General features: G+C 47.3%; 1 protein-coding gene and 1 non-coding gene across 2 annotated transcripts; both read left to right on the top strand.

The window, feature by feature from the left end:
* The first annotated feature begins 43,239 nt into the window (after nt 1-43,239).
* LOC134936168 (gastrula zinc finger protein XlCGF17.1-like) lies at nt 43,240-108,462 on the top strand. Its single transcript, XM_063931098.1, has 2 exons — nt 43,240-43,504; nt 106,399-108,462. The coding sequence occupies exon 2, from the start codon at nt 106,527-106,529 to the stop codon at nt 107,490-107,492; it is 966 nt and encodes a 321-aa protein (XP_063787168.1). The 5' UTR covers nt 43,240-43,504; nt 106,399-106,526; the 3' UTR covers nt 107,493-108,462.
* Nucleotides 69,475-69,671, top strand: LOC134938164 (U2 spliceosomal RNA). The gene has a single exon (XR_010180788.1). It is a non-coding gene; the product is annotated as a U2 spliceosomal RNA (small nuclear RNA).
* Nucleotides 108,463-144,179: the final 35,717 nt, after the last annotated feature.

The raw sequence follows: 144,179 nt of genomic DNA, 5'->3' as shown, positions 1-144,179 counted from the left end.
CCTCATGGATTACCCGTGGATATTGTCTCGGACCGGGGACCGCAGTTTATTGCCCGTTTCTGGAAGCTCTTTTGTGCTTTGTTAAACATGAAACTCAGTTTAACCTCAGGATACCATCCGCAGTCCAACGGTCAGACGGAGCGTGTGAATCAATCACTGAAGCAATATCTACGTCTTTATACTGCCAAGCTTCAGAACGATTGGTCGGATTATCTTCCCCTGGCCGAGTTTGCTTACAATAACGCCTGTAATTCATCCACCAAGGTGTCTCCGTTCTGTTCGGTCCTGGGCTTTCATCCAAGAGCTAATTCCTTTACTCCTAATTATACATCTTCTTCCTTGGCCTTAACCTCCCGTCTCAGAGCTATTTGGAAGAAGGTACACCTTGCTCTTAAGAAAGCAGCCTTCCGGGAGAAATTTTTTTCGGATAGGTTCCGACGCCCATGCACCTTTAAGGTAGGAGATAAGGTGTGGTTGTCAAACCACAACATCAAACTCCGACAACCTTCGGCTAGATTGGGACCTAGATTTTTTGGGCCATTTCTTATTATCAAAAAGATCAATCCAGTGGTTTTTCGGCTACAGTAGCCAAAGTCACTTAAAATCTCCAACACCTTTCATTGTTCTCTGTTTAAGCCATATGTTCTTTCCAGGAAACTTCCTCGGAAAATTATTCGGGGTAGACCTCTTGTGGATGTTCGGGGCCAACAGGAATTCCTGGTAGAAAAAGTGTTGGACTCTAAAGTTTCCCGTGGTCTGCTGTATTTTCTGGTCCATTGGAAGGGGTACGGCCCAGAGGAAAGATCTTGGGTCCGGGACAGGGATTTGCATGCCACTAGACTAAAATAGATGTTTTTTTCAGGAATTTCCTCATAAACCTGATGAACAGAACCAGGTGTATATTTGGGCGAATAATCCATCAGGTGCACAAAAATCCTTTCGGATGACGAACTTCAGGAGGAGATGCCATTTTCCGGTAGAGGGTGACACTTCCAGTGGTGGAACTAACAGTGATTCTGACCAGCTTACGGGTACTAAAGGAAGTGCATCTTCACGAGTCCCTTTGGGAGTACAAACCAGGGCCCAGCGAGACAGCCCTGCAGAGCAAGAACGCGGCGCGGCAAACAAATGACAGAGGGAGAGGAGGCAAGAGTTCAAAAACAAAGAAGTAATCTACAACCTTTCATCTGGGACATTAACAGGGACTGAAATTAATGTCTTGTCTAAAGGACTCAATTTTGTGCCGACGAATTTTCACAAGGTATTTGAAAGTAAGATTGATCTAAGCCGTTTTAATAGACAACTACGTTTGAAAGAATTCTTTGATGATAGATGCAGTGATGAATCACTGAGAACTACTGGTTGTCCTGTTGTGGCCAAATCAGTGTTTGATCCTTATTCCAATAATCCAGCTATAAAAACGTTTACTAAAACTATGTCTTGTTGTATTGAGGAATGTGCTTTGCAAACTGACCAGTTTCCCTCTAATATAACTGCGGCTGAACGTAAAGCCTTAAAGGATATGTCGGCCTATACTGATATTACTGTGCGCCCCGCCGAGAAAGGGGGGGGGGGGGCATAGCCGACTATAAGGCTGAAGTATATCGTCAATTGAATGATGCTGATGTTTATGCTAGATTAGCAATGGATCATACGCAGGAATATTTGCAAGAATTACATGTGTTATTAGATCAGGCAATTGAAGGGGGAATTATTTCTAAAACAGTGTCATCAGCCTTGATTGTTTCTTCACCCCGTATACCTGTATTGTATACGATCCCCAAGCTGCATAAAGATGCGGTACATCCGCCAGGGCGTCCGATCATTTCAGCGAGGGAGTCGTTGTATTCACAGGTAGCCAAATATATTGATTATTTCTTGCAACCAGTAATTAAAAATCAGGCAACTTACATAAAAGATAATACTACTTTTTTGAAGAAATTAAATGAAATAGCCATCTCTGCTGATCAATGTTGGCTTTGTACAGCCGATGTAGTAAGCCTATATACTAGTATCCCACATGAACGTGGTTTACAAGCAGTTCAAGCCTTAGTTCAGACTAGCACACATTTCACAGGTCCTGATGTTGATTTCTTTATGTCTTTGATATGGTTAACCTTACATCGTAATTACTTCCTCTTCAATAATGAATTCTTTAGGCAATTGCAGGGCTACGCAATGGGTTCTTGCGCAGCTCCGGCATATGCAAATGCCTTCATGTTTAGCGTCAAACAAAAATTTTTTTCTCTAATGCACGGTTCAGTCCCCATATCGCGACGTACACACGCTACATCGACAATGTTTTCATGCTTTGGACTGGTTCTAAAGATGAGTTCATCTCAATAATGGAGTATGCCAATTCCATTGATGAATCGATACAATTAGAAAGGGAATATTAGAATAATCCCTAGGTGGCGCAAATAGTAAAAAGTCCAAAGAAATTACCCGTGTGGGCTAAAGTCCGTTCCTTTTCATACAAGTGAGTTCATATATGAATCCGTCGTCCAAAGATGATGTATGAAAAAAAACACAATATAAACACAAATGTTCAGTACAGTCTCTGTGGGTATTAGAGGAACAAAATGTACACCCAGGTTCCTTCGACTATTCAGTACTTGGGATGTGCAGTTCTACTCGTAAGGTCCACCTCAGTGACTCGCATAAATGGACTGCTTACATGTGCTTACTTCTAAAACAATTGTATAAATCACATCAAGGTTTCTTTCACCCATACAAATGCAGTATCCAAAATAATCAAGCACCCACGAGTAGGTCTCTGGGTATATAGGATGCTCACGTGTATGCTTACTTCAAGGTGCGGTGTACTTTCACATCAAAGGTTTCTTTCGATGTTTTCCGCTGTCTTTCTCCTCTATTCCTTCAATTTTAATTATTACCAGCAGCCTATCGTCTTCCCAGCAGCAGCAAAGCTCCCGATACAATTCACCTTCAACATACAACTGGAAAGTATACATTTTCTAGATGTCAACATCACTAAAAACAACGATAAATTTGTCACCTCTGTGTACACCAAGCCCACTGATGTCAATTGTCTCTTACTGTCATCCAGCCATCACCCAAGGCCGTTAAAAAATAAGAATTTACTTACCGATAATTCTATTTCTCATAGTCCGTAGTGGATGCTGGGGACTCCGTAAGGACCATGGGGAATAGCGGCTCTGCAGGAGACTGGGCACATCTAAAGAAAGCTTTAGGACTATCTGGTGTGCACTGGCTCCTCCCCCTATGACCCTCCTCCAAGCCTCAGTTAGGATACTGTGCCCGGACGAGCGTACACAATAAGGAAGGATTTTGAATCCCGGGTAAGACTCATACCAGCCACACCAATCACACCGTATAACCTGTGATCTGAACCCAGTTAACAGCATGATAACAGAGGAGCCTCTGAAAGATGGCTCACAACAATAATAACCCGATTTTTGTAACAATAACTATGTACAAGTATTGCAGACAATCCGCACTTGGGATGGGCGCCCAGCATCCACTACGGACTATGAGAAATAGAATTATCGGTAAGTAAATTCTTATTTTCTCTAACGTCCTAAGTGGATGCTGGGGACTCCGTAAGGACCATGGGGATTATACCAAAGCTCCCAAACGGGCGGGAGAGTGCGGATGACTCTGCAGCACCAAATGAGAGAACTCCAGGTCCTCCTCAGCCAGGATATCAATTTTGTAGAATTTTACAAACGTATTTGCTCCTGACCAAGTAGCTGCTCGGCAAAGTTGTAAAGCCGAGACCCCTCGGGCAGCCGCCCAAGATGAGCCCACCTTCCTTGTGGAGTGGGCATTTACAGATTTTTGGCTGTGGCAGGCCTGCCACAGAATGTGCAAGCTGAATTGTACTACAAATCCAACGAGCAATAGTCTGCTTAGAAGCAGGAGCACCCAGCTTGTTGGGTGCACACAGGATAAACAGCGAGTCAGATTTCCTGACTCCAGCCGTCCTGGAAACATATATTTTCAGGGCACTGACAACGTCTAGCAACTTGGAGGCCTCCAAGTCCCTAGTAGCCGCAGGCACCACCAATAGGTTGGTTCAGGTGAGACGCTGAAACCACCTTGGGGAGAAACTGAGGACGAGTCCTCAATTCCGCCCTGTCCGAATGGAAAATCAGATAAGGGCTTTTTCAGGATAAAGCCGCCAATTCTGACACGCTCCTGGCCCAGGCCAGGGCCAACAGCATGACCACTTTCCATGTGAGATATTTTAACTACACAGATTTAAGTGGTTCAAACCAATGTGATTTTTGGAACCCAAAACTACATTGAGATCCCAAAGTGCCACTGGAGGCACAAAAGGAGGCTGTATATGCAGTACCCCTTTTACAAACGTCTGAACTTCAGGGACTGAAGCTAGTTCTTTTTTGGAAGAAAATTGACAGGGCCGAAATTTGAACCTTAATGGACCCCAATTTCAGGCCCATAGACACTCCTGTTTGCAGGAAATGTAGGAATCGACCCAGTTGAATTTCCTCCGTCGGGCCTTACTGGCCTCGCACCACGCAACATATTTTCGCCAATTGCGGTGATAATGTTTTTGCGGTTACATCCTTCCTGGCTTTGATCAGGATAGGGATGACTTCATCCGGAATGCCTTTTTTCCTTCAGGATCCGGCGTTCAACCGCCATGCCGTCAAACGCAGCCGCGGTAAGTCTTGGAACAGACAGGGTCCTTGCTGGAGCAGGTCCCTTCTTAGAGGTAGAGGCCACGGATCCTCCGTGAGTATCTCTTGAATTTCCGGTTACCAAGTCCTTCTTGGCCAATCCGGAACCACGAATATAGTGCTTACTCCTCTCCATCTTATCAATCTCAGTACCTTGGGTATGAGAGGCAGAGGAGGGAACACATACCCTGACTGGTACACCCACGGTGTTACTAGAGCGTCTACAGCTTATTGCCTGAGGGTCCCTGGACCTGGCGCAATACCTGTCGAGTTTTTAATCATGTGGAAGACTTCTGGGTGAAGTCCCCACTCTCCCGGGTGGAGGTCGTGCTGAGGAAGTCTGCTTCCCAGTTGTCCACTCCCGGAATGAATACTGCTGACAGTGCTATCACATGATTTTCCGCCCAGCGAAGAATCCTTGCAGCTTCTGCCATTGCCCTCCTGCTTCTTGTGCCACCCTGTCTGTTTACGTGGGTGACTGCCGTGATGTTGTCCGACTGGATCAACACCGGCTGACCTTGAAGCAGAGGTCTTGCTAAGCTTAGAGCATTGTAAATGTCCCTTAGCTTCAGGATATTTATGTGAAGTGATGTCTCCAGGCTTGACCATAAGCCCTGGATATTCCTTCCCTGTGTGACTGCTCCCCAGCCTCGCAGGCTGGCATCCGTGGTCACCAGGACCCAGTCCTGAATGCCTAATCTGCGGCCCTCTAGAAGATGAGCACTCTGCAACCACCACAGGAGGGACACCCTTGTCCTTGGTGACAGGGTTATCCGCTGATGCATCTGAAGATGCGATCCGGACCATTTGTCCAGCAGGTCCCACTGGAAAGTTCTTGCGTGGAATCTGCCGAATGGGATTGCTTCGTAGGAAGCCACCATTTTACCCAGAACCCTTGTGCATTGATGCACTGAGACTTGGCTCGGTTTTAGGAGGTTCCTGACTAGCTCGGATAACTCCCTGGCTTTCTCCTCCGGGAGAAACACCTTTTTCTGGACTGTGTCCAGGATCATCCCTAGGAACAGAAGACACGTCGTCGGAACCAGGTGCGATTTTGGAATATTGAGAATCCAATCGTGCTGCCGCAACACTACCTGAGATAGTGCTACACCGACCTCCAACTGTTCCCTGGATCTTACCCTTATCAGGGAATTGTCCAAGGAAGGGATAACTAAAATTCACTTCCTTCGAAGGAATATCATCATTTCGGCCATTACCTTGGTAAAGACCCGGGGTGCCGTGTACCATCCATACGGCAGCGTCTGAACTGATAGTGACAGTTCTGTACCATAAACCTGAGGTACCCTTGGTGAGAAGGGTAAATTTTGACATGAAGGTAAGCATCCTTGATGTCCCGAGACATCATGTAGTCCCCTTCTTCCAGGTTCGCAATCACTGCTCTGAGTGACTCAATCTTGAATTTGAACCTCTGTACGTAAGTGTTCAAAGATTTTAGATTTAGAATCGGTCTCACCGAGCCGTCCGGCTTCGGTACCACAACAGTGTGGAATAATACCCCGTTCCCTGTTGCAGGAGGGGTATCTTGATTATCACCTGCTCGGAATACAGCTTGTGAATGGCTTCCAAAACTGTCTCCCTGTCAGAAGGAGACATCGGTAAAGCCGACTTTAGGAAACGGCGAGGGGGAGACGTCTCGAATTCTAATTTGTACCCCTGAGATATCACCTGAAGGATCCAGGGGTCTACTTGCGAGTGAGCCCACTGCGCGCTGAAATTCATTGAGACGGGCCCCCCACCGTGCCTGATTCTGCTTGTAAAGCCCCAGCGTATACTGAGGGCTTGGCAGATGTGGAGAGGGTTTCTGTTCCTGGGAACTGGCTGATTTCTGCAGCCTTTTTCCTCTCCCTCTGTCACGGGGCAGAAATGAGGAACCTTTTGCCCGCTTGTCCACGAAAAGACTGCGCCTGATAATACGGCGTCTTCTCATGTTGAGAGGCGACCTGGGGTACAAACGTGGAATTCCCAGCTGTTGCCGTGGCCACCAGGTCTGAAAGACCGACCCCAAATAACTCCTCCCTTAATAAAGCAATACTTCCAAATGCCGTTTGGAATACGCATCACCTGACCACTGACGTGTCCATAACCCTCTACTGGTAGAAATGGACAACGCGCTTAGACTTGATGCCAGTCGGCAAATGTTCCGCTGTGCATCACGCATATATAAAAATGCATCTTTTAAATGCTCTATAGGCAAAAATATACTGTCCCTATCTAGGGTATCAATATTTTCAGTCAGGGAATCCGACCACGCCAACCCAGCACTGCACATCCAGGCTGAGGCGATTGCTGGTCGCAGTATAACACCAGTATGTGTGTAAATACCTTTTAGGATACCCTCCTGCTTTCTATCAGCAGGATCCTTAAGGGCGGCCATCTCAGGCGAAGGTAGAGCCCTTACAAGCGTGTGAGCGCTTTATCCCCCCTAGGGGGTGTTTCCCAACGCACCCTAACCTCTGGCGGGAATGGATATAATGCCAATAACATTTTAGAAATTATCCGTTGTTATCGGGGGAAACCCACGCATCATCACACACCTCATTTAATTTCTCAGATTCAGGAAAACTACAGGTAGTTTTTCCTCACCGAACATAATACCCCTTTTTTGGTGGTACTCGTATTATCAGAAATGTGTAAAACCTTTTTCATTGCCTCAATCATGTAACGTGTGGCCCTACTGGAAGTCACATTCGTCTCTTCACCGTCGACACTGGAGTCAGTATCCGTGTCGGCGTCTATATCTGCCATCTGAGGTAACGGGCGCTTTAGAGCCCCTGACGGCCTATGAGACGTCTGGACAGGCACAAGCTGAGTAGCCGGCTGTCTCATGTCAACCACTGTCTTTTATACAGAGCTGACACTGTCACGTAATTCCTTCCAACAGTTCATCCACTCAGGTGTCGACCCCCTAGGGGGTGACATCACTATTACAGGCAATCTGCTCCGTCTCCACATCATTTTTCTCCTCATACATGTCGACACAAAAGTACCGACATACAGCACACACACAGGGAATGCTCTGATAGAGGACAGGACCCCACTAGCCCTTTGGGGAGACAGAGGGAGAGTTTGCCAGCACACACCAGAGCGCTATATATATATATATATATATATATATATACAGGGATAACCTTATATAAGTGTTTTTCCCCTTATAGCTGCTGTATAGTTAATACTGCGCCTAATTAGTGCCCCCCTCTCTTTTTTTAACCCTTTCTGTAGTGTAGTGACTGCAGGGGAGAGTCAGGGAGCTTCCCTCCAACGGAGCTGTGAGGGAAAATGGCGCCAGTGTGCTGAGGAGATAGGCTCCGCCCCTTTTTCGCGGACTTTTCTCCTGCTTTTTTATGGATTCTGGCAGGGGTTAAATGCATCCATATACCCCAGGAGCTATATGTGATGCATTTTTTTTGCCATCCAAGGTGTTTTTATTGCGTCTCAGGGCGCCCCCCCCAGCGCCCTGCACCCTCAGTGACCGAAGTGTGCTGAGAGCAATGGCGCACAGCTGCAGTGCTGTGCGCTACCTTGTTGAAGACAGGACGTCTTCTGCCGACGATTTTCTGGACCTCTTCTGCCTTCTGGCTCTGTAAGGGGGCCGGCGGCGCGGCTCTGGGACCCATCCAAGCTGGGCCTGTGATCGTCCCTCTGGAGCTAATGTCCAGTAGCCTAAGAAGCCCAATCCACTCTGCACGCAGGTGAGTTCGCTTCTTCTCCCCTTAGTCCCTCGATGCAGTGAGCCTGTTGCCAGCAGGTCTCACTGAAAATAAAAAACCTAATCTAAAACTTTCACTAAGAAGCTCAGGAGAGCCCCTAGTGTGCACCCTTCTCGTTCGGGCACAGAAATCTAACTGAGGCTTGGAGGAGGGTCATAGGGGGAGGAGCCAGTGCACACCAGATAGTCCTAAAGCTTTCTTTAGATGTGCCCAGTCTCCTGCGGAGCCGCTATTCCCCATGGTCCTTACGGAGTCCCCAGCATCCACTTAGGACGTTAGAGAAAATGGTCTTCCATATTCACAATATCTCCGCATTCATCGCATTTGCAGTGATGCGGATGATAAGAGGAAGCAGATGCAGGCGTTAACTCATACATTTTTACAGAGGGGGTATTCGAATAAATTGTTACAGCAGGCGATGGCACGGGCATTGAAAGCACCGCCTGTCCCAGCTGCCACGAAATTGGAGAGAAGTACAGATCGCGCTATGATCTGTGTTACTGAATATACCAACTCGAGCCATAAAATCATGGGCACGGCAAAAAGAATCTGGCCTATTATTCAAACAGATCCAGATCTGTCCAGCTTGTCGGCACACAGATTGTTACCATGCTACAAACGTGGTCGCAACATCCGAGATATGGTTGTTCACACAGACATTTCACAATTTGCCTCTAAAACCAATACTACATTTCTAATTAAAAAGCCTGGTAACTACAAATGTACAGGCTGTACCACTTGCCTTTACCTGGAAACAGGTGATTACATTTTACATCCGCAATCAGGCCAGCGTATCATGATTTCACATGTCTTAACGTGTACTAGTAGATTTGTAGTTTACTGTCTGCGATGTCCCTGCGGGTTGTATTATATTGGCTAACTACCTGCCAATTTAAAGAGAGAATGACCCAGCACAGGAGTGCCATTAAACAGATCTTAGAGGGCAAACAGATTGATCAGCCCGTTGCTAAGCACTTTAAGGAATGCAGGCACAATTTGTCATCTCTGAGGTACAAAATGCTAGATCATGTTCCACCTTTCAAACGAGGGGGAGATAGAGCAAGGTAGTTACTCCAAAGGGAAGCGCGATGGATACACCGCTTAAATACGGTGTCTCCCTTTGGTCTAAATCATGGGTCTTCAACCTGTGGCCCTCCAGCTGCTTTAGAACTACACATCCCAGCATGCCCTGCCACAGTTTTGCTATTAAGGCATGCTAAAACCGAGGCAGAACATGCTGGGATGTGTAGTTCCACAACAGCTGGAGGGCCGCAGGTTGAAGACCCATGGTCTAAATGAAACTCTATCCCTCAATTGTTTTCTATAACTGCTATTTCATTTATAGAAATGTAAAAAATCTTCAAAAAATAAAAAATTTTGGGGGGATTATAACATGCTTCATTACCCTATGGGTAACGGGAAGTATCAGGTGCCATCAGCATTAATTATCACATATAACATTAAGATTAATGCATCGTGTACATCTCGATTGATCGGGATTGATGAGGATTCTATTGTTGTATATAAACATTATGAAGTTGTTACAGCTTTATGTCATATTGCTACGTATCATGTTATTTTGTAACATTGAAGTCAGATCTCTTCATGCATTCTGTAGATGTTTCCATGGTGATGGTGTACACAGAAGCCGGGAAGCGTCATCGGCTGGGCAGGCTTGTCAGTGTGAGATGACGCAACCGGATATCCGCCCCCGGGGCTCCGGGGATCATGCACGTGTGGTGATATGTTTGTGTATAAAGGTATGTCTATTTGTAAGATGAGTATTGCTTCTGATGACGGTTGAAATAAACTGAAACGTTAAGCGCTAGAACGCTCTTGTGGTCCTTTAGCTTCTGAAAAGTCAGTGACTGCCGCCAATTTCTGTCCTATATATATATATATATATATATATATACACTGCTCAAAAAAATAAAGGGAACACTAAAATAACACATCCTAGATCTGAATGAAAGAAATATTCTTATTAAATACTTTGTTCTTTACATAGTTGAATGTGCTGACAACAAAATCACACAAAAATTAGTCACCTCCCTACAATGCCTGAGCATGCTCCTGATGAGTTGGCGGATGGTCTCCTGAGGGATCTCCTCCCAGACCTGGACTAAAGCATCCACCAACTCCTGGACAGTCTGTGGTGCAACGTGGCATTGGTGGATGGAGCGAGACATGATGTCCCGGATGTGCTCAATTGGATTTAGGTCTGGGGAACGGGCAGGCCAGTCCATAGCATCAATGCCTTCATCTTGAAGGAACTGCTGACACACTCCAGCCACATGAGGTCTAGCACTGTCTTCCATTAGGAGGAACCCAGGGCCAACTACACCAGCATATGGTCTCACAAGGGGTCTGAGGATATCATCTCGGTACCTAATGGCAGTCAGGCTACCTCTGGCGAGCACATGGAGGGCTGTAATTTGAACACCAACAGATTCCATCTTATATAGGCTGGAAAACTAGTAAAATAAAGGAAATAAGCAATTTGATAGGTACAAAGATTAAATTAGGAAATATATATACAAATGCTAAAAAAAAACAGTATTGGGTACTGTTGCCTAATTTTTGAGTGTTTGAAATAGCATATAAATACAATGTGTAACATGAATTATATGGATTTAAGACACAAGGTGAACACCATTGTCCCAGGATAAAGAAGAAAATATTCTAATATTGAGATATGTCCAACTGCAAACACTTGTCTTGTTTGGTTTCAAATAACCATAATAACCTTTCTTGTGAAATATACCTGTCAGAAACACTTTAAATCAGCTTGTAATAAATATATTTCCCCTTCTAGTCCTATTAAAAAAAAAAAATCAGGATTTTGGTACTCACTGATAAATACTTTTCTCCGATTCCACAGGGGACACTGGAGAGCGGTTACAGTGGGGATATAGTAGGTAGTAACTGGGAGCTGGCACTTTATACAAAACAAGAGGAAAGCATTGCTAACCAAACTTAAACAAAAACAGCAATAGCTGAACCAACAATGCTTAACCAAGTAACAGTGCAGGAAGAACGAAGCACCGGGCGGGCGCCCAGTATCCTCTGCGGACTACGAGAAAAATCACTTTTTGTACACACATAGGTGCTCGAAGGGGCCAATGAAATAAAAACCTCTACGTGTGTCTGTGCTTATACAGTTTCCGGGCGCAACAATAAATAGATTATATCCAACATATATGCTAATTATTCAATCTCAATACACTGTACTGATCACCAACCATTAGAACAAGCTGCTCCCACTTTATAGCCTGAAGTGAACTATAATTATGGAACAATTAGATATCTAAAGAGAGCGCATATATTCCAATAACATTTATTGTGTAAAATTTTTACTTCTTAAAAATCAGCATAAAGAATACATACACATACATAACAACACTTATGCTAGGAGACACTGCAGTGTCTAATAATCAATTTCACAGCTCCAACATGATCTCAAGATTCCTATATAACATGGCAGTCCAGAGTCAGGTATTAAAAAGTCTCTTTTTATGCTCCTATGGCCTAAGATGTTTTAAGACCGTTGTTGTTTAAATGGCCTGATTTCTTCCTATGGCTATAGGGAATATATTTGATGACCAGAAAAATGTGTGATTTTTGATCCAAACGTATTGAATTGTAATTTATGGTGCAGTTTCTAGATCAATAAGACCTGGTGTATAAATCACCAGGAGCCCGCTGTGACAAGCTGCCGCTCTAATTCACTTTTCTATTGCCAGCGTGAAGTATGGTCCGAACAGGTACAATGACCGGATAGGTCAATGCAGGGTTTCTCACCTCACTTCTCCGCTGACCGCGTCATGAAGCTTCTTACAGGATGGACTGGCCGGCAGCTGCAGCGGCACAGAACAGGATGTCCCTCGACCGGAGGGGCCCCCGGACAGGCGGTCTCCCTTCTCTTCGGCCAAATGGACAAGTGCATTATAGGGAACATGTCCCTTATTAACATTACAATACAGTGTAATACACATATTATAATTTTATTAATATACATTTACTCATTAAAAAATTAACTATAAAAGAGATCTATAAAAAACCATTTCATAACTATAGCAACACGCAAGTCTGTGAGAGAGAAAAAAGGAATATTGTGGAGACCAATATTAGAGATAAATGGATGTGAGGCACCGCTAATTATTTATGGCTAATATAGCCAAGCGGTTAGAGCTTCTGCCTAGCAGTCTTCAACCCCAGGTTCAAGACCCACTCTCCACCACTTTCTATTATATTAAAACTTTACTTTAATAAGTATTATTATATTCCTAATTTTTTATATATATAAATGTATATCTTAGCTGGTTCTTCTCACTTCTATTGCTCTCTCTAGGTGTCATCCACTCTACATTGAGGTCCTATCTACAGAACCCAAATAGGTACATATTTTATTATAAATAAAGATTTAACCCTTTAACAGCCCAATTGAACTTTAGGAGGCTAACACTGACAAATATACTAACTAAAAGGATCCTTGAAGACAGTCAATTCCCCCTGATATAAAACTCAGTTCTAACTTACTTCATCCCTCTTATTTCTGTATATGTATACCACTACATATGTATCTCTAGTGGCAAATATACACAAAATCATTCCAAAAAAATTCATTATACCATCATCTTCTTCTTCTACTGCCCCCTCCATATATTTACAATAGACCCCAAAACCCACTCTGAATAATATTGAACCCACCAACTATTATTAATTCAGATGTTTTACCCATCTACTAAAATAATAATTTTTATCTTATTTAGTTTTTAGCCTCATATGTTGTTAATTTCTATATTATCATTGAGACCCAGAGGAGATAGGGAACCCAATGAAAAAATCCAAAAGGCCTCTCTTTTGCTTAATCTATTATATCTTTTGTCACCTCTAGCTGTACTGGGTATATACTCAATCCCCTGTAGCACCAGGCCATCCAGGTTACCCTCATGTTTGTTTTTAATATGTGCTGACAAACTATGTGTTCATTATATTTCGTCTATGTTCTAAAAACCTAGTGTTACGTTTTCTAGTGGTCCGTCCTACGTATTGAACTCCACATCTACAGGTAATTACATAGATCCCATATGTCGTGTTACAATCAATATGTCCTTTAATCTCAAACTCAGTATTATAGGTAGTGGAACGAAAATGCATGCTGTTATGTGCCGTGTATTTACATGTCATACATTTTGAACGGCCACACCTAAAGCAACCCTTTTTCAAGGGGAGGGCATTAAGCCACGTGTTGTCCATTGTTTTAGGTAAAGAAGAGCTAACATAATGGCTGGGGGTGAGATAGCTCTGTAGGTTTCTAGCTTTTTTTAAAACAATCTGTGGTTCCGCTTCCAACAGAGGTGCGAACAGTTTATCTGCCTTCAGAATAGACATATTATTTCTTAACACAGTCTTAATTTCTCTTGAGCTGGAATTACATTTTGTTATAAATCTAAGTGAGGTGTTTTCTTTAGAGAGGACAGAGCTAGTTTTCTTAGTGGTAAACCGTGTCTTTCTATCTGCTTTTCTAGCTTGTTCCCTTGCTTCCTCTAAGATTTTCTCCGGATATTCTTGTTCTAGAAGTGCAAGAGTAAGATCACAAGCTTGTCGATCATATTCCACTATGTCTGTACAATTCCGTCTGTGTCTCATATACTGGCTTTTTGGTAAGTTTCTAAGCCATGGCAGATAGTGGCAGCTTGAATAGTGTAAAAATAAGAATTTACTTACCGATAATTCTATTTCTCGGAGTCCGTAGTGGATGCTGGGGTTCCTGAAAGGACCATGGGGAATAGCGGCTCCGCAGGAGACAGGGCACAAAAAAGTAAAGCTTTACTAGGTCAGGTGGTGTGCACTGGCTCCTCCCCCTATGACCCTCCTCCAGACTCCAGTTAGGTACTGTGCCCGGACGAGCATACACAATAAGGGAGGCATTTTGAATCCCGGGTAAGACTCATACCAGCCACACCAATCACACCGTACAACTTGTGATCTAAACCCAGTTAACAGTATGACAACAGAAAGGGCCTCTTAAAGATGGCTCCTTAACAATAACCCGAATTAGTTAACAATAACTATGTACAAGTATTGCAGATAATCCGCACTTGGGATGGGCGCCCAGCATCCACTACGGACTCCGAGAAATAGAATTATCGGTAAGTAAATTCTTATTTTCTCTATCGTCCTAAGTGGATGCTGGGGTTCCTGAAAGGACCATGGGGATTATACCAAAGCTCCCAAACGGGCGGGAGAGTGCGGATGACTCTGCAGCACCGAATGAGAGAACTCCAGGTCCTCCTTTGCCAGGGTATCAAATTTGTAAAATTTTACAAACGTGTTCTCCCCCGACCACGTAGCTGCTCGGCAGAGTTGTAATGCCGAGACCCCTCGGGCAGCCGCCCAAGATGAGCCCACCTTCCTTGTGGAGTGGGCTTTTACAGTTTTAGGCTGTGGCAGGCCTGCCACAGAATGTGCAAGTTGAATTGTGTTACAAATCCAACGAGCAATCGACTGCTTAGAAGCAGGTGCGCCCAACTTGTTGGGTGCATACAATATAAACAGCGAGTCAGATTTTCTGACTCCAGCCGTCCTTGCAATGTATATTTTTAAGGCTCTGACAACGTCCAACAACTTGGAGTCCTCCAAGTCGCTAGTGGCCGCAGGCACCACAATAGGTTGGTTCAGATGAAATGCTGATACCACTTTAGGGAGAAAATGCGGACGAGTCCGCAGTTCTGCCCTATCCGAATGGAAGATTAGATAAGGACTTTTATAAGATAAAGCCGCCAATTCAGATACTCTCCTGGCAGAGGCCAGGGCTAGTAACATAGTCACTTTCAATGTGAGATATTTCAAATCCACCTTTTTCAATGGTTCAAACCAATGGGATTTGAGGAAATCTAAAACTACATTTAGATCCCACGGTGCCACCGGAGGCACCACAGGAGGCTGTATATGCAGTACTCCCTTGACAAAAGTCTGGACCTCAGGGACAGAGGCCAATTCTTTTTGGAAGAATATTGACAGGGCCGAAATTTGAACCTTAATGGATCCCAATTTGAGACCCATAGATAATCCTGATTGCAGGAAATGTAGGAAACGACCCAGTTGGAATTCCTCCGTCGGAACCCTCCGATCCTCGCACCACGCTACATATTTTCGCCAAATGCGGTGATAATGTTTCACGGTGACTTCCTTCCGTGCCTTAATCAAGGTAGGAATGACTTCTTCTGGAATGCCTTTCCCTTTTAGGATCTGGCGTTCAACCGCCATGCCGTCAAACGCAGCCGCGGTAAGTCTTGAAAAAGACAGGGACCCTGCTGTAGCAGGTCCCTTCTCAGAGGTAGAGGCCACGGTTCGTCCGTGAGCATCTCTTGAAGTTCCGGATACCAAGTCCTTCTCGGCCAATCCGGAACCACTAGTATTGTTCTTACTCTTCTTTGCCGTATGATCTTCAATACCTTTGGTATGAGCGGCAGAGGAGGAAACACATACACTGACTGGTACACCCAAGGAGTTACCAGTGCGTCCACAGCTATTGCCTGTGGATCTCTTGACCTGGCGCAATATTTGTCCAGTTTCTTGTTGAGGCGAGACGCCATCATGTCTACAATTGGTCTTTCCCAACGGTCTATTAACATGTTGAAGACTTCTGGATGTAGACCCCACTCTCCCGGATGAAGATCGTGTCTGCTGAGGAAGTCTGCTTCCCAGTTGTCCACGCCCGGGATGAACACTGCTGACAGTGCTATCACGTGATTCTCCGCCCAGCGAAGAATCTTGGCAGCTTCTGCCATTGCACTCCTGCTTCTTGTGCCGCCCTGCCTGTTTACATGGGCGACCGCCGTGATGTTGTCCGACTGAATCAACACCGGCTTTCCTTGCAGGAGAAGTTCCGCCTGGCTTAGAGCATTGTAGATTGCTCTTAGTTCCAGAATGTTTATGTGAAGAGACTTTTCCAGACTCGTCCATACTCCCTGGAAGTTTCTTCCTTGTGTGACTGCTCCCCAGCCTCTCAGGCTGGCGTCCGTGGTCACCAGGATCCAATCCTGAATGCCGAATCTGCGGCCTTCTAATAGGTGAGCCTTCTGCAACCACCACAGAAGTGACACCCTTGTCTTTGGTGACAGGGTTATTCGCAGGTGCATCTGCAGATGCGACCCTGACCATTTGTCCAACAGATCCCTTTGGAATATTCTTGCATGGAATCTGCCGAATGGAATTGCTTCGTAAGAAGCCACCATTTTTCCCAGGACTCTTGTGCATTGATGTACTGACACTTTTCCTGGTTTTAGGAGGTTCCTGACCAGATCGGATAACTCCTTGGCTTTTTCCTCTGGAAGGAAAACCTTTTTCTGAACCGTGTCCAGAATCATTCCTAGGAACAGCAGACGAGTTGTCGGGATTAAATGGGATTTTGGAATATTCAGAATCCACCCGTGTTGTCTTAGCACCTCTTGAGATAGTGCTAAAGCTGTCTCCAGCTGTTCTCTGGACCTTGCCCTTATTAGGAGATCGTCCAAGTATGGGATAACTAATACGCCTTTTCTTCGAAGAAGAATCATCATCTCGGCCATTACCTTGGTAAAGACCCGAGGCGCCGTGGACAATCCGAACGGCAGCGTCTGAAACTGATAGTGACAGTTTTGAACAATGAACCTGAGGTACCCCTGGTGTGCGGGGTAAATCGGAACGTGTAGATACGCATCCTTGATGTCCAAGGATACCATAAAGTCCCCTTCTTCCAGGTTCGCTATCACTGCTCTGAGTGACTCCATCTTGAACTTGAACTTTTTTATGTAGAGGTTCAAGGACTTCAGATTTAGAATAGGCCTTACCGAGCCATCCGGCTTCGGTACCACAAATAGAGTGGAATAATACCCCTTTCCTTGTTGTAATAGGGGTACTTTGACTATCACCTGCTGAGCGTACAGCTTGTGAATGGCTTCCAACACCCTCTCCCTTTCGGAAGAGACGGTTGGTAAGGCAGACTTCAGGAAACGATGAGGAGGATCCGTCTCTAATTCCAACCTGTACCCCTGAGATATTATCTGCAGGATCCAGGGGTCTACCTGCGAGTGAGCCCACTGCGCGCTGTAATTTTTGAGACGGCCCCCCACTGTCCCCGAGTCCGCTTGAGAGGCCCCAGCGTCATGCTGAGGTTTTTGCAGGAGCCGGGGAGGGCTTCTGTTCCTGGGAAGGAGCTGCCTGTTGGTGTCTCTTCCCTCTTCCTCTGCCTCGTGGCAGGTACGACAAGCCCTTTGCTCTCTTATTTTTGTAGGAGCGAAAAAGCTGCGGTTGAAAAGGTCGGTGCCTTTCTCTGTTGGGGAGTGACTTGAGGTAAAAAAGTGGATTTCCCGGCAGTAGCCGTGGCCACCAAGTCTGATAGACCAACTCCAAATAACTCCTCCCCTTTATACGGCAAAACCTCCATGTGACGTTTTGAATCCGCATCGCCTGTCCACTGTCGTGTCCATAAGGCTCTTCTGGCTGAAATGGACATAGCACTCATCCGAGATGCCAGTGTGCAAATATCCCTCTGTGCATCACGCATATAGATAAATGCATCCTTTATTTGTTCTAACGACAGTAAAACATTGTCCCTATCTAGGGTATCAATATTTTCAATCAGGGATTCTGACCAAACTACTCCAGCACTGCACATCCAGGCAGTTGCTATAGCTGGTCGTAGTATAACACCTGCATGTGTGTATATATTCTTTTGAATAACTTCCATCTTTCTATCTGATGGATCCTTAAGTGCGGCCGTCTCAGGAGAGGGTAACGCCACTTGTTTGGATAAGCGTGTGAGCGCCTTGTCCACCTTAGGGGGTGTTTCCCAGCGCGCCCTAACCTCTGGCGGGAAAGGGTATAATGCCAATAACTTTTTTGAAATTATCAACTTTTTATCAGGAGCAACCCACGCTTCATCACACACGTCATTTAATTCTTCTGATTCAGGAAAAACTGTTTGTAGTTTTTTCACACCATACATAATACCCTGTTTTACGGTATCTGTAGTATCAGCTAAATGTAACGTCTCCTTCATTGCCAAAATCATATAACGTGTGGCCCTACTGGAAAATACGTTTGAATTTCTACCGTCGTCACTGGAATCAGTGCCCGTGTCTGGGTCTGTGTCGACCGACTGAGGCAAAGGGCGTTTTACAGCCCCTGACGGTGTTTGAGGCGCCTGGACAGGCATTAATTGATTGTCCGGCCGCCTCATGTCCTCAACTGACTGTTTAAGGGAAGATAAACCATCACGTAATTCCACAAATAAAGGCATCCATTCTGGTGTCGACCCCCTGGGGGGTGACATCTGCATATTTGGCAATTGCTCCGCCTCCACACCAATATCGTCCTCATACATGTCGACACCACGTACCGACACACACCGCAAACTCACAGGGAATGCTCTAATGAAGACAGGACCCACTAGCCCTTTTGGGGAGACAGAGGGAGAGTCTGCCAGCACACACCACAAAGCGCTATATATACAAGGGATATCCTTATATTAAGTGCTCCCTTATAGCTGCTTTAATATATATATATATAGCCATTAATGTGCCCCCCCTCTCTGTTTTACCCTGTTTCTGTAGTGCAGTGCAGGGGAGAGACCTGGGAGCCGTTCTGACCAGCGGAGCTGTGACAGAAAATGGCGCCGTGTGCTGAGGAGATAGGCCCCGCCCCTTTTTCGGCGGGTTCTTCTCCCGCTATTTTTCCAGTCAGGCAGGGGTTAAATATCTCCATATAGCCCCTATGGGCTATATGTGAGGTATTTTTAGCCTTGTATAAGGTTTATATTTGCCTCTCAGAGCGCCCCCCCCCAGCGCTCTGCACCCTCAGTGACTGCCCAGTGAAGTGTGCTGAGAGGAAAATGGCGCACAGCTGCAGTGCTGTTTACCTTATGAAGACTGAGGAGTCTTCAGCCGCCGGTTTCCGGACCTCTTCACGCTTCAGCATCTGCAAGGGGGTCGGCGGCGCGGCTCCGGGACCGGACTCCACGGCTGGGCCTGTGTTCGATCCCTCTGGAGCTAATGGTGTCCAGTAGCCAAGCAGCAAATCCACTCTGCATGCAGGTGAGTTTACTACTTTCCCCCTAAGTCCCACGTTGCAGTGATCCTGTTGCCAGCAGGACTCACTGTAAAGAAAAAAACCTAAACTAAACTTTCTCTAAGCAGCTCTTTAGGAGAGCCACCTAGATTGCACCCTTCTCGTTCGGGCACAAAATCTAACTGGAGTCTGGAGGAGGGTCATAGGGGGAGGAGCCAGTGCACACCACCTGACCTAGTAAAGCTTTACTTTTTTGTGCCCTGTCTCCTGCGGAGCCGCTATTCCCCATGGTCCTTTCAGGAACCCCAGCATCCACTTAGGACGATAGAGAAAATGTATTGCAATCTACCTCCTTCTTAAACGTGGACTGCCATTCTTCACTTCTAGGGCGATGACCAGAAAGGAAACTCTAGTATCGTGAATAGTACTAGTGAGTTTTAACCCATAGTGATTGTAATTCAAATAATCTACAAATGCCTTAGCTGAACTTAAACCACCTTCCCAAATGAAAAACATGTCATCTATGTATCTGCCATAGAGAACCAAGCCCGCCCCAATGGCACATGGCCAGATGAGTGTATTCTCAAAGCTGCCCATGTACAGGCTACGAGAAAAGGATTTACCGGTAGGTAATTAAAATCCTATTTTCTCTTACATCCTAGAGGATACTGGGGTCCACATTAGTACCATGGGGATGTACCAAAGCTCCCAAACCGGGTGGGACAGTGCTGAGGATCCTGCAGAACTTATTTACCAAACTGAAGGTCCTCAGAGGCCAAAGTATCGAACTTGTAGAACTTAGCAAACATGTTCGAACTTGAACAAGAAGTCGCTCGGCAGAGCTGTAAAGTCGAGATACCACGGGCAGCCGCCCAGGAAGAACCCACCATCCTAGTAGACTGGGCCTGTATAGATTTAGGAACCGGCAATCCTGCCATATAATAAGCATGCTGGATAGTAAGCCTGATCCAGCGAGCAATAGACTGCTTTGAAGCAGGACACCCAATTTTATTGGGATCAGAGAGAACAAACAGCGAGTCAGATTTTCTGTGACGAGCTGTCCGCTTCACATAGATCCTCAAAGCCCTCACAACATCCAAAGACTTTAGAGGTAGAAGAGCTGTCGGTAAACACAGGAACCACAATAGGTTGGTTGACATGAAACGCAGATACCACCTTAGGAAAAAAATCCTGACGAGTTCTGAGTTCAGCTCTATCTTCATGAAAAATCAAATTGGGGCTCTTGTAAGTCAATGCCCCCAGCTCCGACACACACCTTGCTGAAGCCAATGCTAACAGTGTGGCGGTCTTCCACGTAAGAAACTTTACCTCCTGTAAAGGTTCAAACCATTCCGACTGCAGGAACTGCAACACCATGTTGAGATCCTAAGGTGCCGTAGGAGGAACAAAGGGTGGTTGGATGTGCAGAATACCCTTCAAAAATGTCTGAACCTCAGGGAGGGAAGCCAATTGTTTCTGGAAGAAAATTGATAAAGCCGAAATCTGGACTTTTAAGGAGCCCAAACAAAGGCCCACATCCACACCAGACTGCAGGAAAAAAAAAAGCACCCCAGTTGAAATCTCATCGAAGGAAATTTTCTGATCTCACACCAGGAGACGTATTTTTTCCAAGGACGGTGGTAATGTTTAGACGTTACACCCTTTATGGCTTGGATCAAGGTTGGAATAACCCTGTCTGGGATCCCTTTCCGGGCTAGAATCTGACGCTCAACATCCATGCCATCAAACGTAGCTGTGGTAAGTCTTGATAGACGAACGGCCCCTGTTGTAGAAGATCCTCGCGAAGAGGTAGACGCCACGGGTCCTCCAGGAGCATCTCCAGTAGATCTGCGTACCAGGTCCTTTTTGGCCAGTCCGGAGCAATGACAATTGCTTGATCCTTTTCCCTTTTTATGCTTTTGAGTATTCTTGGGATCAATGGAAGTGGTGGAAACACGTAAAACATCTGGTAGACCCATGGAGTCACCACAGCGTCCACCGCCACTGCTTATAGGTCCCTCGACCTGGAATAATACCGCATTAGCTTCTTGTTAAGACGAGAGGCCACCATGTCGATTTGTGGAATTCCCCACAGACGTGTCAAGGACTCGAACACCTGCGGGTGGAGGCCCCACTCTCCTGGGTGGAGGTCATGTCTGCTGAGGAAGTCTGCTTCCCAGTTGTGTACTCCTGGAATGAAGACTGCCGACAGCGCCACCGCGTGTCTTTCTGCCCAGAGGAGAATCCTTGTTACCTCTGACATTGCTGCTCTGCTCTTTGTTCCACCCTGTCGGTTTATGTACGTTACTGCCGTCATATTGTCCGACTGACCTTGAATGGCGTGATCTTGAAGATGTGAGGCCTGTTGAAGGGTGTTGTATATGGCCCATGGCTCCAGAATGTTAATCGGAAGAATGGTTTCCTGATTTGACCATTTTCCTTGGAACTGTTCCCCTTGGGTGACTGCTCCCCAACCTCTGAGGCTTGCATCTGTGTTTAGCAGAACCCAATTTTGAATCCCGAACCTTCAACCCTTGGTCAGGTGAGAAATCTGAAGCCACCACAGAAGAGAAATCCTGGCTTTTGGCGACAGACGTATCCTCTGGTGCATGTTAAGATGCGATCCGGACCATTTGTCCAACAGATCCAGCTGGAAGGGCCTTGTATGAAATCTTCAGTACTGCAGAGCCTCGTAAGAGGCTACCATCTTCCCCAGAAGGGGTTAGTTTTAGAACATCCCGCACCACTGACCGGATTACCAATACCTTTTCCAACGGAAGGAATACCTTCTGATCCTCCGTATCCAGTATCATCCCCAGGAACAGAAGCCTCCGTGTTGGTTCCAGGTGGAATTTTGGTAGTTCCAGAATCCACCCGTGATCCTTGAGAAGTCGGGTTGAGAGGGCAATGTTGCCCAACAGCTTCTCCCTGGAAGGTGCTTTTATCAGCAGGTCTTCCAGGCACGGTATTATGTTCACTCCTTGCTTGCGGAGGAGAAACATCATCTCTGCCATTACCTTGGTGAAAACCCTCGGCGCCGTGGAGAGGCTGAATGGCAGCGCCTGGAACTGTTTGTGACAGTCCTGTAGTGCAAACCTTAGATAAGCCTGATGAGGTGGCCAAATCGGAATATGAAGGTACGCATCCTTGATGTCCGGAGACACCAGGAATTCCCCCTCCTCTAAACCTGAGATCACCACTCTCAGAGACTCCATCTTGAACTTGAACACCCGGAAGTACGGGTTCAGTGACTTGAGGTTTAAAATGGGCCTTACCGAACCATCCAGTTTCGGTACCACAAACAGGTTGGAGTAATAACCTTTGCTTTGTAGTTGATAATGTTGATATTAACTTAGACCGCAAAGCTATACGTCTAATACACTTTTACCGTTGAGCCGTTAATGGCCGCTAGATTACGTGCACGTGCTACGCACTCTGTACACTATTTGCGTACGGAGTCCCGTACTTGACGTACACACGCCGCGCTGAGTGTACGGAGTACGCTCAGCCTGCGCACACACAATGAATAACCTTTAAACCTTGTTAATGATACAATGTAATGATATGCTTACACTTTAAACCCTTAACTGTAAAGTACTGTAATGATGTTATACCTTTAAACCTTAAGTAGCGCTGGCGATACAAAGTACCCGCAGTGCGTACACCTTATCAATGCTTATACACTTTAAACAGATTAAACTACTTTAAAGCTCATGCAGGAAAGTGAAAACACAACACCGATTTGTAGTTGAAACCACCGGGTTCTAAGGCCACAGTGGATTGATTCCAAAAGGTAAAACAATACAATTTATACACTACAGCATAGGTTCTCAAACTCGGTCCTCAGGACCCCACACAGTGCATGTTTTGCAAGTCTCCTCACAGAATCACAATTTAAATAATTTACTCCACCTGTGGACCTTTTAAAATGTGTCTGTGAGTAATTAATACACCTGGGCACCTCCTGGGTTACCTGCAAAACATGCACTGTGTGGGGTCCTGAGGACCGAGTTTGAGAACCCCTGCACTACAGGCTAACAAGTAAATCTAAACAGAATAATGGCTACAGAGAATGCACGTACGTGAGAATATTCGCAAGCGCAAACCGAATCCGGTCCTCCGCTCATCAGGTAGATAGCGTTCAGGGTCTTCTGACCGGCCAGGCAACAATGGTCCTTTTATACACAACATGCACACACAATACAATGGTCGCTGTAATCTCATTGTCCATTGGACACAGGGATGTGTCTCTACATTACAGAAGAGGTCATAGGTGGATTTGAAAGCGTGGGCGATGTCTTTCCCCAACTGCTCTTGTGGGTGGTATCCTCTGGATTCCCGCCGCATATGTAATTTACAGTAAATACAGTTAATGTTCATAATCTACCTTTGTACATAACTATACACAGGAACAAGCGATCTTTCTCTAGCTAACACCGGAATGTTACTGTTAGGGTCTCCTGCCCTGTGCTGCCACGTCGTCATGGCAACCGGGAGACAAGTGCTAGCGTAGTGGCCTGAGCGCAGCTGATACTCCGGTTCGGGTCTTTTGCTGTGCAGTGGTAACAGGCTTTGTGCACGGCAGGGGATCCGGTGCTGGTTTTTGTGCTCACAGTCTGTGAGGTCTGAGTGGGGCGTGGACAGCACCTGCTATGTAAGGCCTCTTCTAAGGTTAAGCAGATGCTGCTGAATCTTTGTTGGTTAGTCAGTTCCTGAAAGTTAGCCAGTACTGTGTAGCTTTGTATTTGTTTGTTGCTCACTGCAAATAGGCCTTGGGATTTGGTACTACACTCTGCCAATCCAGACCTAGTAGTAAGACTGGAGTCAGTCGTTTAACTTGCTGGGGTTCTTTTGCTACTCTGTGAACTTAGCAAGTTTGCGGCTGTATTCTCAGACTTGCCTGCCAAAATCCCTTCTCACTGTGCAAGGTGTTCTGGTGTCAGTTTAGTGGCAGTAAGCTGAACCAGTGCACTGCAAGTGAGGACTAGGATTGTGGAGACTCTCCTTGTGTCTATTATTCCATCTCTGACCAAGGAGTTTACTGCCACACCCGTTGGTAACCCTTTAGGGTTTTGCTGTTGCCCTTAGCAACAGCATTTCGGGTTCTCTACGTATTAAAACACAACATCTTGCTTCTTTCCATCTGAGCACTCCTAATACTAGGGAGACACCCAGTTTCTTAGTCTCTGGGCTTCTCTGTTCACTTTGTGTTTATTTTGTTACCCTATCACCTTCTGTGTACGTAATGTCATATTCCCCAGTCTGTCTGTGAGTTCATTTGTTTTGCATCCCTCTCCGTTCAGACACCAGTACATTCCTGCAGGCACTGGTGTGCATAACATATTCAGCAGCCCAATACTCCTGTTGAAATTTTTTGGGAATATGGAGCATACCCCTCAAAATACTTTGCAACAGGTGGTCGATCAGGTCCAGGTCTTGACTCGACAATTTAGTGATTTTTCCATTAAAATGCACACCTCCCAGGCCGCTGGCGGAGCTCCCGCAGCAGCAGCACCTTCAGGGGTTAAGGTGCCGAAAGTAAATCTCCCGGATCGTTTTTCTGGAGATCGCTCGCAGTTCTTTTGTTTCAAGGAGAGCTGCAAGCTATATTTCCAGCTTAGGCCTCAGTCTTCTGGGTCAGAGATTCAGCGGGTGGGCATAGTGATTTCCTTGCTACAAGGAGACCCACAGGTCTGGGCATATGGGTTGCAGCCTGACTGTCCGTCGCTTAAAAGCGTTGATGCTTTTTTTTACGGCACTGGGCATGTTGTATGATGACCCTGACAAGACGGCCTCAGCCGAGACTCAGATTTCGATCCTTAAGCAAGGGCGAAGGCCAGTTGAGGTTTACTGTACGGAGTTTCGGAGGTTGGCCCATGATACCCAGTGGAATGACCCAGCCCTGAGACACCAGTACCGAAGAGGTCTTTCTAACCAGATAAAAGACCAACTGGTACAATATCCCTTGCCTGATAGCTTGGATCAGCTCATGCAGTTATCCATCCGGGTGGATAGACGGCTGAGAGAGCGTAGGCTTGAAAGGGAGACCAAGGTTTCCTTCTTTCCCAAGGGAACCTCAGACTCTGAGGAATTTTCCGAGGAGCCTATGCAGATTGGGGCTACCCGCCTCTCCTCGCGTGAGAAGACGCGGAGGAGACAGCAGGGGTTGTGTTTGTACTGTGGGAATAAAGGTCATGTGGTAGTATCATGCCCAGAAAAGCCGGAAAACTTCAGGGCCTGAGGGTGATGGGAAATATCCTGTCAGGCCAGAAGTCAGAATTTCCCAAGAAGACTTTTATCATTCCGGTGACCTTGAAGATCCTCGGTCAAACTGTCAAGACTGAGGCCTTTGTGGACAGTGGGGCCGACGGGGTTTTTATGGACCGCCAATTCGCCCTGAAACACTCTGTTTCCTTAGTACCCTTGGCATCGGAAATTGAGATCTGTGGGTTAAACGGGGAACCATTATCCCAGGGTAAAATTACCTCTTGCACTAGCCAGATTTCTTTGTTTATTGGAGCCACACACTCTGAAAAATTGTCCTTTTATGTGACTGTCTGTACTTTTGCCCCATTGGTGTTGGGGTTACCCTGGTTAAGGGCCCACAATCCTCCATTTGACTGGGTCTCTGGGGAGATTCTTAGTTGGGGTACTGATTGTTTCAGGAGTTGCTTGAGCCTTCCAGTCAGGCTTTCGCAGCTAAGTTTGCCAGGATTGCCAGGATGTTATGCAGATTTTGCGGACGTGTTCTCCAAAAAAGTTGCAGAGGTACTACCTCCCCATCGCCCCTATGACTGTGCCATTGATTTGTTGCCGAATGCTAAGCTTCCCAAGAGCAGGTTGTACTCCCTGTCACGTCCTGAGACTGAGGCTATGGCAGAGTACATTCAGGAGAACTTGGCTAAGGGATTTATCAGACCTTCACAGTCTCCAGTTGGGTCGGGGTTCTTCTTCGTGGGTAAAAAGGACGGTTCGTTGCGACCCTGCATCGACTTCAGGGAATTGAACCGTATCACGATTAAAAACTCATACCCACTGCCTCTCATTTCGGTCTTGTTTGACCAGCTTCGTACTGCCACCATTTTTTCTAAGATTGACCTACACGGTGCGTACAATCTAATCCGAATAAAAGAGGGGGATGAATGGAAGACTGCCTTTAATACCCACTCAGGGCATTATGAATATTTGGTGATGCCTTTTGGGCTCTGTAATGCCCCGGCAGTCTTCCAGGATTTCATGAACGATGTGCTCAGGGAATATTTGGATAGATTCTTAGTTGTATACTTAGATGACATCCTAATCTTCTCCCATTCCCTGGAGGAACATCGGAAGCATGTACGCTTAGTCCTCCAGAAACTCAGAGACCACCGGCTTGGGGCGAAGCTGGAGAAGTGCGAATTTGAAGTTCAGCAAATCGCATTTCTAGGATATATTATCTCCCCACAAGATTTCCAAATGGAGGGTTCCAAGGTACAGGCAGTCCTGGATTGGGTGCAGCCCACTAGTTTGAAGGTGCTTCAGCGTTTCCTGGCTTTGCGAATTTTTATAGACGATTTATCACTGGATTTTCGTCTATAATGGCACCCTTGATGGCACTCACTAAGAAAGGGGCGGATGTTGCTCACTGGTCTCGTGAGGCCAAAGCGGCTTTTGCCCGTCTCAAAAGGGCATTTGTCTCGGCCAAGGTGCTGCGACACCCAGATCCAGAGCGTCCTTTTGTGGTGGAGGTGGATGCCTCTGAGATGGGTATTGGGGCAGTGCTCTCTCAGATGGGAGTGTCTGATAATCGCCTTCATCCCTGTGCTTACTTTTCCCGTAAATTTTCGCCTGCCGAGATGAATTATGACGTGGGTAACCGGGAATTGTTGGCTATTAAGGATGCACTCGAGGAGTGGAGACACTGGCTTGAGGGGGCTAAGTTTGTGGTCTCAATTCTCACCGACCATAAGAATTTGGCATATTTAGAGTCAGCGAAGCGTCTCAATGCCAGGCAGGCACGATGGGTAACATATCGCCCTGGGGCAAAAAACATCAAGGCTGATGCGCTCTTGCGGAGTTTTGCTCCAATCCAGGAGACCACCGAGGAGCCATTGCCCATTGTGTCCCCATCATGTATTAAAGTGGGCATTACCCAGGACCTCTTGTCATTAGTCCTTAGAGCACAGGAGCAGGCTCCTCCAGACCTTCCGGTAGGTCTTTTGTTTGTGCCTCCTAGGTTAAGACAGCGAGTGTTCCTGGAATTCCATGCCAAGAAGTCGGCAGGTCACCCGGGTATTGCAAGAACTCGGGAGTTGCTATCTAGGGCGGTGTGGTGGCCCTCGGTGGCTAAGGATGTGGATCAGTGGTTTCGGGCATGTGACATCTGTGCCCGAAATAAGACTCCTAGAGGGGTTCCTGTTGGCCCATTACATCCACTCTCTATTCCATCTAAGCCATGGACCCACATTTCAATGGATTTTGTGGTGGACTTGCCCAAATCCTCGGGGATGACAGCCATCTGGGTTGTCGTTGACAGGTTTTCGAAGATGGCGCACTTCGTTCCACTGGTTGGGCTGCCATCGGCCAGACGCCTGTCTGAATTATTTATGCTGCATGTTGTGCGCCTCCACGGGTTGCCACTTGATGTGGTCTCTGACCGCGGATCCCAGTTTGTGGCCAAATTCTGGAGGGCATTTTGTTCCGATCTCCAGATTTCTGTCAGCTTGTCGTCAGGCTACCATCCGCAGTCTAATGGGCAGACTGAAAGGGTGAACCAGTCCTTGGAGCAGTTCCTCAGGTGTTATGTCTCCAAGTGTCAGACTGACTGGGTTGCTCATCTGTCCATGGCGGAGTTTGCCTATAACAACGCGGCTCACTCTGCTACAGGGATCTCTCCCTTCCTTTGTGTGTATGGGCATCATCCTAAGGCCAATTCTTTTGACCCCCTGGACTCCACGCCTGGTGGTTCCTCTGTGGTTTTGGTCCTTAGGGGTATTTGGAGGAAAGTGAAGAAAGCCCTTGTGTCTGTGTCATTAGTGACCAAAAGGGTTTTTGATAAGCGGAAAAGACCCTGCAGCTTCAAATTAGGAGACTTCGTCTGGTTGTCTACCAAGAATTTGAAGTTGAGACAGCCATCTCATAAGTTAGGCCCCCGGTTCATCGGCCTTTATAAGATCGCTAGGGTTATCAATCCGGTGGCATTTCAGTTAGATATGCCCCGTTCTTTGGGCATCAATAAAACATTTCATTGTTCCCTTTTAAAACGGGCGATTAGTAATCCTTCTTCCAGTGGAAGACCTTCGCCTCTTCTGATTCGTGGCCAGAGGGAGTTTGTTGTTGAAAGGATTCTTGACTCCAAGATGGTTCGGGGTCGGCTGTCCTGCACTGGAAGGGGTATGGCCCGGAGGAGCGGTCGTGGGTGCGCAGTTGTGATCTTCATGCCCCCAGACTGATACGCTCTTTCTTCTTGCAGTTCCCCAATAAACCCGGTGGTAGGGGTTCTTTGACCCCTCGTCAGAGGGGGGGGTACTGTTAGGGTCTCCTGCCCTGTGCTGCCACGTCGTCATGGCAACCATGAGACAAGTGCTAGCGTAGTGGCCTGAGCGCAGCTGATACTCCGGTTCGGGTCTTTTGCTGTGCAGTGGTAACAGGCTTTGTGCACGGCAGGGGATCCGGTGCTGGTTTTTGTGCTCACAGTCTGTGAGGTCTGAGTGGGGCGTGGACAGCACCTGCTATGTAAGGCCTCTTCTCAGGTTAAGCAGATGCTGCTGAATCTTTGTTGGTTAGTCAGTTCCTGAAAGTTAGCCAGTACTGTGTAGCTTTGTATTTGTTTGTTGCTTACTGCAAATAGGCCTTGGGATTTGGTACTACACTCTGCCAATCCAGACCTAGCAGTAAGACTGGAGTCAGTCGTTTAACTTGCTGGGGTTCTTTTGCTACTCTGTGAACTTAGCAAGTTTGCGGCTGTATTCTCAGATTTGCCTGCCAAAATCCCTTCTCACTGTGCAAGGTGTTCTGGTGTCAGTTTAGTGGCAGTAAGCTGAACCAGTGCACTGCAAGTGAGGACTAGGATTGTGGAGACTCTCCTTGTGTCTATTATTCCATCTCTGACCAAGGAGTTTACTGCCACACCCGTTGGTAACCCTTTAGGGTTTTGCTGTTGCCCTTAGCAACAGCATTTCGGGTTCTCTACGTATTAAAACACAACATCTTGCTTCTTTCCATCTGAGCACTCCTAATACTAGGGAGACACCCAGTTTCTTAGTCTCTGGGCTTCTCTGTTCACTTTGTGTTTATTTTGTTACCCTATCACCTTCTGTGTACGTAATGTCATATTCCCCAGTCTGTCTGTGAGTTCATTTGTTTTGCATCCCTATCCGTTCAGACACCAGTGCATTCCTGCAGGCACTGGTGTGCATAACAGTTCAGACACCAGTACATTCCTGCAGGCACTGGTGTGCATAACATCCTGGCATGATGTTGCTTATATGTGACTGAAATAATGTAATCGGGATACCACCTGCTTGTCTTTCAGGCAGTGCAGTCCACCGTCATGCTGAAGGCTTTGAGGAAGCAGAACGGGAGGTCTGTTCCTGAGAACCTGTAGCTACTGGTTTTCTGGGTTTACCTCTATTACCCTTGAAGGCTGTAGAAGAACCTTTGGATTTACTTTTACATTTTGCTGTCCGAAAGGACTGCAGAGTTGGAGCAGAGTAGGTTTTCCTAGTGGGGGGTGCTGCAGAAGGAAGGTATGTAGACTTACACGCCATAGCCTTGGTTATCCACGTATACAGTTCATCTCCAAATAGGGCCTCACCTGTGAATGGTAGGCTTTCTACCCCTTTTCTGGAATCCACAGTCCACTGGCGTAGCCATAGGCCCTTACGAGCTGACACAGCCATGGCCGTGGAGCAAGCCTATCTCTTTTGGGCCTCCACCACAAAATTTAGAGAGTCTTGTATATGTTGTAGGAGTAAAACTATCTCCCCACTGTGTAAGGTATCTAATTCGTCCATTAGGTTACCTGACCGTTTGGAAATGGCCCTAGTGATCCAAGCACAAGCTATAGTGGGTCTGTGGGCCACCCCCACGGCAGTGTACAGAGATTTGTGCGGTCAGCCGCGTCCTTTAAGGAGGCTGCGCCTGGGACCGGTAAGATTATCTTATGTGACAATTTAGAGACTGATGCATCAACAATCGGCGGGACTTACCACTTTTTACTATCATCCTGAGGAAAAGGGAAAGAGGCTATTAACCGTTTAGGGATCTGAAACTTCTTGTCAGGATTGACCCAAGTTTCTTCAAATAGATAATTTAATTCTTAAGATGCAGGGAAAGTAGCAGAAGATTTCTTTTTCATATTGAAATGAGATTCCTCAACATCTTCTAATCACTTTATCAGGAATGTGTAGGATCTCTCTAATAGCTTCTATTAGGGCCTGTATCCCCTGTGACAGATCTGCCCCCCCCATCCCCCCCACACACTCAAGTCCACCTCACCCTCCTCGGCATCAGTGTCAGTATGCAGGATCTGGGCCAGTATGCAGGATCTATTTATCAGGTCATCCATAGACTGCCTTAAGTATTGCGTCTCTTTCTCAGTTTGGGACAATTTGAGAGCTATTTGAGATCATCCCTTTTAGTGAATCTAACCACACTGGTTCAGACCCCCTACTGTATCACTGTAGTGATTCCCCTGGGGAAGAGAAGCACTCGGCAGTGCAAGACACGCACTCCTTTGACATAGTAAAATGTGACAACACACCAACACAAGAGAAGAGGTTAAAAGCACAGTTAACCTTCACAGAGCCCCCTAGGGAGACACAGAGTATGATGGAGCCAGCCACACCGCGCCCTTATAGCTAATGCAAGCTTAGCCTGGTCGCCAACTAAGCAACGTAATAGGGGCTTAGTATTCTACAATTGCTACCACCCTGCTATAACTCCCTGGTACCGCTGAGGTAACTGGATTCTTGATGGAGGAGCTGAGCGTCCCTGTGAGACTGTACAATGAGAGCTACAGAGGGAAAATTGTGCTGGCGAGCCACTGGGTACGCTCATAGTGAAGCCCTGCTTCCGGAATGGTGCGCGGTCTTCCCGGTCTTTTTATACTGACTGAGGTATACTTGAAGTCTTACAGTGGGTTAGAACCCCTGTAGTGTGGGTAATAGATGTAGCTTCACCTCGCCCCTCACAGCGGAACATGCACCTGCCATGTAGTGAAGCCTGGAGCCGCAGCCTGCCAGCCAGTGCTGTGCTCCTACCCTAGTGCCGCCACTACCGCCGGTGACCCGCTAACCGGGATGCCATCTACCAACTCACCGGTCTTCAATCTTCTGGCTCTGTTAGGGGTGGCAGCGTGCTGTGGGAGGGTAAGATCGCCATGGTGGGGCTTGCGAATGGCTCCCTCAGGAGCTCAGTGTCCTGTCAGTGGGGGAACGGGACCATTAACCCTTGTAAGAGGTTGGGCCGTTCCCCACCCTAAGTCCCACGAAGCAGGCCGGCTGGTGCCACCCAGCCCTGCCTGAACATAACAATTAAAAATAAATGCAGAAAACTCATCAGGAGCTTCCCTCCGGGCACATTTTCTAAACTGAGACTGGTAGGAGGGCATAGAGCGAGGAGCCAGCACACACTATTGATTTCTTAAAGTGCCCAAGGCTCCAAGTGGACCTGTCTATACCCCATGGAACTAATGTGGACCCCAGTATCCTCTAGGACGTAAGAGAAAGTATGTATAGAGTAAGAGTCTTGAAGGTAGCAGTGACAGGTAGTGGGAAGCATTAGTGGCAGCTATGGCCTGACCAAGTATAGTATGGTATGCCGGCGGGCGGGCTCCCGGCGACCAGCATACCGGCGCCGGGAGCCCGTCTGCTGGCATACCGACAGCATGGCAAGCACAAATGAGCCCCTTGCGGGCTCGCTGTGGGCACGGTGGCGCGCTATGCGTGCCACGCTATTTTATTCTCCCTCCAGGGGGATTATGGACCCCCACAAGGGAGAAAAAGTGTTGGTATGTCGGCTGTCTGGATTCTGGCACCGGGATACTGTGCACCGGGATCCCGACAGTCGGCATACTGAAGACCACCCGGCCTGACCAGATCGGGCTGGAGGGAGTTTGAAGGGAGATCACGTTGAAGACGTGGATGGGACAGTGGAGGTTAAGTGTTTAGTAGAAGAGAGTGAGGTCAGGTTGAATTCTGAAGGGTATAAAGAGGCAGTGCAAGGATTGTCAGAATGAGGACCAGTAGCAGAACTGAGTGACAAAGATCAGTCTAGCGTCAGCATTATGGAGACCAGAGAGGAGTCACCTACAATAGTGAAGCGATAAGGGAGTTGAGCAGTGTTTTTGTAGCATAGAGGGGAGGAAGATGCTAATCATAGCAATGTTCTCTAGATGGAAGGAAGTAGGAGCCTTAAATTAATGAAAATATTTGGGTGTTGTCAACAGAGAGGCAAAGGTGGATGTCAGGAATCAGCGTTCAGTGGTACCTCACTTACCAGCACGCTGGTGTGCAGGCCTCCGGAGGTCAGGGCCCCAGCTTGTTGCTTCATGAGTACTCTGTCCGCAGAGCACAGAACCCATTATCGCTGTGTACCCCTGAAATCCATCTGGCGTGTACCCCGCTGTGTGCCCGCCATCTGTACAGCATGGGCGCCACCATGACAATTGCGGTCAGCTGACCTGTAACACCCAATCCTGCGCTGTGTCTGCACACATGACTTAAGCATCCAATGCCTGCTGACCAGGGGGTATAAATCCGGAACATCTGCTCAGTCTCATTGCCTTGAACAACGCTTCGCATTCAGTGCACAGCGTCTCCTGGCTCCAGTCTCCTGAGGTTTCCCAGTTTCAGCTTCTCCAGCCATCCAGCTTTGCTACAGCTCCTTCCAGAGTCTGTTACCACTTCTACTTACAGTAAGAGACTCTCTCCAGGTGCTGACTTTCCATACCCACCTGTGTGTTGTTATTCTGCATCCAGCACTTAAAACAACCAGCTACAAATGACCAACTGTCTCCTGCTATAGCCTTGCTTGGCTTTGTGTATATCAACTGACTGTGTGATTCTATGACAAGTTGCTATCGGTTTCCAGACCGATTACCGGAGTTACTTATTGCCTGTATTATTCCATAACATTCTGCCATCGGTTTCCAGGCCGATCCTCTGTTGCATTACTCACCTTCAGGATATTGACTCTGTTTACCATTGGCTTCCAGGCCAACCATCGGTGTTTGCTATACTGCCACTGGTTTCCAGACCAGCCTATTATTTGTGACTGTTACTAAAAACTCTGTCAGCATCCAAGCTGAGAATCCTCTGTACTGCCATTCTGCTCCAGTCGATATTTATATCCTTGTGTACTTAATAAAACACCATTGCGCACATGCGCAGGAACTTATTACAGCCTCCTCGTTTCCTCCACCGCACCACGGGTTCACTATGGTATGCCGGTGGTCGGGCTCCCGGCGACCAGCATACCGGCGCCGGGAGCCCGACCACCGGCTTACCAACAGTGTGGCGAGCGCAAATGAGCCCCTTGCGGGGGCACGGTGGCGCACTAAGCGCGCCACGCTATTTTATTCTCCCTCCAGGGGGGTCGTGGAACCCCACAAGGGAGAATAAGTGTCAGTATGCCGGCTGTCGGGATTCCGGCGCCGGTATACTGTGCGCCGGGATCCCGTCAGTCGGCATACTGCACCATCACTAACCCACTAGTGCCCCGTCTGGGAACAGACACAGACCTGACAGTGGAGAAGAGTGGAAAACAACAATATCAGTCTGGGAAATATTAAGCTTGAGGATGGGTTGATACATTTGGTAATTGATGGTGTATAGATGGTGAGACAAAGATAGTGAGACATTAAGATAGTAGTGTAAACTAAAGGAGATAATAAGAATTTACTTACCGATAATTCTATTTCTCGTAGTCCGTAGTGGATGCTGGGGACTCCGTCAGGACCATGGGGAATAGCGGGCTCCGCAGGAGACAGGGCACATCTAAAAAAGCTTTTAGGTCACATGGTGTGTACTGGCTCCTCCCCCTATGACCCTCCTCCAAGCCTCAGTTAGGTACTGTGCCCGGACGAGCGTACACAATAAGGAAGGATCTTGAATCCCGGGTAAGACTCATACCAGCCACACCAATCACACCGTACAACTTGTGATCTGAACCCAGTTAACAGTATGATAACAAAACGAAGTAGCCTCCGAAAAGATGGCTCACAACAATAGTAATAACCCGATTTTTGTAACAATAACTATGTACAAGCATTGCAGACAATCCGCACTTGGGATGGGCGCCCAGCATCCACTACGGACTACGAGAAATAGAATTATCGGTAAGTAAATTCTTATTTTCTCTAACGTCCTAGTGGATGCTGGGGACTCCGTCAGGACCATGGGGATTATACCAAAGCTCCCAAACGGGCGGGAGAGTGCGGATGACTCTGCAGCACCGAATGAGAGAACTCCAGGTCCTCCTTAGCCAGAGTATCAAAATTTGTAAAATTTTACAAACGTGTTCTCCCCTGACCACGTAGCTGCTCGGCAAAGTTGTAATGCCGAGACTCCTCGGGCAGCCGCCCAGGATGAGCCCACCTTCCTTGTGGAATGGGCATCTACATATTTCGTCTGTGGCAGGCCTGCCACAGAATGTGCAAGCTGAATTGTACTACAAATCCAGCGTGCAATAGACTGCTTAGAAGCATGAGCACCCAGCTTGTTGGGTGTATACAGTATAAACAGCAAGTCAGACTTTCTGACTCCAGCCGTCCTAACTATATATATATATATATATATATATATATATATATTTTTAGGGCCCTGACCACGTCTAGTAACTTGGAGTCCTCCAAGTCCCTAGTAGCCGCAGGCACCACAAGAGGTTGTTTCAGGTGAAAACGCTGACACCCCTTTATGAAGAAACTGGAGACGAGTCCCAGTTCTGTCCTGTTCAAATGGAAAATTTTAATATGGGCTTTTGTAAGACAAAGCCGCCCATTCTGACAATCGCCTGGCCGAGGCCAGGGCTAACAACATGGTCACTTCCCATGTGAGATATTTGTCAACAGCATGGTCACTTTCCATGTGAGATATTTCAAATCCACAGATTTGAGCGGTTCAAACCAATATGATTTTAAGAAATCCCAACACTATGTTGAGATCTCACGGTGCCCCTAGGGGCACAAAAAAGCTGTATATGCAATACATCCTTTACAATCTGGACTTCAGGAACTGAAGTCAATTCTTTCTGGAAGAAAATCTACAGGGCCGAAATTTAAATGTTAATGAACCCCAATTTGAGGTCCAAAACACTCCTGTTTTCAGGAAGTGTAGAAATCGACCTAGTTGAATTTCCGTCGTGGAGCCTTCCTGGCCTCACCCACGCAACATATTTTCACCACATGTGGTGATGACGTTGTGCGGTCACCTCCTTCCTGGCTTTGACCAGGGTAGGTATGACCTCTTATGGAATGCCTTTTCCCCTCAGGATCCGGCATTCAACCGCCATGCCGTCAAACGCAGCCGCGGTAAGTCTTGGAATAGACATGGTACTTGCTGAATCAAGTCCCTTCTTAGCTCCCCAGGCCCTTAGTCCTCTGTGAGCATTTCTTGAAGTTCCGGGTACCAAGTCCCTCTTGGCCAATCCGGAGCCACTAGTATAGTTCATACTCCTCTATGTCTTATAATTCTCAATACCCTGGTTATGAGAAACAGAGGAGGGAACACATACACAGACTGGTACACCCACGGTGTTACCAGAACATCCACAGCTATCGCCTGAAGGTCTCATGACCTGGCGGAATACCTGTCCCGTTTTTTGTTCGGGCGGGACGCCATCATGTCCACCTTTGGTCTTTGCCAACGGTCCACAATCATGTTGAAAAACTTCCCTATGAAGTTTCCACTCTCCCGGGTGGAGGTCATGCCTGCTGAGGAAGTCTGCTTCCCAGTCGTCCACTCCCGGAAAGAACACTGCTGACAGTGCTATCACATGATTTTCCGCCTAGCGAAAAATCCTTGCAGTTTTCACTGCCCTCCTGCTTCTTGTGCCGCCCTTCTGTTTACGTGGGCGACTGCCGTGATGTTATCCCACTGGATCAATACCGGCTGACCTTGAAGCAGAGGTCTAGCTAAGTTTAGAGCATTATAAAATTGCTCTAAGCTTATTTATGCGGAGAGAATTCTCCAGACTTAATCACACTTCCCTGGAAATTTTTTCCCTGTGTGACTGTTCCCCAGCCTCTCAGGCTGGCCTCCGTGGTCACCGGCATCCAATCCTGAATGCCGAATCTGCGGCCCTCTAGAAGATGAGCACTCTGTAATCACCACAGGAGAGACACCCTTTTCCTTGGATATAGGGTTATCCGCTGATGCATCTGAGGATGCGATCCGGACCATTTGTCCAGCAGATCCCACTGAAGAGTTCTTGCGGGAAATCTGCCGAATGGAATTGCTTCGTAATAAGCCACCATTTTTACCAGGACTCTTGTGCAATGATGCACTGACACTTTTCCTGGTTTTAGGAGGATCCCGATTAGCTCGGATAACTCCCTGGTTTTCTCCACTGGGAGAAACACGTTTTTCTGGACTGTGTCCAGAATCTTCCCTAGGAACAGTAGACGTGTCGTCGGAAAAAGCTGCGATTTTGGAATATTTAGAATCCACTCGTGCTGTCGTAGAACTACTTAAGATAGTGCTACTCCGACCTCCAACTGTTCTCTGGACCTTGCCCTTATCAGGAAAGCGTCCATGTTTCTTTTAAGAAAAATCATCATTCCGGCCATTACCTTGGTAAAGACCCGGGGCGCCGTGGACAATCCAAACGGCAGCGTCTGAACTGATAGTGACAGTTCTGTACCAGGAACCTGAAGTACCCTTGGTGAGAAGGGCAAATTTGGACCTGTAGGCAAACGTCCCTGATATCCAGTGACATCATATCGTCCCCTTCTTCCTGGTTCGCTATCACTGCTCCGAGTGACTCCATCTTGATTTGAACGCTTGTATGTAAGTGTTCAAATATTTCAGATCTCACCGAGCCGGTTGGCTTCAGTACCACAATATAGTGTGGAATACTACCCCCTTCCTTGTTGTAAGAAGGGTACTTTGATTATCACCTGCTGGGATTACAGCCTGTGAATTGTGTGAGGGGGAGACGTCTCGAATTTCCAATGTACACCTGGGATATTACATGTAGGATCCCGGAGTTCCCTTGCGAGTGTTGCTGAAACTCTTGAGATGACCCCCTACCGCACCTGAGTCCGCTTGTACGGCCCCAGCGTTATGCTGCGGACTTGGCAGAAGCCGTGAGGAGCTTCTGTTCCTGGGAATGAGCTGCTTGCTGCAGTCTTCTTCCCTTTCCTCTCCCCCTGGGCAGATATGACTGGCCTTCGCCCGCCTGCCCGTATGGGGACGAAAGGACTGAGACTGAAAAGACTGTGTCCTTTTCTGCCAATATGTGACTCGGGGTAACAAAAGGTGGATTTTTCAGCTGTTGCCATGGCCACCAGGTCCAATGGACCGCCCCTTTATACGGCAATACTTCCATATGCCGTCTGGAATCTGCCTCACCTGACCACTGTCGTGTCTTCGTCTGGCAGATATGTACATCACATTTACTCTTGATGCCAGAATGCAAATATGCCTCTGCGCATCACACATATATAGAAATGCATCCTTAAAATGCTCTATAGACAATAAAATCCTGTCCCTGTCAAGGGTATCAAAATTTTCAGTCAGGAAATCCGACCAAGCCCCCTCAGCGCTGCACATCCAGGCTGAGGCGATTGCTGGTCGTAGTATAACACCAGTATGTGTGTATATACTGTTATGATATTTTCCAGCTTCCTATCAGCTGGCTCCTTGAGGGCGGCCGTATCTGGAAACGGTAACGCCATGTTTTTTATAAGCGTGTGAGCGCCTTGTCCACCCTAAGGTGTGTTTTCCAACTCGCCCTTACTACTGGCGGGAAAAAGGGTATACCGCCCATAACTTTCTGTCGGAGGAACCCCACGTATCATCACACACTTCATTTAATTTATCTGATTCAGGCAAAACTACAAGTAGTTTATTCCCACCCTACAAAATACCCTTATTTGTGGTATCAGAAATAAGTAACACCTCCTTCATTGCCCTTAACATGTAACTTGTGGCCCTAAAGGAAAAATACGTTTGTTTCTTCACCGTCGACACTGGGGTCAGTGTCCGTGTCAGTGTCTGTCGACCGACTGAGGTAAATGGGCGTTTTTACAAGCCCCTGACGGTGTCTGAGACGCCTGGACCGATACTAATTTGTCCGCCGGCTGTCTCATGTCGTCAACCGGCTTGCAGCGTGTTGACATTATCACGTAATTCCATAAGTAAGCCATCCATTCTGGTGTCGACTCCCTAGAGAGTGACATCACCATTACAGGCAATTTTCTCCGTCTCCTCACCAACATTTTCCTCATACATGTCGACACACACGTACCGACCTACAGCACACACATACAGGGAATGCTCTGATAGAGGACAGGACCCACTAGCCCTTTGGGGAGACAGAGGGAGAGTTTGCCAGCACACACCAAAAGCGCCATAATGTATATAACAACCCTAGAAGGTGTTGTTTCTATATATGGGCTCTTAATATATAATTATATCGCCAATTTATGCCCCCCTTCTCTTTAACCCTGTTTCTGTAGTGCAGGGGAGAGTGGGAGCCTTCCTCACCAGCGGAGCTGGTCAGGAAAATGGCGCTGAGTGCTGAGGAGAATAAGCTCCGCCCCTTTCACGGCGGGCTTTTCTCCCGGTTATTAGGAAAACTGGCCTGGGTTAAATACATACATATAGCCTTAATGGCTATATGTGATGTATTTATTTGCCTCTAAGGTAATCTATATTGCTGCCCAGGGCGCCCCCAGCAGCGCCCTGCACCCTCCGTGACCGAGATCAGTGAGCCGTGTAGCAACAATGGCACACAGCTGCAGTGCTGTGCGCTACCTTCATGAAGACTGAGGAGTCTTCTGCCGCCTGTTTCCGGACCTCCGTTCTGCCGTTCTTCAGCGTCTGTAAGGGGGATCGGCGGCGCGGCTCCGGGACGAACCCCAGGCTGACCTGTGTTCCGACTCCCTCTGGAGCTCAGTGTCCAGTAGCCTAAAACTTCAATCCTCCTGCACGCAGGTGAGTTGCAAGTCTCTCCCCTAAGTCCCTCGTTGCAGTGATCCTGTCGCCAGCAGGAATCACTGATTAGAAACCTAAAAAAAAACTTTTCTAAACAGCTCTTTAAGAGAGCCACCTAGATTGCACCCTCTCGGACGGGCACAAAAACCTAACTGAGGCTTGGAGGAGGGTCATAGGGGGAGGAGCCAGTACACACCATGTGACCTAAAAGCTTTTTTAGATGTGCCCTGTCTCCTGCGGAGCCCGCTATTCCCCATGGTCCTGACGGAGTCCCCAGCATCCACTAGGACGTTAGAGAAAAGGGGCCTAATTCTGAGTTTATCGCAGCAGCAAATTTGGTAGCAGTTGGGCAAAACCATGTGCACTGCAGTGGTGGGGGAGGGGGGGCAGATATAACATGTGCAGAGAGAGTTAGATTTGGGTGTGGTGTGTTCAAACTGAAATCTAAATTGCAGTGTAAAAATAAAGCAGCCAGTATTTACACTGCACTAACAAAATAACCTACACAAATGTAACGCTCTCTGCAAATGTTATATCTGCCACACCTGCAGTGCACATGGTTTTGCCCAACTACTAACAAATTTGCTGCTACGATCAGGTCTGAATTACCCCCAAGGTCACAACATGTGGAGGTATAAAATCGATAGAGTAGGGAGCCGGGGACATAGTCCTGAGGGACCTGCATGAAGTGAGAGCAAGGTAGAACTTGAGAAAAAAAGAAAGGATTAGTTGGAATACAATTAGTTGAAAGGAGGACAAATCGCCACTGCAACGGCATGGAAAGACCCAAAATGGCACTGTAACCCCCTCACAGACCAAACTTACCCTGTACTTGTGCTTTTTTGTTCTCAGACTTTCTATGGGGCTGAAACAATAATCTGCAAGTTTTAGCTGTGTAAAGGGTTGGGTGCCTTGCTACTCCGGGGGTAGCGAGCTGAAATAATGATACAACGTCCCTGAGGGCAGAAACAGAATGGGTGTGGAAAGGGGTGAAAAGAATTGAATCCCGTCCATTATATGGATTCTAAATATCCATTTTTTCATCAAACATAGCCATCTCTCATCATAACCCTCTGCCTCATGCTCACTGTCTACCGCATCTTAGTCACCCCATCTCCCCCTCCCCCTTAGAAAGTAAGCAATAAAGAGCAGGGCCCTCTCCCCTCATATGCTTTGGGTACCCTTACTTATATAGTGTTCCCCACAGGATGAGGGGAGGGCAGGGGGCATACATGCTGGGCAGACAGTGCGCACTCGTAAAGGGGGCATGGCTTGCTGGGGTGGTGGCATGGCCACACTGGCTTTACTGTTGGGGGCGGCCCCCTCAACGTCACTACTGGGGGCATGCCCCAGTTGTACACGGTGACACTAAAGTCTGGACACATAGGCAATAATGCATAATCACTGGCGTTTCTATAATGGGTGCAGTGTGTGCGGTGGTGAGTCCAGAGGGGACTCCACCGCACACGCTGCACCCATTTTCTGAATACTCACCTCTACGGAGTCCCCCGGCGACGTCCACGGCGGTATTAAAACTCTGTGAAAATTCACGAAGTTCTGCGCATGCTCAGTAGAGTCTGAGAGCTCTAGTGCACAGACTCTCAGCGCTGCCGGCAGAGAGGAGGGGGCCCGAACAGAGGAGGCTGCACCCAAGCCTCCTCCCCTCTTAATTAAAGCGCCCCTGTGCATAATGAATATTTTCAAGAAATTAAACAAATTACATTTTCAACAACATTTTATTTAATTGGAATACAGGTTGAGTCTCCCTTATCCAAAATGCTTGGGACCAGGGGTATTTTGGATCTCGGATTTTTCCGTATTTTGGAATAATTGCATACCATAATGAGATATCATGGTGATGGGACCCAAGTCTAAGCACAGAATGCATTTATGTTACATATACACCTTATACACACAGCCTGAAGGTCATTTTAGCCAATATTTTTAATAACTTTGTGCATTAAACAAACATTGTGTACATTGAGCCATCAAAAAACAAAGGTTTCACTATCTCTGTTCTACTCCAAACATTCCGTATTTCGGAATATTCCGTATTTCGGAATATTTGGATATGGGATACTCAACCTGTATTAACAAATAACATCTTCAGTGTGATTTCCATAATTTGTCATGCACCGATTGATGCGCTTTTCAAGATTCACGTGAACTAGGGACACTCTGGAGTCACTGATTGGGGCATGCCTACGGAAGTGCCGGGCTTACCCCAAGCTCTCCCCTTATTGTGAATATAGATGCGTGCACATTCAGAGGCTCCTAACCTTTGGTTTCTGCCACCCTGAGGCACAAATGTTTGTATACCATGTACTTGTCCTGCAAAGTCTCGTAACAGAATGCCTATGCAGTCGATTCAATTTAGCGCGCTGTTTAGTATGCAGGGACGTAGATCCCCGAGCTATTCAATTCAGTGCAGTTATGTCGGAGAATGCTGGTACTCATACTTTAAACCGGATGTTTAGTCTTGAGAACCGGCATTCTCTGTCTTAAGAGGCTCACCGTGATGCTGTTTGCTCTGCGCTAAGGCATAAAACAGCATTGTGGCACTGTGTCGGATTTATGCTCGCACCTCAGAAAGGTTGTGAGAAGAAATCCTGTACTCGAAAATAATAGCACGCTGAATTGAATCAACCCTACCGCTTCCCCGTGCGCTCGTTTGTTTATGTACTTTGCTAAAAGCTGTGGAACCCTTGTGGTGTCATATAAATAAAGGATAATCACCAGGGCAACAAGACAATGAAATGAGGATAAAGTATGGTGGCCGGTACAAGTCATAACAATCACATCTCTTACGTTAATACAAAGCTTCCCAAACACCGCCGCCACAGTCCAGGGTTTAAGGATATACATGCTAGAGTCCAGATGGTTAAATCAAATTAACAGAGGTACTAAATATTACCCTTTTCACATCGCACTGAAAACCCGGTACCGACACTGCATATTGCCGTGTCGAAACGGGGCCGTGTGCGATGTGAAAGGTCCAATTGTGAATTAGCGGGTCGCCTGACTCGGGAATTCAACCCGGTAAAAAAGAAGGGTTCTTACCGGGTTGATTACCGGGTCAGGCGCAGTGTGAATGGGAGCCGTTCCGATGCGAATCGGCTCCCATTCACAGAATAGGCAGAGGCGGCGCAGGAGATGAGCTCATCTCCCGGGGCCGCCTCCACCCCCGCCCCTGCTGCGCCCTCCGCTGCTATGGCAACCGACCCGGTATATTGCCGGGTCGGAAAGCCAGCAGAGGCACGCAAATGCCGGATCCCACCCGGTAAGTACACGTTTCTCTTACCGGGTAGGATCCAGCATTTGCGATCTGAATGCGGTATAAGTCACCTGTGCTCAAGCATGAATATCCTTAGGCCTGGACAGTATTGGTAGAGTACGGGAAATGCTGCATTGCTCTTTGTGTTAACACAAATGTTGCAATACGCAAAGACACACAGTATACACATACATATACAGGTTCTATACGTTCCAGCTGTTAGTTCCATCAAATGCACATATCCCTTTAGTGTATGCACTGAGAAGACGGGGCGGGGATGCAAGAGATGGGGAGGAGACTGGATAGAAACAAGGGATGAGGGGGAGGAGAGTGGGCGGGGCACTGAGGAGGAGGAGGAGAAAGGGCGGGAACACGTGACGAGCTGGTTTATCTGTTGTTAAGAGATGGGGTCCTCATTGCACTGGGGTTTTCCCTGACGTTCCCGACAGGCAGTCTCTCGGACAGCAGGCAGGTAGGGAGGGGGGCTCCGCTTCCTTTCGATGACGTCACTGCCGTTCTCCTCTACCCGGCGGGTCTGCTGCTCTGTGGGACGTGATACTTCCGGCGTTGCGGACTCCGGTCTGCCGGTGACGTCTACTCGCTCACGAGCACTCGGTTCCGGTAAGCATCCTCTCTCTCTTTTATGGGTCCCGCATCACCTCGGTGCCTCCTCCTCCTGCCCTATTGGTCACTTGGACCTGGGACCCCAGCAACGGTCATTTTGCCCAGCAACCCAAGGGCCCTATCTCGCAGGGGTTGTCCCGGGCTAGGGCTGTTGAAGCGGACGTGGTCACCCTAAATTCACCCCAGTCTGCATTGGCAGTATTACATACATGTACACAATAAAGAAAAAAATAAATCCATTCTTTTTAATAACTGTGGGACACTATGTCTAACCTAGGGCAGCGTCTCTGCTGTATAATAACACTGCACATTGCCCATATACAGTAAATGTAGAGATAGATGTTATTGGTATTTAGGGGGACATTTACTAAGCAGTGATAAGAGCAGAGAAGTGAGCCTGTGGAGAAGTTGCCCATGGCAACCAATCAGCACTGAAGTAACGGCTATAATTTGCATACTATAAAATGATACAGAGCTGCTGATTGGTTGATGGGGAAATATCTCCACTGGCTCACTTCTCCGCTCTTATCACTGCTTAGTAAATGTACCCCATAGTCCCTAGCATATAATGTGTATAATTTAGGTCAGCGTCTCTGCTGTATAATATGTAGTATGTGATGCCGGTGGTCGGGCTCCCAGCGGCCAGCATATCGGCGCTGGCATACCGACAGCTGGGTGAGCGCAGATGATCCCCTTGTGGGCTTGCTGCACTTGGCACGGTGGTGTGCTACGTGCGCCATGCTATCTATTCTCCCTCCAGGGGGGGTTGTGGACCCCCAAGAAAATCTGTCGGTATGGTGGTCGTCGGGAGCCCGGCCGAAATTCAGAGAATTAGTCATACATGTTTGCAAATGCATGTTTAGCTGCTGAGCCGCTTCACGGCTTCTCCGATATCCGCAGTCCTAACACTACATAATAGCAGTGCCCACATAGGGCCATATAATTTGTCTACAGTAGGCCTTGTGATAAAGGCTATTACTAAAACACATCCAATTTGCATACTATACAGTTGTAGGGAGCAGCTGATTGGTTGCCATGGGCAACTTCTCCAAGGGCTCACTTCTCCGCTCTTTTCTCTTACGTCCTAGAGGATGCTGGGGTCCACATTAGTACCATGGGATATAGACAGGTCCACCAGGAGCCATTGGCACTTAAAGAGTTCGAGAGTGTGGGCTCGCTCCTCCCTCTATGCCCCTCCTACCAGAATCTGTTTAGAAAATGTGCCCGAAGGAGCCGGTCACAGCTAGGGGAGCTCTACAGAGCTTCTTTAGTAAATTATTATTATTATTTTTTTTTAAAGTTTATTATTTCTCTGACGTCCTAGTGGATGCTGGGTACTCCGTAAGGACCATGGGGAATAGCGGGCTCCACAGGAGACTGGGCACTCTAAAATAAAGATTAGGTACTATCTGGTGTGCACTGGCTGCTCCCTCTATGCCCCTCCTCCAGACCTCAGTTAGAATCTGTGCCCGGCCCGAGCTGGTTGCACACTAGGGGCTCTCCTGAGCTCCTAGTAAAGAGAAGCGAACCTACCTGCTTGCAGCTAGCTTGGGCTTCTTAGGCTACTGGACACCATTAGCTCCAGAGGGATCGAACACAGGCCCAGCCTCGGTCGTCTGGTCCCGGAGCCGCGCCGCCGTCCCTCTTACAGAGCCAGAAGCAAGAAGAACATCCTGAAAATCGGCGGCTGAAGACTTCGGTCTTCATTAAGGTAGCGCACAGCACTGCAGCTGTGCGCCATTGCTCCCTATGCACACCACATACTCCGGTCACTGATGGGTGCAGGGCGCTGGGAGGGGGCACCCTTGGCTGCAATTAGAGTACCTTTCATTGGCAAATGGCACATAATATAGCCTAATAAGCTATATATGTGCAAAAATCCCCTGCAATAATATAAATATAAGAGCGGGAGAAGTCAGCTGAAAAAGGGGCGGGGCTTTCTCCCTCAGCACACTGGCGCCATTTCCTCTTCACAGCTCCGCTGGAAGACAGCTCCCCAGGCTCTCCCCTGCAGTTTCCAGGCTCAAAGGGTTAAAAAGAGAGGGGGGGGCACTAAATTTAGGCGCGAACTGTATATGTAAAGCAGCTATAGGGATAAATCACTTTCTGTTAGTGCAAATCCCTGATTAAATAGTGCTGTGGTGTGTGCTGGCATACTCTCTCTCTGTCTCCCCAAAGGACTTTGTGGGGTCCTGTCAGTCAGAGCATTCCCTGTGTGTGTGCGGTTTTTCGGTACGGCTGTGTCGACATGTTTGATGAGGAGGCTTATGTGGAGGCGGAGCAGGTGCCGATAAATGTGATGTCACCCCCTGCGGGGCCGACACCAGAGTGGGTGGATATGTGGAAGGTATTAACCGACAGTGTCAACTCCTTACATAAAAGGCTGGATGACGTAACAGCCGTGGGACAGCCGGCTTCTCAGCCCGTGCCTGCCCAGGCGTCTCAAAGGCCATCAGGGGCTCAAAAACGTCCGCTACCTCAGATGGCAGACACAGATGTCGACACGGAGTCTGACTCCAGTGTCGACGAGGATGAGACATATACACGATCCACTAGGGGCATCCGTTGCATGATTACGGCAATGAAAAATGTGTTACACATTTCTGACATTAACCCAAGTACCACTAAAAAGGGTATTATGTTTGGGGAGAAAAAGCAGCCAGTGTTTTTTCCCCCATCAGATGAGTTGAATGAAGTGTGTGAAGAAGCGTGGGCTTACGACGATAAGAAACTGGTAATTTCTAAAAAGTTACTGATGGCGTACCCTTTCCCGCCAGAGATATCCCCTAGGGTGGATAAGGCGCTCACACGTTTGTCAAAAAAGGTGGCACTGCCGTCTCAGGATACGGCCGCCTTGAAGGAGCCTGCTGATAGAAAGCAGGAGGCGATCCTGAAGTCTGTATATACACACTCAGGTACTATACTGAGACCTGCAATTGCCTCAGCATGGATGTGTAGTGCTGCTGCAGCGTGGTCTGATACCCTGACAGATAATATTGATACCCTCGACAGGGATACTATTTTGCTAACCATAGAGCATATTAAAGACGTCGTCTTATATATGAGGGATGCACAGAGGGATATTTGCCGGCTGGCATCCAGAATTAATGCAATGTCCATTTCTGCCAGGAGGGTATTATGGACCCGGCAGTGGACAGGTGATGCTGATTCTAAAAGGCACATGGAGGTTCTGCCTTATAAGGGTGAGGAATTGTTTGGGGATGGTCTCTCGGACCTCGTATCCACAGCAACAGCTGGGAAGTCGACATTTTTACCTCCGGTTCCCTCACAGCCTAAGAAAGCACCGTATTATCAGGTACAGTCCTTTCGGCCTCAGAAAAGCAAGCGGGTCAAAGGCGCTTCCTTTCTGCCCAGAGGCAAGGGAAGAGGGAAAAAGCTGCACCAGACAGCCAGTTCCCAGGATCAAAAATCTTCCCCCGCTTCCTCTAAGTCCACCGCATGACGCTGGGGCTCCACAGGTGGAGCCAGGTGCGGTGGGGGCGCGTCTCCGGAACTTCAGCGACCAGTGGGCTCGCTCACAGGTAGATCCCTGGGTTCTGCAAGTAGTATCACAGGGATACAAGCTGGAGTTTGAGGCGACTCCCCCTCGCCGTTACCTCAAATCAGCCTTGCCTGCTACCCTCAGAGAAAGGGAGGTAGTACTGGCGGCAATTCACAAGCTGTATCTTCAGCAGGTGATAATCAAGGTACCCCTCCTTCAACAGGGACGGGGTTACTATTCCACAATGTTTGTGGTACCGAAACCAGACGGTTCGGTGAGACCCATTCTAAATTTAAAATCCTTGAACATTTATATAAAAAGTTAAAGTTCAAGCAATCTCCTTTCTAAAGGCGAGGTCCAAAGAGCAGTTGCTAGTCAGCGTAGCACTATCTCAGGAAGTGCATTAGCACGGCTGGATTCTGAATATCCCAAAGTCGCAGCTGATTCCTGCGATGCGTCTGCTGTTCTTGGGCATGATTCTGGACACAGAACAGAAGATCTTTCTCCCGGAGGAGAAGGCCCAGGAATTATCATCTCTGGTCAGGGACCTCCTGAAACCAAAGCAGGTGTCGGTGCATCACTGCACGCGAGTCCTGGGAAAGATGGTAGCTTCTTACGAAGCAATTCCCTTCGGCAGATTCCATGCACGGATCTTCCAGTGGAATCTGTTGGACAAGTGGTCCGGATCGCATCTCCAGATGCATCGGTTAAACACCCTGTCCCCGAGGGCCAGGGTGTCTCTGCTGTGGTGGCTGCAGAGTGCTCATCTGCTCGAAGGCCGCAAATTCGGCATACAGGACTGGGTCCTGGTGACCACGGATGCAAGCCTCCGAGGTTGGGGGGCAGTCACCCAGGGAAGAAACTTCCAAGGACGATGGTCGAGTCAGGAAACTTCCCTACACATAAATATTCTGGAACTAAGGGCCATTTACAACGCCCTGAGTCAAGCAGAACCCCTGCTTCAAAACCAACCGGTTCTGATTCAGTCAGACAACATCACAGCGGTCGCCCATGTAAACCGCCAGGGCGGCACAAGAAGCAGGGTGGCAATGGCAGAAGCCACAAGGATTCTTCGATGGGCGGAGAATCACGTGATAGCACTGTCAGCAATGTTCATTCCGGGAGTGGACAACTGGGAAGCAGACTTCCTCAGCAGGCACGACCTCCACCAGGGAGAGTGGGGACTTCATCCAGAAGTCTTCCAGCTGATTGTAAACCGTTGGGAACGGCCACAGGTGGACATGATGGCGTCCCGCCTCAACAAAAAGCTAAAAAGATATTGCGCCAGGTCAAGGGACCCTCAGGCGATAGCTGTGGACGCGCTAGTGATACTGTGGGTATACCAGTCGGTTTATGTGTTCCCTCCTCTTCCTCTCATACCCAAGGTACTGAGGATAATAAGAAGGAGAGGAGTAAGAACTATACTCATTGTTCCGGATTGGCCAAGAAGAGCTTGGTACCCAGAACTTCAAGAAATGATCTCAAAGGACCCATGGCCTCTGCCGCTCAGACAGGACCTGCTGCAGCAGGGGCCCTGTCTGTTCCAAGATTTACCGCGGCTGCGTTTGACGGCAGGACGGTTGAACACCGGATCCTAAAGGAAAATGGCATTCCGGAGGAAGTCATTCCTACACTGATTAAAGCTAGGAAGGATGTGACCGCAAAACATCACCGCATATGGCGGAAATATGTTGCTTGGTGTGAGGCCAGGAAGGCCTCAACGGAGGAATTTCAGCTGGGTCGATTTCTGCACTTCCTACAGTCAGTGGTGACTATGGGCCTCAAATTGGGTTCCATTAAGGTCCAGATTTCGGCTCTGTCAATTTTCTTCCAAAAAGAACTGGCTTCACTGCCTGAAGTTCAGACATTTGTTAAAGGAGTGCTGCATATTCAGCCCCCTTTTTGTGCCTCCAGTGGCACCTTGGGATCTCAACGTGATGTTGGATTTCCTAAAGTCGCATTGGTTTGAGCCACTTAAAACCGTGGAGCTAAAATATCTCGCGTGAAAGTGGTCATGCTGTTGGCCTTGGCTTCGGCCAGGCGTGTGTCAGAATTGGCGGCTTTGTCATGTAAAAGCCCTTATCTGATTTTTCCATATGGATAGGGCGGAATTGAGGACTCGTCCCCAATTTCTTCCTAAGGTGGTATCAGCGTTTCATTTGAACCAACCTACTGTGGTGCCTGCGGCTACTCGGGACTTGAATGATTCCAAGTTGCTGGACGTAGTCAGGGCCCAGAAAATCTATGTTTCCAGGATGGCTAGAGTCAGCAAAACTGACTCGCTGTTTATCCTGTATGCACCCAACAAGCTGGGTGCTCCTGCTTCAAAGCAGACTATTGCTCGCTGGATCTGTAGCACGATTCAACTTGCACATTCTGCGGCTGGACGGCCGCATCCTAAATCAGTAAAAGCCCATTCCACGAGGAAGGTGGGCTCTTCTTGGGCGGCTGCCCGAGGGGTCTTGGCTTTACAACTTTGCCGAGCTGCTACTTGGTCGGGTTCAAACACTTTTGCAAAATTCTACAAGTTTGATACCCTGGCTGAGGAGGACCTTGAGTTTGCTCATTCGGTGCTGCAGAGTCATCCGCACTCTCCCGCCCGTTTGGGAGCTTTGGTATAATCCCCATGGTCCTTACGGAGTACCCAGCATCCACTAGGACGTCAGAGAAAATAAGAATTTACTCACCGGTAATTCTATTTCTCGTAGTCCGTAGTGGATGCTGGGAGCCCGTCCCAAGTGCGGACTCTCTGCAATACATGTATATAGTTATTGCGTAACTAAAGGGTTTTGTTATGAGCAATCTGTTAATGAGGCTCATTTATTGTTTTCATACTGTTAACTGGGTATAGTTATCACAAGTTGTACGGTGTGGCTGGTATGAGTCTTACCCTGGATTCCAAATCCTTTCCTGGTAATGTCAGCTCTTCCGGGCACAGTTTCCCTAACTGAGGTCTGGAGGAGGGGCATAGAGGGAGGAGCCAGTGCACACCAGATAGTACCTAATCTTTCTTTTAGAGTGCCCAGTCTCCTGCGGAGCCCGCTATTCCCCCATGGTCCTTACGGAGTACCCAGCATCCACTACGGACTACGAGAAATAGAATTACCGGTGAGTAAATTCTTATTTTTACAGGGAGGCTGCTGGCAACAGCCACCCTGCTTCGTGGGACTAAGGGGGGGGGGGGGGGGGGGGGAGTAGTGTCCGTCCTGTGGGGTCTGAGCCACTATCTCTGCTGACAGGACACTGAGCTCCTGAGGGGATAGATTGTTCCCCGCCACAGGGGATCGCTCACCCCAGCAGCATGCCACCACCCCCTTACAGGTCCGAATTCAGTGGTGAGTGAGCGGGAGGTCGGTGTGAAGATGGCGGCAACAGGGTAGGAGCGCAGTACTATCTGCGCTCCGGAGTCTCAGCAGTACTTAATGCGGCACTGTGAGGGGCGCCCTGAGCCAGCGCCTGAACCCTGCACTGGTCAGCAAGCCTGTCGGGGTCCATGGATCTTAGACAGCATTTTACCTCAGGCCAGTATAATCCTGTGAAGACCGGGAAGACAGCGCCATTTTGGGGGTGGAGCTTCTCAGTGGACCCAGCAGCGTTCAGCGCCATTTTCCTGCCTACACAGCGCTGTCCAGGAAGACCCAAGTCCCTCCACAGCAACTCCAGCTATCTCTCACGGTACCAGAGGGTTGTAGAAGGGATGGGGGGAGGCTGCATTAAGACGGTGTAACCTATTAGGGTGCACAGTCAGCGCTAGTAGGGGGTCTCCCTTTACATTAAAAGCGCTGTGTGTGGGTTGGCTTCAGTCTCTGTGTCTCTCTTGCAATTCTTGGGGGTGAAACTCTGTCCTCCCCTGTGTGTGTGTGTCTGTGGTCTCCATTAAGATATGTCCAGGGACTCTGTGTCCTATGCTGCAGAGGATATGTCTTCTCAGGATGATCCCATTCCAGGTAATCAGGATTGCACTGGTTTATCACAGATACCAGCAAGGGAGCCTGAGTGGTTAACCTCTATGAACTTTATGATTTCTCAGATCTCAAATAGGGTTGCACAAACGGAATCTGCAACCCAGGCTTTACAGAGCTCTATGGCAGTCTGGTCCAGTTCTGGTACCTCAGGGCTTCTGCTGTATATTCACATAAACGTGCTCTTGCGCAGATCATGCAGGATGATACGGGTACCGATTCTGCCACTGCAGGTGGTGACGGGGATGTGTTGAGGGGGGCAGTATCTCTTGCTAAAAGGGTGCAGATGATATTATTATTATTATTATTATTATTATTATTATTATATATAGCGCTCTTTCTCCAGCTGGACTCAAGGCGCTTTACAGATATCAAAAACAATGCACATGATACAGAGGATTTGAGTAATACAACAATAGATAAGCCACACAGACCTAAAAGAAAACCTTAAGCACAGAGAAAGCATAATGCAGGATTGCTGTAGGCATTTTGGGTAATAACTTAAAAGGGTTGTGTATAACGCCCTCACAAGGTACCAAGTGCGGCAGCCATTTTGGGCGCTCAGCGTAAGATTACCCAGGGTGCAATAGTCCACCCCTAGAAGAGATGACACAAAATGGGGGTTATTTCAGAGTCCTACAGTTCAGAGTAGGGTTCCATCAAAACCACCAGGCCCATGTATTTTTCATCCCATCCACAAGTGTACCATATGGGGCAGCCATGTTGGGCGCACTTTGAAGGATACACTGTGGGAGGTGAGCCATACAAGGGCCAAGTTCATATATGGGAAAACTGACCCTTATGTAGTAGTATGATGTACCCTGTATGTAGGGCGCAATGGCAAGGTGTGCAATCAGTGGAGGTAAACATTACAGGAAAACACACGGTGGGGTGGAAGAGAGGAAGGAAGAGAACCCCCCCCCCCCCCCCCCCCCCCCCACAATAGCAGGTAACTAGTGGCAGAAGTAGAATTGGGATAACATTATTTTGATAAGATCATAGTACGGGTGGGTATGAGAATGTGGGGGGGGCATACTCTGAAGCAATGGGGATGTCCCTGCTGGTCCTGGTGCTCTGCCCCCACAGTTCCCTGTTCATCTTGAGGGTTAGGCCCAGGGGCAGACTTGATGTTCTCAGCCAGAGAGGTGGTAAGCCTGGTCCTGGTGTTCTCATGTTAGAGGTGAGAGGCCACATAAAGATCCTGAGTTTTGTGGTTCTAATGCAGTCCTTCTGTTAACTTCTTACTTTGTTTGCCTTCTGTTTTCCTTCGGTTTAACACCGGTATAACACTGCTATTGATTTTATCTGCCACTTAATAACTAGCCACTTCATGTATTAGACACTGCAGCGTCCTATATGACTGGCGTCCTGAGCTATACTGAATACATAAAGGGGGGTACACACGGAGCGATAATCTAAGCAATCTGACTAGATTGCTTAGATTTTAAGCAAGATCGCTCCGTGTGTAGCCCTAACAGCGATAGCGATGCGCAGCACACATCTCTCCAGCATCGGGCCGTGAGTACTCGCCTTAAGTCTACAAATACATTTTTCTGACGTCCTAAGTGGATGCTGGGACTCCGTAAGGACCATGGGGATAGCGGCTCCGCAGGAGACTGGGCACAACTATAAAGAAAGCTTTAGGTCTAACTGGTGTGCACTGGCTCCTCCCACTATGACCCTCCTCCAGACCTCAGTTAGAATCTTGTGCCCGGCTGAGCTGGATGCACACTAGGGGCTCTCCTGAGCTCCTAGAAAGAAAGTATATTTTAGGTTTTTTTTTATTTTACAGTGAGATCTGCTGGCAACAGACTCACTGCAGCGAGGGACTAAGGGGAGAAGAAGCGAACCTACCTAAGCGGTGGTAGCTTGGGCTTCTTAGGCTACTGGACACCATTAGCTCCAGAGGGATCGAACACAGGACCCGACCTCGATCGTTCGGTCCCGGAGCCGCGCCGCCGTCCCCCTTACAGAGCCAGAAGCAAGAAGAGGTCCGGAAAATCGGCGACAGAAGACTTCTGTCTTCAACAAGGTAGCGCACAGCACTGCAGCTGTGCGCCATTGCTCCTCATGCACACCTCACACTCCGGTCACTGATGGGTGCAGGGCGCTGGGGGAAGGGGGGGGGGGCGCCCTGAGGGCAATATAATATACCTTGGCTGGCAAATCTACACCATATATAGTCAGGAAGGCTATATAGGTGTAAAAATACCCCTGCCAGAATTCCAGAAAAAGCGGGAGAAGTCCGTCGGAAAAGGGGCGGGGCTATCTCCCTCAGCACACTGGCGACATTTTTCCCTCACAGCTCCGCTGGAAGGATCGCTCCCTGGCTCTCCCCTGCAGTGTCACGCTACATAAGGGTAAAAAAGAGAGGGGGGGCACTAAATTTAGGCGCATTATATATAGATATAAGCAGCTATAAGGGAAAAAACACTCATTTATAGTGGGATCCCTGTGTTATATAGCGCTCTGGTGTGTGCTGGCACACTCTCTCTCTGTCTCCCCAAAGGGCTTTGTGGGGTCCTGTCCTCTGTCAGAGCATTCCCTGTGTGTATGCGGTGTGTCGGTACGGCTGTGTCGATATGTTTGATGAGGAGGCTTATGTGGAGGCGGAGCAGATGCCGATAAATGTGATGTCACCCCCTGCTGGGTCGACACCTGAGTGGATGGTTCTGTGGAAGGAATTACGACTATATTGCTAACCGTAGAGCATATTAAAGACGCACTCTTATACATGAGGGATGCACAGAGGGATATTTGCCGGCTGACATCTAAAATAAGTGCAATGTCCATTTCTGCCAGGAGAGGGTTATGGACTCTGCAGTGGACAGGAGATGCAGATTCTAAAAGGCACATGGAAGTTTTCCCTTATAAGGGTGAGGAGTTGTTCGGGGATGGTCTCTCGGACCTCGTTTCCACAGCAACAGCTGGGAAGTCTACATTTTTACCCCATGTTCCCTCACAGCCAAAGAAAGCACCGTATTATCAGGTACAGTCCTTTCGGCCCAATAAGGGCAAGCGGGTTAAAGGCGCGTCCTTTCTGCCCAGAGGTAGAGGGAAAAAGCTGCAGCATACAGCCAGTTCCCAGGAGCAAAAGTCCTCCCCCGCTTCCTCTAAGTCCACAGCATGACGCTGGGGCTCCACAGGCGGAGCCAGGTACGGTGGGGGCCCGTCTCAAAATTTCAGCGATCAGTGGGCTCGCTCACGGGTGGATCCCTGGATCTTTCAAGTAGTATCTCAGGGGAACAAGCTGGAATTCAAGACGTCTACCCCCCGCCGTTTCCTCAAATCTGCCTTGCCAACAACTCCCTCAGGCAGGGAGGCTGTGATAGAGGCAATTCACAAGCTGTATTCCCAGCAGGTGATAGTCAAGGTGCCCCTACTTCAACAAGGACAGGGTTACTATTCCACAATGTTTGTGGTACCGAAACCGGACGGTTCGGTGAGACCCATTTTAAATTTGAAATCCTTGAACACGTATATAAAAAAATTCAAGTTCAAGATGGAATCGCTCAGGGCGGTTATTGCAAGCCTGGACGAGGGGGATTACATGGTATCACTGGACATCAAGGATGCTTACCTGCATGTCCCCATTTACCATCCTCACCAGGAGTACCTCAGATTTGTGGTACAGGATTGTCATTACCAATTCCAGACGTTGCCGTTCGGTCTATTCACGGCTCCGAGGGTCTTTACCAAGGTAATGGCCGAAATGATGATACTCCTTCGAAAGAAGGGAGTTTTAATTATCCCGTACTTGGACGATCTCCTGATTAAGGCGAGGTCCAGGGAGCAGTTGTTGGTCGGGGTAGCACTATCTCGGGAGGTGCTACAACAGCACGGCTGGATTCTAAATATTCCAAAGTCACAGCTGGTCCCTACGACACGTCTACTGTTCCTGGGGCTGGTTCTGGACACAGAACAGAAAAAAGTTTCTCCCGGAGGAGAAGGCCAAGGAGCTGTCATCTCTAGTCAGAGGCCTCCTAAAACCAAAACAGGTGTCGGTGCATCACTGCACGCGGATCCTGGGAAAGATGGTAGCTTCCTACGAAGCAATTCCATTCGGCAGGTTCCATGCAAGAACTTTTTAGTGGGACCTGTTGGACAAGTGGTCCGGATCGCATCTTCAGCTACATCGGCTGATAACCCTGTCTCCAAGGACCAGCGTGTCGCTGCTGTGGTGGCTGCAGAGTGCTCATCTTCAAGAGGGCCGCAGGTTCGGCATACAGGACTGGGTCCTGGTGACCACGGATGCCAGCCTTCGAGGCTGGGGGGCAGTCACACAGGGAAGAAACTTCCAAAGACTATGGTCAGGTCAGGAGACTTCCCTGCACATAAATATTCTGGAGCTGAGGGCCATTTACAATGCCCTAAGTCGGGCAAAACCCCTGCTTCAAAACCAGCCGGTACTGATCCAGTCAGACAACATCACGGCAGTCGCCCATGTAAACCGACAGGGCGGCACGAGAAGCAGGACGGCGATGGTAGAAGCCACAAGGATTCTCCGATGGGCGGAAAATCACGTGTTAGCACAGTCAGCAGTGTTCATTCCGGGAGTGGACAACTGGGAAGCAGACTTCCTCAGCAGGCACGACCTCCACCCGGGAGAGTGGGGACTTCATCCAGAAGTCTTCCAACTGATTGTAAACAGTTGGGAAAGGCCACAGGTGGACATGATGGCGTCCCGCCTAAACAAAAAGCTAGAAAGATATTGCGCCAGGTCAAGAGACCCGCAAGCGATAGCTGTGGATGCTCTAGTGACACCGTGGGTGTACCGGTCGGTTTATGTGTTCCCTCCTCTTCCTCTCATACCAAAGGTACTGAGGATAATAAGGAGAAGAGGAGTAAGAACTATACTCATTGTTCCGGATTGGCCAAGAAGAGCTTGGTACCCGGAACTTCAAGAAATGATCTCAGAGGCCCATGGCCTCTGCCGCTCAGACAGGACCTGCTGCAGCAGGGGCCCTGTCTGTTCCAAGACTTACCGCGGCTGCGTTTGACAGCATGGCGGTTGAACACCGGATCCTGAAGGAAAAGGGCATTCCGGAGGAAGTCATTCCTACGCTGATTAAAGCTAGGAAAGAAGTAACCGCAAACCATTATCACCGCATATGGCGAAAATATGTTGCGTGGTGTGAGGTCAGGAAGGCCCCAACGGAAGAGTTTCAGCTGGGCCGTTTCCTGCACTTCCTACAGTCAGGGGTGACTATGGGCCTGAAGTTGGGTTCCATTAAGGTCCATATTTCGGCTCTATCGATTTTTCTTCCAGAGAGAACTGGCTTCACTACCTGAAGTTCAAACTTTTGTTAAGGGAGTGCTGCATATTCAGCCCCCTTTTGTTCCTCCAGTGACACCTTGGGATCTCAACGTGGTGTTGGATTTCCTAAAGTCACATTGGTTTGAGCCACTTAAAACCGTGGAATTGAAGTATCTCACGTGGAAAGTGGTCATGTTGTTGGCCTTGGCTTCGGCCAGGCGTGTATCAGAATTGGCGGCTTTGTCATGTAAAAGCCCTTATCTGATTTTCCATATGGATAGGGCAGAATTGAGGACTCGTCCCCAATTTCTCCCTAAGGTGGTATCAGCCTTTCATCTGAACCAACCTATCGTGGTGCCTGCTGCTACTAAAGACTTGGAGGCTTCCAAGTTGTTGGACGTAGTCAGGGCCCAGAAAATGTATGTTTCCAGGACAGCTGGAGTCAGAAAGACAGACTGACTCGCTATTTATCCTGTATGCGCCCAATAAGTTGGGTGCACCTGCTTCAAAGCAGACTATTGCTCGCTGGATCTGTAGTACGATTCAGCTTGCACATTCTGCGGCTGGACTGCCGCATCCTAAATCGGTGAAAGCCCATTCAACGAGGAAGGTGGGCTCTTCTTGGGCGGCTGCCCGAGGGGTCTTGGCTCTACAACTTTGCCGAGCAGCTACTTGGTCGGGGTCAAACATTTGCTAAATTCTACAAGTTTGACACCTTGGCTGAGGAGGACCTAGAGTTTGCCCATTCGGTGCTGCAGAGTCATCCGCACTCTCCCGCCCGTTTGGGAGCTTTGGTATAATCCCCATGGTCCTTACGGAGTCCCAGCATCCACTTAGGACGTCAGAGAGAATAAGAATTTACTCACCGGTAATTCTATTTCTCGTAGTCCGTAGTGGATGCTGGGCACCCATCCCAAGTGCGGATTGTCTGCAATACTTGTATATAATTATTGTTTAACTAAAGGGTTATTGTTGAGCCATCTGTTGAGAGGCTCAGTTGTTGTCATACTGTTAACTGGGTATTGTATCACGAGTTATACGGTGTGATTGGTGTGGCTGGTATGAGTCTTACCCGGGATTCAAAATCCTTCCCTATTGTGTCAGCTCTTCCGTGCACAGTATCCTAACTGAGGTCTGGAGGAGGGTCATAGTGGGAGGAGCCAGTGCACACCAGTTAGACCTAAAGCTTTCTTTATAGTTGTGCCCAGTCTCCTGCGGAGCCGCTATCCCCATGGTCCTTACGGAGTCCCAGCATCCACTACGGACTACGAGAAATAGAATTACCGGTGAGTAAATTCTTATTTTCCTTTCTGATTACAACCCCCTCCCCCACACACAGCAAATAGTGCTAATCACAACTAACAAATGTGAGGTCAGTAAACCCCAATCACTATAAGTTTTTTTGCAGATTACAGATATTAATCCATTTAGAACAACTTTCTAAACTTTTAACCATGCAATGTAATGTGCAATACTCTGCAGCATTTACCAAATATAACTTTAGCAAGAAAGTTGCAATACTCTGCAGTATTTACCGAATATAACTTTAGCAAGATAGAGGCTATTAGAGATGTGTTGAATATTGCTGATACAACACCCGAGCAGGTTGAGGAGGCTTACTTCACTGAAAATAAGAGAGCCTCGCTATCCTTCCCAGCGTCAAAGGAATTAAATGCTATTTTTGAAAAGGCTTGGGGAAAACCCGGATAAAAAATTCCAGATACCTAAAAGGGTTCTGGTGCATTTCCTTTCCTGGTAGAGGATAGAAAAAAATGGGAAAACCTTGCTATTGTTGATGCGTCAGTATCCAGACTCTCAAAAAAAAGGTGGTTTTACCTGTTCCAGGATCTACCGCCTTGAAAGAGCCGGCTGATCGTAAAATTGATAATACGCTCAAATCCATGTACACAGCTTCTGGGGCAATACTACGTCCCACTATTGCCAGTGCTTGGATTGCCAAAACTATAGTAAAGTGGTCAGGTACGTTACTTGAAGGTTTGGATACTATGGAAAATGTGATGTTGAATTGTTTTTACGAAACATTCAGGACTCTGCAGGCTTTCTGGTAGAATCCATGAAAGATCTGGGTTCCATGGCTGCTGGAATTTCTTCCATGTCTGTATCTGTTCGTCGAGGACTGTGGTTGTGCCAGTGGTCTGCCGACGCGGAATCCAGGAGAAGTGTGGAGACCCTACACTGCACAGGTCAGGCTCTCTTTGGGTAAGCGTTAAATGCGTGAATCTCCATGGCTACGGCTGGTAAGTCACCTTTTCTTCCCTCGGCTACACCTGCTCCAAAGAAACCCTTTTCTTAAGCTACATCACAGCCTTTTCGGCCTGCCAAGCTGTCCAACACCTTCTTTCGGGGAGGTCTGCTCAAGTCCAAGAAACCTGCAGCTGCAGCTTCCCAGGAACAGAAACCTGCTTCAGGCATGATGGTCGACTGCACGCCCCAGAGGTGGGAGCGAGGCCCAGGCATTTCAGTCACGTCTGGGTGTCAACCAGCCTGGACCCCTGGGTGCAAGATAGTGTCCCAGGGGTACAGGCTGTAATTTAAAAATCTCCCTCATCGCTTTTTCAAATAAGGCTTGCCAGCTCTGCTGGCAGACAGGACTGTACTGCAAGAAGCCAATCAAAAGTTGGTGGAGGCACAGGTCATTGTGCCAGTACCACCTAATATGCAAGGCAAAGGTTACTATTCGAACCTTTTCGTGGTACTGAAACCGGATGGTTCAGTCAGGCCCTTTCTGAACGTAAAATCACTAAACCCCTTTCTGAGGGAGTTCATGTTCAAAATGGAGTCTCTAAAGGCAGCGGTATCCGGTCTGGAAGAGAGGGAATTCCTGGTATCCCTGGATATCAAGGATGCATACCTCTACATTCCGATTTGGCCGCTGCATCAAGCTTATCTTCTATTCGCACTGTTGGACTGTCATTTTGAGTTTCAGACCCTACCATTCGGCCCCTCCACAGCAGAGAGGGTATTCACCAAGGTGATGGCAGAAATTATGATTCTCCTCCGCAGACGGGGTGAACATAATTCCGTATCTGGACGATTTGATAAAGGCATCGTCCAAGGAGAAGCTGATACGGTCCATATCTCACGACCCAGCTTCTCAAGGAACATGGTTGGATCCTGAATCTTCCAAAATCACATTTGGAACCAACCAGGAGGTTGTCCTTTCTGGGATTGATCCTCGACACGGAAGTGCAGAGGGTGTTTCTTCCAGAGGAAAAAGCATTGGTGATTCAAACGATGGTACGGGATGTCCTGAAGCCAACCTGGGTGTCGGTTCATCAGGGCATTCGCCTTCTGGGAAAGATGGTGGCCTCTTACGAGGCTCTGCAGTACAGGAGGTTTCACTCTGTCCTTCTGGACAAGTGGTCGGGATCCCATCTACACATTGCACCAGAGGATACGTCTGTCGCCAAAGGCCAGAATTTCACTCCTCTGGTGGCTGCAATTACCTCGCCTTCTGGAGGGCCGCAGGTTCGGGATGCAGGACTGGATACTTCTAACCATGGGGGTCTATTCAATTTCAGCGACAGTTGAATAGAGCCGGGAGTTAGCTCCCGTCACTATTCAGCTCAAGTTAAGTCGGCGAAGGCCTGTTCTCGCCGACTTAACAGGTTGAATTGTCGGGAGAAAGGGCATTCTCCGTCTTAACTCCCAGCCGCGATGCTGATTACCGACAGAATCAGCCTCGTGCCGGCCGTGCGGCAGCACTTTTGTCGGATTTCCTCTCTCATCCCCTGAGGGTGAGAGAAGAATTCTCGACAATTGGTGTCACTTGGCGCTGTACTGAATAGTGCTTGGAGGTAACTCCCGGCGCTATTCAACTGTCGCTGAATTGAATCGACCCCCATGGATGCAAGTCTCCGGGGCTGGGGCACAGTCGCTCAAGGGGAAACCTTCCAAGGAAGGTGGTCAAGTCTGGAAGCCGGCCTGCCGATAATCATTCTGGAACTAAGAGCGGTCTACAACGGTCTTCTCCACTCGGTTCATCTTCTGAGAAATCGGGCCTTTCAAGTGCAGTTGGACAATGTGACAACAGTGGCTTACATAAACAGTCAGGGCGGAACGAAGAGCAGAGCTGCTATGTCGGAGGTAACAATAATCATTCTCTGGCCAGAAAAACGCACGTTGGCGCTCTCTGCAATCTTCATTCCGGGAGTAGGCAACTGGGAAGCGGACTTTCACAGCAGACACGATCTCCATCCAGGGGAGTGGGGTCTCCATCCGGAGGTGTTCAAGGAGGTAACAGATCTCTGGGGCGTACCCAAGATCGGCATGATGGCCTCTCTTCTCAACAAGAAGCTTCGTTGGTATTGTTCCAGGTCGAGGGATCCGCAAGCAGTGGCGGTGGGTGTTCCAGTCGGTGTAAGTGTTTCCTCCACTTCAACTCATCCCAAGAGTTCTAAAACTCAGTAGGAGGACAAGGGTTCAAGCGATCCTCATTGCTCCAGACTGACCAAGAAGGGCTTGATATGCGGCTCTTCTGGATCTACTGCAAGAAGAGTCGAGGCCTCTTTTTCTCTTCGGGAGGACCTGCTGCAGCAGGGGCCTTTCCCCTATCAAGACTTACCGCGGCTACGTTTGCTACCCTGATACAGGCTAGGAAAGGAGTTTGTGAGTCCAAGAAATTTCCTGCGGTGGAGTTTCAACTGGGACGGTTTCTCCTCTTCCTACAAGCCGGTGTGGATATGGGCCTGAGGTTGGGATCTGCAAAAGTCCAGATTTCTGCCCTATCCATTTTCTTCCAGAAACAATTGGCTACCCTCCCTGAGGTTCAGACCTTTTTGAAGGGAGTTCTGCACATCCAACCTCCCTTTGTACCGCCTACGGCGCCTTGGGACCTTAACGTGGTGTTGAAGTACCTCCAATTGGACTGTTTGAGCCTCTACAGGAGGTTGAGGTCAAATTACTTACATGGAAGACTCGCGTTGTTAGCCTTAGCTTCTGCTAGACGTGTGTTTAAGTTGGGGGCTTTGTCTTGTAAGAGCCCCTACTTGATCTTCCATGAAGATAGAGCTGAGCTCCGGACACGTCATCAGTTCCTTCCGAAGGTTGTGTCGGCATTTCATATCAACCAACCTATTGTGGTGCCAGTCGCAACTGACTCCTCAATTTCATCAGTCATTGGATGTTGTAAGGGCTCTGAAAATCTATGTGAAGAGGACTGCTCGTCACAGAACATCTGACTCTGTTTGTCCTCTATGATCCCAAGAAAATTGGGTGTGCTGCTTCTCAGCAAACAATCTCTCGCTGGGTCAGGTTCACTATCCAGCATGCGTATTCTACGGCAGGATTGCCGTGTCCTATGACTGTCAAGGCCCACTCTACTCGTAAGGTGGGGTCTTCCTGGGCGGCTGCCTGGGGTGTCTCGGCGTTACAACTTTGCTGAGCTGCAACTTGGTCTGGGTCGAACACGTTTGGACAATCCAACAGTTCGATACTTTGACTGAACTTCAGATCATCAGAGGCCAATCAGTTCTGCAGGAGCCTCCACGCTCTCCCTCCCGTTCCGGGAGCTTTGGTACATCACCATGGTACTAATGTGGACCCCAGCATCCCCTAGGACGTAAGAGAAAATAGGATTTTGGTACCTACTGGTAAATCCTTTTCTTGTAGTCCGTAGAGGATGCTGGGCGCCCGCCCAGCGCTTCGTTTTCCTGCAATTGTTGTCTGGTTCAGTACAGCTTTGTTTTTAGTTATGTACTGCATTGTTACTTGGTAAGTAATGTTTCAGCGGTTGCTGAGTTTTCAAACTAAGTTAGATTGATGTGCCTTGTATGTGTGAGCTGGTATGAATCTCGCCACTATATGTGTTAAATCCTTCTCTCGAAGATGTCCGTCTCCTCGGGCACAGTTTCTAGACTGAGTCTAGTAGCAGGGGCATAGAGGGAGGAGCCAGCCCACACTCTCAAACTCTTAAAGTGCCAATGGCTCCTGGTGGACTCGTCTATACCCCATGGTACTAATGTGGACCCCAGCATCATCTACCAACTACGAGAAAAGGATTTACTGGTAGGTAACCAAAATCCTATTTTCACTCCTTCATGAATAGACCCCTAAATGACAAGGTGCAAACATCACTCTTACTAATGTTTTACAAGCCAAGTGATTATGGTGCGGAAGGTTAGATTCCTTACTTTGTGTTCTGACTATACATCTATATGGGTGGCCTTCAGGTTGCCGACTGTCGGGATCCCGGCGCACAGTATACCAGCGCCGGCATACCGACAGTATTTCTCACTCGCAGGGGTCCACGACCCCCCCTGGAGGAAGAATAAATAGCATGGCGCGCCACCGTGCCCACAGCATGGCGAGCGCAGCAAACCCACAAGAGGCTCATTTGCGTTTGCCACGCTGCCGGTATGCCGGCGGTCGGTATGCTGTCTGCCGGGAGCGCGGCTGCCGGCATACCATACCACACCCATCTATATAATACAGGAAAAAAAAAGATAAAATGCACCTTATAGTGTCTGTAATAAAATAACCAGGTAGAATGTGATCAAATAATGCAAAAAAAGACTTGGGTCGCTACTTATCTAGTATAGCAATGGTTGGTCATGTGACCACCTTTTAAGTCATGTTATATGAAATATAAAGAGAAATGCAGCATAGTGTGTATCATCATTTTTACCTTGCAAAGCTTCTTTATACAAAACTGTAAACAACCTTTTTTGGGGGCATGCTAGTCCCGCTATTATAAATCCACATACAAGGATAATGAAAAGGCTAGAAAATAGAATTTATTATCCAAAATGACAAACATGGTTAAAAAAAACACGTACATGACAGAAAAATATATGAGCTTATCTGTCCATAGGAGAGATGTAGGCACAGCAGTTCCAATGTGTTTTGTCTTTAGCAATAAGACTGTGGGGTATATTCAATCATGGTCGGATCCATTCCGACATGCATTTGTCGGAATGGATCCGACAACCCCTATTCAATCCAATCTCAATTCGGCTTTAAAAAAAAGTCGAATTGAGAGTACACCTGTGAGCAGAGGAGAGGAGGAGGAGGAGGCGGGGGGGGGGGGGGGGTGGAGAGACCAGTGGGGACAGCCGCTGGCAGATGGAGGAGAGCAGCGCTGCAGAAGGATGTCTCACAACCGCCAGACCTCATGGCACTGTCCACCCGGCTCCAGCAAGCGTGACCTCGCTTGCTGGGGCCGGATGGACGCTGCTGTGAGCGGCGGCTGTGCCACATACTCCTGCTGTGCTGTAGCGCTGCTCTCCCCTGTCTGCCAGTGGCTCTCCCACCTTTCCTCCTTTTCTCTGACGTCCTAGTGGATGCTGGGACTCCGTCAGGACCATGGGGAATAGCGGCTCCGCAGGAGACAGGGCACAAAAGTAAAAGCTTTAGGATCAGGTGGTGTGCACTGGCTCCTCCCCCTATGACCCTCCTCCAAGCCTCAGTTAGGTTTTTGTGCCCGGCCGAGAAGGGTGCAATCTAGGTGGCTCTCCTAAAGAGCTGCTTAGAGTAAAAGTTTTATTAGGTTTTTTATTTTCAGTGAGTCCTGCTGGCAACAGGCTCACTGCAACGAGGGACTTAGGGGAGAAGAAGTGAACTCACCTGCGTGCAGGATGGATTGGCTTCTTAGGCTACTGGACACTAGCTCCAGAGGGACGATCACAGGTACAGCCTGGATGGGTCACCGGAGCCGCGCCGCCGACCCCCTTGCAGATGCTGAAGAGAGAAGAGGTCCAGAAATCGGCGGCTGAAGACTTCTCAGTCTTCATGAGGTAGCGCACAGCACTGCAGCTGTGCGCCATTGCTCTCAGCACACTTCACACCAACGGTCACTGAGGGTGCAGGGCGCTGGGGGGGCGCCCTGGGCAGCAATGAAAATACCTATACTGGCTAAAAATACATCACATATAGCCTCTGGGGCTATATGGATGTATTTAACCCCTGCCAGGTTGTCAGAAAAACGGGAGAAGAAGCCCGCCGAAAAGGGGGCGGGGCCTATTCTCCTCAGCACACAGCGCCATTTTCCCTCACAGAACTGCTGGTGGGAAGGCTCCCAGGCTCTCCCCTGCACTGCACTACAGAAACAGGGTTAAAACAGAGAGGGGGGGCACTTATTTGGCGATATGATTATATATTAAGATGCTATAAGGGAAAACACTTGTATAAAGGTTGTCCCTGTATAATTATAGCGTTTTGGTGTGTGCTGGCAAACTCTCCCTCTGTCTCCCCAAAGGGCTAGTGGGGTCCTGTCCTCTATCAGAGCATTCCCTGTGTGTGTGCTGTGTGTCGGTACGTGTGTGTCGACATGTATGAGGACGATGTTGGTGAGGAGGCGGAGCAATTGCCTGTAATGGTGATGTCACTCTCTAGGGAGTCGACACCGGAATGGATGGCTTATTTAAGGAATTACGTGATAATGTCAACACGCTGCAAGGTCGGTTGACGACATGAGACGGCCGGCAAACAAATTAGTACCTGTCCAGGCGTCTCAAACACCGTCAGGGGCTTTAAAACGCCCATTTACCTCAGTCGGTCGACACAGACACGGACACTGACTCCAGTGTCGACGGTGAAGAAACAAACGTATTTTCCTTTAGGGCCACACGTTACATGTTAAGGGCAATGAAGGAGGTGTTACATATTTCTGATACTACAAGTACCACAAAAAAGGGTATTATGTGGGGTGTGAAAAAACTACCTGTAGTTTTTCCTGAATCAGATAAATTAAATGAAGTGTGTGATGATGCGTGGGTTTCCCCCGATAGAAAATTATTGGCGGTATACCCTTTCCCGCCAGAAGTTAGGGCGCGTTGGGAAACACCCCTTAGGGTGGATAAGGCGCTCACACGCTTATCAAAACAAGTGGCGGTACCGTCTCCAGATAGGGCCGCCCTCAAGGAGCCAGCTGATAGGAGGCTGGAAAATATCCAAAAAAGTATATACACACATACTGGTGTTATACTGCGACCAGCGATCGCCTCAGCCTGGATGTGCAGCGCTGGGGTGGCTTGGTCGGATTCCCTGACTGAAAATATTGATACCCTTGACAGGGACAGTATTTTATTGACTATAGAGCATTTAAAAGATGCATTTCTATATATGCTAGATGCACAGAGGGATATTTGCACTCTGGCATCAAGAGTAAGTGCGATGTCCATATCTGCCAGAAGATGTTTATGGACACGACAGTGGTCAGGTGATGCAGATTCCAAACGGCACATGGAAGTATTGCCGTATAAAGGAGAAAAAGACACCGTCTTTTCAGCCTCAGTCCTTTCGTCCCCATAAGAGCAAGCGGGCAAAAGGCCAGTCATATCTGCCCAGGGATAGAGGAAAGGGAAGAAGACTGCAGCAGGCAGCCCATTCCCAGGAACAGAAGCCCTCCACCGCTTCTGCCAAGTCCTCAGCATGACGCTGGGGCCGTACAAGCGGACTCGGGTGCGGTGGGGGGTCGTCTCAAGAGTTTCAGCACGCAGTGGGCTCACTCGCAAGTGGACCCCTGGATCCTACAAGTAGTATCCCAGGGGTACAGATTGGAAATTCGAGACGTCTCCCCCCTCGCAGGTTCCTGAAGTCTGCTTTACCAACGTCTCCCTCCGACAGGGAGGCAGTATTGGAAACAATTCACAAGCTGTATTCCCAGCAGGTGATAATCAAAGTACCCCTCCTACAACAAGGAAAGGGGTATTATTCCACACTATATTGTGGTACTGAAGCCAGACGGCTCGGTGAGACCTATTCTAAATCTGAAATATTTGAACACTTACATACAAGGGTTCAAATCAAGATGGAGTCACTCAGAGCAGTGATAGCGAACCAGGAAGAAGGGGACTATATGGTGTCCCGGGACATCAGGGATGCTTACCTCCATGTCCCAATTTGCCCTTCTCACCAAGGGTACCTCAGGTTCGTGGTACAGAACTGTCACTATCAGTTTCAGACGCTGCCGGTTGGATTGTCCACGGCACCCCGGGTCCTTACCAAGGTAATGGCCGAAATGATGATTCTTCTTCAAAGAAAATGGACGATCTCCTGATAAGGGCAAGGTCCAGAGAACAGTTGGAGGTCGGAGTAGCACTATCTCAAGTAGTTCTACGACAGCACGGGTGGATTCTAAATATTCCAAAACCGCAGCTGTTTCTGACGACACGTCTGCTGTTCCTAGGGATGATTCTGGACACAGTCCAGAAAAGGGTGTTTCTCCCGGAGAAGAAAGCCAGGGAGTTATCCGAGCTAGTCAGGAACCTCCTAAAACCAGGAAAAGTGTCAGTACATCATTGCACAAGGGTCCTGGGAAAAATGGTGGCTTCTTACGAAGCGATTTCATTCGGCAGATTTCACGCAAGAACTTTTCAGTGGGATCTGCTGGAAAGATGGTCCGGATCGCATCTTCAGATGCATCAGCGGATAACCCTGTCTCCAAGGACAAGGGTGTTTCTTCTGCGGTGGCTGCAGAGTGCTCATCTACTAAAGGGCCGCAGATTCGGCATTCAGGACTGGGTCCTGGTGACCACGAATGACAGCCTGAGAGGCTGGGGAGTAGTCACACAGGGAAAAAATTTCCAGGGAGTGTGATCAAGTCTGGAGACTTCTCTCCACATAAATATACTGGAGCTAAGGGCAATTTACAATGCTCTAAGCTTAGCAAGACCTCTGCTTCAAGGTCAGCCGGTATTGATCCAGTGGGACAACATCACGGCAGTCGCCCACGTAAACAGACAGGGCGGCACAAGAAGCAGGAGGGCAATGGCAGAAACTGCAAGGATTCTTCGCTGGGCGGAAAATCATGTGATAGCACTGTCGGCAGTGTTCATTCCGGGAGTGGACAACTGGGAAGCAGACTTCCTCAGCAGGCACGACCTCCACCCGGGAGAGTGGGGACTTCATCGGGAAGTCTTCCACATGATTGTGAACCGTTGGGAAAGTCCAAAGGTGGACATGATGGCGTCCCGCCTGAACAAAAAACTGGACAGGTATTGCGCCAGGTCAAGAGACCCTCAGGCAATAGCTGTGGACGTTCGGGTAACACCGTGGGTGTACCAGTCGGTGTATGTGTTCCCTCCTCTGCTTCTCATACCCAAGGTACTGAGAATTATAAGACGTAGAGGAGTAAGAACTATACTCGTGGCTCCGGATTGGCCAAGAAGGACTTGGTACCCGGAACTTCAAGAAATGCTCACAGAGGACTCATGGCCTCTGACGCTAAGAAGGGACTTGCTTCAGCAAGTACCATGTCTGTTCCAAGACTTACCGCGGCTGCGTTTGACGGCATGGCCGTGGAACGCCGGATCCTAAGGGAAAAAGGCATTACGGAAGAGGTCATTCCTACCCTGGTCAAAGCCAGGAAGGAGGTGACCGCACAACATTATCACCACATGTGGCGAAAATATGTTGCGTGGTGTGAGGCCAGGAAGGCCCCACGGAGGAATTTCAACTCGGTCGATTCCTGCATTTCCTGCAAACAGGAGTGTCTATGGGCCTCAAATTGGGGTCCATTAAGGTTCAAATTTCGGCCCTGTAAATTTTCTTCCAGAAAGAATTGGCTTCAGTTCCTGAAGTCCAGAAGTTTGTCAAGGGAGTACTGCATATACAACCCCCTTTTGTGCCTCCAGTGGCACTGTGGGATCTCAACGTAGTTCTGGGATTCCTCAAATCACATTTTAAACTGCTCAAATCTGTGGATTTGAAATATCTCACATGAAAAGTGACCATGCTGTTGGCCCTGGCCTCGGCCAGGCGAGTGTCAGAATTGGCGGCTTTGTCTCACAAAAGCCCATATCTGATTGTCCATTCGGACAGGGCAGAGCTGCGGACTCGTCCCCAGTTTCTCCCTAAGGTGGTGTCAGCGTTTCACCTGAACCAGCTTATTGTGGTACCTGCGGCTACTAGGGACTTGGAGGACTCCAAGTTGCTAGATGTTGTCAGGGCCCTGAAAATATAGGTTTCCAGGACGGCTGGAGTCAGGAAAACTGACTTGCTGTTATCCTGTATGCACCCAACAAACTGGGTGCTCTTGCTTCTAAGCAGACGATTGCTAGTTGGATGTGTAGTACAATTCAGCTTGCACATTCTGTGGCAGGCCTGCCACAGCCAAAATATGTAAATGCCCATTTCACAAGGAAGGTGGGCTCATCTTGGGCGGCTGCCCGAGGGGTCTCCGCTTTACAACTTTGCCGAGCTGCTACTTGGTCAGGGGCAAACACGTTTGCAAAATTCTACAAATTTGATACCCTGGCTGAGGAGGACCTGGAGTTCTCTCATTCGGTGCTGCAGAGTCATCCGCACTCTCCCGCCCGTTTGGGAGCTTTGGTATAATCCCCATGGTCCTGACGGAGTCCCAGCATCCACTAGGACGTCAGAGAAAATAAGAATTTACTTACCGATAATTCTATTTCTCGTAGTCCGTAGTGGATGCTGGGCGCCCATCCCAAGTGCGGATTGTCTGCAATACTTGTACATAGTTATTGTTACAAAAAATCGGGTTATTATTGTTGTGAGCCATCTTTTCAGAGGCTCCGCTGTTATCATGCTGTTAACTGGGTTCAGATCACAGGTTGTACAGTGTGATTGGTGTGGCTGGAATGAGTCTTACCCGGGATTCAAAATCCTTCCTTATTGTGTACGCTCGTCCGGGCACAGTATCCTAACTGAGGCTTGGAGGAGGGTCATAGGGGGAGGAGCCAGTGCACACCACCTGATCCTAAAGCTTTTACTTTTGTGCCCTGTCTCCTGCGGAGCCGCTATTCCCCATGGTCCTGACGGAGTCCCAGCATCCACTACGGACTACGAGAAATAGAATTATCGGTAAGTAAATTCTTATTTTTAAGGTCCCTCATCTTAGTCCGACATTTTTTTATGTCGTACTGAGATGGTCGGAAACGGGGCAAAATCCTGTCGAATTTGGCCCCGTTTCCCACAAAAGTACGTGAATCGGCAGCTATACCGCCGATTCACATACTGTTCGACAAGTCGAATTCTCTGACTTGTTGAATGAATACAGCTGGGATTGAATAGGGCGAATCACGATTCGACCTTAAAAAGTCGAAAACTGCTGTCTTTTCGACAGACGTCAGTTTTCGACCATAATTGAATATACCCCTGTATCTTATATCTATAGAAAAGTAATCTCTTTTCAGAATATGGGCTTGTAGTCTGTGCAGTTGCCTTTTTGAGATGACTACTTCTATAAATAAGCATGTACAGATGTGTTCTCCGTTTTTTGCGCTACATAGCATGCGAGTCTGACAGCTGGAGCTGTGTCTAAACATGTTTCCGCGCCTTTTGGCTAAAATCAAGTGTTGCATCTGTTCTTATCAGTTAAATATCTGATGCACCCCCATATCTGGGGGGACCGATATTACATGGATTTTTAGAACAGGGAGATGGAAAAAGCTTGCTCTGGCTACTCCACACATTGACCTGGTATTGCAGTACTTTACTTTTCTGACTGGTGCACCTTTCCACTAACAGTATAGTCTCATGGGAGTGCCAAAGCGCTGGCTCCCGTGGCAGAGTGCATTCTAAATGTACACATCTGGAGCACCTACTGTGGCTACGCCTTGACAAACAGCGGCTACTACAGGTCTCTGTTAATTTGTCTTTGGACAGTTCAGATCTGCAGTCTCCTCTCAAGATGGTAGAGCCTAACTGGTTCTGGTATCCGCCATTTATTTGGTTGTCACTACTGCTTCGAGATTTGTAGTTTGATGTATCCATTTTCCTTTTATTCTCCCATGGCGAGACATGTTTTAAGAGACGTGACTCAAGCCTGACACAAGATAGGCTCCCAGGAAGTATATCCTTTTGCAGATGAGAATACTAGACTTTAGTCATGGGAATATCTCTGTAGCTGGTATTGGCTAGTGCTTGAATGGTCATGGTCCTTTACATATGGTTAACTCAGATGGTCTCAAGCATCCAGTCCATAGACCATTCTGAGGCAGTTACCTTGGTAGAACAATTTGATCAGGCTCTTGTTTGTGTAGGTGATGCCTTGTTTTATGCACTCTGTTCTTTCGTGGCTTTCTGACTTTGACCTTGTGGGCTTATGCATTGCAATACTTCACATGCGCTCAGGGGTACTAGACCCCCTTTGAAGTTAGAGCTTACGAAGTATATCTCAAGCTACGGAGGGTAAGAACCCTTATGTGACCGGATGCCTTCAGCCCTCTCTGGCTACGTCCAGCGATCACAAAATGGGTTTGGGTCACATGGGACCTGGCCAATAGGTGATTCCCTCTTACCATCAGTAACCACCTGTTACTGACTCCACCCACTTTGCAGTGGGCAGGTATGATGCTGCCTCCACCAGACTCCTTATTCCCATGGCACCTTGAACCCCGGTTCTGCTTTGGTTCCTACCACCGGCACCTGAATTCTGCTTACTGCTGTGTATGCATAGACACGCTGCTGACACTCCTCCTGACTGGCATCTGTTGACCCCCACTGGCCACTGACCAGGCCTTTGCATTGGTAGCTGACAGAATGTGGAGCTTGGAGACACTGGAATCAAACCAGGACAGGCAGAGAACGGGTCTACTTTTGCTGTATTCCTGTAGGTCGCAAGATGAAAAAACTGTCATGTTGAAGGCATAGATGTTTAATATCTCAAATGGTCTTAAAGAAGACCCTTCTTGCGAGCACTGCTCAGAGGGTAGCACACAAGATGTTACAGCAGATCTCTGTAAGAGAAGATATACCTTTGAGGCACACAGGCCTTTCTTTTTATCTCAAACCAACACTCTGTACCACAGTGGGGTAGTTCCACCCTGAGTCTTTTTAACCAATCAGGCTATCTCAGAAATATAAATAAACCCAGATTACATTTCCAAAGAGTTAATAATTGGATAAAGCAATTTTCTGCTCCTTTTCATATATGAACCAAACCAGTGTGCTTTTCCCAGCAAAATCTAATTAACATGTTCCTGTCTCCTTCACAAATTTAAATTTAACTTGAATTTCAATTGCATTCATCAATTCACACATCCAGACTGAAACCAGTTTGGTCCAATCAGAATCCCAACACCTTTTTAGGAACATGAAACTCTGAAACCCCACAATACAGTCCTTCACCTGGGTGTCTCCAACTAGAGACACAAGAATACTCCGCTGGACTTGCAGCTCAAATAAATGGCTTGTCCAGAGGTGCTAGGGTCATTAACATCAATTTATTTGAGAAAATTCCAACTCAATTTGTCCCCAAATGTCAATGCTTTTTAAAATCAAAACAACTTGCACATTCCTTCAAAGTGCTTCAACCATGCATTGTAAATGTAAAATTCTATAACTGCATAGCACTGAATATAACATGTTAAAACACATTAACCCTTATACGATTGCATTATATGGTGTCTAATGCTGCTTCGGCCGTTTAAATTATGGCGAATGCGTCACGGTTTATCATGTGGGACTGGAGGTCTCCGGCCACACCGTACCGTCCTGTAACTACTCCAAATCCAAACTTTTCCCAGGGTCCATTCCTTTTGGAGCCAAGGTAAAGGACGCTTCCAATCCTTTCATGGTATGTCTCATTTTCCACTTTCCTGGCAACACGCCATCAGACAAACGCTCTGCATAACCTTCCAGTGGTCTCAGTTCACCTGCCGGTAGTGGGGGCCTGCTTGCTTTGGTTCCAGGATGCCTGCCTTTCGTCTGCCCTGGATCTTTGAAGAGCAGTGTTGTGTCCAGAGGTTACTTTCTGGATTTTGCAGGTCCCATGCCAAAATTGTTTTACTTTCATCCCACAAGATCCTTCCACAGGTAGGGTTTTTTCTACAGGCGGTTTCCTTCCTTCAGACGCTGGCGTGATTGTTTAGGTTTGGGTTTGCTAAACCTCACCTCTCCCTGTAGAAGTTTCTAGATAGTTAAGATGGCAACAGTGCATTCTGTCATCAGTGCCATGAAAGCTGGGAATTTTTGGCTGCCTTTAACATAATGACTGCTTACCTCCATGTACCCACATGGAAAGGTCTTAATCACCCTTCTTGGGTTTGCAGTAGAAGGCTGACATATTATTATGTCTCAAGTCTGGCTTTGGTCAGGGTTCCCAGGTTGTAAGTGAGGGTCATTGCAAACACGCGCGGGAATCACCAGGTTCCATATTTAGATGACCATTGTTACTGAAGGTTTCTTCAGAGTCCCTTCTGCGGCAACATCTGCAACTGACATTGGATGTTCTCCAGTCTTTCAAATGGCTTGTGTACTTTCCAAAGTCAGTATCATCAGGTCTTTCTTCTAATGGGTGGTTGGCGCCATATTTGATTGTAATACCTGTGCTAGGCATATCTCCTGTGCCTTGGCCCAGACCCTCTCCAATGGCCGAGGCAGAGCTTTATGCTGACCGCTAGGGTCCAGCGGTGGTGATAACCCCCATTGTGCCGGAGTGGAGGAAACTGCTGCCGCCTGATCTGTACCCCACACAGGGGGACCAGGCAAGCCGGCTCCCTATGTGGAAGGAAGAGGGACCTGTGCGCTTCCAGCCGCTACAGCAGTTACCAGTCCCAGAGCTGCAGGGCTAGGTATACTGGCCGCTGGGGTTGTGAACTCTTCTCCCGGGGCCTCTGCATCAGAGGGCAGTGTGCAGGGAGCCGTTGCAGCTGGATGCAGTGCCAGGCTGCTTAGGACATCCACCAGCATAGAGGAGATACTTGGTGTAAAGTGTCCACTTCAAACATGTATGGTGCAAATTGTTTCATGGATGCACGAAAGTTGATGATGACCGGCATAATTTGACGATTTTTGGCATGATCAAACTCTATATCAGTCTCAATTTCAGCAGGAAATTCTGTAGTTAAATCTTCTGAAGCAGATGTTCAGACGTTTCATCAAGTGCAGGAATTGAAAGGATTTTTTCAACGTACAGTTTTGTACCATTCAAAACATGCAACAGATTGGGAAATGAAAAAGCGGCTAAGCTGGTTGCATGCTACAGACCCTTTTTCTGTTGAGGACAAACGTGATGACGTGGACGAAGACATGAAAGAAATTCAGAGCCTGACTGTATTTCTTGATGCAACTGTTTAGTGTGTATTTATTCTATTACTGTGTTCATTTTGTTACTGTTCTCACTTCAAAAATTGTTCATGTGTAACTAAAACAAGGTGGAAACATCTACAATTAAACTGTTCACTTAAAAATAAAATAAAAAAATCCTATTTAAATGTAAAAAATAAATCTGCTTTAAAATGAAAATCTGATTTTTAGGCAACCCTGTGTAGCACTGAGCTGGGAAAAGCAGATCCCCAGCTGCAGTGTGTGGATGGTTGGAGTCTGATGCCGTGCACAGGCTCAGTTTGATGATGTGTAGAGTGTATTTATGTTTAAAATGCAATTTACAGATGGTAGTGAACATTGTTGCAAGATATAATAGGATGGAAGTAGAATACCTGGCATCTGAGGATGACATGGCCGAGCATGTTCTATGCAGTGAATGCTATGTGTAAAAACTGCAGCTGCTTTCAGCCATGAGGGAAAGCTGCCCAAAGTGAGGCACAGAGGGGTTGATTCAGAGCTGATCGTAGAAGTGTTAAATTTAGCACATGTACGATCAGATTCTCAGTCCGCAAACAAATACATTTGGTTTGTATTCAAGCGCACCATTGTTTTTTCTTTTTCTTTAATACAATTGCTATAGGATTTAGCTAATCCTTTAAATGTGTGCAGCTGAATCAAACAATTAAACTAATTAATTGCGCCGGGATCTGAGGTGTGAATAACACCTCTCTTGTGTTTGAGATTCTCAGTCCGCGCCACATGTCTGGCCTCCGCCCCTACCCCCCACCCAATCAGGCAATGGCAATCGCAGCCCTGAGATGCTTAATGCATATCTCTGGGCTCCCGGGGTGCGCACATGCAGTGCGCCTGCTGCATGAGCGCACTCCGCAAAGAGTTTCAGACTGCAATTGCTGCCGCTGCAGCAATCCAGTCTGATTTAGGCCCAATGTCCTCACTAGCTGATTAGTGTACAGAGAAGGAAGTTAAGGGTATAGTAGGTGTACCTGTTCATCATTGGGGCAGATGCGTATGTTCCTCGATGCAGCAGGGTCCCGATGTGCGCATACCGGGAGGCTCCTCCACCTGACAAACATGTTTCACCTCTGCGGCTTGGTCCGCTCCAATCTCTCAGTGGGCATCTTATTTAAAGCATTGAGTATCCAATCACTATTAAACGGTCTTGCATAATATGTCAAAGAGACATGCAATAATGGAAGTGGTAATTACGAGTGGTCGGTTCTTAAAAAGGAAATACTCGTGCCCGTAGTTAACGGGGACTTTATCCCCTGCTATTTTGACTTTACACCTCCACACTTTATAACCTTTTAGCTCCTTTAGTTTACAGTACTGTCTTTTCTTTAGGTAAAGCGGGGGGCACTAGTCCATCCCTCCCCCTCCCTGTGCCTGTCATTGCTTGCAGTGCATCAGTGTAGTGCTGATGCGCTATGTCTCCCTGCCCAGCCATTTCCACTGGGCATATGCAGGCTCTCCCATGCAGCCGCTGCAGCGAGGAACAGCGCTTTCCCTGCTGTGGTGTATTGGCAACAACATCTGCAGTTGTCAAAATTAATAGCTGCAGGTGTCAGAATAGTCAGTGCTGCTGCATTGCCCTGCATATCAGCATGCTATCCAACAGATGGCAGTGCAGTTAATGACGGGTGCAGAATTCCTGTCGCCACACACCGCCAGAGTCGTACATGGGGGAGAAGCGGTATCAATGCACAAAACATGCACTGATACCACTTCTCCCCCATAACGGAGGCTCACACATCAGGCCTCTGTTCCTCCGTAATGCTTCCCCAACCCAGAGGTCCTGTTTCTGCAGGCAAAGCGAATAGGAAGCATATCCACTGAAGATAATGTAGATCAAAACCAAATAATCGTAGGCCGATGAACATAGCTAGGAACAGGAAATACACAAACAGAACTCTAAAAGCTATGTGTTCAAATGCTGCGAGCTTAGGAAATAAAATCCCAGAACGAATTGCAATCATGACCTGGGATGATTTGGATATTGTGGCTATTACACAGTCATGGTGCAATGAAAATCATGACTGGGACATGGCTATGCTGGGATATACTTTATGTAGGAAGGACTGAATGAGATGAATCTGAGAAGGGGTAGCAATATATGTATTAAAAAAAAAATACTACCTTAATACAAAGTATTGAATTAAAACGGTATGGTTCAGGATAACTCTTGACAGACTGACTCATCCCATACAAAAACAAAGGAAAGCTGTTTTTGTAGAGATGGGAAAATGTAAAAGTGATTTTTTTTCCGCAGAGTAACTTGGAAGCAGTGCAAGAGAGATGGGGAAACATAAAAAAATGCAATATTAAAGGAAACGGACCTTTTTATATCAAGTGTTTGGGGAAAAACACAAGGAAAAAGGAAGCCAGTGTGGTCTGCAAAAAAAAAAAAAAGTAGGAAGTATTGTGAAAGCAAAAAGCATGGCAGACACAAAATAATGAAGACAACGATATATCTTGTTAGACAGAAGGAGACTAAGAAGGTAATCAGCTGTGCAAAGGCACAAGCAGAGGAGAAAATGGCCGTCCGTGGGTAATGGAGGCAAAAAAATAAATAATATATATATATATATATATATATATATATATATATACACTTTTTTTTTTTTTAAAGTTTATAAGTGAAAGGAGAAAAACAAAAGGCAGAATAATAATACTCAAGACAGGGACCGGGAGTCTTGAATGTAATAGCAGATCATCTTAATTATTATTTTGCTCAGTATTCACTACTGAATGATGGGGAGGGGCAACAGTTAAATTGCAGGGATATTCTGAAAAATAAAACAAGTACATTTTACAGAGGAGAAGGTCCTATCGGAGCTCAAAGCTGAAAGTGGACAAATCAATGGGACCAGATGGGATACATCCACGAATACTAAAATAGCTTAAAGCGGTGCTGGTATCATCATTAACAGAATTATTCAAACAGTCACTAGCTACAGGAGTCATTCCAAAGGACTGGAAAAGAGCGAACGTAGTCCCACTGCACAAAAGTGGAAGCAAGGAAGGGGCAATCAACTACCGACTATTGAACCTTACTCCAGTAGTAGGGAAATTGATGGAAACACTCTTACAAGAAAGTTGTATATTATCTCAAATTCAGCAATTTACAGGATCTAAAACAGCATGAATTCACTAGGGGGAGATCATGTCAAACAAACCTTATTGACTTTGACTGTGTGACTAAAGTAATAGATAATATGCATTGTACCACAACCAATTCCTAGTGTATGCGAGTAAACCTGGCCAATAAAGCTGATTCTGATAATAGTGGGACTATAGATATAGCTTATCTATACTTTAGTAAGTCTTTTGACTCTGTCCCACATCGCAGACTGCTAAATAAACTCTGAAACATGGAATTGGATACTACGATGGTTGAATGGATAAGAACTTTGTTGCAGGTTAGAAAAGAGTTGTAATAAGTGGAATGCATTCACAGGAGGGAGAAGTTACAGTGGAGTATCCCAGGGATCTGTACTTGAACCAATGCTTTTTAATATATTTAATGGTAAAATTGCAAATGGCATTAATGGGAAAGGAAGCCTTTTTGCAGATGACTCAAAGGTAATGCAACAGGGTAGACACACCAAGAGGGGTAAAACAAATGGTTGATGATCTAGGTAGACTGAAGTAATGGTCAAGAGCGTGGCAATTAAGTTTAATGCCAAAAAATGCTAACTTATGCTCTTGGGTCTCAAGAGGCTAAATATAGTGTTAATGGCACTATACTGGAAACTACTGAGGAGGAAAGGGATATAGGCGTCACTATTTCAGGTGCTTAAAGGCAGGTAAACCATGCAACAAAGCAATGAGGAAGACTAGTCGGATGCTTGGTTGCATACGGAGAGTAATCGGCAACAGAAATAACATCACTGTATAGATAATTGGTATCGCCTCATCTAGAATACTGTTTAAATTCTGAAGGCCATATCTTCAAAAGGATATTAATACATTAGAGACTGTACAAAGAAGGGCAACTAAAATGATGCATGGCCTACATCACAAAACATACCCAGAGAACTAGAAAATTATCATTATAGTTTGGAGCAGAGATGGGAAAGGGGGGACATGATTGAAACTTTCAAATACATCAAGGGTTTTAACAAAGTCTAGGAGGGAAACATTCTTCAAATGAAAAGTTTTAGAACACAAGGACATGTAGGGAGGGAGGTTCAGGGGAAATTTGAGTAAAAATGACTTCATAGAAAAGGTAGTGGAGCCTATACACACGCTGCAGCAGGCAGTGATGATTGACAGCTGAATTGGGCGGGTAAACGCCCACCCAATTTATGACGGATCGTGCAGTGTGTATGCTCAACACACACTGCCCAGCCCGTCCATAGATGTATCTGCAGATTAACTGATCTGCAGATGTATCTACTAGTGTGTACCCAGCATTTGTTCACACCTCCAGGGTAGGTGAAAAGTAGGAATATTCCTTTATTGAATGGTAAAATGTCAGGAAAGAACATGGGACACTTCTCTAAATGAATAAGAGGTTTCCTCTAACGTCCTAAGTGGATGCTGGGACTCCGTAAGGACCATGGGGAATAGCGGCTCCGCAGGAGACTGGGCACAACTAAAGAAAGCTTTGACCCTCCTCCAGACCTCAGTTGGAATTTTGTGCCTGGCTGAGCTGGATGCACACTAGGGGCTCTCCTGAGCTCTTAGAAAGAAAGTATATTTTAGGTTTTTTATTTTCAGTGAGATCTGCTGGCAACAGACTCACTGCTAAGAGGGACTAAGGGGAGAAGAAGCGAACCTACCTGCTTGCAGCTAGCTTGGGCTTCTTAGGCTACTGGACACCATTAGCTCCAGAGGGATCGAACACAGGCCCAGCCTCGGTCGTCCGGAGCCGTGCCGCCGTCCCCCTTACAGAACCGGAAGCAAGAAGACGTTCCTGGAAATTGGCGGCAGAAGACTTCGGTCTTCATCAAGGTAGCGCACAGCACTGTAGCTGTGCGCCATTGCTCCCTATGCACACCTCACACTCCGGTCACTGATGGGTGCAGGGCGCGGGGGGGGGGGGGGGGGGCGCCCTGAGCTGCAATTTAAGTACCTTGCTGGCATAAAAAAAACACATACTATAGTCATAAAGACTATGGCCCTCATTCCGAGTTGGTCGGTCGCAAGGCGAATTTAGCAGAGTTGCTCACGCTAAGCCGCCGCCTACTGGGAGTGAATCTTAGCTTCTTAAAATTGCGACCGATGTATTCGCAATATTGCGATTACTAACTACTTAGCAGTTTCAGAGTAGCTCCAGACTTACTCTGCCTGTGCGATCAGTTCAGTGCTTGTCGTTCCTGGTTGACGTCACAAACACACCCAGCGTTCGCCCAGGCACTCCCACCGTTTCCCCGGCCACTCCTGCGTTTTTTCCGGAAACGGTAGCGTTTTCAGCAACACGCCCCTGAAACGCCGTGTTTCCGCCCAGTAACACCCATTTCCTGTCAATCACATTACGATCGCCGGAGCGAAGAAAAAGCCGTGAGTAAAAATACTTTCTTCATAGTAAAGTTACTTGGCGCAGTCGCAGTGCGAACTTTGCGCATGCGTACTAAGCGGATTTTCACTGCGATGCGATGAAAAAGAACGAGCGAACAACTCGGAATGAGGGCCTATATATGTGTAAAATACCCCTGCCAGATATACTTTTAAAAAAAGCGGGAGAAGTCAGCCGAAAAAGGGGCGGAGCTATCTCCCTCAGCACACTGGCGCCATTTTCCCTCACAGCTCTTGTGGAATGATCGCTCCCAGGCTCTCCCCTGCAGTTTCAAGACTACAAAGGGTAAAAAAGAGAGGGGGGGCACTAAATTTAGGCGCACTATTACATATGTAAGCAGCTATTGGGAAAAATCACTCATTTATAGTGTTAATCCCTGTGTTATATAGCGCTCTGGTGTGTGCTGGCATACTCTGTCTCCCCAAAGGGCTTTTGTGAATGGATGGTAATGTAGAAGGAATTACGTGATCATGTCGACTCTTTACATAAGAGGTTTGACGACCTAACAGATGTGGGACAGCCGGCTTCTAAGCTCGTGCCTGCCCAGGCGTCTCAAAAGCCATCAGGGGCCCTAAAACGCCCGCTACCTCAGATGGCAGACACAGATGTCGACACGGATACCGACTCCAGTGTCGACGAGGAGGAGACTACTGTACATTCCAATAGAGCCACCCGTTATATGATTGCGGCAATGAAAAATGTCTTGCACATTTCTGATGTTACCCCAGGTACCACAAAAAAGGGTATAATGTTTGGGGAGAAAAACTACCCGTGGTTTTTCCCCCATCTGATGAATTAAATGAAGTATGTGAAGAAGCGTGGGCTTCCCCCGATAAGAAACTGGTAATTTCTAAAAAGTTACTAATGGCGTACCCTTTCCCGCCAGAGGACAGGTTACGCTGGGAGACGCCCCCTAGGGTGGATAAAGCGCTCACACGTCTATCAAAGAAGGTGGCACTGCCGTCTCCGGACACGGCCGCCCTCAAGGAACCTGCTGATAGAAAGCAGGAGGCTATCCTGAAGTCTGTTTATACACACTCAGGCATTATACTGCAACCAGCTATTGCTTCAGCATAGATGTGCAGTGCTTCAGCTGCATGGTCAGATTCTCTGTCAGAAAATATTGATACCTTAGACATGGACACTATATTGCTATCCATAGAGCATATAAAAGACGCTGTCTTATACATGAGGGATGCACAGAGGGATATTTGCCGGCTGGCATCTAGAATAAATGCACTGTCCATTTCTGCCAGGAGGAGTTTATGGACTCTGCAGTGGACAGGGGATGCAGATTCTAAAAGGCACATGGAAGTTTTGCCTTACAAGGGTAAGGAGTTGCTCGGGGATGGTCTCTCTGACCTAGTTTCCACAGCGACGGCTGAGAAATCAGCATTTTTACCCCATGTTCCCTCACAGCCAAAGAAAGCACTGTATTATCGGGTACAGTCCTTTCGGCCCCAGAAGGGCAAGCGGGTTAGTGGCGCGTCCTTTCTGCCCAGAGGCAGAGGGAAAAAGCTGCAAAATACAGCCAGTTCCCAGGAACAAAAGTCCTCCCCTGCTTCCTCAAAGTCCACAGCATGACGCTGGGGCTCCACTGGCAGAGCCAGGTGCGGTGGGGGCCCGTCTCAAGTACTTCAGCAATCAGTGGGCTTGCTCACAGGTGGATCCCTGGATTCTACAAGTGGTGTCTCAGGGTTACAAGCTGGAATTCGAGACGTCCCCCCTTCGCCGTTTCCTAAAATCTGCCTTGCCAATGACTCCCTTGGACAGGGAGGCAGTGCTAGAGGCAATTCACAAGCTGTATTCACAGCAGGTGATAGTCAAGGTACCCCTCCTTCAACAAGGAAAGGGTTACTATTCCACAATGTTTGTGGTACCGAAACCGGACGGTTCGGTCAGACCCATTTTAAATTTGAAAACCTTGAACACTTATATAAAAAGATTCAAGTTCAAGATGGAATCGCTCAGGGTGGTTATTTCAAGCCTGGAGGAAGGGGATTATATGGCATCACTGGACATCAAGGATGCTTACCTGCATGTCCCCATTTACCCTCCTCACCAGGAGTACCTCAGATTTGTGGTACAGGACTGTCATTACCAATTCCAGACGTTGCCGTTTGGTCTGTCCACGGCACCGAGGGTATTTACCAAGGTAATGGCCGAAATGATGATACTCCTGCGAAAAAAGGGAGTTATAATTATCCCGTACTTGGACGATCTCCTTATAAAGGCGAGGTCCAGGAAACAGTTGTTGATCGGAGTAGCACTAGCTCGGGAAGTGCTACAACAGCACGGCTGGATTCTGAATATTACAAAGTCGCAGCTGTTTCCTGCAACGCGTCTTTTGTTCCTGGGGATGGTTCTGGACACAGAACAGAAAAGGGTGTTTCTCCCGGAGGAGAAGGCCAGGGAGTTGTCATCGCTAGTCAGAGACCTCCTCAAACCAAAACAGGTGTCGGTGCACCACTGCACACGAGTCCTGGGAAAGATGGTAGCTTCTTACAAAGCAATTCCATTCGGAAGGTTCCATGCAAGGATCTTTCAGTGGGATCTGTTGGACAAGTGGTCCGGTTCGCATCTTCAGATGCATCGGATGATAACCCTGTCTGCAAGGACCAGGGTGTCTCTACTGTGGGTGCTGCAGAGTGCTCATCTTCTGGAGGGCCGCAGATTCGGCATACAGGACTGGGTCCTGGTGACCACGGATGCCAGCCTTCGAGGCTGGGGGGCAGTCACACAGGGAAGACATTTCCAAGGACTATGGTCAAGCCAGGAGATGTCCCTACACATAAATATTCTGGAACTAAGGGCCATTTACAATGCCCTAAGTCAGGCAAGTCCCCTGCTTCAAAGCCAGCCGGTGCTGATCCAGTCAGACAACATCACGGCGGTCGCCCATGTAAACCGACAGGGCGGCACGAGAAGCAGGGTGGCGATGGCAGAAGCCACAAGGATTCTCCGATGGGCGGAAAATCACGTGTTAGCACTGTCAGCAGTGTTCATTCCGGGAGTGGACAACTAGGAAGCAGACTTCCTCAGCAGGCACGACCTCCACCCGGGAGAGTGGGGACTTCATCCAGAAGTCTTCCGGCTGAATACAAACCGGTGGGAAAGGCCACAGGTGGACATGATGGCGTCCCGCCTCAACAAAAAGCTAGAAAACTATTGCGCCAGGTCAAGGGACCCTCAGGTGATAGCGGTGGACGTTCTAGTGACAACGTGGGTGTACCAGTCTGTTTATGCAGTCCCTCCTCTTCCTCTCATACCCAAGGTACTGAGGATAATAATAAGAAGAGTAAGAACTATACTCATTGTTCCGGATTGGCCAAGAAGAGCTTTGTACCCAGAACTTCAAGAGATGATCTCAGAGGACCAATGGCCTCTACCGCTCAGACAAGACCTGCTGCTGCAGGGGCCCTGTCTGTTCCAAGACTTACCGCGGCTGTGTTTGACAGCATGGCGGTTGAACACCGGATCCTAAAGGAAAAGGGCATTCCGGAGGAAGTCATTCCTACGCTGATCAAAGCCAGGAAGGATGTGACCGCAAAACATTATCACCGCATATGGCGAAAGTATGTTGAGTGGTGTGAGGCCAGGAAGGCCCCAACGGAGGAATTTCAGCTGGGTCGATTCCTGCACTTCCTACAGTCAGGGGTGACTATGGGCCTCAAATTGGGTTCCATTAAGGTCCAGATTTCGGCTCTGTCGATTTTCTTCCAAAAGGAACTGGCTTCACTGCCTGAAGTTCAGACTTTTGTTAAAGGAGTGCTGCATATTCAGTCCCCTTTTGTGCCTCCGGTGGCACCTTGGGATCTCAACGTGGTGTTGGATTTCCTTAAGTCGCATTGGTTTGAGCCTCTTAAAACCGTGGAGCTAAAATATCTCACGTGGAAGGTGGTCATGCTGTTGGCCTTAGCCTCGTCCAGGTGTGTGTCAGAATTGGCAGCTTGTCATGTAAAAGCCCTTATCTGATTTTCCATATGGATATGGCGGAATTGAGGACTCGTTCCCAATTCCTGCCTAAGGTGGTATCAGCTTTTCATGTGAACCAACCTATTGTGGTGCCTGCGGCTACTAGGGACTTGGAGGATTCCAAGTTGCTGGACGTAGTCGGGGCCCTGAAAATGTATGTTTCCAGGACGGCTAGAGTCAGGAAAACTGACTCGCTATTTATCCTGTATGCACTTAACAAGCTGGGTGCTCCTGCTTCTAAGCAGACTATTGTTGCTGGATCTGTAGCACGATTCAGCTTGCACATTCTGCGGCTGGACTGCCGCATCCTAAATCAGTAAAAGCCCATTCCACGAGGAAGGTGGGCTCTTCTTGGGCGGCTGCCCGAGGGGTCTCGGCCTTGCAACTTTGCCGAGCAGCTACTTGGTCGGGGTCAAACACATTTGCAGGATTCTACAAGTTTGACACCCTGGCTGAGGAGGACCTAGAGTTCGCTCATTCGGTACTGCAGAGTCATCCGCACTCTCCCGCCCGTTTGGGAGCTTTGGTATAATCCCCATTGTCCTTACGGAGTCCCAGAATCCACTTAGGACGATAGAGAAAATAAGATTTTACTCACCGGTAAATCTATTTCTCGTAGTCCGTAGTGTATGCTGGGCGCCTATCCCAAGTGCGGATTGTCTGCAATACTTGTATATAGTTATTGTTTAACTAAAAGGGTTATTGTTAAACCATCTGTTGAGAGGCTCAGTTGGATTCATACTGTTAACTGGGTATAATATCACGAGTTGTACGGTGTGATTGGTGTGGCTGGTATGAGTCTTACCCGGGATTCAAAATCCTTTCCTTATTGTGTCAGCTCTTCCGGGCACAGTATCCTAACTGAGGTCTGGAGGAGGGTCATAGGGGGAGGAGCCAGTGCACACCAGGTAGTCCCAAATCTTTCTTTAGTTGTGCCCAGTCTCCTGCGGAGCCGCTATTCCCCATGGTCCTTACGGAGTCCCAGCATCCACTACGGACTACGAGAAATAGATTTACCGGTGAGTAAAATCTTACTTTGTTTTGTTTTTTGTTTTTTTTATAAAATGTTTATTGAAAAAGATGAACAATACAATTGGTATAAATACAATTACACGACAGGTTGGCAAAGGAATATCGGACAAAGGTTTTTAAGCTCCATAGGAAAATGGGGAAATCATTCAGGGAAAGAGAGATAGACATAGGAACATGTGCAAAAGGAATCACTGTATAAAATCTATCAAAGACAATCCGTGTATTGTAAAAATGAATATGCGGCAAGATGGAGGGAATAGACTACGCTGGTTCAGACGTCTTAAACCTATTCAGTTTCCTTATATGAATTTCCTTTTAGAAATTTCCAATAAAGATAAGTTTATACCAAGAGGTGAGATGTACCACATCCCTAAGAAAATCCCTCTCTTCCGTTGACAGTGTGCACACATAAAGTAGCCATATATCAAAAAAGGACTGCGAACGAGATTCTAAATCTAAAGAACAGTCTGTCCACTCCATCCTATAAACATATGATAATCTGGGTAGCATAAGAGAGAGAGCAATGGGGGTAGAATGTATCCATTGGGACAAAATAGTTTTTTTGGTTACCGCCACTACTTTTGTGAGCAAAAGCATTGTGCCTTTAGTATGGTGTGGTGATGCGGGTTGAGAGTAGTGGTTCCAGAATGCCCAAGGCATCGTTACAGTAAATGAAATGTGAAGAATATTAATATAATTTTGAACAGCGATCCAAAAGGTTTGAATCATGGGACAAGACCAGAGACAATGAAGAATATCGGCGTTTGGTAAGCGGCATTTAAAGCAATTAGTCTGTAGCCACGCCAGTTAAAAATCTTAGTTTTGGGGTGTAGTAGGCTTGATGGAGAATTTTGAATTGCATCTCGGTAAACGAGGACGAGAGCAATTGTTTATTCAATTTGGCCAAGGCCGTAACAATAGTTTGCAAGGAGAGGTCAGGGGAAAAAGTCACGCCACCTAGCCATACCAGTCGATAAAGTAGTAAGGCCAATGTTCTTTCTAACCTGTTCATACAATAAAGAGGTAGGAAATGGGGTACCCAATCGAGTTTTTATGAGAATATCAAATAATTGGGAAAGGTTCGAGTGGGGCAATCCAGATGATGATCGATTTACAAAGCTACGTGCCTGAAAATACGCAAACATGGGAATCTGGACATCAGGAAACGGCTCTCTGAGTCTCTCCAGGGTGTGGGTATTGGAGAGAGTATCATCTATCAAATGACATGCCAATCGGAGTCCATGGAGACGCCAAACCTTAAATGTCGCTGGAGGGTTACCCTGTTGAAAACCAGTATTATGCATAAACTGTGAAAATACTGTACTAGTAAAGGACAGTCCTAATCGTTTACGAACTATGCGCCAAGCCATACATGGAGAGCCTAGCAATGGGTTGCGCTTAATCTCCATAGGGAGAGAAAGTGGGGAGGTGTTTAAATTGGAGGTCAAGGAGCCCCGGACAAGAAAGCCTCGTTCTATGTCCAAATTAACAAAGGCAGAGGCCTCCCCTATCCAATCCAGAGCATATCTCAAATTGGAAGCCAGCGCATAATCCTGCACATTTGGTAGATTGATCCCACCCAAGGACACTGGTTGCTGTAGTTTAAAAAGCGAAATGCTAGGGCGTTTTCCCACCCAAATACATTTCTCTATCGTCCTAAGTGGATGCTGGGGTTCCTGAAAGGACCATGGGGAACAGCGGCTCCGCAGGAGACAGGGCACAAAAAAGTAAAGCTTTTACCAGATCAGGTGGTGTGCACTGGCTCCTCCCCCTATGACCCTCCTCCAGACTCCAGTTAGATTTTGTGCCCGAACGAGAAGGGTGCAATCTAGGTGGCTCTCCTAAAGAGCTGCTTAGAGAAAGTTTAGCTTAGGTTTTTTACTTTACAGTGAGTCCTGCTGGCAACAGGATCACTGCAACGAGGGACTTAGGGGAGAAGTAGTGAACTCACCTGCGTGCAGAGTGGATTTGCTGCTTGGCTACTGGACACTAGCTCCAGAGGGACGATCACAGGTACAGCCTGGATGGTCACCGGAGCCGCGCCGCCGGCCCCCTTGCAGACGCTGAAGAGAGAAGAGGTCCAAAATCGGCGGCTGAAGACTCCTGAGTCTTCATAAAGGTAGCGCACAGCACTGCAGCTGTGCGCCATTTTCCTCTCAGCACACTTCACACAACAGTCACTGAGGGTGCAGAGCGCTGGGGGGGGCGCTCTGAGAGGCAAATAAAAACCTTATTAGAGGCAAAAAAATACCTCACATATAGCCCACAGAGGCTATATGGAGATATTTAACCCCTGCCTAACTTCAAAAATAGCGGGAGACGAGCCCGCCGTAAAAGGGGCGGGGCCTATCTCCTCAGCACACAGCGCCATTTTCTCTCACAGAAAAGCTGGAGAGGAGGCTCCCAGGCTCTCCCCTGCACTGCACTACAGAAACAGGGTTAAAACAGAGAGGGGGGGCACTGATTTTGGCGATATTGTATATATATAAAAGATGCTATAAGGGAGAAACACTTATATAAGGTTGTCCCTATATAATTATAGCGTTTTTGGTGTGTGCTGGCAGACTCTCCCTCTGTCTCCCCAAAGGGCTAGTGGGTCCTGTCCTCTGTCAGAGCATTCCCGGTGTGTGTGCTGTGTGTCGGTACGTGTGTGTCGACATGTATGAGGACGATGTTGGTGAGGAGGCGGAGAAATTGCCTGTAATGGTGATGTCACTCTCTAGGGAGTCGACACCGGAATGGATGGCTTATTTAGAGAATTACGTGAGAATGTCAACACGCTGCAAGGTCGGTTGACGACATGAGACGGCCGACAATCTATTAGGACCGGTCCAGGCGTCTCAGAAACACCGTCAGGGGTTTTAAAAACGCCCATTTACCTCAGTCGGTCGACACAGACACAGACACGGACACTGAATACAGTGTCGACGGTGAATAAACAAACGTATTTCTCATTAGGGCCACACGTTAAGGGCAATGAAGGAGGTGTTACGTGTTTCTGATACTACAAGTACCACAAGAAAGGGTATTATGTGGGAGTGAAAAAACTACCTGTAGTTTTTCCTGAATCAGATAAAATAAAATGAAGTGTGTGATGATGCGTAGGGTTACCCCGATAGCAAATATTGGCGTTATACCCTTTCCCGCCAGAAATTAGGGTACGTTGGGAAACACCCCTTAGGGTGATAAGGCGCTCACACGCTTATCAAGTGGCGTTACCGTCTCCAGATACGGCCGCCCTCAAGGAGCCAGCTGATAGGAAGCTGGAAAAATATCCTAAAAAGTATATACACACATACGGTGGTTATACTGCGACCAGCGATCGCCATCAGCCTGGAGATGCAGTGCTGGGTTGGCTTGGTCGGATTCCCTGACTGAAAATATTTTATTCATGTAGAGCATTTAATAGGATGCATTCTATATATATGTATGTGAGATGCACAGAGGGATATTTGCTCTCTGGCATCAAGATAAGTGCGTTGTCCATATCTCCCAGAAGATGTCAGGGACACGACAGTGGTCAGGTGATACAGATCCCATACGGCAGATGGAAGTATTGCTGTATAAAGGGAAGGAGTTATTTGGGGGTCGGTCCATCGGACCTGGGGACCACAGCAACAGCTGGGAAATCCAACCTTTTTTACCCCAAGTTACATCTCAGCTAAAAAAGACACCGTCTTTTCAGCCTCAATCTTTCCTTTCCCATGAGGGCATGCAGGCAAAAGGCCAGTCATATCTGCCCAGACATAGAGGTAAGGGAAGTAGACTGCAGCAGGCAGCCCTTTCCCAGGAAAAGAAGCCCTCCACCGCGTCTGCCAAGTCCTCAGCATGACGCTGGGGCCGTGCAAGCGGACTCAAGGTGGGGGGGTAGTCTCAAGAGTCTCAGGGCGCAGTGGGATCACTCGCAAGTTGACCCCTAGATCGTACGAGTATTATCCCAGGGGTAAAGATTGGAGAGTCGAGACATCTTCTCCTCGCAGGTTCCTGAAGTCTGCTTTACCAACGGCTCCCTCCGACAGGGAGGCAGCATTGGAAACAATTCACAAGCTGTATATCCAGCAGGTGATAATCAAAGTACCCCTCCTACGACAAGGAAAAGGGTATTATTTTTCCACACTATATTGTGGTACTGAAGCCAGACGGCTTGGTGACACATAGTCTAAATCTAAAATGTTTTGAACACTTACATAAAAGGTTCAAATCGAGATAAAGTCACTCAGAGCAGTGATAGCGAACCGGAAAAAAGGGGACTATATGGTGTCCCTGGACATCAAGGATTACCTCCATGTCCAAATTTTGTCCTTCTCATCAAGGGTACCTCTGGTTCGTGGTACAGAACTGTCAATATCAGTTTCAGACGATGCCGTTTGAATTATCCACGGCACCCCGGGCCTTTTTACCAAGGTAATGGCCGAAAAGATGTTTCTTCAAAGAAAAAAGGCATCTAAACTATCCCTTACTTGCACGACCTAAAAAGGGCAAGTTCCAGAGAACAGTTGGAGGTCGGAAGAGCACTATCTAAAGTAGTTCTTCGACGGCACGACTGGATTCTAAATATTCCAAGGATCGCAGCTGTTTTCCGACGATACGTCTGCTGTTCCTAGGGATGATTCTGGACACGGTTCAGAAAAAGGTTTTTCTTCCCGAGGAAAAAGCCAAGGAGTTATCCGACCTGTCAGGAACCTCCTAAAACCAGGAAAGGTGTCTGTACACGAGTCCTGGGAAAAATGGTGGCTTTTTACGAAGCAATTCCATTCGGCAGATTCCATGCAAGAATTTTCCAAAGGGATCTGTTGGACAAATGGTCAGGGTCGCATCCTCAGATGCACCTGCGAATAACCCTGTCGCCAAGGACAAGGGTATATCTTCTGTGGTGGTTGCAAAAGGCTCATCTATTGGAGGGCCGCAGATTCGGCATACAGGATTTGATCCTGGTGACCACGGACGCCAGCCTGAGAGGTTGGGGAGCAGTCACACAAGGAAGAAACTTCCAGGGGGTATGGACGAACCTGGAAAAGTCTCTTCACATAAACATTCTGGTACTAAGAGCAATCTAAAATGCTCTAAGCCAGGCGGAACCACTCCTGCAAGGAAAACCGGTGTTGATTCAGTCGGACAACATCACGGCGGTCGCCCATGTAAACAGACAGGGCGGCACAAGAAGCAGGAGTGCAATGGCAGAAGCTGCCAACATTCTTCGCTGGGCGGAGAATCACGTAATAGCACTGTCAGCAGTGTTCTTCCCGGGCGTGGACAACTGGGAAGCAGACTTCCTCAGCAGACACGATATTCACCCGGGAGAGGGGGGTCTTCATCCAGAAGTCTTCCACATGCTAATAAACTGTTGGGAAAGACCAATGGTAGACATGATGGCGTCTCGCCTCAAGGACAAGTATTGCGCCAGGTCAAGAGATCCACAGGCAATAGCTGTGGACGCACTGGTAACACCTTGGGTGTACAAATCAGTATATGTGTTTCCTCCTCTGCCTCTCATACCAAAGGTATTGAAGATTATACGGTGAGGAGGAGTAAGAACAATACTAGTGGCTCCGGATTAGCCAAGAAGGACTTGGTACCCGGAACTTCAAGAGTTGGTCACGGACGACCCGTGCCCTCTACTTCTGAGAAGGGACCTGCTACAACAGGGTCCCTGTCTCTTTCAAGACTTACCGCGGCTGCGTTTGACGGCATGGCGGTTGAACGCCAGATCCTAAAAGGGAAAGGCATTCCAGAAGAAGTCATTCCTACCTTGATTAAGGCAAGGAAGGAAGTCACCGCGAAACATTATCACCGCATTTGGCGAAAATATGTCGCGTGGTGCGAGGATCGGAGTGTTCCGACGGAGGAATTTCAACTGGGTCGTTTCCTACATTTCCTACAATCAGGATTGTCTATGGGTCTCAAATTGAGATCTATTAAGGTTCAAATTTCGGCCCTGTCAATATTCTTCCAAAAAGAATTGGCCTCAGTTCCTGAGGTACAGACTTTTGTTAAAGGAGTACTGCATATACAGCCTCCTGTGGTGCCTCCGGTGGCACCGTGGGATCTAAATGTCGTTTTAGATTTCCTCAAATCCCATTGGTTTGAACCATTGAAAAAGGTGGATTTTAAATATCTCACATGGAAAGTGACTATGTTACTGGCCCTGGCTTCCGCCAGGAGAGTATCTGAATTGGCGGCTTTATCTTATAAAAGCCCTTATCTAATCTTCCATTCGGATAGGGCAGAACTGAGGACTCGTCCGCATTTTCTCCCTAAGGTGGTATCAGCGTTTCACCTGAACCAACCTATTGTGGTGCCTGCGGCCACTGGCGACTTGGAGGACTCCAAGTTGTTGGACGTTGTCAGAGCCTTAAAAATATACATTTCAAGCACGGCTGAAGTCAGAAAATCTGACTCGCTGTTGATACTATATGCACCCAACAAGTTGGGTGCCCCTGCTTCTAAGCAGACGATTGCTCGTTGGATTTGTAACACAATTCAACTTGCTCATTCTGTGGCAGGCCTGCCACAGCCTAAATCTGTTAAGGCCCATTCCACAAGGAAGGTGGGCTCATCTTGGGCGGCTGCCCGAGGGGTCTCGGCATTACAATTCTGCCGAGCAGCTACGTGGTCGGGGGAAAACACGTTTGTAAAATTCTACAAATTTGATACCCTGGCAAAAGAGGACTTGGAATTCTCTCATTCGGTGCTGCAGAGTCATCCGCACTCTCCCGCCCGTTTGGGAGCTTTGGTATAATCCCCATGGTCCTTTCAGGAACCCCAGCATCCACTTAGGACGATAGAGAAAATAAGAATTTACTTACCGATAATTCTATTTCTCGGAGTCCGTAGTGGATGCTGGGCGCCCATCCCAAGTGCGGATTATCTGCAATACTGTACATAGTTATTGTTAACAAATTCGGGTTATATTGTTAAGGAGCCATCTTTAAGAGGCTCTTTCTGTTATCATACTGTTAACTGGGTTTAGATCACAAGTTGTACGGTGTGATTGGTGTGGCTGGTATGAGTCTTACCCGGGATTCAAATTGCCTCCCTTATTGTGTACGCTCGTCCGGGCACAGTACCTAACTGGAGTCTGGAGGAGGGTCATAGGGGGAGGAGCCAGTGCACACCACCTGATCTGGTAAAAGCTTTACTTTTTTGTGCCCTGTCTCCTGCGGAGCCGCTGTTCCCCATGGTCCTTTCAGGAACCCCAGCATCCACTACGGACTCCGAGAAATAGAATTATCGGTAAGTAAATTCTTATTTTAGATAGGGCGCTATTGATTGTAATATCTGTTTTATTCAGTAAAAACAGCAGCATCTGGATTGGATATAGAAACCGAGGAAAGAAACCATTTTAAACAAGTGACAAATCTCCCAATATAGGATAACGGCAGGTGCCTCCATTTTTCAAAATCAGCCAGCATTTGAGTGACGTAGTGGGTATAATTAACCTTGTACAAAGCAGCAGGATCACTTGGGAAGCGGAGACCTAAATACAAAAGATAATCTTGGGCCCAGCGAAAGGGGAAGGAGTCACCCTATCCAGATTTAGCCATAACCTGTAACGCCAAAGCCTTTGTTTTTGAAAAATTAATAGTTAAACCGGAAATCAATTGAACATCTGCCAAAATACGCTGTAAGGAAGGGTCTGTCATGGATTACTAAAGTATAAAAGTAAGTCATCAGCAAAGGCAGACACTTTAATCTCCTGAAGTGCCCAATGTAAATCCCTGCCACGTACTTTCCCTGCAAAACACACAAATCAATGGGTCGAGTGCCAAATTAAACAATAATGGTGAAAGTGGACATCCTTGGCGTGTGCCTCTATAAATCGTGAAAGGTGACGAATTCAGGCCATTAATAGTCAAATATGCCATCGGATTGGAATATAGCATGTTAAAGATGCCAATAAAGGTCGGGCCAAATTGTTGAGCATGGAGTATACGCGAAATATGTGACCAGGAAACCCTATCAGAAGCCATATCAGCAACACAACTAACATTGATGGCTTCTTTATTGCGCAATTGGTGACAACGGTACAATGCCACCACCAACATACGGATATTGTGGACCGAAGTTCTGCCTGTAACAAAGCCAGTTTGAGCAGAGTGCAATATCCTTGGGAGAAAACTCTGCATACGCTGCACCAATAATTTAGTAAAGCGTTTTAGATCCTGATTTAACAGAGAAATAGGTCTATAGCAGTGGTTCTCAAACTCGGTCCTCAGGACCCCACGCGGTGCATGTTTTGCAGGTTACCCAGCAAGTGCACAGGTGTATTAATTACTCACTGACACATTTTAAAAGGTCCGCAGGTGGAGCTAATTATGTCACTTGTGATTCTGTGAGGAGACCTGCAAAACATGCACCGTGTGGGGTCCTGAGGACCGAGTTTGAGAACCTGTGGTCTATAGGATTGATCCTGCCCAGGATCCTTGCCAGGTTTCGGAAAAGCTACGATCCTTGCCTCAGTAAAGTGTAAGGGGGGTTGTTCTCCAGAAAGCAAAGAATTAAATAAACTAACCATGTGGGGCAATAAATGATCTAAGAGGAGTTGATTAATATTCTGCCCTGAAGCCATCTGGGCCTGGGGACTTACCTTTAGCCAATGATTTAATTGTAAAGGACAATTCTACATCATTTACAGGCGCAGTCAGGAAATCCCTTTCCTCCCCTGTAAGTACAGGCAATCCTGCCCTAGTGAGGGATCACCCTCGCATGGAGAGTCAGGTGGAGAGGCATATAACAGCCGGTAATAATCTCTAAAATGATTGGATATCTCTGACGGATCAGTAATCACAGATCCATGCGGGGGGTCTATTTGCAAAATACGAGAAGGGGTGTCGTATGAACGCACCAGATTGCCAAGCAGTCTCCCTGATTTATTGCACCCATAATAATATTTACTCCGTTGAACATCATGGGTAAATTGTGCCCATTCAGTACACAATGTATCATAAGTGTTTGGCATCTATGTAACTTTGGCGAGAACTTGCGGAGTCTGACTGTAACATAGCATCGTAAGGCGCCGTCAACAACTTACTATGGTCCTCCATTTTAGAAAGCCTTCTCCGGTTCCTGGTCACATATTCCATCACCTGACCTCTAACCACAGGTTTCGCTGCGGCCCAAAACAACTGAATATTATCCAAATGACCCGCATTATCTTGTTTATAATTACAAAAAGCAGTAAACAAATTATTACGAAACTCGGCGGATTTGGCAAGGTAGGCCGGGAGCCTCCAATTGTAAGAAGTACGCAGGGGATCTTTAATAGACAGGGTCACCCAGACCGGGGAATGGTCGTAAAGAGCAATGGGGCCTATTCCTGTATCCACCACCCTATGATAAAGTGTATTGGTAAGTAACCAAAAATCAGTGCGGGAGGAAGTGTGGTGAGGGTGAGAATAAAAAGTATATTCCCGTGAAAATGGATGTTGGCATCTCCATGGATCATACAACTGTAAAGAATCTCTTAAAAAGCATAACGAGGAGACCTCTCCCTCCACCCCCCGACCAGAGGAACGATCCAGTCCCCACAGTTAAAATCACCACCTATCAGCAATTCTCACTTCGCCCAGTCTTGTAATTTGGAGCATATAGTAGCAAAAAAATAGAGCGCCGCCAATGTATACTTAGAGTCTAGAAGCTACAACTTAATAAAAAAGAAAACGACCATCTGGATCTGTCTATGTATCGGTGATTGTGTATGGCAGGTGTTTCCTAAATAGTATTAAAACCCCCCTACGTTTTGCTGTAAATGAGGCAGCCTTGAATTCTCCCACCCAGGGTCCCCTGAGAGTGTTAGGGTCTTTTACATCCCAATGGGTCTCTTGCAAAAATGCGACATCTGGCTTAAGGCGTTTTAAATGTGATAATACTTTTCGTCTCTTAATGGTGGAATTCAAGCCCTCCACATTCCAAGTAACAAACTTCAAGGAGGATTGAATCCTAATGGAGCTATCTCTGTGAGCAGACATATTATCCAATACCTACTCTAGGCCACAAATTAATCATGTGTAAAAAATCGATGTGTCCTGCCCGTCCCAGCAAGCGGGCGGGAACAATAGTGTGAGTACCTAGAGCGTTGTGCCAAACCTGTGTAGAAATACCACATATCTAAACCAATAAACCGAATAATCAATATCTTAAACAAAATATAACTTTTCTGAACCAAGGGGGGCAATCTATCCGATTGCCAATGTCTAAAGCAGGAACAGTAAGACCAGAGGGGAGTGGACAAGGGGGGAAGAGAACACAGCATGGAATGACATGACATTGGTAATCCAACCATGGCAAAAATAAAATAACATACTAGTAAGAGCCCCTGAGACAGTGGAAGCAGTAGTAATGAAACTAAAAAAGAAAACATGAAGGTGTAATTACAACTCCTAGTTAACCACTGTATATGAAACATGGAGACATAGATAGCGGTGGTCATGAAACTGGCAGTAAAACCTGAAAACCTCAATATTAAAAAGGCAATAAGATGTTAAAATAAACTATACTAATCATCAGTCCTCATCTGATCCATGTGTCGCGGATCTGGTTGAGAAGGAGACCACAAAGTTCTTTTGCCGCCTGCAGTGAGTCAAAGAAATGGGGTTTGCCATTATGAAAAACACGAAGTTTTGCAGGATACAATAATGAGAAACTGCATACCAAATCAAATTTCTTGCAGGTTGGAGCATATTCATGTCGCTTCATAGCCACCAAATACGAAGAGTCCTGGAATAGTAAGAGTCTTGCACCTTGGTAATGGAGATCAGCATGCTTACGATAAGCCTCCAGGAGTCTCACTTTATCCGCATAATTTAAGATTCGTAGTATTACAGGACGCGGGCGATCACTGGTAGCCGGTCTGTCAGGGCCTACCCGATGCACCCTTTCCACGAGTAATGATGAGCCTGTCGGAACACAGCCCACAGCCTGAGCCGGCGCCTTAACCCTACACTGTTTGGTGCGCATCTAACACTTATGACGCTTCCAAGTTTAGTACAGCCAAGTTGTTGGTTTTTCTTCAGCATGGCCTGGACTTAGGCCTGCGTCTGGCCTCCCTCAAGGTTCACATTTCTGCCTGGTCTGTGTGGTTTCAGAGAAAAATAGCTACCTTATCTGATGTGCATACCTTTGCATATCCAACCTCCCTATGTCCCGCCTGTGGCTCCTTGGGACTTGTCGTGTTTTTGGAGACGTTACAAGAGTCTCCGTTTGAACCTCTTGGTTCAGCTGATCTTAAGTGGCTTTCCCTTAAGGTGGTGTTTCTCCTGGCTATTGTCTCAGCTAGAAGAGTGTGAGATTTGGGTGCCTTGTCTTGTAGTTCCCCATATCTGATATTTCACCGTGACCGGGCGGTTCTTAGGACTCGTCCCGGATATTTACCTAACGTGGTTTCTTTGTTCCACCTTTAATCAGGAGATTGTGGTTCCGGCACTTGTTTCTCCTGATCTGTCTCCCAAAGAGCGATCTTTGGATGTGGTACGGGCTCTCAGAGTATCTATGTGAAGAGAATGCTTCTATTAGGAAATCTGATTCTCTTTGTGCTGTTTTGGATTTCACAAACTGGGCTGGCCTGCTCACAAGCAGACTTTGGCCAGATGGATTAGAATGGTGATTGCACATGGTCTATCAGCTCTAAGTCAAAAATATTACATAGAAAGAACATACAAACTACACACATTGAGTCGCTATACTTGCAAATATGCACAGCAATATATAGTAACACATGCATTTACACGGACATGCCACAGAGATGGATTCGACACTTATTTCATACAGTACATAATTATAATATCAAGCGCCAGACATGATGATTTATAATTATATAATGAAGTAATGTCATGTATGTGTATTATTTGAACGAAACCAGATACACCTGACATATTTGGTATTAAAGCAAGCAGATTAATGTGTAGATTCATTTGTTATTGTTCTTAAGTTGTAGGACATTGCAACAAATAGTTATGATTAAATGTATGAAAGGTAAAATCACTTTTATTAGAACAATAGATATTCCAAACAGGTAGTGGACAGGAAGCTCAGGCCAGCCCTTTGGATGTCTTCAAGGCTGAACCTGATTAGCATATACAAAGAGACTAGTGACTCATCATGAATGAGTAAGTTCCCTCCCCCAAAAACTATAGAACACATTGCTGATCACACAGGAGCTCAGTTGCTGTTTGGTCTCAGATGATGGAGTTCCAGCATGATTTTACAGAGAGAGATGAGTGATATGGAGAGACTTTTATCCGAGAAAGAGATGGTGATGTTTTTGCTGTAGCTGGCCTGTAACTGCCTGTAAAATGTAACTGTATGTTTTAACTGCTTACTGTGTGAGTGTAACCATGTAACTATAGGTATACTGTACATTGTAATATATTTAATCCATATCCTTTTAATAACAAATATATACATCAATGAGCTTTGGAACTCTGATAATGTGTGGGTGTATTGTTTTTCTCTTATGGGATGCAGTGTTTTGCAATGTACAGCGCACTTTTATCGTATATTGTAATAAGATGCGCCTGGCGTCTGCAGTATATATTAGAGTGGGCATTTTAAATATTTGTGAGGAAACAATTTGGCATTCACAGCTCCTGCTCACATTACGGCCCATTCTACTCGCTCTGTTGGACCTTCTTGGGTGGCCCGCAGTGGTGCGGCCCTTGAACAATTGTGCAAGGCGGCTATGTGGTCCTCTGTGAACACGTTCATAAGGTTCTATGCCTTCGATACTGCCGCTTCCCAAGATGCTTCCTTTGGACGCCGGGTTCTTGTGCCCGCTACAGTGCGTCCCCTCCCATAAGGAACTGCTTTAGGACATCCCCAATGTCTCTTTGTGGAGCCCAGTGTACCCCGCAGCAGAAAATGAGTTTTATGGTAAGAACTTACCTTTGTTAAAACTTTCTGCGAGGTACACTGGGCTCCACAAGGTGCCCACCCTGACGCACTTAGCTTCTTTGGGTTGGTATAGCATTAGCAGCTGACACTTCTCCTGTCGGTAGAGTGTGGTGTTTGTGGCAACTTGCAGTTGTCGTCTCTTTTACTTGCTACTGCATTGGGCTTGTTAACAAAACTGAGCTCCTGTGCACAGAGGCGGGGTGATATAGGAGGCGGCGCAATGCATCTTGGGAAGAAGGTCAAAGCTTTTGAGCCTGTTGGTGCTTCGGATCAAGATCCTACTCTACACCCCAGTGTCTATCCTTGTGGAGCCCAGTGTACTTCGCAGAAAGAGTTTTAACAAAGAAGTTGTTACCATAAAACTCGTTCTACTGTTACTTATATTCAGTATACTCAACTGTTTATAATAGTTGCACCTTTTTATCTTTTGTACCAATAAATGATTCACGTTATTTAACAAATTTTGCATTGTGTCACTTTGTTTCAACTGGAAACTGTACTAAAATCTAAAGTAATTTAGGTGCCAGGTTTTTAGATAAAAGCAAAGAAAAAATTTCGCAGAAAGAGAAGGGGGAGGAACAAAAGAAAGGAAGACAGCTGGGGTGGACTGGACTCCATGGACAATATACCATGACATGGCAACAAGGAAAGTTCAACAACAGTAGCAAAACTAAAAGGAGGGAATACATAAAATGGAAAAACAGGGACACCATTATGTTGAGACTATGGGCCTCCCACATTAGAAAAGAAGCTGGAGGAATCTATCCACATTCTGGTTATATGTTCAATGTCCAAAACATACCATATTACAGAGATTCCCAAACGCGGTCCTCAAGGCACCCCAACGGTCTTGGTTTTTAATGTATCCATGCTTGACCACAGGTGACTTAATTAGCGCCTCAGTCAATTTGATTTAACCATCTGTGCTGAGCCATGGATATACCGAAATCCTGTACTGTTTGGGAACCTCTGCCATATTCTCTGCAGCGGTGCAGACATTAGAGGGGGGGCAGGAAGATTTTCATAAGGAGGCAGTTAAGCAAGTAGCAGCACTGACGGCAACTTGCCAACAAAGCAGGAAAGTGGAGGGCACTATTCTATAGAGATTAGTATGTATTAAGCACCAACGGAATATTAATTTATAAACATTTGGCTCAGATGGATAATTTTAGGGTATCCGGTCTCTAGGTCGACCACACTTACGTCGACATGAGTTTTTTGACAATTTTTTTTTTAATTTGAATTTTTCATACTTTATGACCCACGTGGGCTATGATTGGGAATGGTAACTTGTGCCGAGCGTAGCGGAGTGATGCACCTTGCTTCGCTCGCCATGCGAGGGGACACGGTGCACTAATTTGGGTTCCTAGTCACGCTACGAAGAAAACACCAATTTTTTTGGGGGGGAAACTCGTGTTGACATAATGCTTGTCAACCTATTTTGGGTTTCGACTTGGTCACTGTCAACCAGTAGTGGTCGGCCTAGACACGGTCGACCCTATGAACCACACCCATAATTTAAAGACCTCAGACTAAATATCCAACCAATTATCTGCCTCCAGGGGCTTACTGAGATCTAATGGTGTGTACACACAGTGAGAGAAATCTGTGAGATTTTGACTATATAGTCAAAATCTTAAAAGTTAATGCATATCTCAAGGTGTTATGGTGCCCATACACTTGTGAGATTATCGGTACTATCCGTCGATTTTTGACCACATCTGTGAGAGAAATCGAAGGATTGTATGCACATTTAAGGTACCTTTCGACGCGATGCGTGGGCACACCGGTCGAATATCACGTCTCAAGATATTATGTGCTGCACATAATATTTATCAAATCGCAGTGCGATCACATGTGGTTCTAAACCCACATGAGATATATCGCACTGCGATGGGCACCTGCCAGGTTATGTTCCCATCATGTGATTACCATGCGATATATCGCATGATAACCACTTTGGCAGTTCAGGTGTGATTTGATCGCACCTGAACTGCCGGTACGATGCCCCGCAATGTCGCGCCGCGGGGCATTGCACAAGTGTATGGCCAGCATTAGACCGCTTGCGGTACAGATTCGATCCCGATGCGCGCTCCCGTGAGGGTTGGTATCGTAAGGCTAGATAGACTGTGCAGGCAAGCCAATCTTGACTATCTAGTAAAAAGTATAGTCAAAATTGGCACTTGGTCAAAATCGTACATAGCCAAAATCTCAAGCACAGATGGTACAGATTTTGGGGGAGTTCAAGGGAAATCGCATAGTCAAAATCGGACATAGCAAGGATCTCGCCGTGTGTACACACCTTAACACTCAGTTCCATTCATTAACACATTGACAAAGAGGTGAGGATATAGATATATGGAGAGAATAGGAGTCTCCTGGAAGCGAGACCAGCTCAACAGTATTTTAAAGGAGTGAGAGGATGTGGAAGAACATTGCAAAAGCCAGAGTGAAAATAATATCTGCATGTATTGATGAAAAACATGTCGGGAGGTAAAATTACTCTTAAAATTAAAGGTAGGGAACAAGCCCAGGTCTTTTAAGAAGCAGAACCCAATTGTAGACAAAGAAAAGAATATGGTTGGGGTGATTCCATGGGGGTAATCTGAATTATGCTAGAGGGGAGTGGGGTAGGATCAACTGGGATAAATAGCATAACTTCTCTGCCACATTGTCAGAATAAGGGTAATAGGGTGAGAGTGGGCTCCTAGGCCCACACTAAAAATGGGACGCTGATGTACAGATGTCCTAAGACATGGTCTCTCAATTGCTTATCTGCAAGAGATAACCAGGTGCCGCAGGAAGGCAAACGTGCACTGGTAACATCTGAAATAAGTAAATCAGAATGGGGAGAATATTCAATTTAATGGTCACTGTGTGACCAGTCCAGGCCAGGATACATGCTCTTACATGAGTGGGGTGTAATTAATTTTACTTAATGTAGGCCAGTGTTTAATAGGAAAAATGCTTAAATACAGGTAAATTGGAAATTATACTCCAGAAAGTTTCTCAGTTATTGGAGAAAGTAGGAAATCAAAAACTCAATAGGAACCAAATAAATGGAGTTCATTAAGTATATTTTGGTAAAATCCAGAGGGCCACATAAAGTCATGACCTTATGCTCTTTATGGATATCAATGTTTTATAGAGACCGGATCAAATGAAGCACCGTCCCTAATTGCAAGGATACAACTAAACGTCTTTTAGTAGAAACTGAAAAATCTATTATGATATGGACCCCTAGATGGCAAGTTGCAGAGTGATTGGTCCCTTGAACCATAAGTATTTTTGCAGTTCTTTGCAGCACAATGCAGTGCTCTGTGGTCTACACTTAGGGCCTAATTTAGATCTGATCGCAGCAGAAAATTTGTTAGCTAAAATAAAGCAGGCAGTATTTACCCTGCTCAGAAACAATATAACACACCCAAATCTATCTCTCTGCACATGTTATATCTTCCACCCTCTCCCCCCTGTGGTGCACATGGTTTTGCTCTTTAGCTAACAAATTTGGTGCTGCAATCAGGTCTGAATTAGGCCCTTAGTTGGTTATCAGTGCATATTACAGCAAGATAATGACCCAAAATATACCTCCATGCACACCTTCAAGGCAAATAAGGCAGTGGTAGGCTTGTAATCGGGGAATTGCCAGTACTATCTCCAGACCTAAACCTCACTGAGCTGGTTTGTGATGACCAGGACAAAGAGTAAAAGCAAAGCAATCCCCCCCCCCCTCCCCCTCCCCCCAAAAAAGAGTGGCATAATTGTTATATAAAAGAGGTGTCAAATATTTAGATTAAGTGTACGATGAGACATTAACAGAGTCCATTTCAATGAATCTTGGAAAATTGGTGACCGCTTTCTGTTGCAGATTTTTCCAAAGGTTCTTGATGCTCGGGCTAGTTTGGATTCTTTCCAAAAGTGCCACAGCTATGCCTTATATCTGGGAGGTCAACTTCCCCAGTTGCCAGTTTGTTTATCCAGAGGAAGTGGAGTAGTACTGGAGCACTTCAGTGAGGGCACAGGTTGTCCACGTGACATAAGATTTACTCAGGTGGACATGATAGGTGGTTCTTCATGCTTTGCTACAGGGGAGGGAGGGGGGGGAGAGTGTCCATCTTCATCTAAGATTATACTTTTCCAGGGTGTTTTCTTTACCATTGTTTGAGACACTTGGCTTTGATAGTATGGCACTTGAAGCCAAGAGTCTTAATGGTTTTTTTGAGTTAAGCCATTCAGACTATGGTAAGAGCCCAAAAGGCTAAGAAGGCTCTGGAAGACATACATTTTCTAGTGTGAACACAGATGAGTCTCTAGAACCACAAGTCGGTGTTCTGCACCTCCCTTTCTTTCTTTTTTAAATGTTGGCTTGGATGAAGAGCTTCGACTGTGAACCAAAAAGTATCAATTTATAGCCCTTTCTGTCCTCTTTCAGTGAAAATTGGCCTTCATTTTGGAGTTTCAGACCTCTAGCCAGGGGTTTATTTATATGTAACCACCTTATCTTTATCCTGTTCTCCTTTATGACTAAAGTCTTTGAGAATCTCCTGATGATTTGCATGTACATTCCATTTTTAATTTTTAATCAGATGGTCATCATGCCGGCCTTTCAGCAGTACAGTTAATGCCCTGCATGTTGTTCAAGCCTTGCAAATCTCCATTGATTGGACTGCGACCATTCGTAGAATGGATTTTTTTTCTGTATTTTGTATTCTCATAAATGTGGATGGCCAGCATCAAAATGGTAGTAAGGGTTTCACTACTCCACTGCTCAAAAAATAAAGGGAACACTAAAATAACACATCCTAGATCTGAATTAATGAAATAATCTTATTAAATACTTTGTTCTTCACATAGTTGAATGTGCTGACAACATAATTACACAAAAATTATCAATGGAAATCAAATTTATTAACCCATGGAGGTCTGGATTTCTCAAAATTAAAGTAGAAAAACACACTACAGGCTGATCCAACTTTGTAATGTCCTTAAAACAAGTCAAAATGAGGCTCAGTAGTGTGTGTGGCCTCCACGTGGCTGTATGACCTCCCTACAACGCCTGGGCATGCTCCTGATGAGGTGGCGGATGGTCTCCTGAGGGATCTCCTCCCAGACCTGGACTAAAGCATCCGCCAACTCCTGGACAGTCTGTGGTGCAACGTAGCATTGGTGGATGGAGCGAGACATGAGGTCTAGCATTGTCTTGCATTAGTAGGAACCCAGGGCAAACTGCACCAGCATATGGTCTCACAAGGGGTCTGAGGATCTCATCTCAGTATCTAATGGCAGTCAGGCTACCTCTGGCGAGCACATGGAGGGCTGTGCGGCCCCCCCCAAAGAAATGCCACCCCACACCACGTTGCAGGCAGCAGAACGTTCTCCTTGGCGTCTCCCGACTCTGTCATGTCTGTCACATGTGCTCAGTGAGAACCTGCTTTCATCTGCGAATAGCACAGGGCGCCAGTGGCAAATTTGTCAATCTTGGTGTTCTCTGGCAAATGCCAAACGTCCTGCACGGTGTTGGGCTGTAAGCACAACCCCCACCTGTGGACGTCGGGCCCTCATATCACCCTCATGGAGTCTGTTTCTGATCGTTTGAGTAGACACATGCACATTTGTGGCTTGCTGGAGGTCATTTTGCAGGGCTCTGGCAGTGCTCCTCCTGTTCCTCCTTGCACAAAGGCAGAGGTAGCGGTCCTGCTGCTAGGTTGTTGCCCTCCTACGGCCTCCTCCACGTCTCCTGATGTACTGGCCTGTCTCCTGGTAGCGCCTCCATGCTCTGGACACTACGCTGACAGACACAGCAAACCTTCTTGCCACAGCTCGCATTGATGTGCCATCCTGAATGAGCTGCACTACCTGAGCCACTTGTGTGGGTTGTAGACTCCGTCTCATGGTACCACTAGAGTGAAAGCACCGCCAGCTTTCAAAAGTGACCAAAACATTAGCCAGAAAGCATAGGAGCTGAGAAGTGGTCTGCGGTCACCACCTGTAGAACAACTCCTTTATTGGGGGTGTCTTGCTAATTGCCTATAATTTCCACCTGTTGTCTATTCCATTTGCACAACAGCATGTGAAATTGATTGTCAATCAGTGTTGCTTCCTAAGTGGACAGTTTGATTTCACAGAAGTGTGATTGACTTGAAGTTACATTGTGTTGTTTAAGTGTTCCCTTTATTTTTTTGAGCAGTGTATTTGGCAGGCTATGGGGTATATGCAATTCCGGGTGAATTGCTGCACTTTTTCGCCCGTTTTTTAATTCGACACAATTCGACTGTCGAATTCCGGCCGGCGGGTGCTGGAATTCGACATATTCAATAAAAAACGGATTCGACTGTCCCGCTGTCGAAAAACAGACCAATTGACGGATTTGAATTAGATTTTTAAAAATTAAAAAAAAAACCTGTAAAAAAAAAAACCCCCAAAAAATTGCGTGGGGTCCCCCCTCCTAATCATAACCAGCCTCGGGCTCTTCGAGCCGGTCCTGGTTGCCAAAATACGGGGGGGGGGAAATGACAAGGGATCCCCCGTATTTTAACAACCAGCACCGGGTTCTGCGCCTGGTCCAAAAAATACGGGGGACAAAAAGAGTAGAGGTCCCCCGTATTTTTTGTACCAGCACCGGGCACCACTGGCTGGACAGATAATGCCACAGCCGGGGGACACTTTTATACCGCTCCCTGCGGCCGTGGCATTAAATACCCAACTAGTCACCCCTGGCCAGGGTACTCTGGAGGAGTGGGGACCCCTTCAATCAAGGAGTCCCCCCTCAGCCACCCAAGGGCCAGGGGTGAAGCCCGAGGCTGTGTCGTCGTCCCCCCCCCCCCCCATCCAAGGGCTGCGGATGGGGGGCTGATAGCCATGTGTAAAAACGAAAGATTATTGTTTTTTTTGCAAAAGAACTACAAGTCCCAGCAAGCCTTCCCCGCAAGCTGGTACTTGGAGACATGGGACCCCTTTCAGTCCGTCTGGATCGGCTATACGTTTTTATTTTTTTTTTGTTTTTTTTGCCAAGTACGAGGATTACAATAAAAGAACCGGACACTGAATCAGGTGAGTATATCATTTTATTTTCAGGTACCCCAGACGTCGAGAGACGGAGACGTGGGCAGAGTCGGCGTGTCAACATAGGTAAGTATGTATGTGTCGGCATGTGTGTAATAAAGTTTTACTTTCAAGGTGTGTGTGTCCTGTTTTTATTTGGTTTTTTTTTTTTTGCAGAAGAACTACAGGTACCAGTGGGCCCATTTCCCCCCGCATGCTGGTACTTGTGGTTCTCCAAGTACCAGCTTGCGGGGGAGGCTTGCTGGGACTTGTAGTTCTTCTGCAAAAAACAATATTTTTTTCATTTTTACACATGGCTATCAGCCCCCCATCCGCAGCCCTTGGATGGGGGGGGGGGGGGCAGCCTCGGGCTTCACCCCTGGCCCTTGGGTGGCTGGTGGGGACCCCTTGATTGAAGGGGTCCCCACTCCTCCAGGGTACCCCAGCCAGGGGTGACTAGTTGGGTACTTAATGCCACGGCCGCAGGGAGCGGTATAAAAGTGTCCCCCGGCTGTGGCATTATCTGTCCAGACAGTGGAGCCCGGTGCTGGTACAAAAAATACGGGGGACCCCTACTCTTTTTGTCCCCCGTATTTTTTGCACCAGGACTAGGCGCAGAACCCGGTGCTGGTTGTTAAAATACGGGGGATCCCCTGTCATTTTTTTCCCCGTATTTTGGCAACCAGGACCGGCTCGAAGAGCCCGAGGCTGGTTATGATTAGGAGGGGGGACCGCACGCATTTTTTTTTTTTTTGGTTTTTAACCCATTCCATAAAAAAATATATATATATTTTTAAAAATATATAAATAATACTTGTGCCTCCTAAAGAGGCAGACCAAGTACCTAATGCCTTCTAATATAATTAGATATGCTATTAGCAATGAAAAAAAAAAAAAAAAACATGTTTTTTAAAATTTTTATTACATTCCGCCAGCAAAGTGAGGCGTATTGAAAATGACGAATTTACTGATGAAAAGCACTGTTGTCGAATTTACATTCTTAAATTCAATATACTTTTGTCGAAAAGCCTCATTTGTACCATTGCAGAAATGTCGAATTTGTCAAATGTCGAACTTCAAAAAGTCGAATTTTAAAAGCCCGTTTTTTTTGACGAAAAGTACTGTATTGCATTGTCAAAAAAATTTTGGCGAAAAAGTCCAGTTTTTTTAAATTTTCGGAATTCGACCGCAATTGCATATACCCCTATGTGTCTGCTTAGCTACCTATTCTATGGCCATCTGGACTCCTCCTTCTACCCATGTTATGAGTGCTTGGGACCCCAGCTAAACAGCCATGTGTAGCAGTGACCTGGTCTTCTATGCACATGTTAAAGACCTTTTTACAAGTTCAATACTTTTTATATCTTGGGATGCTCATTTTGGGTGTTGTGTTTCAAATTCTGGCAATTTCCACCATTTCTATGCTTGCCATTGTAATTTCAATTGTAAGCAATTGCCCCCTTGATTAGATGTAGGATAATTTGATCACCTCCCAGCACCCCCTGCAGCCTCCACATCACTCTCTGCATGTGTAGAGATACTACTGGGACCGAAACCCAGAAGTCCCCATATAACAAAGGACAGTCTTATCGGGCGGGTTGTCCTTTGTGATGTACATTGCATTTGTAAGTACATACCCGAACGGTATGTACGCTGTTTGTAGTGGAGTGTACCACATCAAAGATGTGATGCTTAGTGCATCCCGCCTGCTGTGTTTTATTAGCTATGGTATATTGTGAGGATACAGGGTTTTTCTAATCACTCACAGAGCCGATGAAACCAAGATGATGGTTTATTTCTCACCGCACACAGGAGTATATAATTCACAGTAGAGAGTTTAGGTCCACAGCAATTCCACACAGAAGTTAGAGATAAACAGGTCCACACAGCAGTGATGGTAGATTAGTCCACAGGAGAATATTTGTTTAAGTCCACACAGCACTGGTGATGCGTTCCACAAGGTACCCTGGCAGAGAATCACCCCTTGGCCAGAGTCCTGTGACTAACAATAGGAGCTGACCCGCGCAACCTCTGCCCATCATGCCGCACTCACCTGGGGAGGATACACAGGCTCCTGATTGGTGGGATCCCATTTCAGGTATCTCCCTCCTCCCTCCAGCTGACCTCCTGCAGACCACATGCTGGGTCAGGCTCTGAGTTGTCTGTCAAAGACCAGGGTTTTACAGAGGAAAGTAAACAGAAGGAACAATGATAGGGAAATTGATTTAAGTCCTAATTGTCCCCTGTGGAGGTACATCATCATAGAGAGATTACCTGTCACTCGTGTTTACTTCCTGTATGATCATATCAGGATAATAGATGGGTTAAACAGGATTATCCATGATAATTTGTAACCTCATACACTGAATGGCATTCTCTAAAATAACATAACATGACAGCACTATGTATAGGTCACAGCCCACCTGTATTTACCTGAGTAAGATTATTGTTCAGAATATATATGCCAACGAATGAACACGTACATGGGAAAATAGTGACACAAACCAGGAGACATGGGAACTGAGGGCTAAAAAGTACATTAATCACTACAGAGATTGAAACATAACAAATACAGTTTTACCCTCTGCGTCATATCTTTACATATACAAATATACCCCTCTTTCCTTATAAAATGTAAGACTTCTACCATTAGGTTTGCATCTGTAATCTTCAGACACTTAAATGTTAACATCCTATTTTTTTTTTTTTTTTTTTTTGCAGGTAAATTCGGTAAGGGACATTATCCTTTGATCAAGCCAACTAACCTTTCGGACGGTTCACAAAAGCAATTTCTACTTGGAGTATAGGAGAAATCACCGTCTCTAACTAAGTTGTTACTCATCGAAGAAATGAGTCGCACCAGAGAGAAACGACATCCGTGCTCGGAGTGTGACATACGCTTTGCATTTAAATCACAGCTTCTCTTACATCAGAGGATTCACACAGGAGAGAAACTATTTACTTGTTCTGAATGTAGCAAATGTTTTACCCGGAAGTTATGTCTTATTAGACATCAGATGATTCACACAGGAGAGAACCCATTTAAATGCCCTGAATGCAGCAAGTGTTTTAACAGAAAGCAAGAACTTGTTGTACATCAGATGAGTCACACAGGAGAGAAACCATTTAAATGCTCTGAATGCAGCAAGTGTTATACCAGAAAGCGACAACTTGATATACATCAGAGGACTCACACTGGAGTAAAACCATTTACATGCTCTGAATGTAGCAAGTGTTTTTCCCAGATCTCGCATCTTATTACCCATCAAAGAAGTCACACAGGAGAGAAACCATTTAAATGCTTTGACTGTAGCAAGTGTTTTTCCGAGAAGCAACAACTTGCTGTACATCAAAGAACTCACACAGGAGAAAAATTATTTACGTGCTCTGAATGCAGCAAGTGTTTTTCCCAGAAGTACCAGCGTGATAGACATCAGATGATTCACACAGGAGAGAAACCATTTAAATGCTCTGAATGTAGCAAAAGTTTTATCAGAAAGCAACAACTTATTAGTCATCAGAGGAGTCACACAAGAGAGAAACCATTTAAATGTTCTGAATGCAGCAGGTGGTTTTCGGAGAGCTCAAATCTTGTTAGACATCAGAGGAGTCATACAGGAGAGAAGCCATTTAAATGTGCTGAGTGCAGCAAGTGTTATACCCTTAGAGAAAATCTACTTAGACATCAGAAGAGTCACACAGGAGATAAACGATTAACATGTTCTGAATGCAGCAAGTTTTTCACCAAGAAGAGAGCGCTTATTACTCACATGCGGAGTCACTCCGAGGCTTTGAATGTGGCACGTGTTTCATAAGTAAAAACTTATATCATGACAGTTGGCCTGATTGTGAGTTGCTCCAAACTCAGAATCAGGCCAACTGTCATAATACAACAGCATGAGAAAGCAGTTATCCTGGACAAACCATGTTCCAATACAAGGGGTGCAAATACTTTTATTATTTTTGCCAAGGGGCAAAGTTACAATATGCTTTAAAGAAAGTGTTTTATAGAAGCTCATGCAGGTGCTGGTAGTAGAGGAAATGCTTTCTGTCCAATAGAGAGTTCCAGCAGCTCCTCTCTATGGCTGGCAGAACTATGATTACTGAGTGTTTTTTTTGTGTGTTTTTTTAGTAACCTTTTATATGCTTCCTTGTTTCACCCTATAAGTTATACACGGGCGAGTCGCATTAATATGACCACCTCCTACATTTGACGTCGACAACGCGTAGCCCATGAAGTACGTCACGCGTTGTGTGCTGGCTTGTTGGGTATATAAGGTGTGCGATAGGCTGTCAGCACACACATTACTCGTTGCTATCATGGGTAAAAGGGGCAATTTATCTGAGTCTCAAAAAGGGATGATTATCGGCTTCCGGGCCAAAGATAGTATTTCTGAATCAGCGCAGTTTGTGAACTGTTCGCGTGGTGAAGGTGTATTGTGACTGGACAAATGGCACCACTGAGAATAACCTACGTGAAAACTGCGGAACACCACGTGCTATCGATAAGAGGTGAACGTTGACAATGAAGGTGCATGAGGAGGGCCTACCGCCACGCTACAGTGGAGCAGCTCACCGTCAAAATGAACCTGGGGGCTACCAGACGTGTGTCTAAAATGATAGTTCGTCTAGCTGCTGTCCGTGTTGCACCGGCGGTTACTCTGGCTGTAAGCTGGTAGTCATAATAATTTGACTCAACTATGTATTTCCTAAACAATTATTCAAAGCTGTCAATTATTAGTGTATTAATGCTGCGTATTAAAGGGAAGTAGTAATACACGCAAATCAGACTTGTTTTCTTATTTGAGTCATTTTTATTTGTATTAGAAACCTAAACACAAAACAAGACTATAACAAACAAACAATCCCCCCCACCCATTAATACAGTCTAAAAATAATCACTGCAGTACCATATCCAGACATTAGGCCAATATACATTAAATTTCAAGCATATCTTGCTCCGGCAGGGTCCACAGGTTATCCACAGGATAACAAGGCGATATGATGGAGCGACAGCGGATTGGCACCAAACAATCAAAGCTTTCCGGCCTCCCAGGATGCAACGGGCCCGTCCATATGTCCCGCCCCCTGGCTCAGGCAAATCAGTTTTTTGTTTGGTGTGGCAGGAGCCGGACCATGGTCAGAGGGCTGCTGTTTCACTAGCAGCCCAGGCTTTCTTATTTTATTTTCTCATACGTCCTAGAGGATGCTGGGGATGCTTCAAGAAACATGGGGTATAGACGGGATCCGCAGGAGACATGGGCACTTTAAGACTTTGAAAGGGGTGTGAACTGGCTCCTCCCTCTATGCCCCTCCTCCAGACTCCAGTTAGATTCTGTGCCCAGTGAGATTAGATGCACACTGAGAGGCTCTCCAGAGTTTCTCAGAAAAAGACTTATGTTAGGTTTATTATTTTCAGGGAGCACTGCTAGCAACAAGCTCCTTGCATCGTGGGACTGAGGGGAGAGAAGCAGTCCTACTTCTGTGAGTTTTAAGGCGCTGCTTCTTGGGCTACTGGACACCATTAGCTCCAAAGGGTCTGATCGCTAGGTACGCCTAGATGCTCGTTCCCGGAGCCGCGCCGTCACCCCCCTTGCAGAGCCAGAAGTCAGAAGCCAGGTGAGTAGAAGAAGATCAGAAGACTTCAGTGACGGCAGAAGATTTCAGACGGCTTTTGAGGTACCGCGCAGCGGCCATGCTCCCACATACAAAACGGCACTGCAGGGCGCAAGGGTGGCGCCCTGGGCTGCATAAAAACCTCAGTGGCAACTGGCATCAGTGTATACAGTGCCTGGGCACTAAATACAGACCCCCGCCAGTATAAAAATATAAAAACAAGCAAGACTGAAGCGTGCCATTAAGGGGGTGTGGCTTAGCCCTCACAGCTCTAACCACCGCCATTTTCTCCTCACAGAGACGCTGGTCCTTCCAAAAGACTGCTGTATAGATCAGAGTGGAAAACGAGGGGGGGGGGCACAGTTGTTTGGCGCAATATAAGTTAAAAATAAAAGCACTATATCATGAGCTGGTAAACCCCTTATGTGTTTCCATGACAGAATGTACTGTGGTCTATCCCTTATAGCCACTGTAATGTCGGTGGGTGTTTGGTACATGTGTGTCGGCATATGAGTGCTTTGCCACAAAGGGAATGACTATGTCGGCGCTGTCGACTCCTGATTAGTACTTGGTACATGTAAATCAATGTCGATATGTCAGTAGAGATCTATTTTTCCCGAGAGAAAACTATATGGGAGACGCAGACGTGGGGGGTGACCCTGTTGGCACCAACAATATCTAACTGGGTGGATATTGACATGATAATGTGATATCAGAAAGTGTTATACCTATATGTATGTATGTATGTATAGTAAAGTTACAATGGTCTGTGGCACGATCACAGACACGATCATATTTATGGAGGAAGTCATATTCATAGAATTGATTTCTCTCAGACCCCTCGGGATCAATTTTTTTTTATTTTGCCCACTTACTACTCCCTGAGATCGACTCGAATAATGTTTCTTATGTTTTCTGATCAGATCCACAAAATCGGCATTCAGTACCTGTTCATACACATTGGAATGTATTAACGTCACTAGGGACACTGCTGTTCCTGACCAAAAGAATATATGTATACGTGTTATATATATATATATATATATATATATATATAGAGAGAGAGAGAGAGAGATCTAGATAGATATATTGATAGATGTATGTATAGATGCATTTGAAGGTATATTTGTGTGTGTGTGTGTGTGTATGTATGAATATAATATTGTGTGTGTGTGTATATATATATATATATATATATATATATATATATATATATATATATATGAGAGCAGTGGAGAACAGTGCCTCGGTATATCTAATAGAGACCAAGGTAAGGAAAATAATTTTTTCTTTTTATACAACACACCTCATCTATAAATGAGTGGCAACAGTGTGTGAATAAAATGTGAAGCAAATGAAGTAAAACAAGCGCCTAATAGTGTTGGTGAAATAAAAACCTGTGCAGTCAGGTACAGTTATTAAAATAAATAACAACTTTTAGCTTCGAATAATTTCAGGCTGATGACATTTGGAAGCCGAACATGTAAAGAGAAAATAAAAGCAACATAGTTTGTACTGTTTTGAGATGCAATATTTTACGGTGATATCAGGAATTAGGAATGTGGCTCATTCCAATTAATTAAGTAAGCAGAACTGATGATAGAGACTAAAAGCTATAAAAGACAAGAATTTCACTGTAGCTTAAAAGCTAGGAATGTGGCTCATTCCAATTAATGTTAGGCAAACGTGATAAAAAGTAACAATTTAATAGGCACAATCCTGCCACGCTTAAAAGTAGCAAACGTACAAGACAAAGCAAATAGGCAATTCATCTGTCCATAAATGCAGGTAGCACACGTACAGGATTGAAAAATAAAAACAGCTTATCTGTCTGCAAGTAGGGAGTCCAAGGGTTAAGTAGCAGGTCCCTGTCTCAACTCGTTTCGTCCTATTAGGTGGACTTCATGAAGGGGATAATCATGGGCACAAAACAGGATATTTATAGTGCTAGTGAGAGATGGGAGTAGGGTCTTCATCAAGAGGTTTTCACTGAAGTGACAAGTCTTTGGGGAATTCCTCAAATAGACATGATGGCGTCTCGCCTCTACAAGAAACTTCAGAGATATTGTTCCAGGTCGAGGGACCCTCAAGCAATAGCGGTGGACACCCTGGTGACACCGTGGGTGTTTCAGTCGGTCTATGTGTTCCCTCCACTTCCACTCTTTCCGAAGGTGATAAAGATCATAAGAAGAACAAAGGTTCAGGCGAACCTCATTGTGCCAGACTAGCCAAGGAGGGCTTGGTATCCAGATCTTCAAGAAATGCTCATAGAAGATCCCTGGCCTCGTCCTCTAAGAGAGGACCTTTTACAGCAAGGACCGTGCGTGTATCAAGACTTACTGCGGCTGCGGTTTGACGGCAAGGCGGTTGAACGCCATATCCTAGCCCGAAAGAATATTCCCAGTGGAGTCATTCCCACACTGCTTCAGGCTAAAAAAGAAGTAACGGCGACGCTTTACCACCATCTTTGTAGAAAATGTGTCTTGGTGTGAATCCAAGAAGGCTCCTATGGAAGAATTTCAGCTGGGGCGTTTGCTCCATTTTTTGCAAGCAGGTGTGGATGCAGGCCTAAAGTTAGGCTCCATTAAGGTACAAATTTCGGCCTTATCTATTTTCTTTCAGAAAGAATTGGCCTTCCTTTCAGAAGTTCAGACCTTTGTGAAGGGCGTGCTGCACATTCAACCTCCCTTTGTGCCCCCAGTGGCACCATGTGATCTTAATGTGGTGTTGCAGTTCCTGCAATTCTCATTAGTTTGAGTTGAAATTCCTTACTTGGAAAGTGGTCATGCTGTTGGCCTTGGCATCCGCAAGGCGGGTGTCTGAATTGGCAGCTTTGTCTCAAAAGCCCCTATTTCTCTGACGTCCTAGTGGATGCTGGGAACTCCGAAAGGACCATGGGGAATAGCGGGCTCCGAAGGAGGCTGGGCACTCTAGAAAGATTTATGACTACCTGGTGTGCACTGGCTCCTCCCACTATGACCCTCCTCCAAGCCTCAGTTAGATTTTGTGCCCGGCCGAGGTTGGATGCACACTAGGGGCTCTCCTGAGCTCTTAGAAAGAAAGATAGACTTAGGTTTTTTATTTTCAGTGAGACCTGCTGGCAACAGGCTCACTGCAGCGAGGGACTAAGGGGAGAAGAAGCGAACTCGCCTGCTTGCAGCCGGATTGGGCTTCTTAGGCTACTGGACACCATTAGCTCCAGAGGGATCGACCGCAGGCCCAGCCTTGATGTTCGGTCCCGGAGCCGCGCCGCCGTCCCCCTTACAGAGCCAGAAGCAAGAAGATGGTCCGGAAAATCGGCGGCATGAAGACATCAGTCTTCACCAAGGTAGCGCACAGCACTGCAGCTGTGTGCCATTGCTCCTCTCACACACTTCACACTCCGGTCACTGAGGGTGCAGGGCGCTGGGGGGGGCGCCCTGAGGCAGCAATAAAAACACCTTGGCTGGCAAAAATACCTCAATATATAGCCCCAGGGGCTATATATGAGGTAAATACCCCTGCCAGATTCCATAAAAAAGCGGGAGAATAGGCCGCAGAAAAGGGGCGGAGCTATCTCCCTCAGCACACTGGCGCCATTTTTCCCTCACAGCTTCGCTGGAAGGAAGCTCCCTAGCTCTCCCCTGCAGTCTACACTAGAGAAAAGGGCTAAAAAAGAGAGGGGGGGCACTAAATTTAGGCGCAGTATACATTATATAAAAACAGCAGCTATAGGGGACATAACTCAGTTAGTCCCTGCATTATATAGCGCTCTGGTGTGTGCTGGCATACTCTCACTCTGTCCCCCCAAAGGGCTTTTGTGGGTCCTGTCCTCGTTTAGAGCATTCCCTGTGTGTCTGCGGTGTGTCGGTACGGCTGTGTCGACATGTTGAATGAGGAGGCTTATATGGTGACGGAGCAGAGGCCGATATATGTGATGTCGCCCCCTGTGGGGCCGACACCAGAGTGGATGGATAGGTGAAAGGTATTAACCGACAGTGTCAACTCCTTACATAAAAGGGTGGATGACGTAACAGCTGTGGGACAGCCGGCTTCTCAGCCTGCGCCTGCCCAGGCGTCTCAAAGGCCATCAGGGGCTCAAAAACGCCCGCTCTCTCAGATGGCAGACACAGATGTCGACACGGAGTCTGACTCCAGTGTCGACAAGGTTGAGACATATACACAATCCACTAGGAACATCCGTGACTTGATCCCGGCAATAAAAAATGTGTTATACATTTCTGACATTAACCCAAGCACCTCTAAAAATGGGTTTTAGGTTTGGGGAGAAAAAAACAGGCAGTGTTTTGTTCCCCCATCAGATGAATAAATGAAGTGTGAAAAGCGTGGGTTCCCCCGTTAAGAAACTGGTAATTTCTAAAAAGTTACTGATGGCGTACCCTTTCCCGCCAGGAGGATAAGTTACGCTGGGAGATATCCCCTAGGGTGGATAAGGCGCTCACACGGTTGTCAAAAAAGGTGGCACTGCCGTTTTAGAAACGGCCACTTTGAAGGTACCTGTTGATAAAAAGCAGGAGGCTATCCTGAAGTCTGTATTTACACACTCAGGTACTAGACTGAGACCTGCAGATCGTGCTGCTGCAGCGTGGTCGGTGACCCTGTCAAGCATACTAGTTTGCTAATATGAGAACATATTAAAGACGTCGTCTTATATATGAGGGATGCACAGAGGGATATTTTGCCGGCTGGCATCCAAAATGAATGTAATGTCCATTCTGTCAGGAGGGTATTAGAGACCTGTCACTGGACAGGTGATGCTGACTTAAAAGCCGCATAGAGATTCTGCCTTATAAGGGTGAGGAATTATTTGGGGATGGTCTCTGGGACCTCGTATCCACAGCAACTGCTGGGAAGAAATATTTTTACCTCAGGTTTCCTCACAGACTAAGAAAGCACTGTATTATCAGGTACAGTCCTTTCGGCTTCAGAAAAGCAAGCGGGTCAAATGGCGCTTCCTTTCAGTACAGAGACAAGGGAAGAGGGAAAAAGCTGCACCAGTCAGCCTGTTCCCAGAATCAAAATTCTTCCCCCGCTTCCTGTGAGTCCACAGCATGACGCGGGTGCTCCACAGGTGTAGCCAGGTACGGTGGGGGGGCCGTCTCAAAAATTTCAGCAATTAGTGGGCTCGCTCACAGGTGGATCCCTGTTTCTTTCAAGTAGTATTTCAGGGGTACAAGCTGGAATTCGAGATGTCTCCTTCCCCCCCCGCCGTTTCCTCAAATATGCCTTGCCGATTACTCCGTCAGGCAGGGAGGCTGTGCTAGAGGCAATTAATAAGCGGTATTCCCAGCAGGTAATACTCAAGGTGCCCCTACTTCAACAAGGACGGGGTTACTATTCTACACGGTTTGGGGTACCGACACCGCATGGTTCGGTGTGACCCATTTTATATTTAAAATCCTTGAACACATACATAAAAAAATTCAAGTTCAAGATGGAATCGCTCAGGGCGGTTATTGCAAGCCTGGACAAGGGGGATTACATGGTATCCCGGGACATCAAGGGTGCTTACCTGCTTGTCCCCATTTACCATCCTCGCCAGGAGTACCTCAGATTTGTGGTACAGGTTTGCCATTACCAAGTCCAGACACGGCCGTTTGGACTGTACATGGCACCGAGGGTGTTTACCAAGGTAATGGCCGAAATGATGATACTCCTTCGAAAAAAGGGAGTTTTAATTATCCCGTACTTGGACGATCTCCTAATAAAGGCACGGTCCAAGGAACAGTTGTTGGTGGGAGTAGCACTATCTCAGGAAGTGCTGCGCCAGCACGGCTGGATTCTGAATATCCCAAAGTCACAGCTGGTTCCGACTACACGTATACTGTTCCTGGGTATGATTCTGGACACAGTCCAGAAAAAATTGTTTCTCCCGGAGGAGAAAGCCAGGGAGTTGTCTTCTCTAGTCAGAGACCTCCTGAAACCAAAACAGGTATCGGTGCATCACTGCACGCGGGTCCTGGGAAAGATGGTAGCTTCTTACGAGGCAATTCCATTCGGCAGGTTCCATGCCAGAATCTTTCAGTGGGACCTGTTGGACAAGTGGTCCGGATCGCATATTCAGATGCATCGTTTAATAACCCTGTCTCCAAGAACCAGGGTGTCTCTTCTGTGGTGGCTGCACAGTGCTCATCTTCTAGAGGGCCGCAGATTCGGCATACAGGACTGGGTCCTGGTGACCACGGATGCCAGCCTTCGAGGCTGGGGGGCAGTCACAAGGGGAAGAAACTTCCAAGGACTATGGTCAAGTCAGGAGACTTCCCTTCACATAAATATTCTGGAACTAAGGGCCATGTACAATGCCCTAAGTCAAGCAAAATCCCTGCTCCTACACCAGCCGGTGCTGATCCAGTCAGACAACATCACGGCAGTCGCCCATGTGAATCGACAGGGCGGCACAAGAAGCAGGATGGCAATGGCAGAAGCCACAAGAATTCTCCGATGGGCGGAAAATCATCTACTAGCACTGTCAGCAGTGTTCATTCCGGGAGTGGACAACTGGGAAGCAGACTTTCTCAGCAGGCACGACCTCCACCCGGGAGAGTGGGGACTTCATCTAGAAGTCTTCCAAATGATTGTAAATCAGTGGGATTGTCCACAGGTGGACATGATGGTGTCCCGCCTAAACAAAAAACTAGAGAGGTGTTGCGTCAGGTCAAGAGACCCTCAGGCAATAGCTGTGGACGCTCTAGTGACACCGTGGGTGTATCAGTCAGTTTATGTGTTCCCTCCTCTGCCTCTCATACCAAAGGTATTGAGAATAATAAGAAGGCGAGGAGTAAACACAATTCTCGGGGTTCCGGATTGGCCAAGACGAGCGTGGTACCCGGAACTTCAAGAGATGATCTCAGAGGACCCGTGGCCTCTGCCGCTCAGACAAGACCTGCTACAGCAAGGGCCCTGTCTGTTCCAAGACTTACCGCGGCTGCGTTTGACGGCATGGCGGTTGAACGCCGGATCCTAAAGGAAAAGGGCATTCCGGAAGAAGTCATTCCTACGCTTATTAAAGCCAGGAAAGAGGTTACAGCAAATCATTATCACCGCATATGGCGGAAATATGTTGCATGGTGTGAGGCCGAAAGGGCCCCAACAGAGGAATTTCAACTAGGTCGATTTCTGCATTTCCTGCAAGCTGGAGTAAATATGGGCCTAAAATTAGGTTCCATTAAGGTACAGATCTCGGCTCTGTCGATTTTCTTTCAAAAAGAACTAGCTTCAGTACCTGAAGTTCAGACATTTGTAAAAGAAGTGCTGCATATTCAGCCCCCATTTGTGCCTCCTGTGGCACCTTGGGATCTCAACGTGGTGTTGAGTTTCTTAAAATCACATTGGTTTGAGCAACTAAAGACCGTGGATCTGAAATATCTCACGTGGAAAGTGGTCATGTTATTGGCCTTGGCTTCGGCCAGGCGAGTATCAGAATTGGCGGCTTTATCATGTAAAAGCCCTTATCTGATTTTCCATATGGATAGGGCAGAATTGAGGACTCGTCCCCAGTTTCTCCCTAAGGTGGTGTCAGCGTTTCACCTGAACCAGCCTATTGTGGTGCCTGCGGCTACTAAGGACTTGGAGGACTCCAAGTTGCTAGACGTTGTCAGGGCCCTGAAAATATATGTTTCCATGACAGCGGGAGTCAGAAAATCTGACTCGCTGTTTATTTTATATGCACCCAACAAGCTGGGTGCTCCTGCTTCTAAGCAGACTATTGCTCGTTGGATTTGTAGTACAATTCAGCTTGCACATTCTGTGGTAGGCCTGCCACAGCTAAAATCTGTCGATGCCCATTCCACAAGGAAGGTGGGCTCATCTTGGGCGGCTGCCCGAGGGGTCTCGGCTTTACAATTTTGCCGAGCTGCTACTTGGTCAGGGGCAAACACGTTTGCAAAATTCTACAAATTTGATACCCTGGCTAAGGAGGACCTGGAGTTCTCTCATTCGGTGCTGCAGAGTCATCCGCACTCTCCCGCCCGTTTGGGAGCTTTGGTATAATCCCCATGGTCCTTTCGGAGTTCCCAGCATCCACTAGGACGTCAGAGAAAATAAGAATTTACTCACCGGTAATTCTATTTCTCGTAGTCCGTAGTGGATGCTGGGCGCCCATCCCAAGTGCAGTTTATCTGCAATACTTGTACATAGTTATTGTTAACTAAATCGGGTTATTGTTGAGCCATCTGTTGAGAGGCTCAATTGTTTCATACTGTTAACTGGGTATAATATCACGAGTTATACGGTGTGATTGGTGTGGCTGGTATGAGTCTTACCCGGGATTCAAAATCCTTCCTTATTGTGTACGCTCGTCCGGGCACAGTGTCCTAACTGAGGCTTGGAGGAGGGTCATAGTGGGAGGAGCCAGTGCACACCAGGTAGTCATAAATCTTTCTAGAGTGCCCAGCCTCCTTCGGAGCCCGCTATTCCCCATGGTCCTTTCGGAGTTCCCAGCATCCACTACGGACTACGAGAAATAGAATTACCGGTGAGTAAATTCTTATTTTAATCTTCCATGCAGATAGGCCCTCATTCCGAGTTGTTTGCTCGCAAGCTGCTTATCAAAATTGCGAACGAAAGATTAGCAAAATTGCGAATAGACACTTCTTAGCAGTTTCTGAGTAGCTCCAGACTTACTCGGCATCTGCGATCAGTTCAGTGCTTTGTCGTTCCTGGTTTGACGTCACAAACACACCCAGCGTTCGCCCAGACACTCCTCCGTTTCTCCGGCCACTCCCGCGTTTTTCACAGAAACGGTAGTGTTTTTTCGCACACGCCCATAAAACGACCAGTTTCCGCCCAGAATCACCCACTTCCTGTCAATCACATTACGATCACCAGAACGAAGAAAAAAACCTTGTAATGCCGTGAGTAAAATACCTAACTGCAAAGCAAATTTACTTGGCGCAGTCGCACTGCGGACATTGCGCATGCGCATTAGCAACTAATCGCTCCGTTGCGACAAAAAAATACAGAGCGAACAACTCGGAATGACCCCCCTAGAGCGTAGTTGAGAACTTGTCAGCAATTTCTGCCAAAAGTGGTTTCGTCGTTTCACGTAAACCAGCCTGTTGTGGTGCCAGTGGCTACTGACGCCTTGGCGGAATCAAAGTCTCTCGATGTGGTCAGAGCTTGGAAAATCTATCTCGCTAGATCGGCTCAGATTAGGAAAATAGAGGCTCTGTTTGTCCTGTGGGCTCCCAACAAGATTGGGGCTCCTGCTTCCAAGCAGACTATTGCACACTGGATCTGTAATATGATTCAGCAGGCTCATTCTACAGCTGGATTACAGTTACCAAAATCGGTGAAGGTCCATTCAACCAGAAAGGTGGGCTCATCCTGGGCGGCTGCCCGGGGGGTCTCGGGATTACAACTCTGCCGAGCAGCTACTTGGTCGGGTTCAAACACCTTTGCGAAGTTTGCAAGTTTAATATCCTGGCTGATGAGGACCTCTTGTTGGGTCAATCGGTGCTGTAGAGTCATCCGCACTCTCCCGCCCGTTCTAGAGCTATGGTATAAACCTCATGGTTCTTGAAGCATCCCCAGCATCCTCTAGGACATATGAGAAAATAGGATTTTAATACCTACCGGTAAATCCTTTTCTCTTAGTCCGTAGAGGATGCTGGTCGCCCGTCCCAGTGCGTACTATATCTGCAGTCATTGGGTATGTTTACACCCATGGTGTGTTGTGGTTGAGTCAGCCTGTTGCTGACGTTATTCAGGCCATAGCATGCATTATGCTGTTACTGGTTGTGTTTACACACATAGATTGTGTTACTTTTTATGTCAGCGTAGTGCTGCATATTCTTCATGCTGTCGGCTGGTGTTCTATTGAATGCCACTTTCTGCGGCATACTGGAGGTGTAAGCTGGTAAAATGCTCACCGTGGTTTATCAATAAATTATTTCTTTGAAATGTCCGTCTCCCTGGGCACAGTTCCTATAACTGGAGTCTGGATGAGTGGCATAGAGGCTCAACGAGGGGGGTGACGGCGCGGCTCCGGGAACGAGCATCTAGGCGTACCTAGCGATCAGACCCTTTGGAGCTAATGGTGTCCAGTAGCCTATGAAGCAGAGCCTTGAAACTCACAGAAGTAGGTCTGCTTCTCTCCCCTCAGTCCCACGCTGCAGGGAGCCTGTTGCTAGCAGTGCTCCCTGAAAATAATAAACCTAACATAAGTCTTTTTCTAAGAAACTCTGGAGAGCCTCTCAGTGTGCATCCAATCTCACTGGGCACAGAATCTAACTGGAGTCTGGAGGAGGGGCATAGAGGGAGGAGCTAGTTCACACCCCTTTTAAAGTCTTAAAGTGCCCATGTCTCCTGCGGATCCCGTCTATACCCCATGTTTCTTGAAGCATCCCCAGCATCCTCTACAGCCTAAGAGAAAAGGATTTATCGGTAGGTATTAAAATCCTATTTTTATAGTCTTACGGGTTGTTTGTTTTTTCGAGTGATCTTTCCAAACAGTGTCTTATACGCATATTGGAAAGAGTCGCTCAAACAACTCTCCGCCGGATCGCGACAACGCTTACCCACGAGTACAGTGCTGTTTTGGCTGGCGTTTGTCGGATATACTAGCAGGTCCATCAGACGTTACCAGACTGTGGCCGGAGCAGGGAGGGAAGGTAAGGCATCGATTCCGCTTAGTAGATGGAATACGGACACAGCCGCACTGTTTTGGGAGGAGACTACCAAACAGTAGCTGACGCACCACCACCACGGGTGCTCCAGTGCTAGGCCTTAGGGATCAGAGGCACAAGGAATGGCGTGAGCCTGCGATCCCTAGGGTTGATGTCGGCGGTGGGGAGTCAGACGCTCTCCTGGTCGCCCCTCCCCTCGGTTCATGACCAGTTTCCATCGAGTCTCCTGCCATGTACTGTTTTCTCGCTTCCGTCTCAGACGCTACCAGACGAGACTCGGTTGCAGCATAGGCCGCTGCGTCCGTGTTCACTAAGCGCTACCACGGGAACTCCGGTCGCATCATAGGCGGCTGTGTGATCACTGCGTCTGTGCTGAACGTTACCATAAGATCGGTGTGTCTGTGTTCACTGAGCGTCTGTGCCCGCTATAGGTTCCTGGAGCGCCAATGTACACTAGTAGCGTCTGGATCCACTCAGCGTTCGCTAACGTATTGATCGATCACTGGAAGCGAGACGAGTCTCTCTGTATCGCACTCTGAGTACGGGCTGTACAGCACTAAATTTCTATCTACTTTGTCAAGTATGAATAGTTAAGTGCCTATTGCATATGAGTTTGTGTATATTTACTGTGGTTTTCTTTGCATTGCGTCTGAAATGTTAGATCTGTTTATACAGGATTCAGTAAATGTGCACCTACATACTTTAAAAAGTGTTTGTAGTTGATTATATGCTTATATGACTAATATATAACATGTGACTGACTGCTAGTGTGATTGCTGACTTTAATATATGTTGATGGCTAGGCAAAGGGCGATCGGGCACTGGTCAAGATAATACAGTCATACATGTGGAAACCAAAATCGGGCAATTTAAACCCTTAAGAATTTAGGAAGAAAAAATTCAGTTTTTTTCTTTATATTGTCCTAGTTGGTGGTGTGCCCAGAGCCAGAAAGTGCATGTACTGGCAATGGAAGGAAGTCTCCTTTCCAGGTACTAACCTGGCCCAACTCCCATTTTTAATATATGTTTGTCAGTTGTTTTCTTCTGATCCTCAATACTGGTGCATGGGTAGGGTCAGATTGTTATCACTTTAGAAGGTTAAAGGGATTACAGTCACAAATTGTGTAGCAGACTGCGAGAGTGCTAATTATTTATCATGTCTAAGAGCGGCAAAGGTGACGAAGGTACACTTACAGCAACACTCATATCATGTTTGTCGTGCAAAACTGTATTGTCCTCTCAGGATCTGGTTCAGGATAGTTTATGTGCAAATTGTTTTGCTTTTCAGCAGAGCACAAGGCAGATCCCTGTACAACATCAGGTAGAGATGGATCCACCTTGGGCTATGTTTGCACAGACTTTGTCCAGTATATCTGAACGGATAATTCCTACAACTTCGGTACCAGGTATAGGGTACCCATACATGCAGCTCCCTACCTACGGTATATCATTTCCCCCAGCAGCTTCTCAAATGAAACAAGCTGATAAACCGATGGTAAGTAAATCTTCACCTTCACAGAAAAATTGATAACACACTTAAATCATTGTACACTGCTTCCGGGGCCATATTACATCCCACTATTGCTAGTGTATGGATTGCAAAGGCAATAGTAAAGTGGTCGGCTACTTTACTTGAGGATTTGGATACGATGGATAGGAATGAGGTTGCATTATATTTACGTAACATACACGATTCAGCAGGTTTTATGGTAGAATCCATGAAAGACCTGGGTTCCATGGCTGTGGGAATCTCTTCCATGTCTGTTTCGGCCGATGCGTAATCCAGAAAAGTGTGGAGTCCCTACCCTATACAGGTCAGGCTCTCTTTGGGGAAGCTCTAGACGTGTGGATATCCATGGCTACAGTGGGTAAGTCTTCGTTTCTTCCCTCAGCAACACCTGCTCCAAAGAAATCCTTCTCTTCATCTGCAACACAGTACTTTCGGCCTAACAAGCCTAGAAAGGCCAGACCGTCCAATACCTTCTTTAGGGGAGGTCGAGTTAAGTCCAAGAAACCTGCAGGTTCCCAGGAACAAAAACCTGCTTCAGGTACCCCAAAGTCATCCGCATGACGGTGAACTGCGCAGCCTGGAGGTGGGGCCGGTGGGAACGAAACTCAGACACTTCAGTCACATTTGGGTATCGTCCGGCCTGGATCCCTGAGTGATAGATATTATATCCCAGGGATACAGGCTGGAATTTCAAAGTCTCCCTCATCGTTATTTCAAATCAGGCTTACCAACTCTGTTGGCAGACAGCACTGTACTACAAGAAGCTGTCCAAAAGCTGGTGGAGGCACAGGTCATTGTGCCAGTTCCTCCTCCTGCGCAGGTCACAGGTTACTATTCAAACCTTTTTGTGGTACCGAAACCGGATGGTTCGGTCAGGCCCATTCTGAACCTAAAATCGTTGAACCCCTTTCTAAAGTAGTTCAAGATGAAGTCTCTCAGGGCGGTGATATCAGGTCTGAAAGAGGGGCAATTCCTGGTATCCCTAGATATCAAGGATGCGTACCTCCACATTCCGATCTGGCTGCCACTTCAGGCTTATCTCCGTTTCGCATTGCTGGACTGTCATTTCCAGTTCCAGGCCCTGCCATTCTGCCTCTCCACAGTACCAAGGGTGTTTACCAAGGTGATGGCAGAAATGGTGGTTCTCCTCCGCAAACAAGGGCTGAACATCATTCCATATCTGGACGATCTGCTGATAAAGGCATTGTCCAAGGAGAAGCTGCTACAGTCCATTGTTCCCACAACACGCCTCCTCAAGAGTCATGGTTGGATTCTGAACCTACCAAAGTCGCATTTGGAACCAACCCAGAGGTTGTCATTTCTGGGAATGATAGTAGACACAGAAGTGCAGAAGGTGTTTCTTCCATGGGAAAAGGCATTGGTGATACAAACTATGGTCCGGGATGTCTTGAAGCCAGCCTGGGTGTCGGTTCATCAATGCATTCACCTGTTGGGAAAGATGGTGGCTTCTTACAAAGCTCTCCAGTACGAGAGGTTTCACGCTCGGACCTTCCAACTGGATCTCCTGGACAAGTGGTCGGGATCTCATCTCCACATGCACCAGAGAATTTGTCTGTCACCGAGGGCCAGGATTTTGCTCCTCTGGTGGTTACAGTTACCTTCCGGAGGGTCGCAGGTTCGGGATTCAGGAATGGGTCCTTCTAACCACGGATGCGAGCCTTCGGGGCTGGGGAGCAGTCACTCAAAGCGTAACCTGCCAAGGACGGTGGTCAAGCCTGGAAGCCAGCCTGCCCATCAACATCCTGGAACTAAGAGCCGTCTACAACGGCCTTCTTCAGGCAGCCCATCTTCTAAGAAATCGGGCCATTCAAGTGTAGTCAGACAACGTAACAGTGGCTTACATAAACCGACAGGGCGGAACGAAGAGCAGAGTGGCAATGTCAGAGGTGACAAGAATACTCCTCTGGACAGAAAAACATGCGTTGACGCTGTCAGCCATCTTCATTCCGGGAGTAGACAACTGGGAAGCAGACTTCCTCAGCAGACAAGATCTCCATCCGGAGGTGTTCAAGGAAATAACAGACCTTTGGGGATTACTCCAAATAGACATGATGGCCTCTCTTCTCAACAAGAAGCTTCAGCGTTATTGTTCCAGGTCAATGGACCCTCAGGCAGTGGCAGTGGACGCCCTGGTGTCTCCGTGGGTGTTCCAGTCAGTGTACATGTTTCCACCATTCCCACTCATCCCAAGAATCCTAAAGCTGATATGGAGAACAAGGGTTCAAGGGATCCTCATTGCCCCAGACTGGCCAAGAAGGGTTTGGTACGCTGACCTTCTGTATCTTCTGCACGAAGAACCGAGGCCTCTTCCTCTTCGGGAGGACCTGCTGCAGCAGGGACGGTTCGCCTATCAAGACTTATCGCGGCTACGTTTGACGCCATGGAAGTTGAGCTCCTGATACTTGCTCGGAAGGACATTGCGAAGAAGGTCATTCCTACCCTCATACAGGCTAGGAAAGGGGTAACATCTAAACATTACCATCGTATTTGGAAGAAATATGTCTCTTGGTGTGAATCAAAGAAGTTTCCTACCGTCGAGTTTCAACTCGGATGTTTTCTCCTCTTCCTGCAAGCACGTGTGGATATGGGCCTGAGGTTAGGATCTGTGGAGGTCCAGATTTCGGCCCTATCCATTTTCTTTCAGAAACAATTGGCTGCCCTCCCTGAGGTTCAGACTTTTTTAAGGGAGTTCTGCACATCCAACCTCCCTTTGTACCGCCAACGGCGCCTTGGGACCTTTAACGTGGTATTGCAGTTCCTCCAGTCGGATTGGTTTGAGTCTCTGTAGGAGGTTGAGGTCAAATTTCTTACATGGAAGGCGGTCACGGTGTTGGCCTTAGTTTCTGCTATATGCATGTCCGAATTGGGGGCTTTATCCTGTAAAAGCCCATACTTTATCTTCCACGAAGATAGAGCTGAGCTCCGGACACGTCAGCAGTTTCTTCTGAAGGTTGTGTCAGGATTTCATATCAACCAACCTATTGTTCCAGTGGCTACTGACTCCTCAATTTCATCAAAGTCCTTGGATGTTGTAAGGGCTCTGAAGATATGTGAAGAGAACTTCTCGTCACAGAAAGTCAGATTCTCTGTTTGTCCTATATGATCCCAAGAAAATTGGGTGTCCAGCTTCTAAGCAGACTTTTTTTCTCGCTAGATTTGGTACACTATCCAGCACGCTTATTCTACGGCAGGACTGCCGTGTCCAAAATCTGTTAAGGCCCACTCTACTCATAAGGTGGGGTTTTCCTGGGCGGCTGCCTGGGGTGTCTTGGCACTGCAACTTTGCCGAGCTGCAACTTGGTCTGGGTTGAACACCTTTGCAAAGTTTTACAAGTTCGGTACTTTGACTGAACTTCAGATCATCAGAGGCCAATCAGTTCTGCAGGAGCCTCCGCGCACTCCCTCCCGTTCTGGGAGCTTTGGTACATCCCCATGTTACTAATGTGGACCCCAGCATCCTCTAGGATATAATAGAAAATAGGATTTGGGTTACCTAACGGTAAATCCTTTTCTTGTAGTCTGTAGAGGATATTGTGACAGTTGTCTTCAACAATATGCGCAACAAAACTTGAAGTGCAGCTATATCTAGTGTAAATAGAAGTGACCCCACACTTCAAAAACTGAACAATGGTGAAAAGAATTATTACACTTGAAAATTAGCGCTCATCTAATTATCATGTGAAATGGAATTATATTCAACTGGAAAAAATTTTTCATTCACCCTTATTAGTAGGTAGATCCTCATGAGATGATGGAACAGTTTATACTCTAGACGTTCCTCAAATCAGCCAAAGATTCAAACACAATGTATAAGTATCCCAGGAGACCTGTAACGATAGATGCCTCTTTCTCCAGTGGAATGAAATTTTGGAAATACGAGGCACCATTAAACAACGACCATAGTGTAGTATTTCTTTAAAACACGCTTCTGATGAAGGACACTTGGTCCGATACGCGTTAAGCGTGGCTCCTGCTTTTAATCTGTATTGATCCTTGGACACTTTGGACACAACCATCCTTTGCTATCCTGCATGCTATTGGACTTCTGGAGAGATAGTGCACGTCTTCCATTTCCATCTGCTGGGGCTGCAGTGAACTCCTGGGTGATATACCATCTGTGTTGTCCTATGGATTTTATTACATGCTTATGTTCTTTTAATTTCTTGTAAGTTTTATCGGTGTATTAAAACCAGTGCGTGTTTTAAAGAAATACTACACTATGGTCGTTGTTTAATGGTGCCTCGTATTTCCAAAGTCTGTAGAGGATGCTGGGCACCCGCCCAGCGCTTTGTTTTCCTGCAAATGTTATTTGGTTCAGTACAACTTTGTTTTAGTTGAGTACTGCATTGTTACTTGGTAAGTAATGTTTTAGCGGTTGCTGAGTGTTCAAGCTACGTTAGCTTGCTGTGCCTTGTATGTGTGAGCTGGTATGAATCTCGCCACTATCTGTGTATAATCCTTCTTTCGAAGATGTCCATCTCCTCGGGCACAATTTCTAGACTGAGCCTGGTTGGAGTGGCATAGAGGGAGGAGCCAGCCCACACTCTCAAACTCTTAAAGGGCCAATGGCTCCTGGTGGACTCGTCTATACCCCATGGTACTAATGTGGACCCCATCATCCTCTACGGACTACTAGAAAAGGATTTACCGGTAGGTAACCAAAATCCTATTTTCGGTTCGCTATCCTCCAGCAGCATTTTCAGCAGTTCCAGTTTTCAGTTCCAGGCCCTACCCTTTTGGGTTAGCCACAGCCCCAAGAGTATTTACCAAGATTATGGTGGTTATGGCAGCTTATCTCCGCAAGCAGGGGATAAGAATTTCTCTTACGTCCTAGAGGATGCTGGGGACTCCGTAAGGACCGTGGGGTATAGACGGGCTCCACAGGAGATAGGGCACCTAAAAAGAACTTTTACTATGGGTGTGCACTGGCTCCTCCCTCTATGCCCCTCCTCCAGACCTCAGTTAGATCTTGTGCCCAGAGGAGAATGGGTGCACTGCAGAGAGCTCTCCAGAGTTTTCTGTTGAAAAAGAATTTTGTTAGGTTTTTTATTTTCAGGGAGTCCTATTGGCAACAGGCTTCCTGCATCGTGGGACTGAGGGGAGAGAAGCAGGGCTGGCTTAACGGTTGGGCTCTGTTTCTAAGGCTACTGGACACCATTAGCTCCAGAGGGAGTCGGAATACAGGTCTCACCTGGGGTTCGTCCCGGAGCCGCGCCGCCGTCGTCCTCACAGATGCCGAAGATAGAAGCCGGGTGAGTATGAGAAGGCAGAAGACATCAGATCTTCATGAGGTAAGGCGCGCAGCGGTAAGCTGCGCGCCATTGCTCCCATTCACACACAGAGCAACACTGAAGGGTGCAGGGGGGGGGGGTGCCCTGGGCAGCAATAAACCTCACATTTGGGCACTGACTAGGTAGATTAGGCTGCTGGGCAGTAATTCTACGATCCCCCGTCATTTTCTATAAAAAAAAATCACCGACCGGGACCGAAGCCCGCAGTCGGGTGGGCGGAGCTTGATCCCCAGCACTAACCAGCGCCATTTTATCCACAAAAGCTGCATGAGGAAAACATTGGCTCCCTGGTCTCTCCCCTGCTGAACATTCAGGCTGGAAAAAAGAGGAGGGGGGCACTTTGAGCGCAGTGAGTGGGAATCTGGTCATTTTATATATAAAAGCGCTATCTGGTCATATCTTTCCAGTGTTATTAAGCGCTGGGTGTGTGCTGGCATACTCTCTCTCTCCTAAGGGCCTGGTTGGGTTTTTTTTCCCCTTATAGGGTAATCCCTGTGTGTGTGGGGTGTCGGTACGTGGTGTCGTCATGTCTGAAGCGGAAGGCTTTTCCAAGGAGGAGGTGGAGCAAATGAGTGGTGTGTCCCCGTCGGTTGTGCCGACTCCGGAATGGATGGACATGTGGCATATGTTAAATGCAAGTGTGGCATCCTTACATAAGAGGCTTGATAAGGCTGAATTAGGGGGGACATCAGGGGGTGAAAAGCGTCCCTTAACACAAGACACTGCTACCGACACGGACTCTGATTCCAGTGTCGACTATGACGAAGTGAAATTGCACCCTACGGTGACAAAAACCATTCAGTGTATGATTGTGGCAATAAGGAATGTGTTGCATTTTGCAGATGAACCCTTGGACCCCGACACAAGGGTGCACATGTTTAAGGGAAAGAAACAGATTATAAATTTTCCCACATCTCATGAACTGAATGATTTCTTTGAAAAAGCTTGGGAGACTCCGGAAAAGAGACCGCAGATACCCAAAAGAATTTTTATGACCTACCCCTTCCCTAAACAGGACAGGGAGCGTTGGGAATCACCTCCAACTGTGGACAAGGCCCTGACGCGCTTGTCCAAGAAAGTGGCGCTACCGTCTCCTGACACAGCTGCCCTTAGGGACCCTGCAGATCGCAGGCAAGAGACTACCTTAAAGTGTATTTATTCTCATACTGGAGCAGTCCTTAGACCGACAATTGCGTCGGCATGGGTGTGTAGCGCGATTTCAGCTTGGACAGATGAGCTGGCAGCTGATTTTGATAAAATGGATAAGGATACTATATTCTTAACTCTAGCCCATATTAAAGACGCAGTCTTATTTATGAGGGATGCTCAAAGGGACATTGGTTTGCTGGCTTCTAGGGCCAATGCCATGTCTATCTCTGCAAGAAGATCCTTATGGACTCGCCAATGGGCGGTTGATGCAGATTCCAAAAAACATATGGAAGTTGTACCCTATAAGGGAGATGTATTCTTTGGGGATGGGCTGACGGACCTGGTTTCCACAGCTACAGCAGGTAAATCAAACTTTTTACCATTTATTCCCCAACAGCAAAAGAAAGTATCACCCTATCAGATGCAGTCCTTTCGGTCGCACAAGTCCAGAAGAGGTCGGGGATCCTCCTTCCTCGCCAGAGGTAAGGGCAGAGGCAAAAGAGCACCTGCTTCGGCAGGTGCCCAGGAACAAAAGTCCTCACCGGCTACTCCAAAGCCCACAGCATGACGCTGGGGCTCCCCTGAGGGAGTCCGCACCGGTGGGGGCACGTCTTCGACTTTTTAGCCAGGCCTGGGTCAGCTCAGGCCTGAATCCTTGGGTGTTTGAAATAGTTTCCCAGGGTTACAAACTGGAATTTGAGGAGGTGCCCCCGCGCCGATTTTTCAAATTGGCCCTACCAGCTTCCACATCGGAACAGGATGTAGTCTTAGCTGCAATTCAAACGCTGTGTCTACAGCAAGTAATAATCAAGGTTCCCCTGAACCAGCAAGGGAGAGGTTACTACTCAACCCTAATTGTGGTCCCGAAACCGGACGGTTCAGTCAGACCTATTTTGAATCTGAAATCCCTAAACCTGTACATAAAAAGATTCAAATTCAAAATGGAATCACTCAGAGCGATAATAGCCAATATGGTGTCTCTGGACATAAAGAATGCGTACCTTCATGTCCCCATATATTCCCCCCATCAGGAATACCTGAGATTCGCTGTACAGCATTGTCATTACCAATTTCAGACGTTCCCGTTTGGGCTTTCCACGGCCCCGAGGATTTTCACCAAGATAATGGCAGAAATGATGGAGGTCCTGCGCAAGCATGGAGTCACAATTATCCCATACTTGGACGATCTAATAAAAGCAAGATCCAGAGAGAAATTGCTGAGCAGTGTGGCGCTCTCTCTGAGAGTGCTCCAGCAACACGGTTGGATTCTAAATCTACCGAAGTCACAGTTGATTCCGACAACTCGACTAACGTTCCTAGGTATGATACTGGATACGGAACAAATTAAGGTCTTTCTCCCACTGGAGAAAGCCTAGGACATCCAGAACATGGTCAGAGACCTGCTAAAAACGAAAAGGGTGTCAGTTCACCAATGCACTCGAGTTCTGGGAAAAATGGTGGCGGCCTACGAGGCCATTCCCTTCGGAAGGTTCCATGCAAGGACTTTTCAATGGGACCTTCTGGACAAGTGGTCCGGGTCCCATCTGCACTTACATCGGAAAATAACCCTGTCCCCAGGGGCCAAGGTGTCTCTCCTGTGGTGGTTGCAAAGTACTCACCTGCTGGAGGGTCGCAGGTTCGGAATTCAGGATTGGATCCTGGTTACCACGGACGCGTGCCTCCGAGGATGGGGAGCAGTCACACAAGGAAGAAATTTTCAGGGACTGTGGTCAGACCAGGAGTCCTGTCTACATATCTATGTGTTGGAACTCAGGGCCATTTTCAACGGCCTTCGACAAGCGGAGAGTCTTCTTCGAAACTTACCGGTTCTGATTCAATCAGACAATGTCACAGCAGTGGCTCATGTGAACCGCGATGGCGGAAGCCACCAGGATTCTTCACTAGGCGGAAAATCACGTAAGCGCTCTGTCGGCTGTCTTCATTCCGGGAGAGGACAACTGGGAAGCGGACTTCCTCAGCAGACACGATCTCCATCCAGGAGAGTGGGGACTTCATCAAGAAGTCTTTGCAGACGTAACGCGCCTTTGGGGAACTCCTCAAATAGACATGTTGGCGTCGCGCCTCAACAAGAAGCTTCGGAGGTATTGTGCCAGGTTTCGGGACCCTCAGGCAGTAGCAGTAGACGCTCTGGTAACACCGTGGGTGTTCAAATCGGTTTACGCGTTTCCTCCTCTTCCTCTCATCACAAAAGTGTTGAGAATCATAAGACGAAGAAGAGTACAGACGATACTCGTTGTCCCAGACTGGCCTCGAAGGGCCTGGTACTCGGATCTACAAGAGATGCTCACAGGAGATCCCTGGCCTCTTCCTCTGAGGGAAGACCTGTTGCAACAGGGGCCCTGTGTATTTCAAGACTTACCGCGGTTACGTTTGACGGCATGGCGGTTGAACGCCGAATCCTAGCAAAAAAGGGGATTCCGGAAGAGGTCATCCCTACTTTAATAAAGGCTAGGAAGGAGGTGACGGTAAAGCACTATCACCGTATCTGGCGAAAGTATGTGTCTTGGTGTGAGACCAAGAATGCACCTACGGAAGATTTTCATCTGGGTCGTTTTCTCCACTTCCTACAGATAGGAGTGGATATGGGCCTGAAATTAGGCTCTGTTAAGGTACAGATTTCGTCCCTCTCGATTTTCTTTCAGAAGGAATTGGCTTCTCTTCCAGAAGTCCAGACGTTTGTAAAGGGAGTGCTGCACATCCAGCCCCCTTTTGTGTCTCTAGTGGCACCATGGGACCTGAACGTGGTGTTGCAGTTCCTAAAATCACACTAGTTTGAACCGCTTAACAAGGTTGAGTTGAAATTTCTTACCTGGAAGGTGGTCATGGTGTTGGCCTTAGCATTAGCAAGGCGAGTGTCAGAATTGGCGGCTTTGTCACACAAGAGCCCCTACTTGATTTTTCATGTGGATCGAGCTGAATTGAGGACACGTCCTAGTGGCTACAAGTGACCTGGATGATTCCAGATCCCTGGACGTAGTCAGGGCCTTAAAGATTTATGTAGCCAGGACGGCTAGAATTAGGAAAACAGAGGCTCTGTTTGTCCTGTATGCTGCTAATAAGATTGGCGCACCTGCTTCGAAGCAGACTATTGCTCGCTGGATCTGTAATATGATTCAGCAGGCTCTTTCTACGGCTGGATTGCCGGTACCAAATTCGGTTAAGACCCATTCCACTAGAAAGGTGGGTTCTTCTTGGGCGGCTGCCCGAGGCGTCTCGGCATTACAGCTTTGCCGAGCGGCGACTTGGTCGGGGTCAAACACTTTTGCTAAATTCTACAAGTTTGATATCCTGGTTGAGGAAGACCTAGCGTTGCTCAGTCGGTGATGCAGAGTCATACGCACTCTCCCGTCCGATTGGATGCTTTGGTATAAACCCCATGGTCCTTACGGAGTCCCCAGCATCCTCTAGGACGTAAGGGAAAATAAGATTTTAAACCTACCGGTAAATCTATTTCTCTTAGTCCACTGTCAAAGTCAGAAAAATATCATGATGCACACTGCCATATTTGCACCTCATGCGTGTCCCCGCTGCGCGTGCCCACGCTCTCCCGTGCGTACGCATACTCGCTGTTGCGTGCACCCGCAGGCGCACGGTATGCGCATTTACGGTAGAGTTTGTGTGCGTCTAGCGGGCGACTCGATCGTTACATATTTTAGTCATATAATGTATTTTGTAGATTATGGTCCCTTTGATAGAATCTGAGAGTTTAGTTAACATAGCATGTTCATGGACAAAGAGATCCCTCTTTGTTTGATACGAAGGGTCAGACAAGGGTTACACAGTGGTGTTTAGTATCCATCGGAAGAGTATTTAATTAGCAATATTCCGGTGTTGGTTTGAAGCGAATTAATCGCTTGTGCGAATAGTTATGGACATAAGAAGTTTATGGACTTTTACTATTCTTTGCACTTACTTATACATGCGGCGGGAAACCTAGTTTCCCACCCACCTGAGCAGTTGGAAATAGTCACAGCCCACCTGTATGAATCAACCTATGACCTTTTGTTATAATGCAGAGACGAATTCCTCTGTCCAATGAACAGTAAGAATATAGGGACCATTGTACTGTATTGTGTACAGTGTATATAAGGGTCACCGTCCCCAGGCCAGCCAGTACTCTCTCTTCAACAGTTATCGCTGATAATTGGAGGACTGGATTCCGGTTGCGCCTGCGTGTGTTCCCCGTATGGTATGTTTCTCTGTTGCCACTTTGTTACCCGTATATTGTTAGCCACTCACACTTAGTCTATGTATTTGTAATGCGATCGTTCTCTGTTGTGTATGTTACTGTCTAGATACTCTGTTAGAATTATATGTTAGTTTGTAGCGTATGACTTGTGAACTGTTTCCCTTTTCAAAATAACTTAAGACTCTTGTTAGTAAAAGGTGTTGGACCCTTAACACGGTATTGTGTGTTCATTATATTGCAAGGGGTAATAGGAGCATCTCAATCGCTCAAACAGCTTTAGTATTAACGAGGTTAAACAGCGTTATATCGCTACAGTGTTTTAATACAAGGTTTACAGCATAAGAATATCCTTTCTGTGTGTTACATACAAGGTTTACTGATTGTCATCTTGTGAGCGTCTGCGCCGCTCGTGATCTCCTCGTGGTCTCGAGCGTCCGATACGCTGTTAGCGTATCATTACGGTAGTCGGCAGCCTATAGCGTGCTTGGCTCTACGCAAGCGAACGTGCCGCTCATGCGTCTCATCCACGGCTGAACGTCTGTGACGCATAGTGCGTACCCTTACGGTATATCATACTCCCATTGCGTATTAGTCTCTTACTCTTACGGTATAGGTTATTAGGTAATCAATATCAGCATTCTCACCATAGAGGATGCTGGGCGCCCGTCCCAGTGCGGAAACTCGGCAAGACTTGTATATAGTTGTTGCTTACATAAGGGTTCTGTTACAGTTGGAATCGGTCTTTGACCGTTACTGTTGTTGTTCATACGGTTAACTGGTTATGTATGATCCAGGTTACATGGTATTGGTGTGGGCTGGTATGAATCTTGCCCTTGGATTTCTAAATCCTGCCTTGTATTGTCCATCTCCTCTGGGCACAGTTCTCTAATTGAGGTCTGGAGGAGGGGCATAGAGGGAGGAGCCAGTGCACACCCATAGTAAAAGTTCTTTTTAGGTGCCCTATCCTGCGGAGCCCGTCTATACCCCATGGTCCTTACGGAGTCCCCAGCATCCTCTACGGACTAGGAGAAATAGATTTACCGGTAGGATTAAAATCTTATTTTTTCCATATCTCGACAAACTTTTAATCCTGGCACAATCACAGGAATTGCTCCTGTGCCATCTCCAACAGACAATAACATGTCTGCAGAGGCACGGGGGGGCTCATAAATTGGGCAAAGTCGTCTTTGGTTCCGTCACAATTTATGACTCACTTGGGGGTTGTACTGGATTCAAGTCTACAGAAGGTATTTTTACCTCGGAACAAGATATCCAAGGTACAGTCAAAGATTCAGGAGTTGTTACACAGTCAAACAGTATCAATTCACGCAGCAATGCGAGTGATGGGTTTGATGGTGTCAACATTCAACATGGTGAAGTATGCGCAATTCCACTCAAGGCCTCTGCAGCGTCTGATTCTGGCCAGATGGAATGGAGTACATCAGACAATAAAGAAACAGACTATGGTACTTCCAGTAAAGGTAAGGAAGTCATTAGCCTGGTGCCTACAGACATCCCATCTAGACAAGGGGAGACCCTTTTGGATACCAGAGTTGGAGATCCTGACAACAGATGCCAGTCTTCAGGGCTGGGGAGAAGTGTCCGAAACATTATGGTGTAAGGGACAATGGACCACAGAAGAAAGTTGCCTGCCAATAAACCTGTTAGAACTTCGGACCATATACATTCAGGCAAAGGACATTCTTCAAGGAAAACCAGTCCAGATCCGCTCGAACAATGCAAGGGCAGTAGCGTACCCCAACTATCAGGGAGGAACCTGCAGCCAAACCGCAATGAAGGAGGTAAGTCACATACTAAAGTGGGCAGAACTCTATCTTCCAGCCTTGTCCGCAGTGTTCGTTCCAGGAGTCCTAAACTGGAAAGCGGACATTCTCAGTCGGCACGCCATTCAGGCAAGCGAATGGGCTCTACACCCAGAGGTCTTTCAGACTCTAGTAGACAAATGGGAGTTGCCAGAGAGAGATCTTATGGCATCCTGTCTGAACAACAACGTGCCCGTATACGGGTCAAGAACAAAGGATCCCAGAGCGATCTTTGTGGATGCCTTGTCTGTGAAATGGGACATTCATCTGACTTATCTGTTTCCTCCGATCACCCTGTTACCCAGGGTGGTGAGGAAAATAAAGCAAGCAAAGGGTGCCGTGAGTCTAATAACTCCGGCTTGGCCCAGAAGGCATTGGTACACAGATATACAGAGAATGTCGATGGATCCTTCAATACTGCTCCCTCAACGTCCAGATCTACTAAAGCAGGATCCTTGTTATCACAGATATCTGGATCGACTGTCTTTGACGGCGTGACTCTTGTACCGTCTCCTGAAGTCAAGAGGATTCTCACAACAGGTAATTTAAACAATGCTCAGAGCAAGGAAACACTCCTCAGCTCATATTTATCACAGATGATGGTAGGCCTATATTTAGTGGTGCAATGAGAGAAGTATGGGCCCGAAATCCTTCAGAGTTTCCAGGGTCTTAGCTTTCCTTCAGGCAGGAATAAATAAAGGTTTGAAGGAAGCCTCCTTGAGAGTGCAAGTATCAGCATTGACTGTATGGTTCCAAAAGAAAATTGCCAATTTACGGGATGTGCATACTTTTTTTCCAGGGAATGCTGCGCATTCAACCTCATTTTGTTCCTCCTACAGCATCTTGGGACTTAAGTCTAGTCCTCAAAGCTTTGCAGGTTGCTCCATTTGAACCATTTAATAACTTGGATCTTAAATGGTTGACAGCTAAAGTTGTCTTTCTACTGCCTATGGCATCAGCTAGAAGAGTGTCAGATTTAGGAGCGCTGTCATGTCGTTCCCCTTTTCTCTGACGTCCTTGTGGATGCTGGGACTCCGTCAGGACCATGGGGAATAGCGGCTCTGCAGGAGACTGGGCACAAAAGTAAAAGCTTTAGTACTACCTGGTGTGCACTGGCTCCTCCCCCTATGACCCTCCTCCAAGCCTCAGTTAGATTTTTGTGCCCGAACGAGAAGGGTGCACACTAGGTGGCTCTCCTGAGCTGCTTAGTGAAAAGTTTAGTTTTAGGTTTTTTATTTTCAGTGAGACCTGCTGGCAACAGGCTCACTGCATCGAGGGACTAAGGGGAGAAGAAGCGAACTCACCTGCGTGCAGAATGGATTGGGCTTCTTAGGCTACTGGACACCATTAGCTCCAGAGGGACCGATCACAGGCCCAGCCTTGGAGCTCGGTCCCAGAGCTGCGCCGCCGGCCCCCTTACAGAGCCAGAAGACAGAAGAGGTCCGGAAAATCGGCGGCAGAAGACGTCCTGTCTTCCACAAGGTAGCGCACAGCACTGCAGCTGTGCGCCATTGCTCTCAGCACACTTCACACTCCGGTCACTGAGGGTGCAGGGCGCTGGGGGGGGGGCGCCCTGAGACGCAATAGAAACACCTTGGCTGGCGAAAAAATGCATCACATATAGCTCCTGGGCTATATGGATGAATTTTAACCCCTGCCAGTTTTCCACAAAAAGCGGGAGAAAGGCCGCCGAGAAGGGGGCGGAGCCTATCTCCTCAGCACACAAGCGCCATTTTCCCTCACAGCTCCGCTGGAAGGACGTCTCCCTGACTCTCCCCTGCAGTCCTGCACTACAGAAACAGGGTAAAACAAGAGAGGGGGGGCACTAATTGGCATAATAAACAATACAGCAGCTATAAAAGGGAGAAACACTTATATAAGGTTGTCCCTATATATTTATATATAGCGCTCTGGTGTGTGCTGGCAAACTCTCCCTCTGTCTCCCCAAAGGGCTAGTGGGGTCCTGTCCTCTATCAGAGCATTCCCGGTGTGTGTGCTGTGTGTCGGTACGTTTGTGTCGACATGTATGAGGAGGAAAATGATGTGGAGGCGGAGCAATTGCCGGTAATAGTGATGTCACCCCCTAGGGAGTCGACACCTGACCGGATGGTTTTATGGAAGGAATTACGTGATAGCGTCAGCACTTTACAAAAGACAGTTGACGACATGAGACAGCCGGCTACTCAGCTAGTGCCTGTCCAGGCGTCTCAAAAACCGTCAGGGGCTCTAAAGCGCCCGTTACCTCAGATGGTCGACACAGACCCAGACACGGATACTGACTCCAGTGTCGACGGTGAGGAGACAAACGTGACTTCCAGTAGGGCCACACGTTACATGATCACGGCAATGAAGGAGGTTTTGAACATTTCTGATACTACAAGTACCACAAAAAAGGGTATTATGTGGGGTGTGAAAAAACTACCCGTAGTTTTTCCTGAATCAGATGAATTAAATGAGGTGTGTGATGAAGCGTGGGTTTCCCCCGATAAAAAACTGATAATTTCTAAAAAATTATTGGCATTATACCCTTTCCCGCCAGAGGTTAGGGTGCGTTGGGAAACACCCCCTAGGGTAGATAAAGCGCTCACACGCTTATCAAAACAAGTGGCGTTACCGTCTCCTGATACGGCCGCCATTTGCACTCTGGCATCAAGAGTGAGTGCGCTGTCCATTTCTGCCAGAAGAGGGTTATGGACGCGACAGTGGTCAGGTGATGCGGATTCTAAACGGCATATGGAAGTATTGCCTTATAAAGGGGAGGAGTTATTTGGGGTCGGTCTATCGGACCTGGTGGCCACGGCAACTGCTGGGAAATCCACCTTTTTACCCCAGGTCGCCTCTCAGCAGAAAAAGACGCCGTCTTTTCAGGCTCAGTCCTTTCGTCCCCATAAGGGCAAGCGGGCAAAAGGCTCCTCATTTCTGCCCCGGGGCAGAGGAAGGGGAAAAAGACTGCATCAGGCAGCCTCTTCCCAGGAACAGAAGCCCTCCCCCGCTTCTGCCAAGTCCTCAGCATGACGCTGGGGCCTTACAAGCGGACTCAGGCACGGTGGGGGGCCGTCTCAAGAATTTCAGCGCGCAGTGGGCTCACTCGCAAGTGGACCCCTGGATCCTTCAGGTAGTATCTCAGGGGTACAAATTGGAGTTCGAGACGTCTCCCCCTCGCCGGTTCCTGAAGTCTGCTTTACCAACGTCTCCCTCCGACAGGGAGGCGGTATTGGAAGCCATTCACAAGCTGTATTCCCAGCAGGTGATAATCAAGGTACCCCTCCTGCAACAGGGAAAGGGGTATTATTCCACGCTGTTTGTGGTACCGAAGCCGGACGGCTCGGTGAGACCTATTTTAAATCTGAAATCCTTGAACACTTACATACAAAGGTTCAAATTCAAGATGGAGTCACTCAGAGCAGTGATAGCGAACCTGGAAGAAGGGGACTATATGGTGTCTCTGGACATCAAGGATGCTTACCTCCATGTCCCAATTTGCCCTTCTCACCAAGGGTACCTCAGGTTTGTGGTACAGAACTGTCATTATCAGTTTCAGACGCTGCCGTTTGGATTGTCCACGGCACCCCGGGTCTTTACCAAGGTAATGGCCGAAATGATGATACTTCTTCGAAGAAAAGGCGTCTTAATTATCCCTTACTTGGACAATCTCCTGATAAGGGCAATGTCCAGGGAACAGTTAGTAGTCGGAGTAGCACTATCTCAAGTAGTGTTACGACAGCACGGGTGGATTCTAAATATCCCAAAATCGCAGCTGATTCCGACGACACGTCTGCTGTTCCTAGGGATGATTCTGGACACAGTCCAGAAAAAGGTTTTTCTCCCGGAGGAGAAAGCCAGGGAGTTATCCGAGCTAGTCAGGAACCTCCTAAAACCAGGCCAAGTGTCAGTGCATCAATGCACAAGGGTCCTGGGGAAAATGGTGGCTTCTTACGAAGCGATTCCATTCGGCAGATTCCACGCAAGAACTTTTCAGTGGGATCTGCTGGACAAATGATCCGGATCGCATCTTCAGATGCATCAGCGGATAACCCTGTCTCCGAGGACAAGGGTGTCTCTCCTGTGGTGGTTACAGAGTGCTCATCTTCTAGAGGGCCGCAGATTCGGCATTCAGGACTGGGTCCTGGTGACCACGGATGCCAGCCTGAGAGGCTGGGGAGCAGTCACACAGGGAAGAAATTTCCAGGGCTTGTGGTCAAGCATGGAAACGTCACTTCACATAAATATCCTGGAACTAAGGGCTATTTACAATGCCCTAAGTCAAGCATGGCCTCTGCTTCAGGGTCAGCCGGTGTTGATCCAGTCGGACAACATCACGGCAGTCGCCCACGTAAACAGACAGGGCGGCACAAGAAGCAGGAGGGCGATGGCAGAAGCTGCAAGGATTCTTCGCTGGGCGGAAAATCATGTGATAGCACTGTCAGCAGTGTTCATTCCCGGAGTGGACAACCGGGAAGCAGACTTTCTCAGCAGACACGATCTCCACCCGGGAGAGTGGGGACTTCATCCAGAAGTCTTCCACTTGATTGTAAACCGTTGGGAAAAACCAAAGGTGGACATGATGGCGTTCCCCCTCAACAAAAAACTAGAAAGGTATTGCGCCAGGTCAAGGGACCCTCAAGCAATAGCGGTGGACGCTCTGGTAACACCGTGGGTGTACCAGTCAGTGTATGTGTTCCCTCCTCTGCCTCTCATACCCAAGGTACTGAGAATTATAAGACGGAGAGGAGTAAGAACTATACTCGTGGCTCCGGATTGTCCAAGAAGGACTTGGTACCCGGAACTTCAAGAGATGCTCACGGAGGATCCGTGGCCTCTACCTCTAAGAAGGGACCTGCTCCAGCAAGGACCCTGTCTGTTCCAAGACTTACCGTGGCTGCGTTTGACGGCATGGCGGTTGAACACCGGATCCTGAAGGAAAAAGGCATTCCGGAGGAAGTCATCCCTACCCTGATCAAAGCCAGGAAGGATGTAACCGCACAACATTATCACCGTATTTGGCGAAAATATGTTGCGTGGTGCGAGGCCAGGAAGGCCCCGACAGAGGAATTTCAACTAGGTCGTTTCCTGCATTTCCTGCAAACAGGACTGTCCATGGGCCTAAAATTAGGGTCCATTAAGGTTCAAATTTCGGCCTTGTCGATTTTCTTCCAGAAAGAATTGGCTTCAGTTCCTGAAGTCCAGACGTTTGTCAAGGGGGTACTGCATATACAGCCTCCCTTTGTGCCTCCAGTGGCACCCTGGGATCTCAGTGTGGTTTTGGGATTCCTAAAATCACATTGGTTTGAACCACTTGCCACAGTGGACTTAAAATATCTCACATGGAAAGTGGTAATGCTGTTGGCCCTGGCTTCAGCCAGGCGCGTATCAGAATTGGCGGCTTTATCCTATAAAAGCCCTTACCTGATATTTCATTCGGATAGGGCGGAATTGAGTACTCGTCCTCAATTTCTTCCTAAGGTGGTTTCAGCTTTTCACCTGAACCAGCCTATTGTGGTACCTGCGGCTACTAGGGACTTGGAGGACTCCCAAGTTGCTGGATGTGGTCAGGGCCCTGAGAATATATGTTTCCAGGACGGCTGGAGTCAGGAAATCTGACTCGCTGTTTATCCTGTATGCACCCAACAAGCTGGGTGCTCCTGCTTCTAAGCAGACTATTGCTCGCTGGATTTGTAGTACAATTCAGCTTGCACATTCTGTGGCAGGCCTGCCACAGCCAAAATCTGTAAATGCCCATTCCACCAGGAAGGTGGGCTCATCTTAGGCGGCTGCCCGAGGGGTCTCGGCTTTACAACTTTGCCGAGCAGCTACTTGGTCAGGGGAAAACACGTTTGTAAAATTCTACAAATTTGATACCCTGGCTGAGGAGGACCTGGAGTTCTCTCATTCGGTGCTGCAGAGTCATCCGCACTCTCCCGCCCGTTTGGGAGCTTTGGTATAATCCCCATGGTCCTGACGGAGTCCCAGCATCCACAAGGACGTCAGAGAAAATAAGAATTTACTTACCGATAATTCTATTTCTCGTAGTCCGTAGTGGATGCTGGGCGCCCATCCCAAGTGCGGATTGTCTGCAATACTTGTACATAGTTATTGTTGCCAAAATTCGGGTTTTGTTGTAGTGATCCATCTTTTCTGGAGGCTCCTCATGTTATCATGCTGTTAACTGGGTTTAGATCACAAGTTATACGGTGTGATTGGTGTGGCTGGTATGAGTCTTACCCGGGATTCAAAAATCCTTCCTTATTGTGTACGCTCGTCCGGGCACAGTATCTTAACTGAGGCTTGGAGGAGGGTCATAGGGGGAGGAGCCAGTGCACACCAGGTAGTACTAAAGCTTTTACTTTTGTGCCCAGTCTCCTGCGGAGCCGCTATTCCCCATGGTCCTGACGGAGTCCCAGCATCCACTACGGACTACGAGAAATAGATTTATCGGTAAGTAAATTCTTATTTTCTGATTTTTTTTTTTATCCAGATAAAGCAGTTCTTAGAACTAGGTCTGGGTATCTTCCTAAGGTGGTGTCTAAATGCCACCTTAATGAAGAAATTGTTGTCCCGGCTTTTCAGGTATCGGGACTTTCTGCGGGAGATGCGTCGCTGGACGTGGTCTGGGCATTAAGGATCTACGTGGATCGTACCAGTGCCATCAGAAAGACAGATTCTGTCTTCATTCTCTACGGATTTCACAACAGGGGATGGCCTTCTACTAAACAGACTATTTCAGAAGCATACTCTCTAGCTGATCTCCCTGTTCCGGCTAATGTCTCTGCTCACTCTACTCGTAAGGTAGGCCCTTCATGGGCAGCACAAAATGGTGCTTCAGCAGAACAGATATGTAAGGCAGCCACATGGTCTTCCATTAACACATTCATTAGACATTATGCCTCGGATACTTTTGCCTCTTATGACACTGAAATCGGGCGCAAGATTCTCCTGTCCAATCAGGAGCGTCCCCACCACTAAATTGCTTTGGGATATCCCATTGTTATCCTGCGGATAACCTGTGGACCCTGTCTAAGAAATATACATTACGGTAAGAACTTACAGTTGATAACGGTATTTCTCCTAAGTACACAGGGATCCCACCCTGACGCACCTGATTTAAGGATCTTTCTACTCATTAACCTCTTCCTTCTTGTATGGAAGGGTGTGCATGTGTGTTCTTCTCACCTGATTAGGGCTCTACATGATGCTCCTGCCTTGTGCTTTGGAATACAACAAATTTGCCTGAGCCAGGTGGCGGGATATATGGACGGACCCGTTGCATCCTGGGAGGCCGGAAAGCTTTGATCATTTGGTACCAATCTGCTGTCACTCCATCATATCCCATTGTTATCCTGTGGAACCTGTGGACTTATGGTAAGAACTTACCGTTGATAACATAGTATTTCTCCTAACGTATATTTCTCTAACGTCCTAGTGGATTCTGGGGACACCGTAAGGACCATGGGGATAGACGGGCTCCGCAGGAGACATGGGCAGCAATATAAACCTCTTATTTGGCAAATAGAGTATATATACAGCTGGACACTGTATATATGCATGAGCCCCCGACAATTTTACACTTTTAGCGGGACAGAAGCCCGCCGTCGAGGGGGCGGGGCTTCTCCCTCAGCACTCACCAGCGCCATGTTTTTCTCCACAGCACTGCTGAGAGGAAGCTCCCCGGACTCTTCTCTGCTTATACCACGGTAGAAGAGAGGGTTTTAAAGAAGAGGGGGGGCACATAATTTGGCGCAGATAATAACAGCGCTACTGGGTAAACATTAAATTGCTGTGTTTTTCCTGGGTCATATAGCGCTGGGGTGTGTGCTGCTTTACTCTCTCTCTCTGTCTCTCCAAAGGGCCTTGTGGGGGAATTATCTTCAGATGAGCATTCCCTGAGTGTGTGGTGTGTCGGTACGTGTGTGTCGACATGTCTGAGGTAAAAGGCTCTCCTAAGGTAGAGATGGAGCAAATGTGTGTGTGAGTGGCCGACACCTGATTGGATATGTGAAATTAAGTGCTGAGGTAAATTTATTGCACAAAAGATTACAGAACAGACAGTGGGGTATATTTACTAAAATTCGTATTTTTCCGAAAAAGGTCAAAGATCAATCACGAATGACATCGACAGTGTAAAATTGCAACTTTTTGAATTGATTACGACTAATTTACTAAGCTGCCGTATTTTGCCTTTTCGGGTTTTCCGATGTCGATGTCATTCGTGGTTTTTTTCCGTTTTTTACGGCAGTGATTGGCAAAACACTGCCGACTTTTTCAAAATGAATCTCGGCCGGATCTGTGTGATCCGTGCTGGGGTTCATTTTTTTTTTTTTTTTTTTAAAATAGACACTGTAAAACTTAAAAATTTTTTGCGTGGGGTCCCCCCTCCTAAGCATAACCAGCCTCGGGCTCTTTGAGCCGACCCTGGTTGCAGAAATATGGGGAAAAAAGTGACAGGGGTTCCCCCATATTTAAGCAACCAGCATCGGGCTCTGCGCCTGGTCCTGGTTCCAAAAATACGGGGGACAAAAAGCGTAGGGGTCCCCCGTATTTTTAAAACCAGCACCGGGCTCCACTAGCTGGACAGATAATGCCACAGCCGGGGGTCACTTTTATACCGTGCCCTGCGGCCGTGGCATCAAATATCCAACTAGTCACCCCTGGCCGGGGTACCCTGGGGGAGTGGGAACCCCTTCAATCAAGGGGTCCCCAGCCACCCAAGGGCCAGGGGTGAAGCCCGAGGCTGTCCCCCCCATCCAATGGGCTGCGGATGGGGGGCTGATAGCCTTTGTTGATAGTTATGAATATTGTTTTTAGTAGCAGTACTACAAGTCCCAGCAAGCCTCCCCCGCAAGCTGGTACTTGGAGAACCACAAGTACCAGCATGCGGCAGAAAAACTGGGCCGCTGGTACCTGTAGAACTACTACTAAAAAAAATACCCCAAAAATGACCAGACACACACACCTTGAAAGTAAAGTTTTAATACATCCATCCACACAAACATATACACATACTTACCTTATGTTCACACGCAGGTCGGTCCTCTTGTCCAGTAGAATCCATGGGGTACCTGTTGAAAAAATTATACTCACAAAATCCAGTGTAGATCGGTCCTCTTCAAATCCATTTGTAATCCATGTACTTGAGAAAATAAAAAAACGGAGTCCTTTCTGCTCAGCGGTTGACCGAAAGTGACCTCACCGCTGAGCAGGAAGTTCCCACCATTGGTTACAATGTAGCGCATAGGCGCTACATTGTAACACTGCCGTGTGCCACCTGTCAGTCAGTACAGGAGCACATAGCCGATCAGGAGGGTGCTACAACGTGGCGCTCCCTGATTGGCTGAAGAAACCCACTTAGACAGAAGTCAGAGTGGGTTTCTGGCATTCGGGGAAAGGGGTCCCATGTGAAAACATGGGGCCCCTTTCAGTTCGTGGTCGGGACTCCGTTTTTTTATTTTCTCAAGTACGTGGATTACAAATGGATTTGAAGAGGACCGATCTACACTGGATTTTGTGAGTATAATTTTTTCAACAGGTACCCCATGGATTCTACTGGACAAGAGGACCGACCTGCGTGTGAACATAAGGTAAGTATGTGTATATGTTTGTGTGGATGGATGTATTAAAACTTTACTTTCAAGGTGTGTGTGTCTTGTCATTTTTGGGGTATTTTTTTAGTAGTAGTTCTACAGGTACCAGCGGCCCAGTTTTTCCGCCGCATGCTGGTACTTGTGGTTCTCCAAGTACCAGCTTGCGGGGGAGGCTTGCTGGGACTTGTAGTACTGCTACTAAAAACAATATTCATAACTATCAACAAAGGCTATCAGCCCCCCATCCGCAGCCCATTGGATGGGGGGGACAGCCTCGGGCTTCACCCCTGGCCCTTGGGTGGCTGGGGGTGGGGACCCCTTGATTGAAGGGGTTCCCACTCCCCCAGGGTACCCCGGCCAGGGGTGACTAGTTGGATATTTGATGCCACGGCCGCAGGGCACGGTATAAAAGTGACCCCCGGCTGTGGCATTATCTGTCCAGCTAGTGGAGCCCGGTGCTGGTTTTAAAAATACGGGGGACCCCTACGCTTTTTGTCCCCCGTATTTTTGGAACCAGGACCAGGCGCAGAGCCCGATGCTGGTTGCTTAAATATGGGGGAACCCCTGTCACTTTTTTCCCCATATTTCTGCAACCAGGGTCGGCTCAAAGAGCCCGAGGCTGGTTATGCTTAGGAGGGGGGACCCCACGCATTTTTTTGGGGAAAAATTAACACTTTCC

Source organism: Pseudophryne corroboree, chromosome 6 (assembly GCF_028390025.1).
Source record: "Pseudophryne corroboree isolate aPseCor3 chromosome 6, aPseCor3.hap2, whole genome shotgun sequence".
Classification (NCBI taxonomy): Eukaryota; Metazoa; Chordata; class Amphibia; order Anura; family Myobatrachidae; genus Pseudophryne; species Pseudophryne corroboree.
This window is presented reverse-complemented; position numbering and strand designations above follow the sequence as displayed.

Bases quoted from the DNA above. Each gene is read 5' to 3' on its own strand.
- LOC134936168 (XM_063931098.1), top strand. From the start codon at position 106,527: ATGAGTCGCACCAGAGAGAAACGACATCCGTGCTCGGAGTGTGACATA.